Source organism: Taudactylus pleione, unplaced genomic scaffold (genome assembly GCF_031769625.1).
Source record: "Taudactylus pleione unplaced genomic scaffold, aTauple2 ptg000117l, whole genome shotgun sequence".
NCBI classification, from domain to species: Eukaryota; Metazoa; Chordata; class Amphibia; order Anura; family Myobatrachidae; genus Taudactylus; species Taudactylus pleione.
In genome coordinates this window covers 14,825,961-14,962,444 of record NW_028284519.1, presented here as the reverse complement: position 1 = coordinate 14,962,444, position 136,484 = coordinate 14,825,961, and the positions used below count along the sequence as shown (strand labels likewise).

Genomic DNA, 136,484 nt, shown 5'->3' with positions numbered 1-136,484 from the left:
TTCTATGCATTGCAAGAGTAAAATTATGTTGTCAAAATTACTGACTTTTCATTTGCCAAATAATTGGTTCAATATTTCTTTAGGGTTTTAAATTAGCTTGAAAAAATGTAGCATATAATCTCTTTGGCCAATGACATACACATTTCGATTGCTAACCATGACATGTTTTTTGGGTATATTTTTTGATTATATTTTGCCAAAAATTGACCAAGTAAGTCCTCGTTAGTATAGTGTGAAGAATCCCCGCATGACCTGCAGAGGACCGGGGTTTGATTTCTCGACTGGGAGTTTTGAACTTTCAATCGCTTTTTTTGCATGCTGTTTCACTTTGTTTCATTGAGATAACAAAAATGCCTTATCTAAATTGAATCCAGGGTTTATGTCAATTTGAAAAAATCTTGCATGTAAGCTTCATGGCCAGTGCTACAAGTAGAATTTACGAGGTCCCCATTACCTGGTTTTGGGTATATTTATCAAAGTAATTAATAGTGATTCAATACACTGCTTGGTTAGAGCAGGAGAAAAGACTTTAGAGTGCTATGCATTGCAAGAGTAAAATTATGTTGTCAATATTACTGACATTTCATTTTCCAAATAATAGGTTAAATATTTCTTTAGGGTTTTAAATTAGCTTGAAAAAATATAGCATATAATCTCTTTAGCGACTGGCATACACATTTCGATAGCTAACCATGACATGTTTTTTGGGTATATTTTTTGATCATATTTTGCCAAAAATTGACCAAGTAAGTCCTCGTTAGTATAGTGTGAAGTATCCCCGCCTGACATGCAGAGGACCGGGGTTTGATTTCTCGACTGGGAGTTTTGAACTTTCAATCGCTTTTTTTGCATGCTGTTTCACTTTGTTTCATTGAGATAACAAAAATGCCTTATCTAAATTGAATCCAGGGTTTATGTCAATTTGAAAAAATCTTGCATGTAAGCTTCATGGCCAGTGCTACAAGTAGAATTTACGAGGTCCCCATTACCTGGTTTTGGGTATATTTATCAAAGTAATTAATAGTGATTCAATACACTGCTTGGTTAGAGCAGGAGAAAAGACTTTAGAGTGCTATGCATTGCAAGAGTAAAATTATGTTGTCAATATTACTGACATTTCATTTTCCAAATAATAGGTTAAATATTTCTTTAGGGTTTTAAATTAGCTTGAAAAAATGTAGCATATAATCTCTTTGGCCAATGACATACAAATTTCGATAGCTAACCATGACATGTTTTTTGGGTATATTTTTTGAACATTTTTTGCCAAAAATTGACCAAGTAAGTCCTCGTTAGTATAGTGTGAAGTGTCTCCGCCTTTCATGCGGGAGCTGGGGTTCAATTCCCCGATGGGGTGTTTTGAACTTTTAATCTCTTTTTTTGCATGCTGTTTCACTTTGTTTCATTGAGATAACAAAAATGCCTTATCTAAATTGAATCCAGGGATTATGTCAACTTGAAAAAAATCTTGCATGTAAGCTTCATGGCCAGTGCTACAAGTAGAATTTAGGAGGTCCCCATGACCTGGTTTTGGGTATATTTATCAAAGTAATAAATAGTGATTCAATACACTGCTTGGTTAGAGCAGGAGAAAAGACTTTAGAGTGCTATGCATTGCAAGAGTAAAATTATGTTGTCAATATTACTGACTTTTCATTTTCCAAATAATACGTTAAATATTTCTTTAGGGTTTTAAATTAGCTTGAAAAAATTTAGCATATAATCTCTTTAGCGAATGGCATACACATTTCGATAGCTAACCATGACATGTTTTTGGGTATATTTTTTGATCAAATTTTGCCAAATATTGACCAAGTAAGTCCTCGTTAGTATAGTGGTGAGTATCCCCGCCTGTCACGCGGGAGACCGCGGTTCAATTCCCCGACGGGGAGTTTTGAACTTTTATTCTCTTTTATGTGTGCTGTTTCACGTTGTTTCATTGAGATAATAAAAATGCCTTATCCAAATTGAATCCAGGGTTTATGTCAACTTGAAAAAAATCTTGCATGTAAGTTTCATGGCCAGTACTACAAGTACAGTTTGAGAGGTCCCTATGACCTGGCTTTAGGTATATTTATCAAAGTAATAAATAGTTATTCAATACACTGCTTGGTTAGAGCAGGAGACTAGACTTTAGAGTGCTATGTATTGCAAGAGTAAAATTATGTTGTCAAAATTACTGACTTTTCATTTGCCAAATAATAGTTTAAATATTTCTTTAGGGTTTTAAATTAGCTTGAAAAAATGTAGCATATTATCTCTTTGGCCAATGACATACACATTTCGATAGCTAACCATGACATGTTTTTTGGGTATATTTTTTGATCATATTTTGCCAAAAATTGACCAAGTAAGTCCTCGTTAGTATAGTGTGAAGTATCCCCGCCTGACCTGCAGAGGACCGGGGTTTGATTTCTCGACTGGGAGTTTTGAACTTTCAATCGCTTTTTTTTCTTGCTGTTTCACTTTGTTTCATTGAGATAACAAAAATGCCTTATCTAAATTGAATCCAGGGTTTATGTCAACTTGAAAAAATCTTGCATGTAAGCTTCATGGCCAGTGCTACAAGTAGAATTTACGAGGTCCCCATGACCTGGTTTTGGGTATATTTATCAAAGTAATAAATAGTGATTCAATACACTGCTTGGTTAGAGCAGGAGAAAAGACTTTAGAGTGCTATGCATTGCAAGAGTAAAATTATGTTGTCAATATTACTGACATTTCATTTTCCAAATAATAGGTTAAATATTTCTTTAGGGTTTTAAATTAGCTTGAAAAAATGTAGCATATAATCTCTTTGGCCAATGACATACAAATTTCGATAGCTAACCATGACATGTTTTTTGGGTATATTTTTTGAACATATTTTGCCAAAAATTGACCAAGTAAGTCCTCGTTAGTATAGTGTGAAGTGTCTCCGCCTTTCATGCGGGAGCTGGGGTTCAATTCCCCGATGGGGTGTTTTGAATTTTTAATCTCTTTTTTTGCATGCTGTTTCACTTTGTTTCATTGAGATAACAAAAATGCCTTATCTAAATTGAATCCAGGGATTATGTCAACTTGAAAAAAATCTTGCATGTAAGCTTCATGGCCAGTGCTACAAGTAGAATTTAGGAGGTCCCCATGACCTGGTTTTGGGTATATTTATCAAAGTAATAAATAGTGATTCAATACACTGCTTGGTTAGAGCAGGAGAAAAGACTTTAGAGTGCTATGCATTGCAAGAGTAAAATTATGTTGTCAATATTACTGACTTTTCATTTTCCAAATAATAGGTTCAATATTTCTTTAGGGTTTTAAATTAGCTTGAAAAAATGTAGCATATAATCTCTTTAGCGAATGGCATACACATTTCGATAGCTAACCATGACATGTTTTTTGGGTATATTTTTTGATCAAATTTTGCAAAATATTTACCAAGTAAGTCCTCGTTAGTATAGTGGTGAGTATCCCCGCCTGTCACGCGGGAGACTGCGGTTCAATTCCCCGATGGGGAGTTTTGAACTTTTATTCTCTTTTATGTGTGCTGTTTCACGTTGTTTCATTGAGATAACAAAAATGCCTTATCCAAATTGAATCCAGGGTTTATGTCAACTTGAAAAAAAGCTTGCATGTAAGCTTCATGGCCAGTGCTACAAGTACAGTTTGCGAGGTCCCCATGACCTGGCTTTAGGTATATTTATCAAAGTAATAAATAGTTATTCAATACACTGCTTGGTTAGAGGATGAGAATAGACTTTAGAGTTCTATGCATTGCAAGAGTAAAATTATGTTGTCAAAATTACTGACTTTTCATTTGCCAAATAATAGGTTAAATATTTCTTTAGGGTTTTAAATTAGCTTGAAAAAATGTAGCATATAATCTCTTTGGCCAATGACATACACATTTCGATAGCTAACCATGACATGTTTTTTGGGTATATTTTTTGATTATATTTTGCCAAAAATTGACCAAGTAAGTCCTCGTTAGTATAGTGTGAAGAATCCCCGCATGACCTGCAGAGGACCGGGGTTTGATTTCTCGACTGGGAGTTTTGAACTTTCAATCGCTTTTTTTGCATGCTGTTTCACTTTGTTTCATTGAGATAACAAAAATGCCTTATCTAAATTGAATCCAGGGTTTATGTCAATTTGAAAAAATCTTGCATGTAAGCTTCATGGCCAGTGCTACAAGTAGAATTTACGAGGTCCCCATTACCTGGTTTTGGGTATATTTATCAAAGTAATTAATAGTGATTCAATACACTGCTTGGTTAGAGCAGGAGAAAAGACTTTAGAGTGCTATGCATTGCAAGAGTAAAATTATGTTGTCAATATTACTGACTTTTCATTTTCCAAATAATAGGTTAATTATTTCTTTAGGGTTTTAAATTAGCTTGAAAAAATGTAGCATATAATCTCTTTGGCCAATGACATACAAATTTCGATAGCTAACCATGACATGTTTTTTGGGTATATTTTTTGATCATATTTTGCCAAAAATTGACCAAGTAAGTCCTCGTTAGTATAGTGTGAAGTGTCTCTGCCTGTCATGCGGGAGCTGGGGTTCAATTCCCCGATGGGGAGTTTTGAACTTTTAATCTCTTTTTTTGCATGCTGTTTCACTTTGTTTCATTGAGATAACAAAAATGCCTTATCTAAATTGAATCCAGGGATTATGTCAACTTGAAAAAAATCTTGCATGTAAGCTTCATGGCCAGTGCTACAAGTAGAATTTAGGAGGTCCCCATGACCTGGTTTTGGGTATATTTATCAAAGTAATAAATAGTGATTCAATACACTGCTTGGTTAGAGCAGGAGAAAAGACCTTAGAGTGCTATGCATTGCAAGAGTAAAATTATGTTGTCAATATCACTGACTTTTCATTTTCCAAATAATAGGTTAAATATTTCTTTAGGGTTTTAAATTAGCTTGAAAAAATTTAGCATATAATCTCTTTAGCGAATGGCATACACATTTCGATAGCTAACCATGACATGTTTTTTGGGTATATTTTTTGATCATATTTTGCCAAAAATTGACCAAGTAAGTCCTGGTTAGTATAGTGTGAAGTATCCCCGCCTGACCTGCAGAGGACCGGGGTTTGATTTCTCGACTGGGAGTTTTGAACTTTCAATCGCTTTTTTTTCTTGCTGTTTCACTTTGTTTCATTGAGATAACAAAAATGCCTTATCTAAATTGAATCCAGGGTTTATGTCAACTTGAAAAAATCTTGCATGTAAGCTTCATAGCCAGTGCTACAAGTAGAATTTACGAGGTCCCCATGACCTGGTTTTGGGTATATTTATCAAAGTAATAAATAGTGATTCAATACACTGCTTGGTTAGAGCAGGAGAAAAGACTTTAGAGTGCTATGCATTGCAAGAGTAAAATTATGTTGTCAATATTACTGACATTTCATTTTCCAAATAATAGGTTAAATATTTCTTTAGGGTTTTAAATTAGCTTGAAAAAATGTAGCATATAATCTCTTTGGCCAATGACATACAAATTTCGATAGCTAACCATGACATGTTTTTTGGGTATATTTTTTGAACATATTTTGCCAAAAATTGACCAAGTAAGTCCTCGTTAGTATAGTGTGAAGTGTCTCCGCCTTTCATGCGGGAGCTGGGGTTCAATTCCCCGATGGGGTGTTTTGAACTTTTAATCTCTTTTTTTGCATGCTGTTTCACTTTGTTTCATTGAGATAACAAAAATGCCTTATCTAAATTGAATCCAGGGATTATGTCAACTTGAAAAAAATCTTGCATGTAAGCTTCATGGCCAGTGCTACAAGTAGAATTTAGGAGGTCCCCATGACCTGGTTTTGAGTATATTTATCAAAGTAATAAATAGTAATTCAATACACTGCTTGGTTAGAGCAGGAGAAAAGACTTTAGAGTGCTATGCATTGCAAGAGTAAAATTATGTTGTCAATATTACTGACTTTTCATTTTCCAAATAATAGGTTAAATATTTCTTTAGGGTTTTAAATTAGCTTGAAAAAATTTAGCATATAATCTCTTTAGCGAATGGCATACACATTTCGATAGCTAACCATGACATGTTTTTTGGGTATATTTTTTGATCATATTTTGCCAAAAATTGACCAAGTAAGTCCTTGTTAGTATAGTGTGAAGTATCCCCGCCTGACCTGCAGAGGACCGGGGATTGATTTCTCGACTGGGAGTTTTGAACTTTCAATCGCTTTTTTTTCTTGCTGTTTCACTTTGTTTCATTGAGATAACAAAAATGCCTTATCTAAATTGAATCCAGGGTTTATGTCAACTTGAAAAAATCTTGCATGTAAGCTTCATGGCCAGTGCTACAAGTAGAATTTACGAGGTCCCCATGACCTGGTTTTGGGTATATTTATCAAAGTAATAAATAGTGATTCAATACACTGCTTGGTTAGAGCAGGAGAAAAGACTTTAGAGTGCTATGCATTGCAAGAGTAAAATTATGTTGTCAATATTACTGACATTTCATTTTCCAAATAATAGGTTAAATATTTCTTTAGGGTTTTAAATTAGCTTGAAAAAATGTAGCATATAATCTCTTTGGCCAATGACATACAAATTTCGATAGCTAACCATGACATGTTTTTTGGGTATATTTTTTGATATTATTTTGCCAAAAATTGACCAAGGAAGTCCTCGTTAGTATAGTGTGAAGTGTCTCCGCCTTTCATGCGGGAGCTGGGGTTCAATTCCCCGATGGGGTGTTTTGAACTTTTAATCTCTTTTTTTGCATGCTGTTTCACTTTGTTTCATTGAGATAACAAAAATGCCTTATCTAAATTGAATCCAGGGATTATGTCAACTTGAAAAAAATCTTGCATGTAAGCTTCATGGCCAGTGCTACAAGTAGAATTTAGGAGGTCCCCATGACCTGGTTTTGGGTATATTTATCAAAGTAATAAATAGTGATTCAATACACTGCTTGGTTAGTGCAGGAGAAAAGACCTTAGAGTGCTATGCATTGCAAGAGTAAAATTATGTTGTCAATATTACTGACTTTTCATTTTCCAAATAATAGGTTAAATATTTCTTTAGGGTTTTAAATTAGCTTGAAAAAATTTAGCATATAATCTCTTTAGCGAATGGCATACACATTTCGATAGCTAACCATGACATGTTTTTTGGGTATATTTTTTGATCATATTTTGCCAAAAATTGACCAAGTAAGTCCTCGTTAGTATAGTGTGAAGTATCCCCGCCTGACCTGCAGAGGACCGGGGTTTGATTTCTCGACTGGGAGTTTTGAACTTTCAATCGCTTTTTTTTCTTGCTGTTTCACTTTGTTTCATTGAGATAACAAAAATGCCTTATCTAAATTGAATCCAGGGTTTATGTCAACTTGAAAAAATCTTGCATGTAAGCTTCATAGCCAGTGCTACAAGTAGAATTTACGAGGTCCCCATGACCTGGTTTTGGGTATATTTATCAAAGTAATAAATAGTGATTCAATACACTGCTTGGTTAGAGCAGGAGAAAAGACCTTAGAGTGCTATGCATTGCAAGAGTAAAATTATGTTGTCAATATCACTGACTTTTCATTTTCCAAATAATAGGTTAAATATTTCTTTAGGGTTTTAAATTAGCTTGAAAAAATTTAGCATATAATCTCTTTAGCGAATGGCATACACATTTCGATAGCTAACCATGACATGTTTTTTGGGTATATTTTTTGATCATATTTTGCCAAAAATTGACCAAGTAAGTCCTCGTTAGTATAGTGTGAAGTATCCCCGCCTGACCTGCAGAGGACCGGGGTTTGATTTCTCGACTGGGAGTTTTGAACTTTCAATCGCTTTTTTTTCTTGCTGTTTCACTTTGTTTCATTGAGATAACAAAAATGCCTTATCTAAATTGAATCCAGGGTTTATGTCAACTTGAAAAAATCTTGCATGTAAGCTTCATAGCCAGTGCTACAAGTAGAATTTACGAGGTCCCCATGACCTGGTTTTGGGTATATTTATCAAAGTAATAAATAGTGACTCAATACACTGCTTGGTTAGAGCAGGAGAAAAGACTTTAGAGTGCTATGCATTGCAAGAGTAAAATTATGTTGTCAATATTACTGACATTTCATTTTCCAAATAATAGGTTAAATATTTCTTTAGGGTTTTAAATTAGCTTGAAAAAATGTAGCATATAATCTCTTTGGCCAATGACATACAAATTTCGATAGCTAACCATGACATGTTTTTTGGGTATATTTTTTGAACATATTTTGCCAAAAATTGACCAAGTAAGTCCTCGTTAGTATAGTGTGAAGTGTCTCCGCCTTTCATGCGGGAGCTGGGGTTCAATTCCCCGATGGGGTGTTTTGAACTTTTAATCTCTTTTTTTGCATGCTGTTTCACTTTGTTTCATTGAGATAACAAAAATGCCTTATCTAAATTGAATCCAGGGATTATGTCAACTTGAAAAAAATCTTGCATGTAAGCTTCATGGCCAGTGCTACAAGTAGAATTTAGGAGGTCCCCATGACCTGGTTTTGAGTATATTTATCAAAGTAATAAATAGTAATTCAATACACTGCTTGGTTAGAGCAGGAGAAAAGACTTTAGAGTGCTATGCATTGCAAGAGTAAAATTATGTTGTCAATATTACTGACTTTTCATTTTCCAAATAATAGGTTAAATATTTCTTTAGGGTTTTAAATTAGCTTGAAAAAATTTAGCATATAATCTCTTTAGCGAATGGCATACACATTTCGATAGCTAACCATGACATGTTTTTTGGGTATATTTTTTGATCATATTTTGCCAAAAATTGACCAAGTAAGTCCTTGTTAGTATAGTGTGAAGTATCCCCGCCTGACCTGCAGAGGACCGGGGATTGATTTCTCGACTGGGAGTTTTGAACTTTCAATCGCTTTTTTTTCTTGCTGTTTCACTTTGTTTCATTGAGATAACAAAAATGCCTTATCTAAATTGAATCCAGGGTTTATGTCAACTTGAAAAAATCTTGCATGTAAGCTTCATGGCCAGTGCTACAAGTAGAATTTACGAGGTCCCCATGACCTGGTTTTGGGTATATTTATCAAAGTAATAAATAGTGATTCAATACACTGCTTGGTTAGAGCAGGAGAAAAGACTTTAGAGTGCTATGCATTGCAAGAGTAAAATTATGTTGTCAATATTACTGACATTTCATTTTCCAAATAATAGGTTAAATATTTCTTTAGGGTTTTAAATTAGCTTGAAAAAATGTAGCATATAATCTCTTTGGCCAATGACATACAAATTTCGATAGCTAACCATGACATGTTTTTTGGGTATATTTTTTGATATTATTTTGCCAAAAATTGACCAAGGAAGTCCTCGTTAGTATAGTGTGAAGTGTCTCCGCCTTTCATGCGGGAGCTGGGGTTCAATTCCCCGATGGGGTGTTTTGAACTTTTAATCTCTTTTTTTGCATGCTGTTTCACTTTGTTTCATTGAGATAACAAAAATGCCTTATCTAAATTGAATCCAGGGATTATGTCAACTTGAAAAAAATCTTGCATGTAAGCTTCATGGCCAGTGCTACAAGTAGAATTTAGGAGGTCCCCATGACCTGGTTTTGGGTATATTTATCAAAGTAATAAATAGTGATTCAATACACTGCTTGGTTAGTGCAGGAGAAAAGACCTTAGAGTGCTATGCATTGCAAGAGTAAAATTATGTTGTCAATATTACTGACTTTTCATTTTCCAAATAATAGGTTAAATATTTCTTTAGGGTTTTAAATTAGCTTGAAAAAATTTAGCATATAATCTCTTTAGCGAATGGCATACACATTTCGATAGCTAACCATGACATGTTTTTTGGGTATATTTTTTGATCATATTTTGCCAAAAATTGACCAAGTAAGTCCTCGTTAGTATAGTGTGAAGTATCCCCGCCTGACCTGCAGAGGACCGGGGTTTGATTTCTCGACTGGGAGTTTTGAACTTTCAATCGCTTTTTTTTCTTGCTGTTTCACTTTGTTTCATTGAGATAACAAAAATGCCTTATCTAAATTGAATCCAGGGTTTATGTCAACTTGAAAAAATCTTGCATGTAAGCTTCATAGCCAGTGCTACAAGTAGAATTTACGAGGTCCCCATGACCTGGTTTTGGGTATATTTATCAAAGTAATAAATAGTGATTCAATACACTGCTTGGTTAGAGCAGGAGAAAAGACTTTAGAGTGCTATGCATTGCAAGAGTAAAATTATGTTGTCAATATTACTGACATTTCATTTTCCAAATAATAGGTTAAATATTTCTTTAGGGTTTTAAATTAGCTTGAAAAAATGTAGCATATAATCTCTTTGGCCAATGACATACAAATTTCGATAGCTAACCATGACATGATTTTTGGGTATATTTTTTGAACATATTTTGCCAAAAATTGACCAAGTAAGTCCTCGTTAGTATAGTGTGAAGTGTCTCCGCCTTTCATGCGGGAGCTGGGGTTCAATTCCCCGATGGGGTGTTTTGAACTTTTAATCTCTTTTTTTGCATGCTGTTTCACTTTGTTTCATTGAGATAACAAAAATGCCTTATCTAAATTGAATCCAGGGATTATGTCAACTTGAAAAAAATCTTGCATGTAAGCTTCATGGCCAGTGCTACAAGTAGAATTTAGGAGGTCCCCATGACCTGGTTTTGAGTATATTTATCAAAGTAATAAATAGTAATTCAATACACTGCTTGGTTAGAGCAGGAGAAAAGACTTTAGAGTGCTATGCATTGCAAGAGTAAAATTATGTTGTCAATATTACTGACTTTTCATTTTCCAAATAATAGGTTAAATATTTCTTTAGGGTTTTAAATTAGCTTGAAAAAATTTAGCATATAATCTCTTTAGCGAATGGCATACACATTTCGATAGCTAACCATGACATGTTTTTTGGGTATATTTTTTGATCATATTTTGCCAAACATTGACCAAGTAAGTCCTCGTTAGTATAGTGTGAAGTATCCCCGCCTGACCTGCAGAGGACCGGGGATTGATTTCTCGACTGGGAGTTTTGAACTTTCAATCGCTTTTTTTTCTTGCTGTTTCACTTTGTTTCATTGAGATAACAAAAATGCCTTTTCTAAATTGAATCCAGGGTTTATGTCAACTTGAAAAAATCTTGCATGTAAGCTTCATGGCCAGTGCTACAAGTAGAATTTACGAGGTCCCCATGACCTGGTTTTGGGTATATTTATCAAAGTAATAAATAGTGATTCAATACACTGCTTGGTTAGAGCAGGAGAAAAGACTTTAGAGTGCTATGCATTGCAAGAGTAAAATTATGTTGTCAATATTACTGACATTTCATTTTCCAAATAATAGGTTAAATATTTCTTTAGGGTTTTAAATTAGCTTGAAAAAATGTAGCATATAATCTCTTTGGCCAATGACATACAAATTTCGATAGCTAACCATGACATGTTTTTTGGGTATATTTTTTGAACATATTTTGCCAAAAATTGACCAAGTAAGTCCTCGTTAGTATAGTGTGAAGTGTCTCCGCCTTTCATGCGGGAGCTGGGGTTCAATTCCCCGATGGGGTGTTTTGAACTTTTAATCTCTTTTTTTGCATGCTGTTTCACTTTGTTTCATTGAGATAACAAAAATGCCTTATCTAAATTGAATCCAGGGATTATGTCAACTTGAAAAAAATCTTGCATGTAAGCTTCATGGCCAGTGCTACAAGTAGAATTTAGGAGGTCCCCATGACCTGGTTTTGGGTATATTTATCAAAGTAATAAATAGTGATTCAATACACTGCTTGGTTAGAGCAGGAGAAAAGACTTTAGAGTGCTATGCATTGCAAGAGTAAAATCATGTTGTCAAAATTACTGACTTTTCATTTTCCAAATAATAGGTTAAATATTTCTTTAGGGTTTTAAATTAGCTTGAAAAAATTTAGCATATAATCTCTTTAGCGAATGGCATACACATTTCGATAGCTAACCATGACATGTTTTTTGGGTATATTTTATGATCATATTTTGCCAAAAATTGACCAAGTAAGTCCTCGTTAGTATAGTGTGAAGTATCCCCGCCTGACCTGCAGAGGACCGGGGTTTGATTTCTCGACTGGGAGTTTTGAACTTTCAATCGCTTTTTTTTCTTGCTGTTTCACTTTGTTTCATTGAGATAACAAAAATGCCTTATCTAAATTGAATCTAGGGTTTATGTCAACTTGAAAAAATCTTCCATGTAAGCTTCATGGCCAGTGCTACAAGTAGAATTTACGAGGTCCCCATGACCTGGTTTTGGGTATATTTATCAAAGTAATAAATAGTGATTCAATACACTGCTTGGTTAGAGCAGGAGAAAAGACTTTAGAGTGCTATGCATTGCAAGAGTAAAATTATGTTGTCAATATTACTGACATTTCATTTTCCAAATAATAGGTTAAATATTTCTTTTGGGTTTTAAATTAGCTTGAAAAAATGTAGCATATAATCTCTTTGGCCAATGACATACAAATTTCGATAGCTAACCATGACATGTTTTTTGGGTATAATTTTTTAAACATATTTTGCCAAAAATTGACCAAGTAAGTCCTCGTTAGTATAGTGTGAAGTGTCTCCGCCTTTCATGCGGGAGCTGGGGTTCAATTCCCCGATGGGGTGTTTTGAACTTTTAATCTCTTTTTTTGCATGCTGTTTCACTTTGTTTCATTGAGATAACAAAAATGCCTTATCTAAATTGAATCCAGGGATTATGTCAACTTGAAAAAAATCTTGCATGTAAGCTTCATGGCCAGTGCTACAAGTAGAATTTAGGAGGTCCCCATGACCTGGTTTTGGGTATATTTATCAAAGTAATAAATAGTGATTCAATACACTGCTTGGTTAGAGCAGGAGAAAAGACTTTAGAGTGCTATGCATTGCAAGAGTAAAATTATGTTGTCAATATTACTGACTTTTCATTTTCCAAATAATAGGTTAAATATTTCTTTAGGGTTTTAAATTAGCTTGAAAAAATTTAGCATATAATCTCTTTAGCGAATGGCATACACATTTCGATAGCTAACCATGACATGTTTTTTGGGTATATTTTTTGATCATATTTTGCCAAAAATTGACCAAGTAAGTCCTCGTTAGTATAGTGTGAAGTATCCCCGCCTGACCTGCAGAGGACCGGGGTTTGATTTCTCGACTGGGAGTTTTGAACTTTCAATCGCTTTTTTTTCTTGCTGTTTCACTTTGTTTCATTGAGATAACAAAAATGCCTTATCTAAATTGAATCCAGGGTTTATGTCAACTTGAAAAAATCTTGCATGTAAGCTTCATGGCCAGTGCTACAAGTAGAATTTACGAGGTCCCCATGACCTGGTTTTGGGTATATTTATCAAAGTAAGAAATAGTGATTCAATACACTGCTTGGTTAGAGCAGGAGAAAAGACTTTAGAGTGCTATGCATTGCAAGAGTAAAATTATGTTGTCAATATTACTGACATTTCATTTTCCAAATAATAGGTTAAATATTTCTTTAGGGTTTTAAATTAGCTTGAAAAAATGTAGCATATAATCTCTTTGGCCAATGACATACAAATTTCGATAGCTAACCATGACATGTTTTTTGGGTATATTTTTTGAACATATTTTGCCAAAAATTGACCAAGTAAGTCCTCGTTAGTATAGTGTGAAGTGTCTCCGCCTTTCATGCGGGAGCTGGGGTTCAATTCCCCGATGGGGTGTTTTGAACTTTTAATCTCTTTTTTTGCATGCTGTTTCACTTTGTTTCATTGAGATAACAAAAATGCCTTATCTAAATTGAATCCAGGGATTATGTCAACTTGAAAAAAATCTTGCATGTAAGCTTCATGGCCAGTGCTACAAGTAGAATTTAGGAGGTCCCCATGACCTGGTTTTGGGTATATTTATCAAAGTAATAAATAGTGATTGAATACACTGCTTGGTTAGAGCAGGAGAAAAGACTTTAGAGTGCTATGCATTGCAAGAGTAAAATTATGTTGTCAATATTACTGACTTTTCATTTTCCAAATAATAGGTTAAATATTTCTTTAGGGTTTTAAATTAGCTTGAAAAAATTTAGCATATAATCTCTTTAGCGAATGGCATACACATTTCGATAGCTAACCATGACATGTTTTTTGGGTATATTTTTTGATCATATTTTGCCAAAAATTGACCAAGTAAGTCCTCGTTAGTATAGTGTGAAGTATCCCCGCCTGACCTGCAGAGGACCGGGGTTTGATTTCTCGACTGGGAGTTTTGAACTTTCAATCGCTTTTTTTTCTTGCTGTTTCACTTTGTTTCATTGAGATAACAAAAATGCCTTATCTAAATTGAATCCAGGGTTTATGTCAACTTGAAAAAATCTTGCATTTAAGCTTCATGGCCAGTGCTACAAGTAGAATTTACGAGGTCCCCATGACCTGGTTTTGGGTATATTTATCAAAGTAATAAATAGTGATTCAATACACTGCTTGGTTAGAGCAGGAGAAAAGACTTTAGAGTGCTATGCATTGCAAGAGTAAAATTATGTTGTCAATATTACTGACATTTCATTTTCCAAATAATAGGTTAAATATTTCTTTAGGGTTTTAAATTAGCTTGAAAAAATGTAGCATATAATCTCTTTGGCCAATGACATACAAATTTCGATAGCTAACCATGACATGTTTTTTGGGTATATTTTTTGATCAAATTTTGCCAAAAATTGACCAAGTAAGTCCTCGTTAGTATAGTGTGAAGTGTCTCCGCCTTTCATGCGGGAGCTGGGGTTCAATTCCCCGATGGGGTGTTTTGAACTTTTAATCTCTTTTTTTGCATGCTGTTTCACTTTGTTTCATTGAGATAACAAAAATGCCTTATCTAAATTGAATCCAGGGATTATGTCAACTTGAAAAAAATCTTGCATGTAAGCTTCATGGCCAGTGCTACAAGTAGAATTTAGGAGGTCCCCATGACCTGGTTTTGGGTATATTTATCAAAGTAATAAATAGTGATTCAATACACTGCTTGGTTAGAGCAGGAGAAAAGACTTTAGAGTGCTATGCATTGCAAGAGTAAAATTATGTTGTCAAAATTACTGACTTTTCATTTTCCAAATAATAGGTTAAATATTTCTTTAGGGTTTTAAATTAGCTTGAAAAAATTTAGCATATAATCTCTTTAGCGAATGGCATACACATTTCGATAGCTAACCATGACATGTTTTTTGGGTATATTTTTTGATCATATTTTGCCAAAAATTGACCAAGTAAGTCCTCGTTAGTATAGTGTGAAGTATCCCCGCCTGACCTGCAGAGGACCGGGGTTTGATTTCTCGACTGGGAGTTTTGAACTTTCAATCGCTTTTTTTTCTTGCTGTTTCACTTTGTTTCATTGAGATAACAAAAATGCCTTATCTAAATTGAATCCAGGGTTTATGTCAACTTGAAAAAATCTTCCATGTAAGCTTCATGGCCAGTGCTACAAGTAGAATTTACGAGGTCCCCATGACCTGGTTTTGGGTATATTTATCAAAGTAATAAATAGTGATTCAATACACTGCTTGGTTAGAGCAGGAGAAAAAACTTTAGAGTGCTATGCATTGCAAGAGTAAAATTATGTTGTCAATATTACTGACATTTCATTTTCCAAATAATAGGTTAAATATTTCTTTAGGGTTTTAAATTAGCTTGAAAAAATGTAGCATATAATCTCTTTGGCCAATGACATACAAATTTCGATAGCTAACCATGACATGTTTTTTGGGTATATTTTTTGAACATATTTTGCCAAAAATTGACCAAGTAAGTCCTCGTTAGTATAGTGTGAAGTGTCTCCGCCTTTCATGCGGGAGCTGGGGTTCAATTCCCCGATGGGGTGTTTTGAACTTTTAATCTCTTTTTTTGCATGCTGTTTCACTTTGTTTCATTGAGATAACAAAAATGCCTTATCTAAATTGAATCCAGGGATTATGTCAACTTGAAAAAAATCTTGCATGTAAGCTTCATGGCCATTGCTACAAGTAGAATTTACGAGGTCCCCATGACCTGGTTTTGAGTATATTTATCAAAGTAATAAATAGTGATTCAATACACTGCTTGGTTAGAGCAGGAGAAAAGACTTTAGAGTGCTATGCATTGCAAGAGTAAAATTATGTTGTCAATATTACTGACTTTTCATTTTCCAAATAATAGGTTAAATATTTCTTTAGGGTTTTAAATTAGCTTGAAAAAATTTAGCATATAATCTCTTTAGCGAATGGCATACACATTTCGATAGCTAACCATGACATGTTTTTTGGGTATATTTTTTGATCATATTTTGCCAAAAATTGACCAAGTAAGTCCTCGTTAGTATAGTGTGAAGTATCCCCGCCTGACCTGCAGAGGACCGGGGTTTGATTTCTCGACTGGGAGTTTTGAACTTTCAATCGCTTTTTTTTCTTGCTGTTTCACTTTGTTTCATTGAGATAACAAAAATGCCTTATCTAAATTGAATCCAGGGTTTATGTCAACTTGAAAAAATCTTGCATGTAAGCTTCATGGCCAGTGCTACAAGTAGAATTTACGAGGTCCCCATGACCTGGTTTTGGGTATATTTATCAAAGTAATAAATAGTGATTCAATACACTGCTTGGTTAGAGCAGGAGAAAAGACTTTAGAGTGCTATGCATTGCAAGAGTAAAATTATGTTGTCAATATTACTGACATTTCATTTTCCAAATAATAGGTTAAATATTTCTTTAGGGTTTTAAATTAGCTTGAAAAAATGTAGCATATAATCTCTTTGGCCAATGACATACAAATTTCGATAGCTAACCATGACATGTTTTTTGGGTATATTTTTTGAACATATTTTGCCAAAAATTGACCAAGTAAGTCCTCATTAGTATAGTGTGAAGTGTCTCCGCCTTTCATGCGGGAGCTGGGGTTCAATTCCCCGACGGGGAGTTTTGAACTTTTAATCTCTTTTATGTGTGCTGTTTCACGTTGTTTCATTGAGATAACAAAAATGCCTTATCCAAATTGAATCCAGGGTTTATGTCAACTTGAAAAAAAGCTTGCATGTAAGCTTCATGGCCAGTGCTACAACTACAGTTTGCGAGGTTCCCAAGACCTGGCTTTAGGTATATTTATCAAAGTAATAAATAGTTATTCAATACACTGCTTGGTTAGAGCAGAAGAATAGACTTTAGAGTTCTATGCATTGCAAGAGTAAAATTATGTTGTCAAAATTACTGACTTTTCATTTGCCAAATAATAGGTTCAATATTTCTTTAGGGTTTTAAATTAGCTTGAAAAAATGTAGCATATAATCTCTTTGGCCAATGACATACACATTTCGATAGCTAACCATGACATGTTTTTTGGGTATATTTTTTGATCATATTTAGCCAAAAATTGATCAAGTAAGTCCTCGTTAGATTAGTGTGAAGTATCCCCGCCTGACCTGAAGAGGACCGGGGTTTGATTTCTCGACTGGGAGTTTTGAACTTTCAATCACTTTTTTTGCATGCTGTTTCACTTTGTTTCATTGAGATAACAAAAATGCCTTATCTAAATTGAATCCAGGGTTTATGTCAACTTGAAAAAATCTTGCATGTAAGCTTCATGGCCAGTGCTACAAGTAGAATTTACGAGGTCCCCATGACCTGGTTTTGGGTATATTTATCAAAGTAATAAATAGTGATTCAATACACTGCTTGGTTAGAGCAGGAGAAAAGACTTTAGAGTGCAATGCATTGCAAGAGTAAAATTATGTTGTCAATATTACTGACTTTTCATTTTCCAAATAATAGGTTAAATATTTCTTTAGGGTTTTAAATTAGCTTGAAAAAATGTAGCATATAATCTCTTTGGCCAATGACATACACATTTCGATAGCTAACCATGACATGTTTTTTGGGTATATTTTTTGATCAAATTTTGCCAAAAATTGACAAAGTAAGTCCTCGTTAGTATAGTGGTGAGTATCCCTGCCTGTCACGTGGGAGACCGGGGTTCAATTCCCTGACGTGGAGTTTTGAACTTTTGATCTCTTTTCTGTGTGCTGTTTCACGTTGTTTCATTGAGATAACAAAAATGCCTTATCCAAATTGAATCCAGGGTTTATGTCAACTTGAAAAAAATCTTGCATGTAAGTTTCATGGCCAGTGCTACAAGTACAGTTTGCGAGGTCCCCATGACCTGGCTTTAGGTATATTTATCAAAGTAATAAATAGTTATTCAATACACTGCTTGGTTAGAGCAGGAGAATAGACTTTAGAGTGCTATGCATTGCAAGCGTAAAATTATGTTGTCAAAATTACTGACTTTTCATTTGCCAAATAATAGGTTAAATATTTCTTTAGGGTTTTAAATTAGCTTGAAAAAATGTAGCATATAATCTCTTTGGCCAATGACATACACATTTCAATAGCTAACCATGACATGTTTTTTTGTATATTTTTTGATCATATTTTGCCAAAAATTGACCAACTAAGTCCTCGTTAGTATAGTGTGAAGTATCCCCACCTGACCTGCGGGAGACCGGGGTTTGATATCTCGACTGGGAGTTTTGAACTTTCAATCTCTTTTTTTGCATGCTGTTTCACGTTGTTTCATTGAGATAACAAAAATGCCTTATCTAAATTGAATCCAGGGTTTATGTCAACTTGAAAAAATCTTGCATGTAAGCTTCATAGCCAGTGCTACAAGTAGAATTTACGAGGTCCCCATGACCTGGTTTTGGGTATATTTATCAAAGTAATAAATAGTGATTCAATACACTGCTTGGTTAGAGCAGGAGAAAAGACTTTAGAGTGCTATGCATTGCAAGAGTAAAATTATGTTGTCAATATTACTGACATTTCATTTTCCAAATAATAGGTTAAATATTTCTTTAGGGTTTTAAATTAGCTTGAAAAAATGTAGCATATAATCTCTTTGGCCAATGACATACAAATTTCGATAGCTAACCATGACATGATTTTTGGGTATATTTTTTGAACATATTTTGCCAAAAATTGACCAAGTAAGTCCTCGTTAGTATAGTGTGAAGTGTCTCCGCCTTTCATGCGGGAGCTGGGGTTCAATTCCCCGATGGGGTGTTTTGAACTTTTAATCTCTTTTTTTGCATGCTGTTTCACTTTGTTTCATTGAGATAACAAAAATGCCTTATCTAAATTGAATCCAGGGATTATGTCAACTTGAAAAAAATCTTGCATGTAAGCTTCATGGCCAGTGCTACAAGTAGAATTTAGGAGGTCCCCATGACCTGGTTTTGAGTATATTTATCAAAGTAATAAATAGTAATTCAATACACTGCTTGGTTAGAGCAGGAGAAAAGACTTTAGAGTGCTATGCATTGCAAGAGTAAAATTATGTTGTCAATATTACTGACTTTTCATTTTCCAAATAATAGGTTAAATATTTCTTTAGGGTTTTAAATTAGCTTGAAAAAATTTAGCATATAATCTCTTTAGCGAATGGCATACACATTTCGATAGCTAACCATGACATGTTTTTTGGGTATATTTTTTGATCATATTTTGCCAAACATTGACCAAGTAAGTCCTCGTTAGTATAGTGTGAAGTATCCCCGCCTGACCTGCAGAGGACCGGGGATTGATTTCTCGACTGGGAGTTTTGAACTTTCAATCGCTTTTTTTTCTTGCTGTTTCACTTTGTTTCATTGAGATAACAAAAATGCCTTTTCTAAATTGAATCCAGGGTTTATGTCAACTTGAAAAAATCTTGCATGTAAGCTTCATGGCCAGTGCTACAAGTAGAATTTACGAGGTCCCCATGACCTGGTTTTGGGTATATTTATCAAAGTAATAAATAGTGATTCAATACACTGCTTGGTTAGAGCAGGAGAAAAGACTTTAGAGTGCTATGCATTGCAAGAGTAAAATTATGTTGTCAATATTACTGACATTTCATTTTCCAAATAATAGGTTAAATATTTCTTTAGGGTTTTAAATTAGCTTGAAAAAATGTAGCATATAATCTCTTTGGCCAATGACATACAAATTTCGATAGCTAACCATGACATGTTTTTTGGGTATATTTTTTGAACATATTTTGCCAAAAATTGACCAAGTAAGTCCTCGTTAGTATAGTGTGAAGTGTCTCCGCCTTTCATGCGGGAGCTGGGGTTCAATTCCCCGATGGGGTGTTTTGAACTTTTAATCTCTTTTTTTGCATGCTGTTTCACTTTGTTTCATTGAGATAACAAAAATGCCTTATCTAAATTGAATCCAGGGATTATGTCAACTTGAAAAAAATCTTGCATGTAAGCTTCATGGCCAGTGCTACAAGTAGAATTTAGGAGGTCCCCATGACCTGGTTTTGGGTATATTTATCAAAGTAATAAATAGTGATTCAATACACTGCTTGGTTAGAGCAGGAGAAAAGACTTTAGAGTGCTATGCATTGCAAGAGTAAAATCATGTTGTCAAAATTACTGACTTTTCATTTTCCAAATAATAGGTTAAATATTTCTTTAGGGTTTTAAATTAGCTTGAAAAAATTTAGCATATAATCTCTTTAGCGAATGGCATACACATTTCGATAGCTAACCATGACATGTTTTTTGGGTATATTTTATGATCATATTTTGCCAAAAATTGACCAAGTAAGTCCTCGTTAGTATAGTGTGAAGTATCCCCGCCTGACCTGCAGAGGACCGGGGTTTGATTTCTCGACTGGGAGTTTTGAACTTTCAATCGCTTTTTTTTCTTGCTGTTTCACTTTGTTTCATTGAGATAACAAAAATGCCTTATCTAAATTGAATCTAGGGTTTATGTCAACTTGAAAAAATCTTCCATGTAAGCTTCATGGCCAGTGCTACAAGTAGAATTTACGAGGTCCCCATGACCTGGTTTTGGGTATATTTATCAAAGTAATAAATAGTGATTCAATACACTGCTTGGTTAGAGCAGGAGAAAAGACTTTAGAGTGCTATGCATTGCAAGAGTAAAATTATGTTGTCAATATTACTGACATTTCATTTTCCAAATAATAGGTTAAATATTTCTTTTGGGTTTTAAATTAGCTTGAAAAAATGTAGCATATAATCTCTTTGGCCAATGACATACAAATTTCGATAGCTAACCATGACATGTTTTTTGGGTATAATTTTTTAAACATATTTTGCCAAAAATTGACCAAGTAAGTCCTCGTTAGTATAGTGTGAAGTGTCTCCGCCTTTCATGCGGGAGCTGGGGTTCAATTCCCCGATGGGGTGTTTTGAACTTTTAATCTCTTTTTTTGCATGCTGTTTCACTTTGTTTCATTGAGATAACAAAAATGCCTTATCTAAATTGAATCCAGGGATTATGTCAACTTGAAAAAAATCTTGCATGTAAGCTTCATGGCCAGTGCTACAAGTAGAATTTAGGAGGTCCCCATGACCTGGTTTTGGGTATATTTATCAAAGTAATAAATAGTGATTCAATACACTGCTTGGTTAGAGCAGGAGAAAAGACTTTAGAGTGCTATGCATTGCAAGAGTAAAATTATGTTGTCAATATTACTGACTTTTCATTTTCCAAATAATAGGTTAAATATTTCTTTAGGGTTTTAAATTAGCTTGAAAAAATTTAGCATATAATCTCTTTAGCGAATGGCATACACATTTCGATAGCTAACCATGACATGTTTTTTGGGTATATTTTTTGATCATATTTTGCCAAAAATTGACCAAGTAAGTCCTCGTTAGTATAGTGTGAAGTATCCCCGCCTGACCTGCAGAGGACCGGGGTTTGATTTCTCGACTGGGAGTTTTGAACTTTCAATCGCTTTTTTTTCTTGCTGTTTCACTTTGTTTCATTGAGATAACAAAAATGCCTTATCTAAATTGAATCCAGGGTTTATGTCAACTTGAAAAAATCTTGCATGTAAGCTTCATGGCCAGTGCTACAAGTAGAATTTACGAGGTCCCCATGACCTGGTTTTGGGTATATTTATCAAAGTAAGAAATAGTGATTCAATACACTGCTTGGTTAGAGCAGGAGAAAAGACTTTAGAGTGCTATGCATTGCAAGAGTAAAATTATGTTGTCAATATTACTGACATTTCATTTTCCAAATAATAGGTTAAATATTTCTTTAGGGTTTTAAATTAGCTTGAAAAAATGTAGCATATAATCTCTTTGGCCAATGACATACAAATTTCGATAGCTAACCATGACATGTTTTTTGGGTATATTTTTTGAACATATTTTGCCAAAAATTGACCAAGTAAGTCCTCGTTAGTATAGTGTGAAGTGTCTCCGCCTTTCATGCGGGAGCTGGGGTTCAATTCCCCGATGGGGTGTTTTGAACTTTTAATCTCTTTTTTTGCATGCTGTTTCACTTTGTTTCATTGAGATAACAAAAATGCCTTATCTAAATTGAATCCAGGGATTATGTCAACTTGAAAAAAATCTTGCATGTAAGCTTCATGGCCAGTGCTACAAGTAGAATTTAGGAGGTCCCCATGACCTGGTTTTGGGTATATTTATCAAAGTAATAAATAGTGATTGAATACACTGCTTGGTTAGAGCAGGAGAAAAGACTTTAGAGTGCTATGCATTGCAAGAGTAAAATTATGTTGTCAATATTACTGACTTTTCATTTTCCAAATAATAGGTTAAATATTTCTTTAGGGTTTTAAATTAGCTTGAAAAAATTTAGCATATAATCTCTTTAGCGAATGGCATACACATTTCGATAGCTAACCATGACATGTTTTTTGGGTATATTTTTTGATCATATTTTGCCAAAAATTGACCAAGTAAGTCCTCGTTAGTATAGTGTGAAGTATCCCCGCCTGACCTGCAGAGGACCGGGGTTTGATTTCTCGACTGGGAGTTTTGAACTTTCAATCGCTTTTTTTTCTTGCTGTTTCACTTTGTTTCATTGAGATAACAAAAATGCCTTATCTAAATTGAATCCAGGGTTTATGTCAACTTGAAAAAATCTTGCATTTAAGCTTCATGGCCAGTGCTACAAGTAGAATTTACGAGGTCCCCATGACCTGGTTTTGGGTATATTTATCAAAGTAATAAATAGTGATTCAATACACTGCTTGGTTAGAGCAGGAGAAAAGACTTTAGAGTGCTATGCATTGCAAGAGTAAAATTATGTTGTCAATATTACTGACATTTCATTTTCCAAATAATAGGTTAAATATTTCTTTAGGGTTTTAAATTAGCTTGAAAAAATGTAGCATATAATCTCTTTGGCCAATGACATACAAATTTCGATAGCTAACCATGACATGTTTTTTGGGTATATTTTTTGATCAAATTTTGCCAAAAATTGACCAAGTAAGTCCTCGTTAGTATAGTGTGAAGTGTCTCCGCCTTTCATGCGGGAGCTGGGGTTCAATTCCCCGATGGGGTGTTTTGAACTTTTAATCTCTTTTTTTGCATGCTGTTTCACTTTGTTTCATTGAGATAACAAAAATGCCTTATCTAAATTGAATCCAGGGATTATGTCAACTTGAAAAAAATCTTGCATGTAAGCTTCATGGCCAGTGCTACAAGTAGAATTTAGGAGGTCCCCATGACCTGGTTTTGGGTATATTTATCAAAGTAATAAATAGTGATTCAATACACTGCTTGGTTAGAGCAGGAGAAAAGACTTTAGAGTGCTATGCATTGCAAGAGTAAAATTATGTTGTCAAAATTACTGACTTTTCATTTTCCAAATAATAGGTTAAATATTTCTTTAGGGTTTTAAATTAGCTTGAAAAAATTTAGCATATAATCTCTTTAGCGAATGGCATACACATTTCGATAGCTAACCATGACATGTTTTTTGGGTATATTTTTTGATCATATTTTGCCAAAAATTGACCAAGTAAGTCCTCGTTAGTATAGTGTGAAGTATCCCCGCCTGACCTGCAGAGGACCGGGGTTTGATTTCTCGACTGGGAGTTTTGAACTTTCAATCGCTTTTTTTTCTTGCTGTTTCACTTTGTTTCATTGAGATAACAAAAATGCCTTATCTAAATTGAATCCAGGGTTTATGTCAACTTGAAAAAATCTTCCATGTAAGCTTCATGGCCAGTGCTACAAGTAGAATTTACGAGGTCCCCATGACCTGGTTTTGGGTATATTTATCAAAGTAATAAATAGTGATTCAATACACTGCTTGGTTAGAGCAGGAGAAAAAACTTTAGAGTGCTATGCATTGCAAGAGTAAAATTATGTTGTCAATATTACTGACATTTCATTTTCCAAATAATAGGTTAAATATTTCTTTAGGGTTTTAAATTAGCTTGAAAAAATGTAGCATATAATCTCTTTGGCCAATGACATACAAATTTCGATAGCTAACCATGACATGTTTTTTGGGTATATTTTTTGAACATATTTTGCCAAAAATTGACCAAGTAAGTCCTCGTTAGTATAGTGTGAAGTGTCTCCGCCTTTCATGCGGGAGCTGGGGTTCAATTCCCCGATGGGGTGTTTTGAACTTTTAATCTCTTTTTTTGCATGCTGTTTCACTTTGTTTCATTGAGATAACAAAAATGCCTTATCTAAATTGAATCCAGGGATTATGTCAACTTGAAAAAAATCTTGCATGTAAGCTTCATGGCCATTGCTACAAGTAGAATTTACGAGGTCCCCATGACCTGGTTTTGAGTATATTTATCAAAGTAATAAATAGTGATTCAATACACTGCTTGGTTAGAGCAGGAGAAAAGACTTTAGAGTGCTATGCATTGCAAGAGTAAAATTATGTTGTCAATATTACTGACTTTTCATTTTCCAAATAATAGGTTAAATATTTCTTTAGGGTTTTAAATTAGCTTGAAAAAATTTAGCATATAATCTCTTTAGCGAATGGCATACACATTTCGATAGCTAACCATGACATGTTTTTTGGGTATATTTTTTGATCATATTTTGCCAAAAATTGACCAAGTAAGTCCTCGTTAGTATAGTGTGAAGTATCCCCGCCTGACCTGCAGAGGACCGGGGTTTGATTTCTCGACTGGGAGTTTTGAACTTTCAATCGCTTTTTTTTCTTGCTGTTTCACTTTGTTTCATTGAGATAACAAAAATGCCTTATCTAAATTGAATCCAGGGTTTATGTCAACTTGAAAAAATCTTGCATGTAAGCTTCATGGCCAGTGCTACAAGTAGAATTTACGAGGTCCCCATGACCTGGTTTTGGGTATATTTATCAAAGTAATAAATAGTGATTCAATACACTGCTTGGTTAGAGCAGGAGAAAAGACTTTAGAGTGCTATGCATTGCAAGAGTAAAATTATGTTGTCAATATTACTGACATTTCATTTTCCAAATAATAGGTTAAATATTTCTTTAGGGTTTTAAATTAGCTTGAAAAAATGTAGCATATAATCTCTTTGGCCAATGACATACAAATTTCGATAGCTAACCATGACATGTTTTTTGGGTATATTTTTTGAACATATTTTGCCAAAAATTGACCAAGTAAGTCCTCATTAGTATAGTGTGAAGTGTCTCCGCCTTTCATGCGGGAGCTGGGGTTCAATTCCCCGACGGGGAGTTTTGAACTTTTAATCTCTTTTATGTGTGCTGTTTCACGTTGTTTCATTGAGATAACAAAAATGCCTTATCCAAATTGAATCCAGGGTTTATGTCAACTTGAAAAAAAGCTTGCATGTAAGCTTCATGGCCAGTGCTACAACTACAGTTTGCGAGGTTCCCAAGACCTGGCTTTAGGTATATTTATCAAAGTAATAAATAGTTATTCAATACACTGCTTGGTTAGAGCAGAAGAATAGACTTTAGAGTTCTATGCATTGCAAGAGTAAAATTATGTTGTCAAAATTACTGACTTTTCATTTGCCAAATAATAGGTTCAATATTTCTTTAGGGTTTTAAATTAGCTTGAAAAAATGTAGCATATAATCTCTTTGGCCAATGACATACACATTTCGATAGCTAACCATGACATGTTTTTTGGGTATATTTTTTGATCATATTTAGCCAAAAATTGATCAAGTAAGTCCTCGTTAGATTAGTGTGAAGTATCCCCGCCTGACCTGAAGAGGACCGGGGTTTGATTTCTCGACTGGGAGTTTTGAACTTTCAATCACTTTTTTTGCATGCTGTTTCACTTTGTTTCATTGAGATAACAAAAATGCCTTATCTAAATTGAATCCAGGGTTTATGTCAACTTGAAAAAATCTTGCATGTAAGCTTCATGGCCAGTGCTACAAGTAGAATTTACGAGGTCCCCATGACCTGGTTTTGGGTATATTTATCAAAGTAATAAATAGTGATTCAATACACTGCTTGGTTAGAGCAGGAGAAAAGACTTTAGAGTGCAATGCATTGCAAGAGTAAAATTATGTTGTCAATATTACTGACTTTTCATTTTCCAAATAATAGGTTAAATATTTCTTTAGGGTTTTAAATTAGCTTGAAAAAATGTAGCATATAATCTCTTTGGCCAATGACATACACATTTCGATAGCTAACCATGACATGTTTTTTGGGTATATTTTTTGATCAAATTTTGCCAAAAATTGACAAAGTAAGTCCTCGTTAGTATAGTGGTGAGTATCCCTGCCTGTCACGTGGGAGACCGGGGTTCAATTCCCTGACGTGGAGTTTTGAACTTTTGATCTCTTTTCTGTGTGCTGTTTCACGTTGTTTCATTGAGATAACAAAAATGCCTTATCCAAATTGAATCCAGGGTTTATGTCAACTTGAAAAAAATCTTGCATGTAAGTTTCATGGCCAGTGCTACAAGTACAGTTTGCGAGGTCCCCATGACCTGGCTTTAGGTATATTTATCAAAGTAATAAATAGTTATTCAATACACTGCTTGGTTAGAGCAGGAGAATAGACTTTAGAGTGCTATGCATTGCAAGCGTAAAATTATGTTGTCAAAATTACTGACTTTTCATTTGCCAAATAATAGGTTAAATATTTCTTTAGGGTTTTAAATTAGCTTGAAAAAATGTAGCATATAATCTCTTTGGCCAATGACATACACATTTCAATAGCTAACCATGACATGTTTTTTTGTATATTTTTTGATCATATTTTGCCAAAAATTGACCAACTAAGTCCTCGTTAGTATAGTGTGAAGTATCCCCACCTGACCTGCGGGAGACCGGGGTTTGATATCTCGACTGGGAGTTTTGAACTTTCAATCTCTTTTTTTGCATGCTGTTTCACGTTGTTTCATTGAGATAACAAAAATGCCTTATCTAAATTGAATCCAGGGTTTATGTCAACTTGAAAAAAATCTTGCATGTAAGTTTCATGGCCAGTGCTACAAGTACAGTTTGAGAGGTCCCCATGACCTGGTTTTGGATATATTTATCAAAGTAATAAACAGTGATTCAATACACTGCTTGGTTAGAGCAGGAGAAAAGACTTTAGAGTGCTATGCATTGCAAGAGTAAAATTATGTTGTCAATATTACTGACTTTTCATTTGCCAAATAATAGGTTAAATATTTCTTTAGGGTTTTAAATTAGCTTGAAAAAATGTAGCATATAATCTCTTTAGCCAATGACATACAAATTTCGATAGCTAACCATGAAATGTTTTTTGGGTATATTTTTTGATCATATTTTGCCAAGAATTGACCAAGTAAACCCTCGTTAGTATAGTGTGAAGTGTCTCCGCCTGTGATGCGGGAGCTGGGGTTCAATTCCCCGATGGGGAGTTTTGAACTTTTAATCTCTTTTTTTGCATGCTGTTTCACTTTGTTTCATTGAGATAACAAAAATGCCTTATCTAAATTGAATCCAGGGATTATGTCAATTTGAAAAAAATCTTGCATGTAAGCTTCATGGCCTGGGCTACAAGTAGAATTTAGGAGGTCCCCATGACCTGGTTTTGGGTATATTTATCAAAGTAATAAATAGTGATTCAATACACTGCTTGGTTAGCGCAGGAGAAAAGACTTTAGAGTGCTATGCATTGCAAGAGTAAAATTATGTTGTCAATATTACTGACTTTTCATTTTCCAAATAATAGGTTAAATATTTCTTTAGGGTTTTAAATTAGCTTGAAAAAATGTAGCATATAATCTCTTTGGCCAATGTCATACACATTTCGATAGCTAACCATGACATGTTTTTTGGGTATATTTTTTGATCAAATTTTGCCAAAAATTGACCAAGTAAGTCCTCGTTAGTATAGTGCTGAGTATCCCCGCCTGTCATGTGGGAGACCGGGGTTCAATTCCCCGACGGGGAGTTTTGAACTTTTGATCTCTTTTCTGTGTGCTGTTTCACGTTGTTTCATTGAGATAACAAAAATGCCTTATCCAAATTGAATCCAGGGTTTATGTCAACTTGAAAAAAATCTTGCATGTAAGTTTCATGGCCAGTGCTACAAGTACAGTTTGCGAGGTCCCCATGACCTGGCTTTAGGTATATTTATCAAAGTAATAAATAGTTATTCAATACACTGCTTGGTTAGAGCAGGAGAATAGACTTTAGAGTGCTATGCATTGCAAGCGTAAAATTATGTTGTCAAAATTACTGACTTTTCATTTGCCAAATAATAGGTTAAATATTTCTTTAGGGATTTAAATTAGCTTGAAAAAATGTAGCATATAATCTCTTTGGCCAATGACATACACATTTCAATAGCTAACCATGACATGTTTTTTGTGTATATTTTTTGATCATATTTTGCCAAAAATTGACCAAATAAGTCCTCGTTAGTATAGTGTGAAGTATCCCCACCTGACCTGCGGGAGACCGGGGTTTGATTTCTCGACTGGGAGTTTTGAACTTTCAATCTCTTTTTTTGCATGCTGTTTCACGTTGTTTCATTGAGATAACAAAAATGCCTTATCTAAATTGAATCCAGGGTTTATGTCAACTTGAAAAAAATCTTGCATGTAAGTTTCAATGCCAGTGCTACAAGTACAGTTTGAGAGGTCCCCATGACCTGGTTTTGGATATATTTATCAAAGTAATAAACAGTGATTCAATACACTGCTTGGTTAGAGCAGGAGAAAAGACTTTAGAGTGCTATGCATTGCAAGAGTAAAATTATGTTGTCAATATTACTGACTTTTCATTTTCCAAATAATAGGTTAAATATTTCTTTAGGGTTTTAAATTAGCTTGAAAAAATGTAGCATATAATCTCTTTGGCCAATGACATACAAATTTCGATAGCTAACCATGACATGTTTTTTGGGTATATTTTTTGATCATATTTTGCCAAGAATTGACCAAGTAAGCCCTCGTTAGTATAGTGTGAAGTGTCTCCGCCTGTGATGCGGGAGCTGGGGTTCAATTCCCCGACGGGGAGTTTTGAACTTTTAATCTCTTTTTTTGCATGCTGTTTCACTTTGTTTCATTGAGATAACAAAAATGCCTTATCTAAATTGAATCCAGGGATTATGTCAACTTGAAAAAAATCTTGCATGTAAGCTTCATGGCCTGGGCTACAAGTAGAATTTAGGAGGTCCCCATGACCTGGTTTTGGGTATATTTATCAAAGTAATAAATAGTGATTCAATACACTGCTTGGTTAGCGCAGGAGAAAAGACTTTAGAGTGCTATGCATTGCAAGAGTAAAATTATGTTGTCAATATTACTGACTTTTCATTTTCCAAATAATAGGTTAAATATTTCTTTAGGGTTTTAAATTAGCTTGAAAAAATGTAGCATATAATCTCTTTGGCCAATGGCATACACATTTCGATAGCTAACCATGACATGTTTTTTGGGTATATTTTTTGATCAAATTTTGCCAAAAATTGACCAATTAAGTCCTCGTTAGTATAGTGCTGAGTATCCCCGCCTGTCATGCGGGAGACCGGGGTTCAATTCCCCGACGGAGAGTTTTGAACTTTTAATCTCTTTTATGTGTGCTGTTTCACGTTGTTTCATTGAGATAACAAAAATGCCTTATCCAAATTGAATCCAGGGTTTATGTCAACTTGAAAAAAATCTTGCATGTAAGTTTCATGGCCAGTGCTACAAGTACAGTTTGCGAGGTCCCCATGACCTGGCTTTAGGTATATTTATCAAAGTAATAAATAGTTATTCAATACACTGCTTGGTTAGAGCAGGAGAATAGACTTTAGAGTGCTATGCATTGCAAGCGTAAAATTATGTTGTCAAAATTACTGACTTTTCATTTGCCAAATAATAGGTTAAATATTTCTTTAGGGTTTTAAATTAGCTTGAAAAAATGTAGCATATAATCTCTTTGGCCAATGACATACACATTTCAATAGCTAACCATGACATGTTTTTTGTGTATATTTTTTGATCATATTTTGCCAAAAATTGACCAACTAAGTCCTCGTTAGTATAGTGTGAAGTATCCCCACCTGACCTGCGGGAGACCGGGGTTTGATATCTCGACTGGGAGTTTTGAACTTTCAATCTCTTTTTTTGCATGCTGTTTCACGTTGTTTCATTGAGATAACAAAAATGCCTTATCTAAATTGAATCCAGGGTTTATGTCAACTTGAAAAAAATCTTGCATGTAAGTTTCATGGCCAGTGCTACAAGTACAGTTTGAGAGGTCCCCATGACCTGGTTTTGGATATATTTATCAAAGTAATAAACAGTGATTCAATACACTGCTTGGTTAGAGCAGGAGAAAAGACTTTAGAGTGCTATGCATTGCAAGAGTAAAATTATGTTGTCAATATTACTGACTTTTCATTTGCCAAATAATAGGTTAAATATTTCTTTAGGGTTTTAAATTAGCTTGAAAAAATGTAGCATATAATCTCTTTAGCCAATGACATACAAATTTCGATAGCTAACCATGAAATGTTTTTTGGGTATATTTTTTGATCATATTTTGCCAAGAATTGACCAAGTAAGCCCTCGTTAGTATAGTGTGAAGTGTCTCCGCCTGTGATGCGGGAGCTGGGGTTCAATTCCCCGATGGGGAGTTTTGAACTTTTAATCTCTTTTTTTGCATGCTGTTTCACTTTGTTTCATTGAGATAACAAAAATGCCTTATCTAAATTTAATCCAGGGATTATGTCAATTTGAAAAAATCTTGCATGTAAGCTTCATGGCCTGGGCTACAAGTAGAATTTAGGAGGTCCCCATGACCTGGTTTTGGGTATATTTATCAAAGTAATAAATAGTGATTCAATACACTGCTTGGTTAGCGCAGGAGAAAAGACTTTAGAGTGCTATGCATTGCAAGAGTAAAATTATGTTGTCAATATTACTGACTTTTCATTTTCCAAATAATAGGTTAAATATTTCTTTAGGGTTTTAAATTAGCTTGAAAAAATGTAGCATATAATCTCTTTGGCCAATGTCATACACATTTCGATAGCTAACCATGACATGTTTTTTGGGTATATTTTTTGATCAAATTTTGCCAAAAATTGACCAAGTAAGTCCTCGTTAGTATAGTGCTGAGTATCCCCGCCTGTCATGCGGGAGACCGGGGTTCAATTCCCCGACGGGGAGTTTTGAACTTTTGATCTCTTTTCTGTGTGCTGTTTCACGTTGTTTCATTGAGATAACAAAAATGCCTTATCCAAATTGAATCAAGGGTTTATGTCAACTTGAAAAAAATCTTGCATGTAAGTTTCATGGCCAGTGCTACAAGTACAGTTTGCGAGGTCCCCATGACCTGGCTTTAGGTATATTTATCAAAGTAATAAATAGTTATTCAATACACTGCTTGGTTAGAGCAGGAGAATAGACTTTAGAGTGCTATGCATTGCAAGCGTAAAATTATGTTGTCAAAATTACTGACTTTTCATTTGCCAAATAATAGGTTAAATATTTCTTTAGGGTTTTAAATTAGCTTGAAAAAATGTAGCATATAATCTCTTTGGCCAATGACATACACATTTCAATAGCTAACCATGACATGTTTTTTGTGTATATTTTTTGATCATATTTTGCCAAAAATTGACCAAATAAGTCCTCGTTAGTATAGTGTGAAGTATCCCCACCTGACCTGCGGGAGACCGGGGTTTGATTTCTCGACTGGGAGTTTTGAACTTTCAATCTCTTTTTTTGCATGCTGTTTCACGTTGTTTCATTGAGATAACAAAAATGCCTTATCTAAATTGAATCCAGGGTTTATGTCAACTTGAAAAAAATCTTGCATGTAAGTTTCAATGCCAGTGCTACAAGTACAGTTTGAGAGGTCCCCATGACCTGGTTTTGGATATATTTATCAAAGTAATAAACAGTGATTCAATACACTGCTTGGTTAGAGCAGGAGAAAAGACTTTAGAGTGCTATGCATTGCAAGAGTAAAATTATGTTGTCAATATTACTGACTTTTCATTTGCCAAATAATAGGTTAAATATTTCTTTAGGGTTTTAAATTAGCTTGAAAAAATGTAGCATATAATCTCTTTAGCCAATGACATACAAATTTCGATAGCTAACCATGAAATGTTTTTTGGGTATATTTTTTGATCATATTTTGCCAAGAATTGACCAAGTAAGCCCTCGTTAGTATAGTGTGAAGTGTCTCCGCCTGTGATGCGGGAGCTGGGGTTCAATTCCCCGATGGGGAGTTTTGAACTTTTAATCTCTTTTTTTGCATGCTGTTTCACTTTGTTTCATTGAGATAACAAAAATGCCTTATCTAAATTTAATCCAGGGATTATGTCAATTTGAAAAAATCTTGCATGTAAGCTTCATGGCCTGGGCTACAAGTAGAATTTAGGAGGTCCCCATGACCTGGTTTTGGGTATATTTATCAAAGTAATAAATAGTGATTCAATACACTGCTTGGTTAGCGCAGGAGAAAAGACTTTAGAGTGCTATGCATTGCAAGAGTAAAATTATGTTGTCAATATTACTGACTTTTCATTTTCCAAATAATAGGTTAAATATTTCTTTAGGGTTTTAAATTAGCTTGAAAAAATGTAGCATATAATCTCTTTGGCCAATGTCATACACATTTCGATAGCTAACCATGACATGTTTTTTGGGTATATTTTTTGATCAAATTTTGCCAAAAATTGACCAAGTAAGTCCTCGTTAGTATAGTGCTGAGTATCCCCGCCTGTCATGCGGGAGACCGGGGTTAAATTCCCCGACGGGGAGTTTTGAACTTTTGATCTCTTTTCTGTGTGCTGTTTCACGTTGTTTCATTGAGATAACAAAAATGCCTTATCCAAATTGAATCCAGGGTTTATGTCAACTTGAAAAAAATCTTGCATGTAAGTTTCATGGCCAGTGCTACAAGTACAGTTTGCGAGGTCCCCATGACCTGGCTTTAGGTATATTTATCAAAGTAATAAATAGTTATTCAATACACTGCTTGGTTAGAGCAGGAGAATAGACTTTAGAGTGCTATGCATTGCAAGCGTAAAATTATGTTGTCAAAATTACTGACTTTTCATTTGCCAAATAATAGGTTAAATATTTCTTTAGGGTTTTAAATTAGCTTGAAAAAATGTAGCATATAATCTCTTTGGCCAATGACATACACATTTCAATAGCTAACCATGACATGTTTTTTGTGTATATTTTTTGATCATATTTTGCCAAAAATTGACCAAATAAGTCCTCGTTAGTATAGTGTGAAGTATCCCCACCTGACCTGCGGGAGACCGGGGTTTGATTTCTCGACTGGGAGTTTTGAACTTTCAATCTCTTTTTTTGCATGCTGTTTCACGTTGTTTCATTGAGATAACAAAAATGCCTTATCTAAATTGAATCCAGGGTTTATGTCAACTTGAAAAAAATCTTGCATGTAAGTTTCAATGCCAGTGCTACAAGTACAGTTTGAGAGGTCCCCATGACCTGGTTTTGGATATATTTATCAAAGTAATAAACAGTGATTCAATACACTGCTTGGTTAGAGCAGGAGAAAAGACTTTAGAGTGCTATGCATTGCAAGAGTAAAATTATGTTGTCAATATTACTGACTTTTCATTTTCCAAATAATAGGTTAAATATTTCTTTAGGGTTTTAAATTAGCTTGAAAAAATGTAGCATATAATCTCTTTGGCCAATGACATACAAATTTCGATAGCTAACCATGACATGTTTTTTGGGTATATTTTTTGATCATATTTTGCCAAGAATTGACCAAGTAAGCCCTCGTTAGTATAGTGTGAAGTGTCTCCGCCTGTGATGCGGGAGCTGGGGTTCAATTCCCCGACGGGGAGTTTTGAACTTTTAATCTCTTTTTTTGCATGCTGTTTCACTTTGTTTCATTGAGATAACAAAAATGCCTTATCTAAATTGAATCCAGGGATTATGTCAACTTGAAAAAAATCTTGCATGTAAGCTTCATGGCCTGGGCTACAAGTAGAATTTAGGAGGTCCCCATGACCTGGTTTTGGGTATATTTATCAAAGTAATAAATAGTGATTCAATACACTGCTTGGTTAGCGCAGGAGAAAAGACTTTAGAGTGCTATGCATTGCAAGAGTAAAATTATGTTGTCAATATTACTGACTTTTCATTTTCCAAATAATAGGTTAAATATTTCTTTAGGGTTTTAAATTAGCTTGAAAAAATTTAGCATATAATCTCTTTGGCCAATGGCATACACATTTCGATAGCTAACCATGACATGTTTTTTGGGTATATTTTTTGATCAAATTTTGCCAAAAATTGACCAATTAAGTCCTCGTTAGTATAGTGCTGAGTATCCCCGCCTGTCATGCGGGAGACCGGGGTTCAATTCCCCGACGGAGAGTTTTGAACTTTTAATCTCTTTTATGTGTGCTGTTTCACGTTGTTTCATTGAGATAACAAAAATGCTTATCCAAATTGAATCCAGGGTTTATGTCAACTTGAAAAAAAGCTTGCATGTAAGCTTCATGGCCAGTGCTACAACTACAGTTTGCGAGGTCCCCATGACCTGGCTTTAGGTATATTTATCAAAGTAATAAATAGTTATTCAATACACTGCTTGGTTAGAGCAGAAGAATAGACTTTAGAGTTCTATGCATTGCAAGAGTAAAATTATGTTGTCAAAATTACTGACTTTTCATTTGCCAAATAATAGGTTCAATATTTCTTTAGGGTTTTAAATTAGCTTGAAAAAATGTAGCATATAATCTCTTTGGCCAATGACATACACATTTCGATAGCTAACCATGACATGTTTTTTGGGTATATTTTTTGATCATATTTAGCCAAAAATTGATCAAGTAAGTCCTCGTTAGATTAGTGTGAAGTATCCCCGCCTGACCTGAAGAGGACCGGGGTTTGATTTCTCGACTGGGAGTTTTGAACTTTCAATCACTTTTTTTGCATGCTGTTTCACTTTGTTTCATTGAGATAACAAAAATGCCTTATCTAAATTGAATCCAGGGTTTATGTCAACTTGAAAAAATCTTGCATGTAAGCTTCATGGCCAGTGCTACAAGTAGAATTTACGAGGTCCCCATGACCTGGTTTTGGGTATATTTATCAAAGTAATAAATAGTGATTCAATACACTGCTTGGTTAGAGCAGGAGAAAAGACTTTAGAGTGCTATGCATTGCAAGAGTAAAATTATGTTGTCAATATTACTGACATTTCATTTGCCAAATAATAGGTTAAATATTTCTTTTATGGTTTTAAATTAGCTTGAAAAAATGTAGCATATAATCTCTTTGGCCAATGACATACACATTTCGATAGCTAACCATGACATGTTTTTTGGGTATATTTTTTGATCAAATTTTGCCAAAATTGACCAAGTAAGTCCTCGTTAGTATAGTGGTGAGTATCCCCGCCTGTCATGTGGGAGACCGGGGTTCAATTCCCCGACGGGCGGTTTTGAACTTTTAATCTCTTTTCTGTGTGCTGTTTCACGTTGTTTCATTGAGATAACAAAAATGCCTTATCTAAATTGAATCCAGGGCTTATGTCAACTTGAAAAAATCTTGCATGTAAGCTTCATGGCCAGTGCTACAAGTAGAATTTACGAGGTCCCCATGACCTGGTTTTGGGTATATTTATCAAAGTAATAAATAGTGATTCAATACACTGCTTGGTTAGAGCAGGAGAAAAGACTTTAGAGTGCTATGCATTGCAAGAGTAAAATTATGTTGTCAATATTACTGACATTTCATTTGCCAAATAATAGGTTAAATATTTCTTTAGGGTTTGAAATTAGCTTGAAGAAATATAGCATATAATCTTTTTGGCCAATGACATACACATTTCAATAGCTAACCATGACATGTTTTTTGTGTATATTTTTTGATCATATTTTGCCAAAAATTGACCAAATAAGTCCTCGTTAGTATAGTGTGAAGTATCCCCGCCTGACCTGCGGGAGACCAGGGTTTGATTTCTCGACTGGGAGTTTTGAACTTTCAATATCTTTTTTTGCATGCTGTTTCACGTTGTTTCATTGAGATAACAAAAATGCCTTATCTAAATTGAATCCAGGGTTTATGTCAACTTGAAAAAAATCTTGCATGTAAGTTTCATGGCCAGTGCTACAAGTACAGTTTTCGAGGTCCCCATGACCTGGCTTTAGGTATATTTATCAAAGTAATAAATAGTTATTCAATACACTGCTTGGTTAAAGCAGGAGAATAGACTTTAGAGTGCTATGCATTGCAAGAGTAAAATTATGTTGTCAAAATTACTGACTTTTCATTTGCCAAATAATAGGTTAAATATTTCTTTAGGGTTTTAAATTAGCTTGAAAAAATGTAGCATATAATCTCTTTGGCCAATGACATACACATTTCAATAGCTAACCATGACATGTTTTTTGTGTATATTTTTTGATCATATTTTGCCAAAAATTGACCAAGTAAGTCCTCGTTAGTATAGTGTGAAGTATCCCCGCCTGACCTGCGGGAGACCGGGGTTTGATTTCTCGACTGGGAGTTTTGAACTTTCAATCTCTTTTTTTGCATGCTGTTTCACTTTGTTTCATTGAGATAACAAAAATGCCTTATCTAAATTGAATCCAGGGTTTATGTCAACTTGAAAAAATCTTGCATGTAAGCTTCATGGCCAGTGCTACAAGTACAATTTGTGAGGTCACCATGACCTGGTTTTGGATATATTTATCAAAGTAATAAATAGTGATTCAATACACTGCTTGGTTAGAGCAGGAGAAAAGACTTTAGAGTGCTATGCATTGCAAGAGTAAAATTATGTTGTCAATATTACTGACTTTTCATTTGCCAAATAATAGGTTAAATATTTCTTTAGGGTTTTAAATTAGCTTGAAAAAATGTAGCATATAATCTCTTTGGCCAATGACATACAAATTTCGATAGCTAACCATGGCATGTTTTTAGCGTATATTTTTTGATAAAATTTTGCCAAAAATAGACCAGGTAAGTCCTCGTTAGTATAGTGGTGAGTATCCCCGCCTGTCACGCAGGAGACCGGGGTTCAATCCCCCGACAGGGAGTTTTGAACTTTTAATCTCTTTTCTGTGTGCTGTTTCACGTTGTTTCATTGAGATAACAAAAATGCCTTATCTAAATTGAATCCAGGGTTTATGTCAACTTGAAAAAATCTTGCATGTAAGCTTCATGGCCAGTGCTACAAGTAGAATTTACGAGGTCCCCATGACCTGGTTTTGGGTATATTTATCAAAGTAATAAATAGTGATTCAATACACTGCTTGGTTAGAGCAGGAGAAAAGACTTTAGAGTGCTATGCATTGCAAGAGTAAAATTATGTTGTCAATATTACTGACATTTCATTTGCCAAATAATAGGTTAAATATTTCTTTAGGGTTTGAAATTAGCTTGAAGAAATATAGCATATAATCTCTTTGGCCAATGACATACACATTTCAATAGCTAACCATGACATGTTTTTTGTGTATATTTTTTGATCATATTTTGCCAAAAATTGACCAAATAAGTCCTCGTTAGTATAGTGTGAAGTATCCCCGCCTGACCTGCGGGAGACCAGGGTTTGATTTCTCGACTGGGAGTTTTGAACTTTCAATATCTTTTTTGCATGCTGTTTCACGTTGTTTCATTGAGATAACAAAAATGCCTTATCTAAATTGAATCCAGGGTTTATGTCAACTTGAAAAAAATCTTGCATGTAAGTTTCATGGCCAGTGCTACAAGTACAGTTTTCGAGGTCCCCATGACCTGGCTTTAGGTATATTTATCAAAGTAATAAATAGTTATTCAATACACTGCTTGGTTAGAGCAGGAGAATAGACTTTAGAGTGCTATGCATTGCAAGAGTAAAATTATGTTGTCAAAATTACTGACTTTTCATTTGCCAAATAATAGGTTAAATATTTCTTTAGGGTTTTAAATTAGCTTGAAAAAATGTAGCATATAATCTCTTTGGCCAATGACATACACATTTCAATAGCTAACCATGACATGTTTTTTGTGTATATTTTTTGATCATATTTTGCCAAAAATTGACCAAGTAAGTCCTCGTTAGTATAGTGTGAAGTATCCCCGCCTGACCTGCGGGAGACCGGGGTTTGATTTCTCGACTGGGAGTTTTGAACTTTCAATCTCTTTTTTTGCATGCTGTTTCACTTTGTTTCATTGAGATAACAAAAATGCCTTATCTAAATTGAATCCAGGGTTTATGTCAACTTGAAAAAATCTTGCATGTAAGCTTCATGGCCAGTGCTACAAGTACAATTTGTGAGGTCACCATGACCTGGTTTTGGGTATATTTATCAAAGTAATAAATAGTGATTCAATACACTGCTTGGTTAGAGCAGGAGAAAAGACTTTAGAGTGCTATGCATTGCAAGAGTAAAATTATGTTGTCAATATTACTGACTTTTCATTTGCCAAATAATAGGTTAAATATTTCTTTAGGATTTTAAATTAGCTTGAAAAAATGTAGCATATAATCTCTTTGGCCAATGACATACAAATTTCGATAGCTAACCATGACATGTTTTTAGCGTATATTTTTTGATAAAATTTTGCCAAAAATAGACCAGGTAAGTCCTCGTTAGTATAGTGGTGAGTATCCCCGCCTGTCATGCAGGAGACCGGGGTTCAATCCCCCGACGGGGAGTTTTGAACTTTTAATCTCTTTTCTGTGTGCTGTTTCACGTTGTTTCATTGAGATAACAAAAATGCCTTATCCAAATTGAATCCAGGGTTTATGTCAACTTGAAAAAAATCTTGCATGTAAGTTTCATGGCCATTGCTACAAGTACAGTTTGCGAGGTCCCCATGACCTGGCTTTAGGTATATTTAACAAAGTAATAAATAGTTATTCAATACACTGCTTGGTTAGAGCAAGAGAATAGACTTTAGAGTGCTATGCATTGCAAGAGTAAAATTATGTTGTCAAAATTACTGACTTTTCATTTGCCAAATAATAGGTTAAATATTTCTTTACGGTTTTAAATTAGCTTGAAAAAATGTAGCATATAATCTCTTTGGCCAATGACATACACATTTCGATAGCTAACCATGACATGTTTTTTGGGTATATTTTTTGATCATATTTTGCCAAAAATTGACCAAGTAAGTCCTCGTTAGTATAGTGTGAAGTATCCCCGCCTGACCTGCGGGAGACCGGGGTTTGATTTCTCGACTGGGAGTTTTGAACTTTTAATCTCTTTTTTTGCATGCTGTTTCACTTTGTTTCATTGAGATAACAAAAATGCCTTATCTAAATTGAATCCAGGGATTATGTCAACTTGAAAAAAATCTTGCATGTAAGCTTCATGGCCAGGGCTACAAGTAGAATTTAGGAGGTCCCCATGACCTGGTTTTGGGTATATTTATCAAAGTAATAAATAGTGATTCAATACACTGCTTGGTTAGCGCAGGAGAAAAGATTTTAGAGTGCTATGCATTGCAAGAGTAAAATTATGTTGTCAATATTACTGACTTTTGATTTTCCAAATAATAGGTTAAATATTTCTTTAGGGTTTTAAATTAGCTTGAAAAAATGTAGCATATAATCTCTTTGGCCAATGGCATACACATTTCGATAGCTAACCATGACATGTTTTTGGGTATATTTTTTGATCAAATTTTGCCAGAAATTGACCAAGTAAGTCCTCGTTAGTATAGTGCTGAGTATCCCCGCATGTCATGCGGGAGACCGGGGTTCAATTCCCCGACGGGGAGTTTTGAACTTTTAATCTCTTTTATGTGTGCTGTTTCACGTTGTTTCATTGAGATAACAAAAATGCCTTATCCAAATTGAATCCAGGGTTTATGTCAACTTGAAGAAAAGCTTGCATGTAAGCTTCATGGCCAGTGCTACAACTACAGTTTGCGAGGTCCCCATGACCTGGCTTTAGGTATATTTATCAAAGTAATAAATAGTTATTCAATACACTGCTTGGTTAGAGCAGAAGAATAGACTTTAGAGTTCTATCGATTGCAAGAGTAAAATTATGTTGTCAAAATTACTGACTTTTCATTTGCCAAATAATAGGTTCAATATTTCTTTAGGGTTTTAAATTAGCTTGAAAAAATGTAGCATATAATCTCTTTGGCCAATGACATACACATTTCGATAGCTCACCATGACATGTTTTTTGGGTATATTTTTTGATCATATTTTGCCAAAAATTGACCAAGTAAGTCCTCGTTAGTATAGTGTGAAGGATCCCCGCCTGACCTGCAGAGGACCGGGGTTTGATTTCTCGACTGGGAGTTTTGAACTTTCAATCACTTTTTTTGCATGCTGTTTCACTTTGTTTCATTGAGATAACAAAAATGCCTTATCTAAATTGAATCCGGTGTTTATGTCAACTTGAAAAAATCTTGCATGTAAGCTTCATGGCCAGTGCTACAAGTAGAATTTACGAGGTCCCCATGACCTGGTTTTGGGTATATTTATCAAATTAATAAATATTGATTCAATACACTGCTTGGTTAGAGCAGGAGAAAAGACTTTAGAGTGCAATGCATTGCAAGAGTAAAATTATGTTGTCAATATTACTGACTTTTCATTTTCCAAATAATAGGTTAAATATTTCTTTAGGGTTTTAAATTAGCTTGAAAAAATGTAGCATATAATCTCTTTGGCCAATGACATACACATTTCGATAGCTAACCATGACATGTTTTTTGGGTCTATTTTTTGATCAAATTTTGCCAAAAATTGACAAAGTAAGTCCTCGTTAGTATAGTGGTGAGTATCCCCACCTGTCACGTGGGAGACCGGGGTTCAATTCCCCGATGGGGAGTTTTGAACTTTTAATCTCTTTTCTGTGTGCTGTTTCACGTTGTTTTATTGAGATAACAAAAATGCCTTATCCAAATTGAATCCAGGGTTTATGTCAACTTGAAAAAAATCTTGCTTGTAAGTTTCATGGCCAGTGCTACAAGTACAGTTTGCGAGGTCCCCATGACCTGGCTTTAGGTATATTTATCAAAGTAATAAATAGTTATTCAATACACTGCTTGGTTAGAGCAGGAGAATTGACTTTAGAGTGGTATGTATTGCAAGAGTAAAATTATGTTGTCAAAATTACTGACTTTTCATTTGCCAAATAATAGTTTAAATATTTCTTTAGGGTTTTAAATTAGCTTGAAAAAATGTAGCATATAATCTCTTTGGCCAATGACATACACATTTCGATAGCTAACCATGACATGTTTTTTGGGTATATTTTTTGATCATATTTTGCCAAAAATTGACCAAGTAAGTCCTCGTTAGTATAGTGTGAAGTATCCCCGCCTGACCTGCGGGAGAACGGGGTTTGATTTCTCGACTGGGAGTTTTGAACTTTCAATCGCTTTTTTTGCATGCTGTTTCACTTTGTTTCATTGAGATAACAAAAATGCCTTATCTAAATTGAATCCAGGGTTTATGTCAACTTGAAAAAATCTTGCATGTAAGCTTCATGGCCAGTGCTACAAGTACAATTTGTGAGGTCACCATGACCTGGTTTTGGGTATATTTATCAAAGTAGTAAATAGTGATTTAATACACTGCTTGGTTAGAGCAGGAGAAAAGACTTTAGAGTGCTATGCATTGCAAGAGTAAAATTATGTTGTCAATATTACTGTCTTTTCATTTGCCAAATAATAGGTTAAATATTTCTTTAGGGTTTTAAATTAGCTTGAAAAAATGTAGCATATAATCTCTTTGGCCAATGGCATACACATTTCGATAGCTAACCATGACATGTTTTTTGGGTATATTTTTTGATCAAATTTTGCCAAAAATTGACCAAGGAAGTCCTCGTTAGTATAGTGCTGAGTATCCCCGCCTGTCATGCGGGAGACCGGGGTTCAATTCCCCGACAGGGAGTTTTGAACTTTTAATCTCTTTTATGTGTGCTGTTTCACGTTGTTTCATTGAGATAACAAAAATGCCTTATCCAAATTGAATCCAGGGTTTATGTCAACTTGAAAAAAAGCTTGCATGTAAGCTTCATGGCCAGTGCTACAACTACAGTTTGCGAGGTCCCCATGACCTGGCTTTAGGTATATTTATCAAAGTAATAAATAGTTATTCAATACACTGCTTGGTTAGAGCAGAAGAATAGACTTTAGAGTTCTATGCATTGCAAGAGTAAAATTATGTTGTCAAAATTACTGACTTTTCATTTGCCAAATAATAGGTTCAATATTTCTTTAGGGTTTTAAATTAGCTTGAAAAAATGTAGCATATAATCTCTTTGGCCAATGACATACACATTTCGATAGCTAACCATGACATGTTTTTTGGGTATATTTTTTGATCATATTTAGCCAAAAATTGATCAAGTAAGTCCTCGTTAGATTAGTGTGAAGTATCCCCGCCTGACCTGAAGAGGACCGGGGTTTGATTTCTCGACTGGGAGTTTTGAACTTTCAATCACTTTTTTTGCATGCTGTTTCACTTTGTTTCATTGAGATAACAAAAATGCCTTATCCAAATTGAATCCAGGGTTTATGTCAACTTGAAAAAATCTTGCATGTAAGCTTCATGGCCAGTGCTACAAGTAGAATTTACGAGGTCCCCATGACCTGGTTTTGGGTATATTTATCAAAGTAATAAATAGTGATTCAATACACTGCTTGGTTAGAGCAGGAGAAAAGACTTTAGAGTGCAATGCATTGCAAGAGTAAAATTATGTTGTCAAAATTACTGACTTTTCATTTGCCAAATAATAGTTTAAATATTTCTTTAGGGTTTTAAATTAGCTTGAAAAAATGTAGCATATAATCTCTTTGGCCAATGACATACACATTTCGATAGCTAACCATGACATGTTTTTTGGGTATATTTTTTGATCATATTTTGCCAAAAATTGACCAAGTAAGTCCTCGTTAGTATAGTGTGAAGTATCCCCGCCTGACCTGCGGGAGACCGGGGTTTGATTTCTCGACTGGGAGTTTTGAACTTTCAATCTCTTTTTTTGCATGCTGTTTCACTTTGTTTCATTGAGATAACAAAAATGCCTTATCTAAATTAAATCCAGGGTTTATGTCAACTTGAAAAAATCTTGCATGAAAGCTTCATGGCCAGTGCTACAAGTACAATTTGTGAGGTCACCATGACCTGGTTTTGGGTATATTTATCAAAGTAATAAATAGTGATTCAATACACTGCTTGGTTAGAGCAGGAGAAAAGACTTTAGAGTGCTATGCATTGCAAGAGTAAAATTATGTTGTCAATATTACTGACTTTTCATTTTCCAAATAATAGGTTAAATATTTCTTTAGGGTTTTAAATTAGCTTGAAAAAATGTAGCATATAATCTCTTTGGCCAATGACATACACATTTCGATAGCTAACCATGACATGTTTTTTGGGTATATTTTTTGATCAAATTTTGCCTAAAATTGACAAAGTAAGTCCTTGTTAGTATAGTGGTGAGTATCCCCGCCTGTCACGTGGGAAACCGGGGTTCAAGTCCCCGACGGGGAGTTTTGAACTTTTAATCTCTTTTCTGTGTGCTGTTTCACGTTGTTTCATTGAGATAACAAAAATGCCTTATCCAAATTGAATCCAGGGTTTATGTCAACTTGAAAAAAATCTTGCATGTAAGTTTCATGGCCAGTGCTACAAGTACAGTTTGCGAGGTCCACATGACCTGGCTTTAGGTATATTTATCAAAGTAATAAATAGTTATTCAATACACTGCTTGGTTAGAGCAGGAGAATTGACTTTAGAGTGCTATGTATTGCAAGAGTAAAATTATGTTGTCAAAATTACTGACTTTTCATTTGCCAAATAATAGTTTAAATATTTCTTTAGGGTTTTAAATTAGCTTGAAAAAATGTAGCATATAATCTCTTTGGCCAATGACATACACATTTCGATAGCTAACCATGACATGTTTTTTGGGTATATTTTTTGATAATATTTTGCCAAAAATTCACCAAGTAAGTCCTCGTTAGTATAGTGTGAAGTATCCCCGCCTGACCTGCGGGAGACCGGGGTTTGATTTCTCGACTTGGAGTTTTGAACTTTCAATCGCTTTTTTTGCATGCTGTTTCACTTTGTTTCATTGAGATAACAAAAATGCCTTATCTAAATTGAATCCAGGGTTTATGTCAACTTGAAAAAATCTTGCATGTAAGCTTCATGGCCAGTGCTACAAGTACAATTTGTGAGGTCACCATGACCTGGTTTTGGGTATATTTATCAAAGTAGTAAATAGTGATTTAATACACTGCTTGGTTAGAGCAGGAGAAAAGACTTTAGAGTGCTATGCATTGCAAGAGTAAAATTATGTTGTCAATATTACTGTCTTTTCATTTGCCAAATAATAGGTTAAATATTTCTTTAGGGTTTTAAATTAGCTTGAAAAAATGTAGCATATAATCTCTTTGGCCAATGACATACAAATTTCGATAGCTAACCATGACATGTTTTTTGGGTATATTTTTTGATCATATTTTGCCAAGAATTGACCAAGTAAGCCCTCGTTAGTATAGTGTGAAGTGTCTCCGCCTGTGATGCGGGAGCTGGGATTCAATTCCCAGACGGGGAGTTTTGAACTTTTAATCTCTTTTTTTGCATGCTGTTTCACTTTGTTTCATTGAGATAACAAAAATGCCTTATCTAAATTGAATCCAGGGATTATGTCAACTTGAAAAAAATCTTGCATGTAAGCTTCATGGCCTGGGCTACAAGTAGAATTTAGGAGGTCCCCATGACCTGGTTTTGGGTATATTTATCAAAGTAATAAATAGTGATTCAATACACTGCTTGGTTAGCGCAGGAGAAAAGACTTTAGAGTGCTATGCATTGCAAGAGTAAAATTATGTTGTCAATATTACTGACTTTTCATTTTCCAAATAATAGGTTAAATATTTCTTTAGGGTTTTAAATTAGCTTGAAAAAATGTAGCATATAATCTCTTTGGCCAATGGCATACACATTTCGATAGCTAACCATGACATGTTTTTTGGGTATATTTTTTGATCAAATTTTGCCAAAAATTGACCAAGTAAGTCCTCGTTAGTATAGTGCTGAGTATCCCCGCCTGTCATGCGGGAGACCGGGGTTCAATTCCCCGACGGGGAGTTTTGAACTTTTAATCTCTTTTATGTGTGCTGTTTCACGTTGTTTCATTGAGATAACAAAAATGCCTTATCCAAATTGAATCCAGGGTTTATGTCAACTTGAAAAAAAGCTTGCATGTAAGCTTCATGGCCAGTGCTACAACTACAGTTTGCGAGGTCCCCATGACCTGGCTTTAGGTATATTTATCAAAGTAATAAATAGTTATTCAATACACTGCTTGGTTAGAGCAGAAGAATAGACTTTAGAGTTCTATGCATTGCAAGAGTAAAATTATGTTGTCAAAATTACTGACTTTTCATTTGCCAAATAATAGGTTCAATATTTCTTTAGTGTTTTAAATTAGCTTGAAAAAATGTAGCATATAATCTCTTTGGCCAATGACATACACATTTCGATAGCTAACCATGACATGTTTTTTGGGTATATTTTTTGATCATATTTAGCCAAAAATTGATCAAGTAAGTCCTCGTTAGATTAGTGTGAAGTATCCCCGCCTGACCTGAAGAGGACCGGGGTTTGATTTGTCGACTGGGAGTTTTGAACTTTCAATCACTTTTTTTGCATGCTGTTTCACTTTGTTTCATTGAGATAACAAAAATGCCTTATCTAAATTGAATCCGGTGTTTATGTCAACTTGAAAAAATCTTGCATGTAAGCTTCATGGCCAGTGCTACAAGTAGAATTTACGAGGTCCCCATGACCTGGTTTTGGGTATATTTATCAAATTAATAAATATTGATTCAATACACTGCTTGGTTAGAGCAGGAGAAAAGACTTTAGAGTGCAATGCATTGCAAGAGTAAAATTATGTTGTCAATATTACTGACTTTTCATTTTCCAAATAATAGGTTAAATATTTCTTTAGGGTTTTAAATTAGCTTGAAAAAATGTAGCATATAATCTCTTTGGCCAATGACATACACATTTCGATAGCTAACCATGACATGTTTTTTGGGTCTATTTTTTGATCAAATTTTGCCAAAAATTGACAAAGTAAGTCCTCGTTAGTATAGTGGTGAGTATCCCCACCTGTCACGTGGGAGACCGGGGTTCAATTCCCCGATGGGGAGTTTTGAACTTTTAATCTCTTTTCTGTGTGCTGTTTCACGTTGTTTTATTGAGATAACAAAAATGCCTTATCCAAATTGAATCCAGGGTTTATGTCAACTTGAAAAAAATCTTGCTTGTAAGTTTCATGGCCAGTGCTACAAGTACAGTTTGCGAGGTCCCCATGACCTGGCTTTAGGTATATTTATCAAAGTAATAAATAGTTATTCAATACACTGCTTGGTTAGAGCAGGAGAATTGACTTTAGAGTGGTATGTATTGCAAGAGTAAAATTATGTTGTCAAAATTACTGACTTTTCATTTGCCAAATAATAGTTTAAATATTTCTTTAGGGTTTTAAATTAGCTTGAAAAAATGTAGCATATAATCTCTTTGGCCAATGACATACACATTTCGATAGCTAACCATGACATGTTTTTTGGGTATATTTTTTGATCATATTTTGCCAAAAATTGACCAAGTAAGTCCTCGTTAGTATAGTGTGAAGTATCCCCGCCTGACCTGCGGGAGAACGGGGTTTGATTTCTCGACTGGGAGTTTTGAACTTTCAATCGCTTTTTTTGCATGCTGTTTCACTTTGTTTCATTGAGATAACAAAAATGCCTTATCTAAATTGAATCCAGGGTTTATGTCAACTTGAAAAAATCTTGCATGTAAGCTTCATGGCCAGTGCTACAAGTACAATTTGTGAGGTCACCATGACCTGGTTTTGGGTATATTTATCAAAGTAGTAAATAGTGATTTAATACACTGCTTGGTTAGAGCAGGAGAAAAGACTTTAGAGTGCTATGCATTGCAAGAGTAAAATTATGTTGTCAATATTACTGTCTTTTCATTTGCCAAATAATAGGTTAAATATTTCTTTAGGGTTTTAAATTAGCTTGAAAAAATGTAGCATATAATCTCTTTGGCCAATGGCATACACATTTCGATAGCTAACCATGACATGTTTTTTGGGTATATTTTTTGATCAAATTTTGCCAAAAATTGACCAAGGAAGTCCTCGTTAGTATAGTGCTGAGTATCCCCGCCTGTCATGCGGGAGACCGGGGTTCAATTCCCCGACAGGGAGTTTTGAACTTTTAATCTCTTTTATGTGTGCTGTTTCACGTTGTTTCATTGAGATAACAAAAATGCCTTATCCAAATTGAATCCAGGGTTTATGTCAACTTGAAAAAAAGCTTGCATGTAAGCTTCATGGCCAGTGCTACAACTACAGTTTGCGAGGTCCCCATGACCTGGCTTTAGGTATATTTATCAAAGTAATAAATAGTTATTCAATACACTGCTTGGTTAGAGCAGAAGAATAGACTTTAGAGTTCTATGCATTGCAAGAGTAAAATTATGTTGTCAAAATTACTGACTTTTCATTTGCCAAATAATAGGTTCAATATTTCTTTAGGGTTTTAAATTAGCTTGAAAAAATGTAGCATATAATCTCTTTGGCCAATGACATACACATTTCGATAGCTAACCATGACATGTTTTTTGGGTATATTTTTTGATCATATTTAGCCAAAAATTGATCAAGTAAGTCCTCGTTAGATTAGTGTGAAGTATCCCCGCCTGACCTGAAGAGGACCGGGGTTTGATTTCTCGACTGGGAGTTTTGAACTTTCAATCACTTTTTTTGCATGCTGTTTCACTTTGTTTCATTGAGATAACAAAAATGCCTTATCCAAATTGAATCCAGGGTTTATGTCAACTTGAAAAAATCTTGCATGTAAGCTTCATGGCCAGTGCTACAAGTAGAATTTACGAGGTCCCCATGACCTGGTTTTGGGTATATTTATCAAAGTAATAAATAGTGATTCAATACACTGCTTGGTTAGAGCAGGAGAAAAGACTTTAGAGTGCAATGCATTGCAAGAGTAAAATTATGTTGTCAAAATTACTGACTTTTCATTTGCCAAATAATAGTTTAAATATTTCTTTAGGGTTTTAAATTAGCTTGAAAAAATGTAGCATATAATCTCTTTGGCCAATGACATACACATTTCGATAGCTAACCATGACATGTTTTTTGGGTATATTTTTTGATCATATTTTGCCAAAAATTGACCAAGTAAGTCCTCGTTAGTATAGTGTGAAGTATCCCCGCCTGACCTGCGGGAGACCGGGGTTTGATTTCTCGACTGGGAGTTTTGAACTTTCAATCTCTTTTTTTGCATGCTGTTTCACTTTGTTTCATTGAGATAACAAAAATGCCTTATCTAAATTAAATCCAGGGTTTATGTCAACTTGAAAAAATCTTGCATGAAAGCTTCATGGCCAGTGCTACAAGTACAATTTGTGAGGTCACCATGACCTGGTTTTGGGTATATTTATCAAAGTAATAAATAGTGATTCAATACACTGCTTGGTTAGAGCAGGAGAAAAGACTTTAGAGTGCTATGCATTGCAAGAGTAAAATTATGTTGTCAATATTACTGACTTTTCATTTTCCAAATAATAGGTTAAATATTTCTTTAGGGTTTTAAATTAGCTTGAAAAAATGTAGCATATAATCTCTTTGGCCAATGACATACACATTTCGATAGCTAACCATGACATGTTTTTTGGGTATTTTTTTTGATCAAATTTTGCCTAAAATTGACAAAGTAAGTCCTTGTTAGTATAGTGGTGAGTATCCCCGCCTGTCACGTGGGAAACCGGGGTTCAAGTCCCCGACGGGGAGTTTTGAACTTTTAATCTCTTTTCTGTGTGCTGTTTCACGTTGTTTCATTGAGATAACAAAAATGCCTTATCCAAATTGAATCCAGGGTTTATGTCAACTTGAAAAAAATCTTGCATGTAAGTTTCATGGCCAGTGCTACAAGTACAGTTTGCGAGGTCCACATGACCTGGCTTTAGGTATATTTATCAAAGTAATAAATAGTTATTCAATACACTGCTTGGTTAGAGCAGGAGAATTGACTTTAGAGTGCTATGTATTGCAAGAGTAAAATTATGTTGTCAAAATTACTGACTTTTCATTTGCCAAATAATAGTTTAAATATTTCTTTAGGGTTTTAAATTAGCTTGAAAAAATGTAGCATATAATCTCTTTGGCCAATGACATACACATTTCGATAGCTAACCATGACATGTTTTTTGGGTATATTTTTTGATAATATTTTGCCAAAAATTGACCAAGTAAGTCCTCGTTAGTATAGTGTGAAGTATCCCCGCCTGACCTGCGGGAGACCGGGGTTTGATTTCTCGACTTGGAGTTTTGAACTTTCAATCGCTTTTTTTGCATGCTGTTTCACTTTGTTTCATTGAGATAACAAAAATGCCTTATCTAAATTGAATCCAGGGTTTATGTCAACTTGAAAAAATCTTGCATGTAAGCTTCATGGCCAGTGCTACAAGTACAATTTGTGAGGTCACCATGACCTGGTTTTGGGTATATTTATCAAAGTAGTAAATAGTGATTTAATACACTGCTTGGTTAGAGCAGGAGAAAAGACTTTAGAGTGCTATGCATTGCAAGAGTAAAATTATGTTGTCAATATTACTGTCTTTTCATTTGCCAAATAATAGGTTAAATATTTCTTTAGGGTTTTAAATTAGCTTGAAAAAATGTAGCATATAATCTCTTTGGCCAATGACATACAAATTTCGATAGCTAACCATGACATGTTTTTTGGGTATATTTTTTGATCATATTTTGCCAAGAATTGACCAAGTAAGCCCTCGTTAGTATAGTGTGAAGTGTCTCCGCCTGTGATGCGGGAGCTGGGATTCAATTCCCAGACGGGGAGTTTTGAACTTTTAATCTCTTTTTTTGCATGCTGTTTCACTTTGTTTCATTGAGATAACAAAAATGCCTTATCTAAATTGAATCCAGGGATTATGTCAACTTGAAAAAAATCTTGCATGTAAGCTTCATGGCCTGGGCTACAAGTAGAATTTAGGAGGTCCCCATGACCTGGTTTTGGGTATATTTATCAAAGTAATAAATAGTGATTCAATACACTGCTTGGTTAGCGCAGGAGAAAAGACTTTAGAGTGCTATGCATTGCAAGAGTAAAATTATGTTGTCAATATTACTGACTTTTCATTTTCCAAATAATAGGTTAAATATTTCTTTAGGGTTTTAAATTAGCTTGAAAAAATGTAGCATATAATCTCTTTGGCCAATGGCATACACATTTCGATAGCTAACCATGACATGTTTTTTGGGTATATTTTTTGATCAAATTTTGCCAAAAATTGACCAAGTAAGTCCTCGTTAGTATAGTGCTGAGTATCCCCGCCTGTCATGCGGGAGACCGGGGTTCAATTCCCCGACGGGGAGTTTTGAACTTTTAATCTCTTTTATGTGTGCTGTTTCACGTTGTTTCATTGAGATAACAAAAATGCCTTATCCAAATTGAATCCAGGGTTTATGTCAACTTGAAAAAAAGCTTGCATGTAAGCTTCATGGCCAGTGCTACAACTACAGTTTGCGAGGTCCCCATGACCTGGCTTTAGGTATATTTATCAAAGTAATAAATAGTTATTCAATACACTGCTTGGTTAGAGCAGAAGAATAGACTTTAGAGTTCTATGCATTGCAAGAGTAAAATTATGTTGTCAAAATTACTGACTTTTCATTTGCCAAATAATAGGTTCAATATTTCTTTAGGGTTTTAAATTAGCTTGAAAAAATGTAGCATATAATCTCTTTGGCCAATGACATACACATTTCGATAGCTAACCATGACATGTTTTTTGGGTATATTTTTTGATCATATTTAGCCAAAAATTGATCAAGTAAGTCCTCGTTAGATTAGTGTGAAGTATCCCCGCCTGACCTGAAGAGGACCGGGGTTTGATTTCTCGACTGGGAGTTTTGAACTTTCAATCACTTTTTTTGCATGCTGTTTCACTTTGTTTCATTGAGATAACAAAAATGCCTTATCTAAATTGAATCCAGGGTTTATGTCAACTTGAAAAAAATCTTGCATGTAAGTTTCATGGCCATTGCTACAAGTACAGTTTGCGAGGTCCCCATGACCTGGCTTTAGGTATATTTAACAAAGTAATAAATAGTTATTCAATACACTGCTTGGTTAGAGCAGGAGAATAGACTTTAGAGTGCTATGCATTGCAAGAGTAAAATTATGTTGTCAAAATTACTGACTTTTCATTTGCCAAATAATAGGTTAAATATTTCTTTACGGTTTTAAATTAGCTTGAAAAAATTTAGCATATAATCTCTTTGGCCAATGACATACACATTTCCATAGCTAACCATGACATGTTTTTTGGGTATATTTTTTGATGATATTTTGCCAAAAATTGACCAAGTAAGTCCTCGTTAGTATAGTGTGAAGTATCCCCGCCTGACCTGCGGGAGACCGGGGTTTGATTTCTCGACTGGGAGTTTTGAACTTTTAATCTCTTTTTTTGCATGCTGTTTCACTTTGTTTCATTGAGATAACAAAAATGCCTTATCTAAATTGAATCCAGGGATTATGTCAACTTGAAAAAAATCTTGCATGTAAGCTTCATGGCCAGGGCTACAAGTAGAATTTAGGAGGTCCCCATGACCTGGTTTTGGGTATATTTATCAAAGTAATAAATAGTGATTCAATACACTGCTTGGTTAGCGCAGGAGAAAAGATTTTAGAGTGCTATGCATTGCAAGAGTAAAATTATGTTGTCAATATTACTGACTTTTGATTTTCCAAATAATAGGTTAAATATTTCTTTAGGGTTTTAAATTAGCTTGAAAAAATGTAGCATATAATCTCTTTGGCCAATGGCATACACATTTCGATAGCTAACCATGACATGTTTTTGGGTATATTTTTTGATCAAATTTTGCCAGAAATTGACCAAGTAAGTCCTCGTTAGTATAGTGCTGAGTATCCCCGCATGTCATGCGGGAGACCGGGGTTCAATTCCCCGACGGGGAGTTTTGAACTTTTAATCTCTTTTATGTGTGCTGTTTCACGTTGTTTCATTGAGATAACAAAAATGCCTTATCCAAATTGAATCCAGGGTTTATGTCAACTTGAAAAAAAGCTTGCATGTAAGTTTCATGGCCAGTGCTACAAGTACAGTTTGCGAGGTCCACATGACCTGGCTTTAGGTATATTTATCAAAGTAATAAATAGTTATTCAATACACTGCTTGGTTAGAGCAGGAGAATTGACTTTAGAGTGCTATGTATTGCAAGAGTAAAATTATGTTGTCAAAATTACTGACTTTTCATTTGCCAAATAATAGTTTAAATATTTCTTTAGGGTTTTAAATTAGCTTGAAAAAATGTAGCATATAATCTCTTTGGCCAATGACATACACATTTCGATAGCTAACCATGACATGTTTTTTGGGTATATTTTTTGATAATATTTTGCCAAAAATTGACCAAGTAAGTCCTCGTTAGTATAGTGTGAAGTATCCCCGCCTGACCTGCGGGAGACCGGGGTTTGATTTCTCGACTTGGAGTTTTGAACTTTCAATCGCTTTTTTTGCATGCTGTTTCACTTTGTTTCATTGAGATAACAAAAATGCCTTATCTAAATTGAATCCAGTGTTTATGTCAACTTGAAAAAATCTTGCATGTAAGCTTCATGGCCAGTGCTACAAGTAGGATTTACGAGGTCCCCATGACCTGGTTTTGGGTATATTTATCAAATTAATAAATATTGATTCAATACACTGCTTGGTTAGAGCAGGAGAAAAGACTTTAGAGTGCAATGCATTGCAAGAGTAAAATTATGTTGTCAATATTACTGACTTTTCATTTTCCAAATAATAGGTTAAATATTTCTTTAGGGTTTTAAATTAGCTTGAAAAAATGTAGCATATAATCTCTTTGGCCAATGACATACACATTTCGATAGCTAACCATGACATGTTTTTTGGGTCTATTTTTTGATCATATTTTGCCAAAAATTGACAAAGTAAGTCCTCGTTAGTATAGTGGTGAGTATCCCCACCTGTCACGTGGGAGACCGGGGTTCAATTCCCCGATGGGGAGTTTTGAACTTTTAATCTCTTTTCTGTGTGCTGTTTCACGTTGTTTTATTGAGATAACAAAAATGCCTTATCCAAATTGAATCCAGGGTTTATGTCAACTTGAAAAAAATCTTGCTTGTAAGTTTCATGGCCAGTGCTACAAGTACAGTTTGCGAGGTCCCCATGACCTGGCTTTAGGTATATTTATCAAAGTAATAAATAGTTATTCAATACACTGCTTGGTTAGAGCAGGAGAATTGACTTTAGAGTGCTATGTATTGCAAGAGTAAAATTATGTTGTCAAAATTACTGACTTTTCATTTGCCAAATAATAGTTTAAATATTTCTTTAGGGTTTTAAATTAGCTTGAAAAAATGTAGCATATAATCTCTTTGGCCAATGACATACACATTTCGATAGCTAACCATGACATGTTTTTTGGGTATATTTTTTGATCATATTTTGCCAAAAATTGACCAAGTAAGTCCTCGTTAGTATAGTGTGAAGTATCCCCGCCTGACCTGCGGGAGACCGGGGTTTGATTTCTCGACTGGGAGTTTTGAACTTTCAATCTCTTTTTTTGCATGCTGTTTCACTTTGTTTCATTGAGATAACAAAAATGCCTTATCTAAATTAAATCCAGGGTTTATGTCAACTTGAAAAAATCTTGCATGAAAGCTTCATGGCCAGTGCTACAAGTACAATTTGTGAGGTCACCATGACCTGGTTTTGGGTATATTTATCAAAGTAATAAATAGTGATTCAATACACTGCTTGGTTAGAGCAGGAGAAAAGACTTTAGAGTGCTATGCATTGCAAGAGTAAAATTATGTTGTCAATATTACTGACTTTTCATTTTCCAAATAATAGGTTAAATATTTCTTTAGGGTTTTAAATTAGCTTGAAAAAATGTAGCATATAATCTCTTTGGCCAATGACATACACATTTCGATAGCTAACCATGACATGTTTTTTGGGTATATTTTTTGATCAAATTTTGCCTAAAACTGACAAAGTAAGTCCTTGTTAGTATAGTGGTGAGTATCCCCGCCTGTCCCGTGGGAAACCGGGGTTCAAGTCCCCGACGGGGAGTTTTGAACTTTTAAACTCTTTTCTGTGTGCTGTTTCACGTTGTTTCATTGAGATAACAAAAATGCCTTATCCAAATTGAATCCAGGGTTTATGTCAACTTGAAAAAAATCTTGCATGTAAGTTTCATGGCCAGTGCTACAAGTACAGATTGCGAGGTCCCCATGACCTGGCTTTAGGTATATTTATCAAAGTAATAAATAGTTATTCAATACACTGCTTGGTTAGAGCAGGAGAATTGACTTTAGAGTGCTATGTATTGCAAGAGTAAAATTATGTTGTCAAAATTACTGACTTTTCATTTGCCAAATAATAGTTTAAATATTTCTTTAGGGTTTTAAATTAGCTTGAAAAAATGTAGCATATAATCTCTTTGGCCAATGACATACACATTTCGATAGCTAACCATGACATGTTTTTTGGGTATATTTTTTGATAATATTTTGCCAAAAATTGACCAAGTAAGTCCTCGTTAGTATAGTGTGAAGTATCCCCGTCTGACCTGCGGGAGACCGGGGTTTGATTTCTCGACTTGGAGTTTTGAACTTTCAATCGCTTTTTTTGCATGCTGTTTCACTTTGTTTCATTGAGATAACAAAAATGCCTTATCTAAATTGAATCCAGGGTTTATGTCAACTTGAAAAAATCTTGCATGTAAGCTTCATGGCCAGGGCTACAAGTAGAATTTAGGAGGTCCCCATGACCTGGTTTTGGGTATATTTATCAAAGTAATAAATAGTGATTCAATACACTGCTTGGTTAGCGCAGGAGAAAAGATTTTAGAGTGCTATGCATTGCAAGAGTAAAATTATGTTGTCAATATTACTGACTTTTGATTTTCCAAATAATAGGTTAAATATTTCTTTAGGGTTTTAAATTAGCTTGAAAAAATGTAGCATATAATCTCTTTGGCCAATGGCATACACATTTCGATAGCTAACCATGACATGTTTTTGGGTATATTTTTTGATCAAATTTTGCCAGAAATTGACCAAGTAAGTCCTCGTTAGTATAGTGCTGAGTATCCCCGCATGTCATGCGGGAGACCGGGGTTCAATTCCCCGACGGGGAGTTTTGAACTTTTAATCTCTTTTATGTGTGCTGTTTCACGTTGTTTCATTGAGATAACAAAAATGCCTTATCCAAATTGAATCCAGGGTTTATGTCAACTTGAAAAAAAGCTTGCATGTAAGCTTCATGGCCAGTGCTACAACTACAGTTTGCGAGGTCCCCATGACCTGGCTTTAGGTATATTTATCAAAGTAATAAATAGTTATTCAATACACTGCTTGGTTAGAGCAGAAGAATAGACTTTAGAGTTCTATGCATTGCAAGAGTAAAATTATGTTGTCAAAATTACTGACTTTTCATTTGCCAAATAATAGGTTCAATATTTCTTTAGGGTTTTAAATTAGCTTGAAAAAATGTAGCATATAATCTCTTTGGCCAATGACATACACATTTCGATAGCTAACCATGACATGTTTTTTGGGTATATTTTTTGATCATATTTTGCCAAAAATTGACCAAGTAAGTCCTCGTTAGTATAGTGTGAAGGATCCCCGCCTGACCTGCAGAGGACCGGGGTTTGATTTCTCGACTGGGAGTTTTGAACTTTCAATCACTTTTTTTGCATGCTGTTTCACTTTGTTTCATTGAGATAACAAAAATGCCTTATCTAAATTGAATCCAGTGTTTATGTCAACTTGAAAAAATCTTGCATGTAAGCTTCATGGCCAGTGCTACAAGTAGGATTTATGAGGTCCCCATGACCTGGTTTTGGGTATATTTATCAAATTAATAAATATTGATTCAATACACTGCTTGGTTAGAGCAGGAGAAAAGACTTTAGAGTGCAATGCATTGCAAGAGTAAAATTATGTTGTCAATATTACTGACTTTTCATTTTCCAAATAATAGGTTAAATATTTCTTTAGGGTTTTAAATTAGCTTGAAAAAATGTAGCATATAATCTCTTTGGCCAATGACATACACATTTCGATAGCTAACCATGACATGTTTTTTGGGTCTATTTTTTGATCATATTTTGCCAAAAATTTACAAAGTAAGTCCTCGTTAGTATAGTGGTGAGTATCCCCACCTGTCACGTGGGAGACCGGGGTTCAATTCCCCGATGGGGAGTTTTGAACTTTTAATCTCTTTTCTGTGTGCTGTTTCACGTTGTTTTATTGAGATAACAAAAATGCCTTATCCAAATTGAATCCAGGGTTTATGTCAACTTGAAAAAAATCTTGCTTGTAAGTTTCATGGCCAGTGCTACAAGTACAGTTTGCGAGGTCCCCATGACCTGGCTTTAGGTATATTTATCAAAGTAATAAATAGTTATTCAATACACTGCTTGGTTAGAGCAGGAGAATTGACTTTAGAGTGCTATGTATTGCAAGAGTAAAATTATGTTGTCAAAATTACTGACTTTTCATTTGCCAAATAATAGTTTAAATATTTCTTTAGGGTTTTAAATTAGCTTGAAAAAATGTAGCATATAATCTCTTTGGCCAATGACATACACATTTCGATAGCTAACCATGACATGTTTTTTGGGTATATTTTTTGATCATATTTTGCCAAAAATTGACCAAGTAAGTCCTCGTTAGTATAGTGTGAAGTATCCCCGCCTGACCTGCGGGAGACCGGGGTTTGATTTCTCGACTGGGAGTTTTGAACTTTCAATCTCTTTTTTTGCATGCTGTTTCACTTTGTTTCATTGAGATAACAAAAATGCCTTATCTAAATTAAATCCAGGGTTTATGTCAACTTGAAAAAATCTTGCATGAAAGCTTCATGGCCAGTGCTACAAGTACAATTTGTGAGGTCACCATGACCTGGTTTTGGGTATATTTATCAAAGTAATAAATAGTGATTCAATACACTGCTTGGTTAGAGCAGGAGAAAAGACTTTAGAGTGCTATGCATTGCAAGAGTAAAATTATGTTGTCAATATTACTGACTTTTCATTTTCCAAATAATAGGTTAAATATTTCTTTAGGGTTTTAAATTAGCTTGAAAAAATGTAGCATATAATCTCTTTGGCCAATGACATACACATTTCGATAGCTAACCATGACATGTTTTTTGGGTATATTTTTTGATCAAATTTTGCCTAAAATTGAAAAAGTAAGTCCTTGTTAGTATAGTGGTGAGTATCCCCGCCTGTCACGTGGGAAACCGGGGTTCAAGTCCCCGACGGGGAGTTTTGAACTTTTAATCTCTTTTCTGTGTGCTGTTTCACGTTGTTTCATTGAGATAACAAAAATGCCTTATCCAAATTGAATCCAGGGTTTATGTCAACTTGAAAAAAATCTTGCATGTAAGTTTCATGGCCAGTGCTACAAGTACAGATTGCGAGGTCCCCATGACCTGGCTTTAGGTATATTTATCAAAGTAATAAATAGTTATTCAATACACTGCTTGGTTAGAGCAGGAGAATTGACTTTAGAGTGCTATGTATTGCAAGAGTAAAATTATGTTGTCAAAATTACTGACTTTTCATTTGCCAAATAATAGTTTAAATATTTCTTTAGGGTTTTAAATTAGCTTGAAAAAATGTAGCATATAATCTCTTTGGCCAATGACATACACATTTCGATAGCTAACCATGACATGTTTTTTGGGTATATTTTTTGATAATATTTTGCCAAAAATTGACCAAGTAAGTCCTCGTTAGTATAGTGTGAAGTATCCCCGTCTGACCTGCGGGAGACCGGGGTTTGATTTCTCGACTTGGAGTTTTGAACTTTCAATCGCTTTTTTTGCATGCTGTTTCACTTTGTTTCATTGAGATAACAAAAATGCCTTATCTAAATTGAATCCAGGGTTTATGTCAACTTGAAAAAATCTTGCATGTAAGCTTCATGGCCAGTGCTACAAGTACAATTTGTGAGGTCACCATGACCTGGTTTTGGGTATATTTATCAAAGTAGTAAATAGTGATTTAATACACTGCTTGGTTAGAGCAGGAGAAAAGACTTTAGAGTGCTATGCATTGCAAGAGTAAAATTATGTTGTCAATATTACTGTCTTTTCATTTGCCAAATAATAGGTTAAATATTTCTTTAGGGTTTTAAATTAGCTTGAAAAAATGTAGCATATAATCTCTTTGGCCAATGACATACAAATTTCGATAGCTAACCATGACATGTTTTTTGGGTATATTTTTTGATCATATTTTGCCAAGAATTGACCAAGTAAGCCCTCGTTAGTATAGTGTGAAGTGTCTCCGCCTGTGATGCGGGAGCTGGGATTCAATTCCCAGACGGGGAGTTTTGAACTTTTAATCTCTTTTTTTGCATGCTGTTTCACTTTGTTTCATTGAGATAACAAAAATGCCTTATCTAAATTGAATCCAGGGATTATGTCAACTTGAAAAAAATCTTGCATGTAAGCTTCATGGCCTGGGCTACAAGTAGAATTTAGGAGGTCCCCATGACCTGGTTTTGGGTATATTTATCAAAGTAATAAATAGTGATTCAATACACTGCTTGGTTAGCGCAGGAGAAAAGACTTTAGAGTGCTATGCATTGCAAGAGTAAAATTATGTTGTCAATATTACTGACTTTTCATTTTCCAAATAATAGGTTAAATATTTCTTTAGGGTTTTAAATTAGCTTGAAAAAATGTAGCATATAATCTCTTTGGCCAATGACATACACATTTCGATAGCTAACCATGACATGTTTTTTGGGTCTATTTTTTGATCATATTTTGCCAAAAATTGACAAAGTAAGTCCTCGTTAGTATAGTGGTGAGTATCCCCACCTGTCACGTGGGAGACCGGGGTTCAATTCCCCGATGGGGAGTTTTGAACTTTTAATCTCTTTTCTGTGTGCTGTTTCACGTTGTTTTATTGAGATAACAAAAATGCCTTATCCAAATTGAATCCAGGGTTTATGTCAACTTGAAAAAAATCTTGCTTGTAAGTTTCATGGCCAGTGCTACAAGTACAGTTTGCGAGGTCCCCATGACCTGGCTTTAGGTATATTTATCAAAGTAATAAATAGTTATTCAATACACTGCTTGGTTAGAGCAGGAGAATTGACTTTAGAGTGCTATGTATTGCAAGAGTAAAATTATGTTGTCAAAATTACTGACTTTTCATTTGCCAAATAATAGTTTAAATATTTCTTTAGGGTTTTAAATTAGCTTGAAAAAATGTAGCATATAATCTCTTTGGCCAATGACATACACATTTCGATAGCTAACCATGACATGTTTTTTGGGTATATTTTTTGATCATATTTTGCCAAAAATTGACCAAGTAAGTCCTCGTTAGTATAGTGTGAAGTATCCCCGCCTGACCTGCGGGAGACCGGGGTTTGATTTCTCGACTGGGAGTTTTGAACTTTCAATCTCTTTTTTTGCATGCTGTTTCACTTTGTTTCATTGAGATAACAAAAATGCCTTATCCAAATTGAATCCAGGGTTTATGTCAACTTGAAAAAAAGCTTGCATGTAAGCTTCATGGCCAGTGCTACAACTACAGTTTGCGAGGTCCCCATGACCTGGCTTTAGGTATATTTATCAAAGTAATAAATAGTTATTCAATACACTGCTTGGTTAGAGCAGAAGAATAGACTTTAGAGTTCTATGCATTGCAAGAGTAAAATTATGTTGTCAAAATTACTGACTTTTCATTTGCCAAATAATAGGTTCAATATTTCTTTAGGGTTTTAAATTAGCTTGAAAAAATGTAGCATATAATCTCTTTGGCCAATGACATACACATTTCGATAGCTAACCATGACATGTTTTTTGGGTATATTTTTTGATCATATTTAGCCAAAAATTGATCAAGTAAGTCCTCGTTAGATTAGTGTGAAGTATCCCCGCCTGACCTGAAGAGGACCGGGGTTTGATTTCTCGACTGGGAGTTTTGAACTTTCAATCACTTTTTTTGCATGCTGTTTCACTTTGTTTCATTGAGATAACAAAAATGCCTTATCTAAATTGAATCCAGTGTTTATGTCAACTTGAAAAAATCTTGCATGTAAGCTTCATGGCCAGTGCTACAAGTAGAATTTACGAGGTCCCCATGACCTGGTTTTGGGTATATTTATCAAATTAATAAATATTGATTCAATACACTGCTTGGTTAGAGCAGGAGAATAGACTTTAGAGTGCTATGCATTGCAAGAGTAAAATTATGTTGTCAAAATTACTGACTTTTCATTTGCCAAATAATAGGTTAAATATTTCTTTACAGTTTTAAATTAGCTTGAAAAAATGTAGCATATAATCTCTTTGGCCAATGACATACACATTTCGATAGCTAACCATGACATGTTTTTTGGGTATATTTTTTGATCATATTTTGCCAAAAATTGACCAAGTAAGTCCTCGTTAGTATAGTGTGAAGTATCCCCGCCTGACCTGCGGGAGACCGGGGTTTGATTTCTCGACTGGGAGTTTTGAACTTTTAATCTCTTTTTTTGCATGCTGTTTCACTTTGTTTCATTGAGATAACAAAAATGCCTTATCTAAATTGAATCCAGGGATTATGTCAACTTGAAAAAAATCTTGCATGTAAGCTTCATGGCCAGGGCTACAAGTAGAATTTAGGAGGTCCCCATGACCTGGTTTTGGGTATATTTATCAAAGTAATAAATAGTGATTCAATACACTGCTTGGTTAGCGCAGGAGAAAAGATTTTAGAGTGCTATGCATTGCAAGAGTAAAATTATGTTGTCAATATTACTGACTTTTGATTTTCCAAATAATAGGTTAAATATTTCTTTAGGGTTTTAAATTAGCTTGAAAAAATGTAGCATATAATCTCTTTGGCCAATGGCATACACATTTCGATAGCTAACCATGACATGTTTTTGGGTATATTTTTTGATCAAATTTTGCCAGAAATTGACCAAGTAAGTCCTCGTTCGTATAGTGCTGAGTATCCCCGCATGTCATGCGGGAGACCGGGGTTCAATTCCCCGACGGGGAGTTTTGAACTTTTATTCTCTTTTATGTGTGCTGTTTCACGTTGTTTCATTGAGATAACAAAAATGCCTTATCCAAATTGAATCCAGGGTTTATGTCAACTTGAAAAAAAGCTTGCATGTAAGCTTCATGGCCAGTGCTACAACTACAGTTTGTGAGGTCCCCATGACCTGGCTTTAGGTATATTTATCAAAGTAATAAATAGTTATTCAATACACTGCTTGGTTAGAGCAGAAGAATAGACTTTAGAGTTCTATGCATTGCAAGAGTAAAATTATGTTGTCAAAATTACTGACTTTTCATTTGCCAAATAATAGGTTCAATATTTCTTTAGGGTTTTAAATTAGCTTGAAAAAATGTAGCATATAATCTCTTTGGCCAATGACATACACATTTCGATAGCTAACCATGACATGTTTTTTGGGTATATTTTTTGATCATATTTTGCCAAAAATTGACCAAGTAAGTCCTCGTTAGTATAGTGTGAAGGATCCCCGCCTGACCTGCAGAGGACCGGGGTTTGATTTCTCGACTGGGAGTTTTTAACTTTCAATCACTTTTTTTGCATGCTGTTTCACTTTGTTTCATTGAGATAACAAAAATGCCTTATCTAAATTGAATCCAGTGTTTATGTCAACTTGAAAAAATCTTGCATGTAAGCTTCATGGCCAGTGCTACAAGTAGAATTTACGAGGTCCCCATGACCTGGTTTTGGGTATATTTATCAAATTAATAAATATTGATTCAATACACTGCTCGGTTAGAGCAGGAGAAAAGACTTTAGAGTGCAATGCATTGCAAGAGTAAAATTATGTTGTCAATATTACTGACTTTTCATTTTCCAAATAATAGGTTAAATATTTCTTTAGGGTTTTAAATTAGCTTGAAAAAATGTAGCATATAATCTCTTTGGCCAATGACATACACATTTCGATAGCTAACCATGACATGTTTTTTGGGTCTATTTTTTGATCAAATTTTGCCAAAAATTGACAAAGTAAGTCCTCGTTAGTATAGTGGTGAGTATCCCCACCTGTCACGTGGGAGACTGGGGTTCAATTCCCCAATGGGGAGTTTTGAACTTTTAATCTCTTTTCTGTGTGCTGTTTCACGTTGTTTTATTGAGATAACAAAAATGCCTTATCCAAATTGAATCCAGGGTTTATGTCAACTTGAAAAAAATCTTGCTTGTAAGTTTCATGGCCAGTGCTACAAGTACAGTTTGCGAGGTCCCCATGACCTGGCTTTAGGTATATTTATCAAAGTAATAAATAGTTATTCAATACACTGCTTGGTTAGAGCAGGAGAATTGACTTTAGAGTGCTATGTATTGCAAGAGTAAAATTATGTTGTCAAAATTACTGACTTTTCATTTGCCAAATAATAGTTTAAATATTTCTTTAGGGTTTTAAATTGGCTTGAAAAAATGTAGCATATAATCTCTTTGGCCAATGACATACACATTTCGATAGCTAACCATGACATGTTTTTTGGGTATATTTTTTGATCATATTTTGCCAAAAATTGACCAAGTAAGTCCTCGTTAGTATAGTGTGAAGTATCCCCGCCTGACCTGCGGGAGAACGGGGTTTGATTTCTCGACTGGGAGTTTTGAACTTTCAATCGCTTTTTTTGCATGCTGTTTCACTTTGTTTCATTGAGATAACAAAAATGCCTTATCTAAATTGAATCCAGGGTTTATGTCAACTTGAAAAAATCTTGCATGTAAGCTTCATGGCCAGTGCTACAAGTACAATTTGTGAGGTCACCATGACCTGGTTTTGGGTATATTTATCAAAGTAGTAAATAGTGATTTAATACACTGCTTGGTTAGAGCAGGAGAAAAGACTTTAGAGTGCTATGCATTGCAAGAGTAAAATTATGTTGTCAATATTACTGTCTTTTCATTTGCCAAATAATAGGTTAAATATTTCTTTAGGGTTTTAAATTAGCTTGAAAAAATGTAGCATATAATCTCTTTGGCCAATGACATACAAATTTCGATAGCTAACCATGACATGTTTTTTGGGTATATTTTTTGATCATATTTTGCCAAGAATTGACCAAGTAAGCCCTCGTTAGTATAGTGTGAAGTGTCTCCGCCTGTGATGCGGGAGCTGGGGTTCAATTCCCCGACGGGGAGTTTTGAACTTTTAATCTCTTTTTTTGCATGCTGTTTCACTTTGTTTCATTGAGATAACAAAAATGCCTTATCTAAATTGAATCCAGGGATTATGTCAACTTGAAAAAAATCTTGCATGTAAGCTTCATGGCCTGGGCTACAAGTAGAATTTAGGAGGTCCCCATGACCTGGTTTTGGGTATATTTATCAAAGTAATAAATAGTGATTCAATACACTGCTTGGTTAGCGCAGGAGAAAAGACTTTAGAGTGCTATGCATTGCAAGTGTAAAATTATGTTGTCAATATTACTGACTTTTCATTTTCCAAATAATAGGTTAAATATTTCTTTAGGGTTTTAAATTAGCTTGAAAAAATGTAGCATATAATCTCTTTGGCCAATGGCATACACATTTCGATAGCTAACCATGACATGTTTTTTGGGTATATTTTTTGATCAAATTTTGGCAAAAATTGACCAAGGAAGTCCTCGTTAGTATAGTGCTGAGTATCCCCGCCTGTCATGCGGGAGACCGGGGTTCAATTCCCCGACAGGGAGTTTTGAACTTTTAATCTCTTTTATGTGTGCTGTTTCACGTTGTTTCATTGAGATAACAAAAATGCCTTATCCAAATTGAATCCAGGGTTTATGTCAACTTGAAAAAAAGCTTGCATGTAAGCTTCATGGCCAGTGCTACAACTACAGTTTGCGAGGTCCCCATGACCTGGCTTTAGGTATATTTATCAAAGTAATAAATAGTTATTCAATACACTGCTTGGTTAGAGCAGAAGAATAGACTTTAGAGTTCTATGCATTGCAAGAGTAAAATTATGTTGTCAAAATTACTGACTTTTCATTTGCCAAATAATAGGTTCAATATTTCTTTAGGGTTTTAAATTAGCTTGAAAAAATGTAGCATATAATCTCTTTGGCCAATGACATACACATTTCGATAGCTAACCATGACATGTTTTTTGGGTATATTTTTTGATCATATTTAGCCAAAAATTGATCAAGTAAGTCCTCGTTAGATTAGTGTGAAGTATCCCCGCCTGACCTGAAGAGGACCGGGGTTTGATTTCTCGACTGGGAGTTTTGAACTTTCAATCACTTTTTTTGCATGCTGTTTCACTTTGTTTCATTGAGATAACAAAAATGCCTTATCTAAATTGAATCCAGGGTTTATGTCAACTTGAAAAAATCTTGCATGTAAGCTTCATGGCCAGTGCTACAAGTAGAATTTACGAGGTCCCCATGACCTGGCTTTAGGTATATTTAACAAAGTAATAAATAGTTATTCAATACACTGCTTGGTTAGAGCAGGAGAAAAGACTTTAGAGTGCTATGCATTGCAAGAGTAAAATTATGTTGTCAAAATTACTGACTTTTCATTTGCCAAATAATAGGTTAAATATTTCTTTACGGTTTTAAATTAGCTTGAAAAAATGTAGCATATAATCTCTTTGGCCAATGACATACACATTTCGATAGCTAACCATGACATGTTTTTTGGGTATATTTTTTGATCATATTTTGCCAAAAATTGACCAAGTAAGTCCTCGTTAGTATAGTGTGAAGTATCCCCGCCTGACCTGCGGGAGACCGGGGTTTGATTTCTCGACTGGGAGTTTTGAACTTTTAATCTCTTTTTTTGCATGCTGTTTCACTTTGTTTCATTGAGATAACAAAAATGCCTTATCTAAATTGAATCCAGGGATTATGTCAACTTGAAAAAAATCTTGCATGTAAGCTTCATGGCCAGGGCTACAAGTAGAATTTAGGAGGTCCCCATGACCTGGTTTTGGGTATATTTATCAAAGTAATAAATAGTGATTCAATACACTGCTTGGTTAGCGCAGGAGAAAAGATTTTAGAGTGCTATGCATTGCAAGAGTAAAATTATGTTGTCAATATTACTGACTTTTGATTTTCCAAATAATAGGTTAAATATTTCTTTAGGGTTTTAAATTAGCTTGAAAAAATGTAGCATATAATCTCTTTGGCCAATGGCATACACATTTCGATAGCTAACCATGACATGTTTTTGGGTATATTTTTTGATCAAATTTTGCCAGAAATTGACCAAGTAAGTCCTCGTTAGTATAGTGCTGAGTATCCCCGCATGTCATGCGGGAGACCGGGGTTCAATTCCCCGATGGGGAGTTTTGAACTTTTATTCTCTTTTATGTGTGCTGTTTCACGTTGTTTCATTGAGATAACAAAAATGCCTTATCCAAATTGAATCCAGGGTTTATGTCAACTTGAAAAAAAGCTTGCATGTAAGCTTCATGGCCAGTGCTACAACTACAGTTTGCGAGGTCCCCATGACCTGGCTTTAGGTATATTTATCAAAGTAATAAATAGTTATTCAATACACTGCTTGGTTAGAGCAGAAGAATAGACTTTAGAGTTCTATGCATTGCAAGAGTAAAATTATGTTGTCAAAATTACTGACTTTTCATTTGCCAAATAATAGGTTCAATATTTCTTTAGGGTTTTAAATTAGCTTGAAAAAATGTAGCATATAATCTCTTTGGCCAATGACATACACATTTCGATAGCTAACCATGACATGTTTTTTGGGTATATTTTTTGATCATATTTTGCCAAAAATTGACCAAGTAAGTCCTCGTTAGTATAGTGTGAAGGATCCCCGCCTGACCTGCAGAGGACCGGGGTTTGATTTCTCGACTGGGAGTTTTGAACTTTCAATCACTTTTTTTGCATGCTGTTTCACTTTGTTTCATTGAGATAACAAAAATGCCTTATCTAAATTGAATCCAGTGTTTATGTCAACTTGAAAAAATCTTGCATGTAAGCTTCATGGCCAGTGCTACAAGTAGAATTTACGAGGTCCCCATGACCTGGTTTTGGGTATATTTATCAAATTAATAAATATTGATTCAATACACTGCTTGGTTAGAGCAGGAGAAAAGACTTTAGAGTGCAATGCATTGCAAGAGTAAAATTATGTTGTCAATATTACTGACTTTTCATTTTCCAAATAATAGGTTAAATATTTCGTTAGGGTTTTAAATTAGCTTGAAAAAATGTAGCATATAATCTCTTTGGCCAATGACATACACATTTCGATAGCTAACCATGACATGTTTTTTGGGTCTATTTTTTGATCATATTTTGCCAAAAATTGACCAAGTAAGTCCTCGTTAGTATAGTGTGAAGTATCCCCGCCTGACCTGCGGGAGAACGGGGTTTGATTTCTCGACTGGGAGTTTTGAACTTTCAATCGCTTTTTTTGCATGCTGTTTCACTTTGTTTCATTGAGATAACAAAAATGCCTTATCTAAATTGAATCCAGGGTTTATGTCAACTTGAAAAAATCTTGCATGTAAGCTTCATGGCCAGTGCTACAAGTACAATTTGTGAGGTCACCATGACCTGGTTTTGGGTATATTTATCAAAGTAGTAAATAGTGATTTAATACACTGCTTGGTTAGAGCAGGAGAAAAGACTTTAGAGTGCTATGCATTGCAAGAGTAAAATTATGTTGTCAATATTACTGTATTTTCATTTGCCAAATAATAGGTTAAATATTTCTTTAGGGTTTTAAATTAGCTTGAAAAAATGTAGCATATAATCTCTTTGGCCAATGACATACAAATTTCGATAGCTAACCATGACATGTTTTTTGGGTATATTTTTTGATCATATTTTGCCAAGAATTGACCAAGTAAGCCCTCGTTAGTATAGTGTGAAGTGTCTCCGCCTGTGATGCGGGAGCTGGGGTTCAATTCCCCGACGGGGAGTTTTGAACTTTTAATCTCTTTTTTTGCATGCTGTTTCACTTTGTTTCATTGAGATAACAAAAATGCCTTATCTAAATTGAATCCAGGGATTATGTCAACTTGAAAAAAATCTTGCATGTAAGCTTCATGGCCTGGGCTACAAGTAGAATTTAGGAGGTCCCCATGACCTGGTTTTGGGTATATTTATCAAAGTAATAAATAGTGATTCAATACACTGCTTGGTTAGCGCAGGAGAAAAGACTTTAGAGTGCTATGCATTGCAAGAGTAAAATTATGTTGTCAATATTACTGACTTTTCATTTTCCAAATAATAGGTTAAATATTTCTTTAGGGTTTTTAAATTAGCTTGAAAAAATGTAGCATATAATCTCTTTGGCCAATGGCATACACATTTCGATAGCTAACCATGACATGTTTTTTGGGTATATTTTTTGATCAAATTTTGCCAAAAATTGACCAAGGAAGTCCTCGTTAGTATAGTGCTGAGTATCCCCGCCTGTCATGCGGGAGACCGGGGTTCAATTCCCCGACAGGGAGTTTTGAACTTTTAATCTCTTTTATGTGTGCTGTTTCACGTTGTTTCATTGAGATAACAAAAATGCCTTATCCAAATTGAATCCAGGGTTTATGTCAACTTGAAAAAAAGCTTGCATGTAAGCTTCATGGCCAGTGCTACAACTACAGTTTGCGAGGTCCCCATGACCTGGCTTTAGGTATATTTATCAAAGTAATAAATAGTTATTCAATACACTGCTTGGTTAGAGCAGAAGAATAGACTTTAGAGTTCTATGCATTGCAAGAGTAAAATTATGTTGTCAAAATTACTGACTTTTCATTTGCCAAATAATAGGTTCAATATTTCTTTAGGGTTTTAAATTAGCTTGAAAAAATGTAGCATATAATCTCTTTGGCCAATGACATACACATTTCGATAGCTAACCATGACATGTTTTTTGGGTATATTTTTTGATCATATTTAGCCAAAAATTGATCAAGTAAGTCCTCGTTAGATTAGTGTGAAGTATCCCCGCCTGACCTGAAGAGGACCGGGGTTTGATTTCTCGACTGGGAGTTTTGAACTTTCAATCACTTTTTTTGCATGCTGTTTCACTTTGTTTCATTGAGATAACAAAAATGCCTTATCTAAATTGAATCCAGGGTTTATGTCAACTTGAAAAAATCTTGCATGTAAGCTTCATGGCCAGTGCTACAAGTAGAATTTACGAGGTCCCCATGACCTGGTTTTGGGTATATTTATCAAAGTAATAAATAGTGATTCAATACACTGCTTGGTTAGAGCAGGAGAAAAGACTTTAGAGTGCTATGCATTGCAAGAGTAAAATTATGTTGTCAATATTACTGACTTTTCATTTTCCAAATAATAGGTTAAATATTTCTTTAGGGTTTTAAATTAGCTTGAAAAAATGTAGCATATAATCTCTTTGGCCAATGACATACACATTTCGATAGCTAACCATGACATGTTTTTTGGGTATATTTTTTGATCAAATTTTGCCTAAAATTGACAAAGTAAGTCCTTGTTAGTATAGTGGTGAGTATCCCCGCCTGTCACGTGGGAAACCGGGGTTCAAGTCCCCGACGGGGAGTTTTGAACTTTTAATCTCTTTTCTGTGTGCTGTTTCACGTTGTTTCATTGAGATAACAAAAATGCCTTATCCAAATTGAATCCAGGGTTTATGTCAACTTGAAAAAAATCTTGCATGTAAGTTTCATGGCCAGTGCTACAAGTACAGTTTGCGAGGTCCCCATGACCTGGCTTTAGGTATATTTATCAAAGTAATAAATAGTTATTCAATACACTGCTTGGTTAGAGCAGGAGAATTGACTTTAGAGTGCTATGTATTGCAAGAGTAAAATTATGTTGTCAAAATTACTGACTTTTCATTTGCCAAATAATAGTTTAAATATTTCTTTAGGGTTTTAAATTAGCTTGAAAAAATGTAGCATATAATCTCTTTGGCCAATGACATACACATTTCGATAGCTAACCATGACATGTTTTTTGGGTATATTTTTTGATAATATTTTGCCAAAAATTGACCAAGTAAGTCCTCATTAGTATAGTGTGAAGTATCCCCGCCTGACCTGCGGGAGACCGGGGTTTGATTTCTCGACTTGGAGTTTTGAACTTTCAATCGCTTTTTTTGCATGCTGTTTCACTTTGTTTCATTGAGATAACAAAAATGCCTTATCTAAATTGAATCCAGGGTTTATGTCAACTTGAAAAAATCTTGCATGTAAGCTTCATGGCCAGTGCTACAAGTACAATTTGTGAGGTCACCATGACCTGGTTTTGGGTATATTTATCAAAGTAGTAAATAGTGATTTAATACACTGCTTGGTTAGAGCAGGAGAAAAGACTTTAGAGTGCTATGCATTGCAAGAGTAAAATTATGTTGTCAATATTACTGTCTTTTCATTTGCCAAATAATAGGTTAAATATTTCTTTAGGGTTTTAAATTAGCTTGAAAAAATGTAGCATATAATCTCTTTGGCCAATGACATACAAATTTCGATAGCTAACCATGACATGTTTTTTGGGTATATTTTTTGATCATAATTTGCCAAGAATTGACCAAGTAAGCCCTCGTTAGTATAGTGTGACGTGTCTCCGCCTGTGATGCGGGAGCTGGGATTCAATTCCCAGACGGGGAGTTTTGAACTTTTAATCTCTTTTTTTGCATGCTGTTTCACTTTGTTTCATTGAGATAACAAAAATGCCTTATCTAAATTGAATCCAGGGATTATGTCAACTTGAAAAAAATCTTGCATGTAAGCTTCATGGCCTGGGCTACAAGTAGAATTTAGGAGGTCCCCATGACCTGGTTTTGGGTATATTTATCAAAGTAATAAATAGTGATTCAATACACTGCTTGGTTAGCGCAGGAGAAAAGACTTTAGAGTGCAATGCATTGCAAGAGTAAAATTATGTTGTCAATATTACTGACTTTTCATTTTCCAAATAATAGGTTAAATATTTCTTTAGGGTTTTAAATTAGCTTGAAAAAATGTAGCATATAATCTCTTTGGCCAATGGCATACACATTTCGATAGCTAACCATGACATGTTTTTTGGGTATATTTTTTGATCAAATTTTGCCAAAAATTGACCAAGTAAGTCCTCGTTAGTATAGTGCTGAGTATCCCCGCCTGTCATGCGGGAGACCGGGGTTCAATTCCCCGACGGGGAGTTTTGAACTTTTAATCTCTTTTATGTGTGCTGTTTCACGTTGTTTCATTGAGATAACAAAAATGCCTTATCCAAATTGAATCCAGGGTTTATGTCAACTTGAAAAAAAGCTTGCATGTAAGCTTCATGGCCAGTGCTACAACTACAGTTTGCGAGGTCCCCATGACCTGGCTTTAGGTATATTTATCAAAGTAATAAATAGTTATTCAATACACTGCTTGGTTAGAGCAGAAGAATAGACTTTAGAGTTCTATGCATTGCAAGAGTAAAATTATGTTGTCAAAATTACTGACTTTTCATTTGCCAAATAATAGGTTCAATATTTCTTTAGGGTTTTAAATTAGCTTGAAAAAATGTAGCATATAATCTCTTTGGCCAATGACATACACATTTCGATAGCTAACCATGACATGTTTTTTGGGTATATTTTTTGATCATATTTAGCCAAAAATTGATCAAGTAAGTCCTCGTTAGATTAGTGTGAAGTATCCCCGCCTGACCTGAAGAGGACCGGGGTTTGATTTCTCGACTGGGAGTTTTGAACTTTCAATCACTTTTTTTGCATGCTGTTTCACTTTGTTTCATTGAGATAACAAAAATGCCTTATCTAAATTGAATCCAGGGTTTATGTCAACTTGAAAAAATCTTGCATGTAAGCTTCATGGCCAGTGCTACAAGGAGAATTTACGAGGTCCCCATGACCTGGTTTTGGGTATATTTATCAAAGTAATAAATAGTGATTCAATACACTGCTTGGTTAGAGCAGGAGAAAAGACTTTAGAGTGCAATGCATTGCAAGAGTAAAATTATGTTGTCAATATTACTGACTTTTCATTTTCCAAATAATAGGTTAAATATTTCTTTAGGGTTTTAAATTAGCTTGAAAAAATGTAGCATATAATCTCTTTGGCCAATGACATACACATTTCGATAGCTAACCATGACATGTTTTTTGGGTATATTTTTTGATCAAATTTTGCCAAAAATTGACAAAGTAAGTCCTCGTTAGTATAGTGGTGAGTATCCCCGCCTGTCACGTGGGAGACTGGGGTTCAATTCCACGACGGGGAGTTTTGAACTTTTGATCTCTTTTCTGTGTGCTGTTTCACGTTGTTTCATTGAGATAACAAAAATGCCTTATCCAAATTGAATCCAGGGTTTATGTCAACTTGAAAAAAATCTTGCATGTAAGTTTCATGGCTAGTGCTACAAGTACAGTTTGCGAGGTCCCCATGACCTGGCTTTAGGTATATTTATCAAAGTAATAAATAGTTATTCAATACACTGCTTGGTTAGAGCAGGAGAATAGACTTTAGAGTGCTATGCATTGCAAGCGTAAAATTATGTTGTCAAAATTACTGACTTTTCATTTGCCAAATAATAGGTTAAATATTTCTTTAGGGTTTTAAATTAGCTTGAAAAAATGTAGCATATAATCTCTTTGGCCAATGACATACACATTTCAATAGCTAACCATGACATGTTTTTTGTGTATATTTTTTGATCATATTTTGCCAAAAATTGACCAACTAAGTCCTCGTTAGTATAGTGTGAAGTATCCCCACCTGACCTGCGGGAGACCGGGGTTTGATTTCTCGACTGGGAGTTTTGAACTTTCAATCTCTTTTTTTGCATGCTGTTTCACGTTGTTTCATTGAGATAACAAAAATGCCTTATCTAAATTGAATCCAGGGTTTATGTCAACTTGAAAAAAATCTTGCATGTAAGTTTCATGGCCAGTGCTACAAGTACAGTTTGAGAGGTCCCCATGACCTGGTTTTGGATATATTTATCAAAGTAATAAACAGTGATTCAATACACTGCTTGGTTAGAGCAGGAGAAAAGACTTTAGAGTGCTATGCATTGCAAGAGTAAAATTATGTTGTCAATATTACTGACTTTTCATTTGCCAAATAATAGGTTAAATATTTCTTTAGGGTATTAAATTAGCTTGAAAAAATGTAGCATATAATCTCTTTGGCCAATGACATACACATTTCGATAGCTTACCATGACATGTTTTTTTGGTATATTTTTTGATAAAATTTTGCCAAAAATAGACCAAGTAAGTCCTCGCTAGTATAGTGGTGAGTATCCCTCCCTGTCACGCAGGAGACCGGGGTTCAATTCCCCAACGGGGAGTTTTGAACTTTTAATCACTTTTCTGTGTGCTGTTTCACGTTGTTTCATTGAGATAACAAAAATGCCATATCCAAATTGAATCCAGGGTTTATGTCAACTTGAAAAAAATCTTGCATGTAAGTTTCATGGCCAGTGCTACAAGTACAGTTTGCGAGGTCCCCATGACCTGGCTTTAGGTATATTTATCAAAGTAATAAATAGTTATTCAATACACTGCTTGGTTAGAGCAGGAGAATAGACTTTAGAGTGCTATGCATTGCAAGAGTAAAATTATGTTGTCAAAATTACTGACTTTTCATTTGCCAAATAATAGGTTCAATATTTCTTTAGGGTTTTAAATTAGCTTGAAAAAATGTAGCATATAATCTCTTGGCCAATGACATACACATTTCGATAGCAAACCATGACATGTTTTTTGGGTATATTTTTTGATCATATTTTGCCAAAAATTGACCAAGAAAGTCCTCATTAGTATAGTGTGAAGTTTCCCCGCCTGACCTGCGGGAGACCGGGGTTTGATATCTCGACTGGGAGTTTTGAACATTCAATCTCTTTTTTTGCATGCTGTTTCACTTTGTTTCTTTGAGATGACAAAAATGCCTTATCTAAATTGAATCCAGGGTTTATGTCAACTTGAAAAAATCTTGCATGTAAGCTTCATGGCCAGTGCTACAAGTACAATTTGTGAGGTCACCATGACCTGGTTTTGGGTATATTTATCAAAGTAATAAATAGTGATTCAATACACTGCTTGGTTAGAGCAGGAGAAAAGACTTTAGAGTGCTATGCATTGCAAGAGTTAAATTATGTTGTCAATATTACTGACTTTTCATTTGCCAAATAATAGGTTAAATATTTCTTTAGGGTTTTAAATTAGCTTGAAAAAATGTAGCATATAATCTCTTTGGCCAATGACATACAAATTTCGATAGCTAACCATGATATGTTTTATGGGTATATTTTTTGATCATATTTTGCCAAAAATTGACCAAGTAAGTCCTCGTTAGTATAGTGTGAAGTGTCTTCGCCTGTCATGCGGGAGGCTGGGGTTCAATTCCCCGACGGGGAGTTTTGAACTTTTAATCTCTTTTTTTGCATGCTGTTTCACTTTGTTTCATTGAGATAACAAAAATGCCTTATCCAAATTGAATCCAGGGTTTATGTCAACTTGAAAAAATTTTGCATGTAAGTTTCATGGCCAGTGCTACAAGTACAGTTTGCGAGGTCCCCATGACCTGGCTTTAGGTATATTTATCAAAGTAATATATAGTTATTCAATACACTGCTTGGTTAGAGCAGGAGAATAGACTTTAGAGTGCTATGCATTGCAAGAGTAAAATTATGTTGTCAATATTACTGACTTTTCATTTTCCAAATAATAGGTTAAATATTTCTTTAGGGTTTTAAATTAGCTTGAAAAAATGTAGCATATAATCTCTTTGGCCAATGACATACACATTTCGATAGCTAACCATGACATGTTTTTTGGGTCTATTTTTTGATCAAATTTTGCCAAAAATTGACAAAGTAAGTCCTCGTTAGTATAGTGGTGAGTATCCCCACCTGTCACGTGGGAGACTGGGGTTCAATTCCCCGATGGGGAGTTTTGAACTTTTAATCTCTTTTCTGTGTGCTGTTTCACGTTGTTTTATTGAGATAACAAAAATGCCTTATCCAAATTGAATCCAGGGTTTATGTCAACTTGAAAAAAATCTTGCTTGTAAGTTTCATGGCCAGTGCTACAAGTACAGTTTGCGAGGTCCCCATGACCTGGCTTTAGGTATATTTATCAAAGTAATAAATAGTTATTCAATACACTGCTTGGTTAGAGCAGGAGAATTGACTTTAGAGTGCTATGTATTGCAAGAGTAAAATTATGTTGTCAAAATTACTGACTTTTCATTTGCCAAATAATAGTTTAAATATTTCTTTAGGGTTTTAAATTAGCTTGAAAAAATGTAGCATATAATCTCTTTGGCCAATGACATACACATTTCGATAGCTAACCATGACATGTTTTTTGGGTATATTTTTTGATCATATTTTGCCAAAAATTGACCAAGTAAGTCCTCGTTAGTATAGTGTGAAGTATCCCCGCCTGACCTGCGGGAGACCGGGGTTTGATTTCTCGACTGGGAGTTTTGAACTTTCAATCTCTTTTTTTGCATGCTGTTTCACTTTGTTTCATTGAGATAACAAAAATGCCTTATCTAAATTAAATCCAGGGTTTATGTCAACTTGAAAAAATCTTGCATGAAAGCTTCATGGCCAGTGCTACAAGTACAATTTGTGAGGTCACCATGACCTGGTTTTGGGTATATTTATCAAAGTAATAAATAGTGATTCAATACACTGCTTGGTTAGAGCAGGAGAAAAGACTTTAGAGTGCTATGCATTGCAAGAGTAAAATTATGTTGTCAATATTACTGACTTTTCATTTTCCAAATAATAGGTTAAATATTTCTTTAGGGTTTTAAATTAGCTTGAAAAAATGTAGCATATAATCTCTTTGGCCAATGACATACACATTTCGATAGCTAACCATGACATGTTTTTTGGGTATATTTTTTGATCAAATTTTGCCTAAAATTGACAAAGTAAGTCCTTGTTAGTATAGTGGTGAGTATCCCCGCCTGTCACGTGGGAAACCAGGGTTCAAGTCCCCGACGGGGAGTTTTGAACTTTTAATCTCTTTTCTGTGTGCTGTTTCACGTTGTTTCATTGAGATAACAAAAATGCCTTATCCAAATTGAATCCAGGGTTTATGTCAACTTGAAAAAAATCTTGCATGTAAGTTTCATGGCCAGTGCTACAAGTACAGTTTGCGAGGTCCCCATGACCTGGCTTTAGGTATATTTATCAAAGTAATAAATAGTTATTCAATACACTGCTTGGTTAGAGCAGGAGAATTGACTTTAGAGTGCTATGTATTGCAAGAGTAAAATTATGTTGTCAAAATTACTGACTTTTCATTTGCCAAATAATAGTTTAAATATTTCTTTAGGGTTTTAAATTAGCTTGAAAAAATGTAGCATATAATCTCTTTGGCCAATGACATACACATTTCGATAGCTAACCATGACATGTTTTTTGGGTATATTTTTTGATCATATTTTGCCAAAAATTGACCAAGTAAGTCCTCGTTAGTATAGTGTGAAGTATCCCCGCCTGACCTGCGGGAGACCGGGGTTTGATTTCTCGACTGGGAGTTTTGAACTTTCAATCGCTTTTTTTGCATGCTGTTTCACTTTGTTTCATTGAGATAACAAAAATGACTTATCTAAATTGAATCCAGGGTTTATGTCAACTTGAAAAAATCTTGCATGTAAGCTTCATGGCCAGTGCTACAAGTACAATTTGTGAGGTCACCATGACCTGGTTTTGGGTATATTTATCAAAGTAGTAAATAGTGATTTAATACACTGCTTGGTTAGAGCAGGAGAAAAGACTTTAGAGTGCTATGCATTGCAAGAGTAAAAGTATGTTGTCAATATTAATGTCTTTTTATTTGCCAAATAATAGGTTAAATATTTCTTTAGGGTTTTAAATTAGCTTGAAAAAATGTAGCATATAATCTCTTTGGCCAATGACATACAAATTTCGATAGCTAACCATGACATGTTTTTTGGGTATATTTTTTGATCATATTTTGCCAAGAATTGACCAAGTAAGCCCTCGTTAGTATAGTGTGAAGTGTCTCCGCCTGTGATGCGGGAGCTGGGGTTCAATTCCCAGACGGGGAGTTTTGAACTTTTAATCTCTTTTTTTGCATGCTGTTTCACTTTGTTTCATTGAGATAACAAAAATGCCTTATCTAAATTGAATCCAGGGATTATGTCAACTTGAAAAAAATCTTGCATGTAAGCTTCATGGCCTGGGCTACAAGTAGAATTTAGGAGGTCCCCATGACCTGGTTTTGGGTATATTTATCAAAGTAATAAATAGTGATTCAATACACTGCTTGGTTAGCGCAGGAGAAAAGACTTTAGAGTGCTATGCATTGCAAGAGTAAAATTATGTTGTCAATATTACTGACTTTTCATTTTCCAAATAATAGGTTAAATATTTCTTTAGGGTTTTAAATTAGCTTGAAAAAATGTAGCATATAATCTCTTTGGCCAATGGCATACACATTTCGATAGCTAACCATGACATGTTTTTTGGGTATATTTTTTGATCAAATTTTGCCAAAAATTGACCAAGTAAGTCCTCGTTAGTATAGTGCTGAGTATCCCCGCCTGTCATGCGGGAGACCGGGGTTCAATTCCCCGACGGGGAGTTTTGAACTTTTAATCTCTTTTATGTGTGCTGTTTCACGTTGTTTCATTGAGATAACAAAAATGCCTTATCCAAATTGAATCCAGGGTTTATGTCAACTTGAAAAAAAGCTTGCATGTAAGCTTCATGGCCAGTGCTACAACTACAGTTTGCGAGGTCCCCATGACCTGGCTTTAGGTATATTTATCAAAGTAATAAATAGTTATTCAATACACTGCTTGGTTAGAGCAGAAGAATAGACTTTAGAGTTCTATGCATTGCAAGAGTAAAATTATGTTGTCAAAATTACTGACTTTTCATTTGCCAAATAATAGGTTCAATATTTCTTTAGGGTTTTAAATTAGCTTGAAAAAATGTAGCATATAATCTCTTTGGCCAATGACATACACATTTCGATAGCTAACCATGACATGTTTTTTGGGTATATTTTTTGATCATATTTAGCCAAAAATTGATCAAGTAAGTCCTCGTTAGATTAGTGTGAAGTATCCATGCCTGACCTGAAGAGGACCGGGGTTTGATTTCTCGACTGGGAGTTTTGAACTTTCAATCACTTTTTTTGCATGCTGTTTCACTTTGTTTCATTGAGATAACAAAAATGCCTTATCTAAATTGAATCCAGGGTTTATGTCAACTTGAAAAAATCTTGCATGTAAGCTTCATGGCCAGTGCTACAAGTAGAATTTACGAGGTCCCCATGACCTGGTTTTGGGTATATTTATCAAAGTAATAAATAGTGATTCAATACACTGCTTGGTTAGAGCAGGAGAAAAGACTTTAGAGTGCAATGCATTGCAAGAGTAAAATTATGTTGTCAATATTACTGACTTTTCATTTTCCAAATAATAGGTTAAATATTTCTTTAGGGTTTTAAATTAGCTTGAAAAAATGTAGCATATAATCTCTTTGGCCAATGACATACACATTTCGATAGCTAACCATGACATGTTTTTTGGGTATATTTTTTGATCAAATTTTGCCAAAAATTGACAAAGTAAGTCCTCGTTAGTATAGTGGTGAGTATCCCCGCCTGTCACGTGGGAGACCGGGGTTCAATTCCCCGACGGGGAGTTTTGAACTTTTGATCTCTTTTCTGTGTGATGTTTCACGTTGTTTCATTGAGATAACAAAAATGCCTTATCCAAATTGAATCCAGGGTTTATGTCAACTTGAAAAAAATCTTGCATGTAAGTTTCATGGCCAGTGCTACAAGTACAGTTTGCGAGGTCCCCATGACCTGGCTTTAGGTATATTTATCAAAGTAATAAATAGTTATTCAATACACTGCTTGGTTAGAGCAGGAGAATAGACTTTAGAGTGCTATGCATTGCAAGCGTAAAATTATGTTGTCAAAATTACTGACTTTTCATTTGCCAAATAATAGGTTAAATATTTCTTTAGGGTTTTAAATTAGCTTGAAAAAATGTAGCATATAATCTCTTTGGCCAATGACATACACATTTCAATAGCTAACCATGACATGTTTTTTGTGTATATTTTTTGATCATATTTTGCCAAAAATTGACCAACTAAGTCCTCGTTAGTATAGTGTGAAGTATCCCCACCTGACCTGCGGGAGACCGGGGTTTGATTTCTCGACTGGGAGTTTTGAACTTTCAATCTCTTTTTTTCCATGCTGTTTCACGTTGTTTCATTGAGATAACAAAAATGCCTTATCTAAATTGAATCCAGGGTTTATGTCAACTTGAAAAAAATCTTGCATGTAAGTTTCATGGCCAGTGCTACAAGTACAGTTTGAGAGGTCCCCATGACCTGGTTTTGGATATATTTATCAAAGTAATAAACAGTGATTCAATACACTGCTTGGTTAGAGCAGGAGAAAAGACTTTAGAGTGCTATGCATTGCAAGAGTAAAATTATGTTGTCAATATTACTGACTTTTCATTTGCCAAATAATAGGTTAAATATTTCTTTAGGGTTTTAAATTAGCTTGAAAAAATGTAGCATATAATCTCTTTGGCCAATGACATACACATTTCGATAGCTAACCATGACATGTTTTTTGGGTCTATTTTTTGATCAAATTTTGCCAAAAATTGACAAAGTAAGTCCTCGTTAGTATAGTGGTGAGTATCCCCACCTGTCACGTGGGAGACCGGGGTTCAATTCCCCGATGGGGAGTTTTGAACTTTTAATCTCTTTTCTGTGTGCTGTTTCACGTTGTTTTATTGAGATAACAAAAATGCCTTATCCAAATTGAATCCAGGGTTTATGTCAACTTGAAAAAAATCTTGCTTGTAAGTTTCATGGCCAGTGCTACAAGTACAGTTTGCGAGGTCCCCATGACCTGGCTTTAGGTATATTTATCAAAGTAATAAATAGTTATTCAATACACTGCTTGGTTAGAGCAGGAGAATTGACTTTAGAGTGCTATGTATTGCAAGAGTAAAATTATGTTGTCAAAATTACTGACTTTTCATTTGCCAAATAATAGTTTAAATATTTCTTTAGGGTTTTAAATTAGCTTGAAAAAATGTAGCATATAATCTCTTTGGCCAATGACATACACATTTCGATAGCTAACCATGACATGTTTTTTGGGTATATTTTTTGATCATATTTTGCCAAAAATTGACCAAGTAAGTCCTCGTTAGTATAGTGTGAAGTATCCCCGCCTGACCTGCGGGAGACCGGGGTTTGATTTCTCGACTGGGAGTTTTGAACTTTCAATCTCTTTTTTTGCATGCTGTTTCACTTTGTTTCATTGAGATAACAAAAATGCCTTATCTAAATTAAATCCAGGGTTTATGTCAACTTGAAAAAATCTTGCATGAAAGCTTCATGGCCAGTGCTACAAGTACAATTTGTGAGGTCACCATGACCTGGTTTTGGGTATATTTATCAAAGTAATAAATAGTGATTCAATACACTGCTTGGTTAGAGCAGGAGAAAAGACTTTAGAGTGCTATGCATTGCAAGAGTAAAATTATGTTGTCAATATTACTGACTTTTCATTTTCCAAATAATAGGTTAAATATTTCTTTAGGGTTTTAAATTAGCTTGAAAAAATGTAGCATATAATCTCTTTGGCCAATGACATACACATTTCGATAGCTAACCATGACATGTTTTTTGGGTATATTTTTTGATCAAATTTTGCCTAAAATTGACAAAGTAAGTCCTTGTTAGTATAGTGGTGAGTATCCCCGCCTGTCACGTGGGAAACCGGGGTTCAAGTCCCTGACGGGGAGTTTTGAACTTTTAATCTCTTTTCTGTGTGCTGTTTCACGTTGTTTCATTGAGATAACAAAAATGCCTTATCCAAATTGAATCCAGGGTTTATGTCAACTTGAAAAAAATCTTGCATGTAAGTTTCATGGCCAGTGCTACAAGTACAGTTTGCGAGGTCCCCATGACCTGGCTTTAGGTATATTTATCAAAGTAATAAATAGTTATTCAATACACTGCTTGGTTAGAGCAGGAGAATTGACTTTAGAGTGCTATGTATTGCAAGAGTAAAATTATGTTGTCAAAATTACTGACTTTTCATTTGCCAAATAATAGTTTAAATATTTCTTTAGGGTTTTAAATTAGCTTGAAAAAATGTAGCATATAATCTCTTTGGCCAATGACATACACATTTCGATAGCTAACCATGACATGTTTTTTGGGTATATTTTTTGATAATATTTTGCCAAAAATTGACCAAGTAAGTCCTCGTTAGTATAGTGTGAAGTATCCCCGCCTGACCTGCGGGAGACCGGGGTTTGATTTCTCGACTGGGAGTTTTGAACTTTCAATCGCTTTTTTTGCATGCTGTTTCACTTTGTTTCATTGAGATAACAAAAATGCCTTATCTAAATTGAATCCAGGGTTTATGTCAACTTGAAAAAATCTTGCATGTAAGCTTCATGGCCAGTGCTACAAGTACAATTTGTGAGGTCACCATGACCTGGTTTTGGGTATATTTATCAAAGTAGTAAATAGTGATTTAATACACTGCTTGGTTAGAGCAGGAGAAAAGACTTTAGAGTGCTATGCATTGCAAGAGTAAAATTATGTTGTCAATATTACTGTCTTTTCATTTGCCAAATAATAGGTTAAATATTTCTTTAGGGTTTTAAATTAGCTTGAAAAAATGTAGCATATAATCTCTTTGGCCAATGACATACAAATTTCGATAGCTAACCATGACATGTTTTTTGGGTATATTTTTTGATCATATTTTGCCAAGAATTGACCAAGTAAGCCCTCGTTAGTATAGTGTGAAGTGTCTCCGCCTGTGATGCGGGAGCTGGGGTTCAATTCCCAGACGGGGAGTTTTGAACTTTTCATCTCTTTTTTTGCATGCTGTTTCACTTTGTTTCATTGAGATAACAAAAATGCCTTATCTAAATTGAATCCAGGGATTATGTCAACTTGAAAAAAATCTTGCATGTAAGCTTCATGGCCTGGGCTACAAGTAGAATTTGTGAGGTCCCCATGACCTGGTTTTGGGTATATTTATCAAAGTAATAAATAGTGATTCAATACACTGCTTGGTTAGCGCAGGAGAAAAGACTTTAGAGTGCTATGCATTGCAAGAGTAAAATTATGTTGTCAATATTACTGACTTTTCATTTTCCAAATAATAGGTTAAATATTTCTTTAGGGTTTTAAATTAGCTTGAAAAAATGTAGCATATAATCTCTTTGGCCAATGGCATACACATTTCGATAGCTAACCATGACATGTTTTTTGGGTATATTTTTTGATCAAATTTTGCCAAAAATTGAACAAGTAAGTCCTCGTTAGTATAGTGCTGAGTATCCCCGCCTGTCATGTGGGAGACCGGGGTTCAATTCCCCGACGGGGAGTTTTGAACTTTTAATCTCTTTTATGTGTGCTGTTTCACGTTGTTTCATTGAGATAACAAAAATGCCTTATCCAAATTGAATCCAGGGTTTATGTCAACTTGAAAAAAAGCTTGCATGTAAGCTTCATGGCCAGTGCTACAACTACAGTTTGCGAGGTCCCCATGACCTGGCTTTAGGTATATTTATCAAAGTAATAAATAGTTATTCAATACACTGCTTGGTTAGAGCAGAAGAATAGACTTTAGAGTTCTATGCATTGCAAGAGTAAAATTATGTTGTCAAAATTACTGACTTTTCATTTGCCAAATAATAGGTTCAATATTTCTTTAGGGTTTTAAATTAGCTTGAAAAAATGTAGCATATAATCTCTTTGGCCAATGACATACACATTTCGATAGCTAACCATGACATGTTTTTTGGGTATATTTTTTGATCATATTTAGCCAAAAATTGATCAAGTAAGTCCTCGTTAGATTAGTGTGAAGTATCCCCGCCTGACCTGAAGAGGACCGGGGTTTGATTTCTCGACTGGGAGTTTTGAACTTTCAATCACTTTTTTTGCATGCTGTTTCACTTTGTTTCATTGAGATAACAAAAATGCCTTATCTAAATTGAATCCAGGGTTTATGTCAACTTGAAAAAATCTTGCATGTAAGCTTCATGGCCAGTGCTACAAGTAGAATTTACGAGGTCCCCATGACCTGGTTTTGGGTATATTTATCAAAGTAATAAATAGTTATTCAATACACTGCTTGGTTAGAGCAGAAGAATAGACTTTAGAGTTCTATGCATTGCAAGAGTAAAATTATGTTGTCAAAATTACTGACTTTTCATTTGCCAAATAATAGGTTAAATATTTCTTTAGGGTTTTAAATTAGCTTGAAAAAATGTAGCATATAATCTCTTTGGCCAATGACATACACATTTCAATAGCTAACCATGACATGTTTTTTGTGTATATTTTTTGATCATATTTTGCCAAAAATTGACCAACTAAGTCCTCGTTAGTATAGTGTGAAGTATCCCCACCTGACCTGCGGGAGACCGGGGTTTGATTTCTCGACTGGGAGTTTTGAACTTGCAATCTCTTTTTTTGCATGCTGTTTCACGTTGTTTCATTGAGATAACAAAAATGCCTTATCTAAATTGAATCCAGGGTTTATGTCAACTTGAAAAAAATCTTGCATGTAAGTTTCATGGCCAGTGCTACAAGTACAGTTTGAGAGGTCCCCATGACCTGGTTTTGGATATATTTATCAAAGTAATAAACAGTGATTCAATACACTGCTTGGTTAGAGCAGGAGAAAAGACTTTAGAGTGCTATGCATTGCAAGAGTAAAATTATGTTGTCAATATTACTGACTTTTCATTTGCCAAATAATAGGTTAAATATTTCTTTAGGGTTTTAAATTAGCTTGAAAAAATGTAGCATATAATCTCTTTGGCCAATGACATACACATTTCGATAGCTTACCATGACATGTTTTTTTGGTATATTTTTTGATAAAATTTTGCCAAAAATAGACCAAGTAAGTCCTCGCTAGTATAGTGGTGAGTATCCCTCCCTGTCACGCAGGAGACCGGGGTTCAATTCCCCGACGGGGAGTTTTGAACTTTTAATCACTTTTCTGTGTGCTGTTTCACGTTGTTTCATTGAGATAACAAAAATGCCATATCCAAATTGAATCCAGGGTTTATGTCAACTTGAAAAAAATCTTGCATGTAAGTTTCATGGCCAGTGCTACAAGTACAGTTTGCGAGGTCCCCATGACCTGGCTTTAGGTATATTTATCAAAGTAATAAATAGTTATTCAATACACTGCTTGGTTAGAGCAGGAGAATAGACTTTAGAGTGCTATGCATTGCAAGAGTAAAATTATGTTGTCAAAATTACTGACTTTTCATTTGCCAAATAATAGGTTCAATATTTCTTTAGGGTTTTAAATTAGCTTGAAAAAATGTAGCATATAATCTCTTGGCCAATGACATACACATTTCGATAGCAAACCATGACATGTTTTTTGGGTATATTTTTTGATCATATTTTGCCAAAAATTGACCAAGAAAGTCCTCATTAGTATAGTGTGAAGTATCCCCGCCTGACCTGCGGGAGACCGGGGTTTGATATCTCGACTGGGAGTTTTGAACATTCAATCTCTTTTTTTGCATGCTGTTTCACTTTGTTTCTTTGAGATGACAAAAATGCCTTATCTAAATTGAATCCAGGGTTTATGTCAACTTGAAAAAATCTTGCATGTAAGCTTCATGGCCAGTGCTACAAGTACAATTTGTGAGGTCACCATGACCTGGTTTTGGGTATATTTATCAAAGTAATAAATAGTGATTCAATACACTGCTTGGTTAGAGCAGGAGAAAAGACTTTAGAGTGCTATGCATTGCAAGAGTTAAATTATGTTGTCAATATTACTGACTTTTCATTTGCCAAATAATAGGTTAAATATTTCTTTAGGGTTTTAAATTAGCTTGAAAAAATGTAGCATATAATCTCTTTGGCCAATGACATACAAATTTCGATAGCTAACCATGATATGTTTTATGGGTATATTTTTTGATCATATTTTGCCAAAAATTGACCAAGTAAGTCCTCGTTAGTATAGTGTGAAGTGTCTTCGCCTGTCATGCGGGAGGCTAGGGTTCAATTCCCCAACGGGGAGTTTTGAACTTTTAATCTCTTTTTTTGCATGCTGTTTCACTTTGTTTCATTGAGATAACAAAAATGCCTTATCCAAATTGAATCCAGGGTTTATGTCAACTTGAAAAAATTTTGCATGTAAGTTTCATGGCCAGTGCTACAAGTACAGTTTGCGAGGTCCCCATGACCTGGCTTTAGGTATATTTATCAAAGTAATATATAGTTATTCAATACACTGCTTGGTTAGAGCAGGAGAATAGACTTTAGAGTGCTATGCATTGCAAGAGTAAAATTATGTTGTCAATATTACTGACTTTTCATTTTCCAAATAATAGGTTAAATATTTCTTTAGGGTTTTAAATTAGCTTGAAAAAATGTAGCATATAATCTCTTTGGCCAATGACATACACATTTCGATAGCTAACCATGACATGTTTTTTGGGTATATTTTTTGATCAAATTTTGCCAAAAATTGACAAAGTAAGTCCTCGTTAGTATAGTGGTGAGTATCCCCGCCTGTCACGTGGGAGACCGGGGTTAAAGTCCCCGATGGGGAGTTTTGAACTTTTAATCTCTTTTCTGTGTGCTGTTTCACGTTGTTTCATTGAGATAACAAAAATGCCTTATCCAAATTGAATCCAGGGTTTATGTCAACTTGAAAAAAATCTTGCTTGTAAGTTTCATGGCCAGTGCTACAAGTACAGTTTGCGAGGTCCCCATGACCTGGCTTTAGGTATATTTATCAAAGTAATAAATAGTTATTCAATACACTGCTTGGTTAGAGCAGGAGAATTGACTTTAGAGTGCTATGTATTGCAAGAGTAAAATTATGTTGTCAAAATTACTGACTTTTCATTTGCCAAATAATAGTTTAAACATTTCTTTAGGGTTTTAAATTAGCTTGAAAAAATGTAGCATATAATCTCTTTGGCCAATGACATACACATTTCGATAGCTAACCATGACATGTTTTTTGGGTATATTTTTTGATCATATTTTGCCAAAAATTGACCAAGTAAGTCCTCGTTAGTATAGTGTGAAGTATGCCCGCCTGACCTGCATGGAGACCGGGGTTTGATTTCTCGACTGGGAGTTTTGAACTTTCAATCTCTTTTTTTGCATGCTGTTTCACTTTGTTTCATTGAGATAACAAAAATGCCTTATCCAAATTGAATCCAGGGTTTATGTCAACTTGAAAAAAATCTTGCATGTAAGTTTCATGGCCAGTGCTACAAGTACAGTTTGCGAGGTCCCCATGACCTGGCTTTAGGTATATTTATCAAAGTAATAAATAGTTATTCAATACACTGCTTGGTTAGAGCAGGAGAATAGACTTTAGAGTGCTATGCATTGCAAGCGTAAAATTATGTTGTCAAAATTACTGACTTTTCATTTGCCAAATAATAGGTTAAATATTTCTTTAGGGTTTTAAATTAGCTTGAAAAAATGTAGCATATAATCTCTTTGGCCAATGACATACACATTTCGATAGCTAACCATGACATGTTTTTTGGGTATATTTTTTGATCAAATTTTGCCTAAAATTGACAAAGTAAGTCCTTGTTAGTATAGTGGTGAGTATCCCCGCCTGTCACGTGGGAAACCGGGGTTCAAGTCCCTGACGGGGAGTTTTGAACTTTTAATCTCTTTTCTGTGTGCTGTTTCACGTTGTTTCATTGAGATAACAAAAATGCCTTATCCAAATTGAATCCAGGGTTTATGTCAACTTGAAAAAAATCTTGCATGTAAGTTTCATGGCCAGTGCTACAAGTACAGTTTGCGAGGTCCCCATGACCTGGCTTTAGGTATATTTATCAAAGTAATAAATAGTTATTCAATACACTGCTTGGTTAGAGCAGGAGAATTGACTTTAGAGTGCTATGTATTGCAAGAGTAAAATTATGTTGTCAAAATTACTGACTTTTCATTTGCCAAATAATAGTTTAAATATTTCTTTAGGGTTTTAAATTAGCTTGAAAAAATGTAGCATATAATCTCTTTGGCCAATGACATACACATTTCGATAGCTAACCATGACATGTTTTTTGGGTATATTTTTTGATAATATTTTGCCAAAAATTGACCAAGTAAGTCCTCGTTAGTATAGTGTGAAGTATCCCCGCCTGACCTGCGGGAGACCGGGGTTTGATTTCTCGACTGGGAGTTTTGAACTTTCAATCGCTTTTTTTGCATGCTGTTTCACTTTGTTTCATTGAGATAACAAAAATGCCTTATCTAAATTGAATCCAGGGTTTATGTCAACTTGAAAAAATCTTGCATGTAAGCTTCATGGCCAGTGCTACAAGTACAATTTGTGAGGTCACCATGACCTGGTTTTGGGTATATTTATCAAAGTAGTAAATAGTGATTTAATACACTGCTTGGTTAGAGCAGGAGAAAAGACTTTAGAGTGCTATGCATTGCAAGAGTAAAATTATGTTGTCAATATTACTGTCTTTTCATTTGCCAAATAATAGGTTAAATATTTCTTTAGGGTTTTAAATTAGCTTGAAAAAATGTAGCATATAATCTCTTTGGCCAATGACATACAAATTTCGATAGCTAACCATGACATGTTTTTTGGGTATATTTTTTGATCATATTTTGCCAAGAATTGACCAAGTAAGCCCTCGTTAGTATAGTGTGAAGTGTCTCCGCGCGGGAGCTGGGGTTCAATTCCCAGACGGGGAGTTTTGAACTTTTCATCTCTTTTTTTGCATGCTGTTTCACTTTGTTTCATTGAGATAACAAAAATGCCTTATCTAAATTGAATCCAGGGATTATGTCAACTTGAAAAAAATCTTGCATGTAAGCTTCATGGCCTGGGCTACAAGTAGAATTTGTGAGGTCCCCATGACCTGGTTTTGGGTATATTTATCAAAGTAATAAATAGTGATTCAATACACTGCTTGGTTAGCGCAGGAGAAAAGACTTTAGAGTGCTATGCATTGCAAGAGTAAAATTATGTTGTCAATATTACTGACTTTTCATTTTCCAAATAATAGGTTAAATATTTCTTTAGGGTTTTAAATTAGCTTGAAAAAATGTAGCATATAATCTCTTTGGCCAATGGCATACACATTTCGATAGCTAACCATGACATGTTTTTTGGGTATATTTTTTGATCAAATTTTGCCAAAAATTGAACAAGTAAGTCCTCGTTAGTATAGTGCTGAGTATCCCCGCCTGTCATGTGGGAGACCGGGGTTCAATTCCCCGACGGGGAGTTTTGAACTTTTAATCTCTTTTATGTGTGCTGTTTCACGTTGTTTCATTGAGATAACAAAAATGCCTTATCCAAATTGAATCCAGGGTTTATGTCAACTTGAAAAAAAGCTTGCATGTAAGCTTCATGGCCAGTGCTACAACTACAGTTTGCGAGGTCCCCATGACCTGGCTTTAGGTATATTTATCAAAGTAATAAATAGTTATTCAATACACTGCTTGGTTAGAGCAGAAGAATAGACTTTAGAGTTCTATGCATTGCAAGAGTAAAATTATGTTGTCAAAATTACTGACTTTTCATTTGCCAAATAATAGGTTCAATATTTCTTTAGGGTTTTAAATTAGCTTGAAAAAATGTAGCATATAATCTCTTTGGCCAATGACATACACATTTCGATAGCTAACCATGACATGTTTTTTGGGTATATTTTTTGATCATATTTAGCCAAAAATTGATCAAGTAAGTCCTCGTTAGATTAGTGTGAAGTATCCCCGCCTGACCTGAAGAGGACCGGGGTTTGATTTCTCGACTGGGAGTTTTGAACTTTCAATCACTTTTTTTGCATGCTGTTTCACTTTGTTTCATTGAGATAACAAAAATGCCTTATCTAAATTGAATCCAGGGTTTATGTCAACTTGAAAAAATCTTGCATGTAAGCTTCATGGCCAGTGCTACAAGTAGAATTTACGAGGTCCCCATGACCTGGTTTTGGGTATATTTATCAAAGTAATAAATAGTTATTCAATACACTGCTTGGTTAGAGCAGAAGAATAGACTTTAGAGTTCTATGCATTGCAAGAGTAAAATTATGTTGTCAAAATTACTGACTTTTCATTTGCCAAATAATAGGTTAAATATTTCTTTAGGGTTTTAAATTAGCTTGAAAAAATGTAGCATATAATCTCTTTGGCCAATGACATACACATTTCAATAGCTAACCATGACATGTTTTTTGTGTATATTTTTTGATCATATTTTGCCAAAAATTGACCAACTAAGTCCTCGTTAGTATAGTGTGAAGTATCCCCACCTGACCTGCGGGAGACCGGGGTTTGATTTCTCGACTGGGAGTTTTGAACTTGCAATCTCTTTTTTTGCATGCTGTTTCACGTTGTTTCATTGAGATAACAAAAATGCCTTATCTAAATTGAATCCAGGGTTTATGTCAACTTGAAAAAAATCTTGCATGTAAGTTTCATGGCCAGTGCTACAAGTACAGTTTGAGAGGTCCCCATGACCTGGTTTTGGATATATTTATCAAAGTAATAAACAGTGATTCAATACACTGCTTGGTTAGAGCAGGAGAAAAGACTTTAGAGTGCTATGCATTGCAAGAGTAAAATTATGTTGTCAATATTACTGACTTTTCATTTGCCAAATAATAGGTTAAATATTTCTTTAGGGTTTTAAATTAGCTTGAAAAAATGTAGCATATAATCTCTTTGGCCAATGACATACACATTTCGATAGCTTACCATGACATGTTTTTTTGGTATATTTTTTGATAAAATTTTGCCAAAAATAGACCAAGTAAGTCCTCGCTAGTATAGTGGTGAGTATCCCTCCCTGTCACGCAGGAGACCGGGGTTCAATTCCCCGACGGGGAGTTTTGAACTTTTAATCACTTTTCTGTGTGCTGTTTCACGTTGTTTCATTGAGATAACAAAAATGCCATATCCAAATTGAATCCAGGGTTTATGTCAACTTGAAAAAAATCTTGCATGTAAGTTTCATGGCCAGTGCTACAAGTACAGTTTGCGAGGTCCCCATGACCTGGCTTTAGGTATATTTATCAAAGTAATAAATAGTTATTCAATACACTGCTTGGTTAGAGCAGGAGAATAGACTTTAGAGTGCTATGCATTGCAAGAGTAAAATTATGTTGTCAAAATTACTGACTTTTCATTTGCCAAATAATAGGTTCAATATTTCTTTAGGGTTTTAAATTAGCTTGAAAAAATGTAGCATATAATCTCTTGGCCAATGACATACACATTTCGATAGCAAACCATGACATGTTTTTTGGGTATATTTTTTGATCATATTTTGCCAAAAATTGACCAAGAAAGTCCTCATTAGTATAGTGTGAAGTATCCCCGCCTGACCTGCGGGAGACCGGGGTTTGATATCTCGACTGGGAGTTTTGAACATTCAATCTCTTTTTTTGCATGCTGTTTCACTTTGTTTCTTTGAGATGACAAAAATGCCTTATCTAAATTGAATCCAGGGTTTATGTCAACTTGAAAAAATCTTGCATGTAAGCTTCATGGCCAGTGCTACAAGTACAATTTGTGAGGTCACCATGACCTGGTTTTGGGTATATTTATCAAAGTAATAAATAGTGATTCAATACACTGCTTGGTTAGAGCAGGAGAAAAGACTTTAGAGTGCTATGCATTGCAAGAGTTAAATTATGTTGTCAATATTACTGACTTTTCATTTGCCAAATAATAGGTTAAATATTTCTTTAGGGTTTTAAATTAGCTTGAAAAAATGTAGCATATAATCTCTTTGGCCAATGACATACAAATTTCGATAGCTAACCATGATATGTTTTATGGGTATATTTTTTGATCATATTTTGCCAAAAATTGACCAAGTAAGTCCTCGTTAGTATAGTGTGAAGTGTCTTCGCCTGTCATGCGGGAGGCTAGGGTTCAATTCCCCGACGGGGAGTTTTGAACTTTTAATCTCTTTTTTTGCATGCTGTTTCACTTTGTTTCATTGAGATAACAAAAATGCCTTATCCAAATTGAATCCAGGGTTTATGTCAACTTGAAAAAATTTTGCATGTAAGTTTCATGGCCAGTGCTACAAGTACAGTTTGCGAGGTCCCCATGACCTGGCTTTAGGTATATTTATCAAAGTAATATATAGTTATTCAATACACTGCTTGGTTAGAGCAGGAGAATAGACTTTAGAGTGCTATGCATTGCAAGAGTAAAATTATGTTGTCAATATTACTGACTTTTCATTTTCCAAATAATAGGTTAAATATTTCTTTAGGGTTTTAAATTAGCTTGAAAAAATGTAGCATATAATCTCTTTGGCCAATGACATACACATTTCGATAGCTAACCATGACATGTTTTTTGGGTATATTTTTTGATCAAATTTTGCCAAAAATTGACAAAGTAAGTCCTCGTTAGTATAGTGGTGAGTATCCCCGCCTGTCACGTGGGAGACCGGGGTTGAAGTCCCCGATGGGGAGTTTTGAACTTTTAATCTCTTTTCTGTGTGCTGTTTCACGTTGTTTCATTGAGATAACAAAAATGCCTTATCCAAATTGAATCCAGGGTTTATGTCAACTTGAAAAAAATCTTGCTTGTAAGTTTCATGGCCAGTGCTACAAGTACAGTTTGCGAGGTCCCCATGACCTGGCTTTAGGTATATTTATCAAAGTAATAAATAGTTATTCAATACACTGCTTGGTTAGAGCAGGAGAATTGACTTTAGAGTGCTATGTATTGCAAGAGTAAAATTATGTTGTCAAAATTACTGACTTTTCATTTGCCAAATAATAGTTTAAACATTTCTTTAGGGTTTTAAATTAGCTTGAAAAAATGTAGCATATAATCTCTTTGGCCAATGACATACACATTTCGATAGCTAACCATGACATGTTTTTTGGGTATATTTTTTGATCATATTTTGCCAAAAATTGACCAAGTAAGTCCTCGTTAGTATAGTGTGAAGTATGCCCGCCTGACCTGCATGGAGACCGGGGTTTGATTTCTCGACTGGGAGTTTTGAACTTTCAATCTCTTTTTTTGCATGCTGTTTCACTTTGTTTCATTGAGATAACAAAAATGCCTTATCCAAATTGAATCCAGGGTTTATGTCAACTTGAAAAAAATCTTGCATGTAAGTTTCATGGCCAGTGCTACAAGTACAGTTTGCGAGGTCCCCATGACCTGGCTTTAGGTATATTTATCAAAGTAATAAATAGTTATTCAATACACTGCTTGGTTAGAGCAGGAGAATAGACTTTAGAGTGCTATGCATTGCAAGCGTAAAATTATGTTGTCAAAATTACTGACTTTTCATTTGCCAAATAATAGGTTAAATATTTCTTTAGGGTTTTAAATTAGCTTGAAAAAATGTAGCATATTATCTCTTTGGCCAATGACATACACATTTCAATAGCTAACCATGACATGTTTTTTGTGTATATTTTTTGATCATATTTTGCCAAAAATTGACCAACTAAGTCCTCGTTAGTATAGTGTGAAGTATCCCCACCTGACCTGCGGGAGACCGGGGTTTGATTTCTCGACTGGGAGTTTTGAACTTTCAATCTCTTTTTTTGCATGCTGTTTCACGTTGTTTCATTGAGATAACAAAAATGCCTTATCTAAATTGAATCCAGGGTTTATGTGAACTTGAAAAAAATCTTGCATGTAAGTTTCATGGCCAGTGCTACAAGTACAGTTTGAGAGGTCCCCATGACCTGGTTTTGGATATATTTATCAAAGTAATAAACAGTGATTCAATACACTGCTTGGTTAGAGCAGGAGAAAAGACTTTAGAGTGCTATGCATTGCAAGAGTAAAATTATGTTGTCAATATTACTGACTTTTCATTTGCCAAATAATAGGTTAAATATTTCTTTAGGGTTTTAAATTAGCTTGAAAAAATGTAGCATATAATCTCTTTGGCCAATGACATACACATTTCGATAGCTTACCATGACATGTTTTTTTGGTATATTTTTTGATAAAATTTTGCCAAAAATAGACCAAGTAAGTCCTCGCTAGTATAGTGGTGAGTATTCCTCCCTGTCACGCAGGAGACCGGGGTTCAATTCCCCGACGGGGAGTTTTGAACTTTTAATCACTTTTCTGTGTGCTGTTTCACGTTGTTTCATTGAGATAACAAAAATGCCATATCCAAATTGAATCCAGGGTTTATGTCAACTTGAAAAAAATCTTGCATGTAAGTTTCATGGCCAGTGCTACAAGTACAGTTTGCGAGGTCCCCATGACCTGGCTTTAGGTATATTTATCAAAGTAATAAATAGTTATTCAATACACTGCTTGGTTAGAGCAGGAGAATAGACTTTAGAGTGCTATGCATTGCAAGAGTAAAATTATGTTGTCAAAATTACTGACTTTTCATTTGCCAAATAATAGGTTCAATATTTCTTTAGGGTTTTAAATTAGCTTGAAAAAATGTAGCATATAATCTCTTGGCCAATGACATACACATTTCGATAGCAAACCATGACATGTTTTTTGGGTATATTTTTTGATCATATTTTGCCAAAAATTGACCAAGAAAGTCCTCATTAGTATAGTGTGAAGTATCCCCGCCTGACCTGCGGGAGACCGGGGTTTGATATCTCGACTGGGAGTTTTGAACATTCAATCTCTTTTTTTGCATGCTGTTTCACTTTGTTTCTTTGAGATGACAAAAATGCCTTATCTAAATTGAATCCAGGGTTTATGTCAACTTGAAAAAATCTTGCATGTAAGCTTCATGGCCAGTGCTACAAGTACAATTTGTGAGGTCACCATGACCTGGTTTTGGGTATATTTATCAAAGTAATAAATAGTGATTCAATACACTGCTTGGTTAGAGCAGGAGAAAAGACTTTAGAGTGCTATGCATTGCAAGAGTTAAATTATGTTGTCAATATTACTGACTTTTCATTTGCCAAATAATAGGTTAAATATTTCTTTAGGGTTTTAAATTAGCTTGAAAAAATGTAGCATATAATCTCTTTGGCCAATGACATACAAATTTCGATAGCTAACCATGATATGTTTTATGGGTATATTTTTTGATCATATTTTGCCAAAAATTGACCAAGTAAGTCCTCGTTAGTATAGTGTGAAGTGTCTTCGCCTGTCATGCGGGAGGCTGGGGTTCAATTCCCCGACGGGGAGTTTTGAACTTTTAATCTCTTTTTTTGCATGCTGTTTCACTTTGTTTCATTGAGATAACAAAAATGCCTTATCCAAATTGAATCCAGGGTTTATGTCAACTTGAAAAAATTTTGCATGTAAGTTTCATGGCCAGTGCTACAAGTACAGTTTGCGAGGTCCCCATGACCTGGCTTTAGGTATATTTATCAAAGTAATATATAGTTATTCAATACACTGCTTGGTTAGAGCAGGAGAATAGACTTTAGAGTGCTATGCATTGCAAGAGTAAAATTATGTTGTCAATATTACTGACTTTTCATTTTCCAAATAATAGGTTAAATATTTCTTTAGGGTTTTAAATTAGCTTGAAAAAATGTAGCATATAATCTCTTTGGCCAATGACATACACATTTCGATAGCTAACCATGAAATGTTTTTTGGGTATATTTTTTGATCAAATTTTGCCAAAAATTGACAAAGTAAGTCCTCGTTAGTATAGTGGTGAGTATCCCCGCCTGTCACGTGGGAGACCGGGGTTCAAGTCACCGACGGGGAGTTTTGAACTTTTAATCTCTTTTCTGTGTGCTGTTTCACGTTGTTTCATTGAGATAACAAAAATGCCTTATCCAAATTGAATCCAGGGTTTATGTCAACTTGAAAAAAATCTTGCATGTAAGTTTCATGGCCAGTGCTACAAGTACAGTTTGCGAGGTCCCCATGACCTGGCTTTAGGTATATTTATCAAAGTAATAAATAGTTATTCAATACACTGCTTGGTTAGAGCAGGAGAATTGACTTTAGAGTGCTATGTATTGCAAGAGTAAAATTATGTTGTCAAAATTACTGACTTTTCATTTGCCAAATAATAGTTTAAACATTTCTTTAGGGTTTTAAATTAGCTTGAAAAAATGTAGCATATAATCTCTTTGGCCAATGACATACACATTTCGATAGCTAACCATGACATGTTTTTTGGGTATATTTTTTGATCATATTTTGCCAAAAATTGACCAAGTAAGTCCTCGTTAGTATAGTGTGAAGTATGCCCGCCTGACCTGCATGGAGACCGGGGTTTGATTTCTCGACTGGGAGTTTTGAACTTTCAATCTCTTTTTTTGCATGCTGTTTCACTTTGTTTCATTGAGATAACAAAAATGCCTTATCCAAATTGAATCCAGGGTTTATGTCAACTTGAAAAAAATCTTGCATGTAAGTTTCATGGCCAGTGCTACAAGTACAGTTTGCGAGGTCCCCATGACCTGGCTTTAGGTATATTTATCAAAGTAATAAATAGTTATTCAATACACTGCTTGGTTAGAGCAGGAGAATAGACTTTAGAGTGCTATGCATTGCAAGCGTAAAATTATGTTGTCAAAATTACTGACTTTTCATTTGCCAAATAATAGGTTAAATATTTCTTTAGGGTTTTAAATTAGCTTGAAAAAATGTAGCATATAATCTCTTTGGCCAATGACATACACATTTCAATAGCTAACCATGACATGTTTTTTGTGTATATTTTTTGATCATATTTTGCCAAAAATTGACCAACTAAGTCCTCGTTAGTATAGTGTGAAGTATCCCCACCTGACCTGCGGGAGACCGGGGTTTGATTTCTCGACTGGGAGTTTTGAACTTTCAATCTCTTTTTTTGCATGCTGTTTCACGTTGTTTCATTGAGATAACAAAAATGCCTTATCTAAATTGAATCCAGGGTTTATGTCAACTTGAAAAAAATCTTGCATGTAAGTTTCATGGCCAGTGCTACAAGTACAGTTTGAGAGGTCCCCATGACCTGGTTTTGGATATATTTATCAAAGTAATAAACAGTGATTCAATACACTGCTTGGTTAGAGCAGGAGAAAATACTTTAGAGTGCTATGCATTGCAAGAGTAAAATTATGTTGTCAATATTACTGACTTTTCATTTGCCAAATAATAGGTTAAATATTTCTTTAGGGTTTTAAATTAGCTTGAAAAAATGTAGCATATAATCTCTTTGGCCAATGACATAAACATTTCGATAGCTAACCATGACATGTTTTTTTGGTATATTTTTTGATAAAATTTTGCCAATAATAGACAAAGTAAGTCCTCGTTAGTATAGTGGTGAGTATCCCTCCCTGTCACGCTGGAGACCGGGGTTCAATTCCCCGACGGGGAGTTTTGAACTTTTAATCACTTTTCTGTGTGCTGTTTCACGTTGTTTCATTGAGATAACAAAAATGCCATATCCAAATTGAATCCAGGGTTTATGTCAACTTGAAAAAAATCTTGCATGTAAGTTTCATGGCCAGTGCTACAAGTACAGTTTGCGAGGTCCCCATGACCTGGCTTTAGGTATATTTATCAAAGTAATAAATAGTTATTCAATACACTGCTTGGTTAGAGCAGGAGAATAGACTTTAGAGTGCTATGCATTGCAAGAGTAAAATTATGTTGTCAAAATTACTGACTTTTCATTTGCCAAATAATAGGTTCAATATTTCTTTAGGGTTTTAAATTAGCTTGAAAAAATGTAGCATATAATCTCTTGGCCAATGACATACACATTTCGATAGCTAACCATGACATGTTTTTTGGGTATATTTTTTGATCATATTTTGCATTAAATTGACCAAGAAAGTCCTCGTTAGTATAGTGTGAAGTATCCCCGCCTGACCTGCGGGAGACCGGGGTTTGATTTCTCGACTGGGAGTTTTGAACATTCAATCTCTTTTTTTGCATGCTGTTTCACTTTGTTTCTTTGAGATGACAAAAATGCCTTATCTAAATTGAATCCAGGGTTTATGTCAACTTGAAAAAATTTTGCATGTAAGCTTCATGGCCAGTGCTACAAGTACAATTTGTGAGGTCACCATGACCTGGTTTTGGGTATATTTATCAAAGTAATAAATAGTGATTCAATACACTGCTTGGTTAGAGCAGGAGAAAAGACTTTAGAGTGCTATGCATTGCAAGAGTAAAATTATGTTGTCAATATTACTGACTTTTCATTTGCCAAATAATAGGTTAAATATTTCTTTAGGGTTTTAAATTATCTTGAAAAAATGTAGCATTTAATCTCTTTGGCCAATGACATACAAATTTCGATAGCTAACCATGATATGTTTTATGGGTATATTTTTTGATCATATTTTGCCAAAAAATTACCAAGTAAGTCCTCGTTAGTATAGTGTGAAGTGTCTCCGCCTGTCATGCGGGTGGCTGGGGTTCAATTCCCCGACGGGGAGTTTTGAACTTTTAATCTCTTTTTTTGCATGCTGTTTCACTTTGTTTCATTGAGATAACAAAAATGCCTTATCTAAATTGAATCCAGGGATTATGTCAACTTGAAAAAAATCTTGCATGTAAGCTTCATGGCCAGTGCTACAAGTAGAATTTACGAGGTCCCCATGACCTGGTTTTGGGTATATTTATCAAAGTAATAAATAGTGATTCAATACACTGCTTGGTTAGAGCAGGAGAAAAGACTTTAGAGTGCTATGCATTGCAAGAGTAAAATTATGTTGTCAATATTTTTGACTTTTCATTTTCCAAATAATAGGTTAAATATTTCTTTAGGGTTTTAAAGTAGCTTGAAAAAATGTAGCATATAATCTCTTTGGCCAATGACATACACATTTCGATCGCTAACCATGACATGTTTTTTGGGTATATTTTTTGATAAAATTTTGCCAAATATTGACCAAGAATGTCCTCGTTAGTATAGTGATGAGTATCCCCGCCTGTCACGCGGGAGACCGGGGTTCAATTCCCCGACGGGGAGTTTTGAACTTTTAATCTCTTTTCTGTGTGCTGTTTCACTTTGTTTCATTGAGATAACAAAAATGCCTTATCCAAATTGAATCCAGGGTTTATGTCAACTTGAAAAAAATCTTGCATGTAAGTTTCTTGGCCAGTGCTACAAGTACAGTTTGTGAGGTCCCCATGACCTGGCTTTAGGTATATTTATCAAAGTAATAAATAGATATTCAATACACTGCTTGGTTAGAGCAGGAGAATAGACTTTAGAGTGCTATGCATTGCAAGAGTAAAATTATGTTGTCAAAATTACTGACTTTTCTTTTGCCAAATAAGAGTTTAAATATTTCTTTAGGGTTTTAAATTAGCTTGAAAAAATGTAGCATATAATCTCTTTGGCCAATGACATACAAATTTCGATAGCTAACTATGATATGTTTTATGGGTATATTTTTTGATCATATTTTGCTAAAAATTGACCAATTAAGTCCTCGTTAGTATAGTGTGAAGTGTCTCCGCCTGTCATGCGGGAGGCTGGGGTTCAATTCCCCGATGGGGAGTTTTGAACTTTTTATCTCTTTTTTTGCATGCTGTTTCACTTTGTTTCATTGAGATAACAAAAATGCCTTATCCAATTTGAATCCAGGGTTTATGTCAACTTGAACAAATCTTGCATGTAAGCTTCATGGCCAGTGCTACTAGTACAATTTGTGAGGTCACCATGACCTGGTTTTGGGTATATTTATCAAAGTAATAAATAGTGATTCAATACACTGCTTGGTTAGAGCAGGAGAAAAGACTTTAGAGTGCTATGCATTGCAAGAGTAAAATTATGTTGGCAATATTACTGACTTTTCATTTTCCAAGTTTCAAATTCCCCGACGGGGAGTTTTGAACTTTTAATCTATTTTTTTTGCATGCTGTTTCATTGTGTTTCATTGAGATAACAAAAATGCCTTATCTAAATTGAATCCAGGGATTATGTCAAATTGAAAAAATCTTGCATGTAAGCTTCATGGCCAGTGCTACAAGTAGAATTTACGAGGTCCCCATGACCTGGTTTTGGGTATATTTATCAAAGTAATAAATAGTGATTCAATACACTGCTTGGTTAGAGCAGGAGAATAGACTTTAGAGTGCTATGCATTGCAAGAGTAAAATTATGATGTCAAAATTACTGACTTTTCATTTGCCAAATAATAGTTTAAATATTTCTTTAGGGTTTTAAATTAGCTTGAAAAAATGTAGCATATAATCTCTTTGGCCAATGACATACAAATTTCGATAGCTAACCATGATATGTTTTATGGGTATATTTTTTGATCATATTTTGGCAAAAATTGACCAATTAAGTCCACGTTAGTATAGTGTGAAGTGTCTCCGCCTGTCATGCGGGAGACTGGGGTTCAATTCCCCGACGGGGAGTTTTGAACTTTTAATCTCTTTTTTTGCATGCTGTTTCACTTTGTTTCATTGAGATAACAAAAATGCCTTATCCAAATTGAATCCAGGGTTTATGTCAACTTAAAAAAATCTTGCATGTAAGTTTCATGGCCAGTGCTACAAGTACAGTTTGCGAGGTCCCCATGACCTGGCTTTAGGTATATTTATCAAAGTAATATATAGTTATTCAATACACTGCTTGGTTAGAGCAGGAGAATAGACTTTAGAGTGCTATGCATTGCAAGAGTAAAATTATGTTGTCAAAATTACTGACTTTTCATTTGCCAAATAATAGTTTAAATATTTCTTTAAGGTTTTAAATTAGCTTGAAAAAATGTAGCATATAATCTCTTTGGCCAATGACATACACATTTCGATAGCTAACCATGACATGTTTTTTGGGTACATTTTTTGATCATATTTTGGCAAAAATTGACCAAGTAAGTCCTCGTTAGTATAGTGTGAAGTATCCCCGCCTGACCTGCGGGAGACCGGGGTTTGATTTCTCGACTGGGAGTTTTGAACTTTCAATCTCTTTTTTTGCATGCTGTTTCACTTTGTTTCATTGAGATAACAAAAATGCCTTATCTAAATTGAATCCAGGGTTTCTGTCAACTTGAAAAAATCTTGCATGTAAGCTTCATGGCCAGTGCTACAAGTACAATTTGTGAGGTCACCATGACCTGCTTTTGGGTATATTTATCAAAGTAATAAATAGTGATTCAATACACTGCTTGGTTAGAGCAGGAGAAAAGACTTTAGAGTGCTATGCATTGCAAGAGTAAAATTATGTTGTCAATATTACTGACTTTTCATTTTCCACATAATAGGTTAAATATTTCTTTAGGGTTTTAAATTAGCTTGAAAAAATGTAGCATATAATCTCTTTGGCCAATGACATACAAATTTCTATAGCTAACCATGACATGTTTTTTGGGTATATTTTTTGATATTATTTTGCCAAAAATAGACCAAGTAAGTCCTCGTTAGTATAGTGTGAAGTGTTTCCGCCTGTCATGAAGGAGGCTGGGGTTCAATTCCCCGACGGGGAGTTTTGAAGTTTTAATCTCTTTTTTTGCATGCTGTTTCACTTTGTTTCATTGAGATAACAAAAATGCCTTATCTAAATTGAATCCTGGGATTATGTCAACTTGAAAAAAATCTTGCATGTAAGCTTCATGGCCAGTGCTACAAGTAGAATTTACGAGGTCCCCATGACCTGGTTTTGGGTATATTTAACAAAGTAATAAATAGTGATTCAATACACTGCTTGGTTAGAGCAGGAGAAAAGACTTTAGAGTGCTATGCATTGCAAGAGTAAAATTATGTTGTCAATATTACTGACTTTTCATTTTCCAAATAATAGGTTAAATATTTCTTTAGGGTTTTAAAGTAGCTTGAAAAAATGTAGCATATAATCTCTTTGGCCAATGACTTACCCATTTCGATCGCTAACCATGACATGTTTTTTGGGTATATTTTTTGATCATATTTTGCCAAAAATTGACCAAGTAAGTCCTCGTTAGTATAGTGTAAAGTATCCCCGCCTGACCTGCGGGAGACCGGGGTTTGATTTCTCGACTGGGAGTTTTGAACTTTCAATCTCTTTTTTTGCATGCTGTTTCACTTTGTTTCATTGAGATAACAAAAATGCCTTATCTAAATTGAATCCAGTGTTTATGTCAACTTGAACAAATCTTGCATGTAAGCTTCATGGCCAGTGCTACTAGTACAATTTGTGAGGTCACCATGACCTGGTTTTGGGTATATTTATCAAAGTAATAAATAGTGATTCAATACACTGCTTGGTTAGAGCAGGAGAAAAGACTTTAGAGTGCTATGCATTGCAAGAGTAAAATTATATTGGCAATATTACTGACTTTTCATTTTCCAAATAATAGGTTAAATATTTCTTTAGGGTTTTAAATTAGCTTGAAAAAATGTAGCATATAATCTCTTTTGCCAATGACATACAAATTTCGATAGCTAACCATGACATGTTTTTTGGGTATATTTTTTGATATTATTTTGCCAAAAATAGACCAGGTAAGTCCTCGTTAGTTTAGTGTGTAGTGTTTCCGCCAGTCATGCGGGAGGCTGGGGTTCAATTCCCCGACTGGGAGCTTTGAAGTTTTAATCTCTTTTTTTGCATGCTGTTTCACTTTGTTTCATTGAGATAACAAAAATGCCTTATCCAAATTGAATCCAGGGTTTATGTCAACTTGAAAAAAATCTTGCTTATAAGTTTCATGGCCAGTGCTACAAGTACAGTTTGCGAGGTCCCCATGACCTGGCTTTAGGTTTATTTATCAAAGTAATAAATAGTTATTCAATACACTGCTTGGTTAGAGCAGGAGAATTGAATTTAGAGTGCTATGTATTGCAAGAGTAAAATTATGTTGTCAAAATTACTGACTTTTCATTTGCCAAATAATAGTTTAAATATTTCTTTGGGGTTTTAAATTAGCTTGAAAAAATGTAGCATATAATCTCTTTGGCCAATGACATACACATTTCGATAGCTAACCATGACATGTTTTTTGGGTATATTTTTTGATCATATTTTGCCAAAAATTGACCAAGTAAGTCCTCGTTAGTATAGTGTGAAGTATCCCCGCCTGACCTGCGGGAGACCGGGGTTTGATTTCTCGACTGGGAGTTTTGAACTTTCAATCTCTTCTTTTGCATGCTGTTTCACTTTGTTTCATTGAGATAACAAAAATGCCTTATCTAAATTAAATCCAGGGTTTATGTCAACTTGAAAAAATCTTGCATGAAAGCTTCATGGCCAGTGCTACAACTAGAGTTTGCGAGGTCCCCATGACCTGGCTTTAGGTATATTTATCAAAGTAATAAATAGTTATTCAATACACTGCTTGGTTAGAGCAGAAGAATAGACTTTAGAGTTCTATGCATTGCAAGAGTAAAATTATGTTGTCAAAATTACTGACTTTTAATTTGCCAAATAATAGGTTCAATATTTCTTTACGGTTTTAAATTAGCTTGAAAAAATGTAGCATATAATCTCTTTGGCCAATGACATACACATTTCGATAGATAACCATGACAAGTTTTTTGGGTATATTTTTTGATCATATTTAGCCAAAAATTGACCAAGTAAGTCCTCGTTAGTATAGTGTGAAGTATCCCCGCCTGACCTGAAGAGGACCGGGGTTTGATTTCTCGACTGGGAGTTTTGAACTTTCAATCACTTTTTTTGCATGCTGTTTCACTTTGTTTCATTGAGATAACAAAAATGCCTTATCTAAATTGAATCCAGGGTTTATGTCAACTTGAAAAAATCTTGCATGTAAGCTTCATGGCCAGTGCTACAAGTAGAATTTATGAGGTCCCCATGACCTGGTTTTGGGTATATTTATCAAAGTAATAAATAGTGATTCAATACACTGCTTGGTTAGAGCAGGAGAAAAGACTTTAGAGTGCAATGCATTGCAAGAGTAAAATTATGTTGTCAATATTACTGACTTTTCATTTTCCAAATAATAGGTTAAATATTTCTTTAGGGTTTTAAATTAGCTTGAAAAAATGTAGCATATAATCTCTTTGGCCAATGACATACATATTTCGATAGCTAACCATGACATGTTTTTTGGGTATATTTTTTGATCAAATTTTGCCAAAAATTGACAAAGTAAGTCCTCGTTAGTATAGTGGTGAGTATCCCCGCCTGTCACGTGGGAGACCGGGGTTCAATTCCCCGACGGGGAGTTTTGAACTTTTGATCTCTTTTCTGTGTGCTGTTTCACGTTGTTTCATTGAGATAACAAAAATGCCTTATCCAAATTGAATCCAGGGTTTATGTCAACTTGAAAAAATCTTGCATGTAAGTTTCATGGCCAGTGCTACAAGTACAGTTTGCGAGGTCCCCATGACCTGGCTTTAGGTATATTTATCAAAGTAATATATAGTTATTCAATACACTGCTTGGTTAGAGCAGGAGAATAGACTTTAGAGTGCTATGCATTGCAAGAGTAAAATTATGTTGTCAAAATTACTGACTTTTCATTTGCCAAATAATAGTTTAAATATTTCTTTAAGGTTTTAAATTAGCTTGAAAAAATGTAGCATATAATCTCTTTGGCCAATGACATACACATTTCGATAGCTAACCATGACATGTTTTTTGGGTACATTTTTTGATCATATTTTGCCAAAAATTGACCAAGTAAGTCCTCGTTAGTATAGTGTGAAGTATCCCCGCCTGACCTGCGGGAGACCGGGGTTTGATTTCTCGACTGGGAGTTTTGAACTTTCAATCTCTTTTTTTGCATGCTGTTTCACTTTGTTTCATTGAGATAACAAAAATGCCTTATCTAAATTGAATCCAGGGTTTCTGTCAACTTGAAAAAATCTTGCATGTAAGCTTCATGGCCAGTGCTACAAGTACAATTTGTGAGGTCACCATGACCTGCTTTTGGGTATATTTATCAAAGTAATAAATAGTGATTCAATACACTGCTTGGTTAGAGCAGGAGAAAAGACTTTAGAGTGCTATGCATTGCAAGAGTAAAATTATGTTGTCAATATTACTGACTTTTCATTTTCCACATAATAGGTTAAATATTTCTTTAGGGTTTTAAATTAGCTTGAAAAAAGGTAGCATATAATCTCTTTGGCCAATGACATACAAATTTCTATAGCTAACCATGACATGTTTTTTGGGTATATTTTTTGATATTATTTTGCCAAAAATAGACCAAGTAAGTCCTCGTTAGTATAGTGTGAAGTTTTTCCGCCTGTCATGAGGGAGGCTGGGGTTCAATTCCCCGACGGGGAGTTTTGAAGTTTTAATCTCTTTTTTTGCATGCTGTTTCACTTTGTTTCATTGAGATAACAAAAATGCCTTATCTAAATTGAATCCTGGGATTATGTCAACTTGAAAAAAATCTTGCATGTAAGCTTCATGGCCAGTGCTACAAGTAGAATTTACGAGGTCCCCATGACCTGTTTTTGGGTATATTTAACAAAGTAATAAATAGTGATTCAATACACTGCTTGGTTAGAGCAGGAGAAAAGACTTTAGAGTGCTATGCATTGCAAGAGTAAAATTATGTTGTCAATATTACTGACTTTTCATTTTCCAAATAATAGGTTAAATATTTCTTTAGGGTTTTAAAGTAGCTTGAAAAAATGTAGCATATAATCTCTTTGGCCAATGACTTACCCATTTCGATCGCTAACTATGACATGTTTTTTGGGTATATTTTTTGATCAAATTTTGCCAAAAATTGAACAAGAATGTCCTCGTTAGTATAGTTATGAGTATCCCCGCCTTTCACGCGGGAGACCGGGGTTCAATTCCCCGACGGGGAGTTTTGAACTTTTAATCTCTTTTCTGTGTGCTATTACACTTTGTTTCATTGAGATAACAAAAATGCCTTATCCAAATTGAATCCAGGGTTTATGTCAACTTGAAAAAAATCTTGCATGTAAGTTTCATGGCCAGTGCTACAAGTACAGTTTGCGAGGTCCCCATGACCTGGCTTTAGGTATATTTATCAAAGTAATAAATAGTTATTCAATACACTGCTTGGTTAGAGCAGGAGAATAGACTTTAGAGTGCTATGCATTGCAAGAGTAAAATTATGTTGTCAAAATTACTGACTTTTCATTTGCCAAATAATAGTTTAAATATTTCTTTGGGGTTTTAAATTAGCTTGAAAAAATGTAGCATATAATCTCTTTGGCCAATGACATACACATTTCGATAGCTAACCATGACATGTTTTTTGGGTATATTTTTTGATCATATTTTGCCAAAAATTGACCAAGTAAGTCCTCGTTAGTATAGTGTAAAGTATCCCCGCCTGACCTGCGGGAGACCGGGGTTTGATTTCTCGACTGGGAGTTTTGAACTTTCAATCTCTTTTTTTGCATGCTGTTTCACTTTGTTTCATTGAGATAACAAAAATGCCTTATCTAAATTGAATCCAGTGTTTATGTCAACTTGAACAAATCTTGCATGTAAGCTTCATGGCCAGTGCTACTAGTACAATTTGTGAGGTCACCATGACCTGGTTTTGGGTATATTTATCAAAGTAATAAATAGTGATTCAATACACTGCTTGGTTAGAGCAGGAGAAAAGACTTTAGAGTGCTATGCATTGCAAGAGTAAAATTATATTGGCAATATTACTGACTTTTCATTTTCCAAATAATAGGTTAAATATTTCTTTAGGGTTTTAAATTAGCTTGAAAAAATGTAGCATATAATCTCTTTGGCCAATGACATACAAATTTCGATAGCTAACCATGACATGTTTTTTGGGTATATTTTTTGATATTATTTTGCCAAAAATAGACCAAGTAAGTCCTCGTTAGTTTAGTGTGTAGTGTTTCCGCCAGTCATGCGGGAGGCTGGGGTTCAATTCCCCGACTGTGAGCTTTGAAGTTTTAATCTCTTTTTTTGCATGCTGTTTCACTTTGTTTCATTGAGATAACAAAAATGCCTTATCTAAATTGAATCCAGGGTTTATGTCAACTTGAAAAAATCTTGCATGTAAGCTTCATGGCCAGTGCTACAAGTAGAATTTACGAGGTCCCCATGACCTGGTTTTGGGTATATTTATCAAATTAATAAATATTGATTCAATACACTGCTTGGTTAGAGCAGGAGAAAAGACTTTAGAGTGCAATGCATTGCAAGAGTAAAATTATGTTGTCAATATTACTGACTTTTCATTTTCCAAATAATAGGTTAAATATTTCTTTAGGGTTTTAAATTAGCTTGAAAAAATGTAGCATATAATCTCTTTGGCCAATGACATACACATTTCGATAGCTAACCATGACATGTTTTTTGGGTATATTTTTTGATCAAATTTTGCCAAAAATTGACAAAGTAAGTCCTCGTTAGTATAGTGGTGAGTATCCCCACCTGTCACGTGGGAGACCGGGGTTCAATTCCCCGACGGGGAGTTTTGAACTTTTAATCTCTTTTCTGTGTGCTGTTTCACGTTGTTTTATTGAGATAACAAAAATGCCTTATCCAAATTGAATCCAGGGTTTATGTCAACTTGAAAAAAATCTTGCTTATAAGTTTCATGGCCAGTGCTACAAGTACAGTTTGCGAGGTCCCCATGACCTGGCTTTAGGTTTATTTATCAAAGTAATAAATAGTTATTCAATACACTGCTTGGTTAGAGCAGGAGAATTGAATTTAGAGTGCTATGTATTGCAAGAGTAAAATTATGTTGTCAAAATTACTGACTTTTCATTTGCCAAATAATAGTTTAAATATTTCTTTGGGGTTTTAAATTAGCTTGAAAAAATGTAGCATATAATCTCTTTGGCCAATGACATACACATTTCGATAGCTAACCATGACATGTTTTTTGGGTATATTTTTTGATCATATTTTGCCAAAAATTGACCAAGTAAGTCCTCGTTAGTATAGTGTGAAGTATCCCCGCCTGACCTGCGGGAGACCGGGGTTTGATTTCTCGACTGGGAGTTTTGAACTTTCAATCTCTTCTTTTGCATGCTGTTTCACTTTGTTTCATTGAGATAACAAAAATGCCTTATCTAAATTAAATCCAGGGTTTATGTCAACTTGAAAAAATCTTGCATGAAAGCTTCATGGCCAGTGCTACAACTACAGTTTGCGAGGTCCCCATGACCTGGCTTTAGGTATATTTATCAAAGTAATAAATAGTTATTCAATACACTGCTTGGTTAGAGCAGAAGAATAGACTTTAGAGTTCTATGCATTGCAAGAGTAAAATTATGTTGTCAAAATTACTGACTTTTAATTTGCCAAATAATAGGTTCAATATTTCTTTACGGTTTTAAATTAGCTTGAAAAAATGTAGCATATAATCTCTTTGGCCAATGACATACACATTTCGATAGATAACCATGACAAGTTTTTTGGGTATATTTTTTGATCATATTTAGCCAAAAATTGATCAAGTAAGTCCTCGTTAGTATAGTGTGAAGTATCCCCGCCTGACCTGAAGAGGACCGGGGTTTGATTTCTCGACTGGGAGTTTTGAACTTTCAATCACTTTTTTTGCATGCTGTTTCACTTTGTTTCATTGAGATAACAAAAATGCCTTATCTAAATTGAATCCAGGGTTTATGTCAACTTGAAAAAATCTTGCATGTAAGCTTCATGGCCAGTGCTACAAGTAGAATTTATGAGGTCCCCATGACCTGGTTTTGGGTATATTTATCAAAGTAATAAATAGTGATTCAATACACTGCTTGGTTAGAGCAGGAGAAAAGACTTTAGAGTGCAATGCATTGCAAGAGTAAAATTATGTTGTCAATATTACTGACTTTTCATTTTCCAAATAATAGGTTAAATATTTCTTTAGGGTTTTAAATTAGCTTGAAAAAATGTAGCATATAATCTCTTTGGCCAATGACATACACATTTCGATAGCTAACCATGACATGTTTTTTGGGTATATTTTTTGATCAAATTTTGCCAAAAATTGACTAAGTAAGTCCTCGTTAGTATAGTGGTGAGTATCCCCGCCTGTCACGTGGGAGACCGGGGTTCAATTCCCCGACGGGGAGTTTTGAACTTTTGATCTCTTTTCTGTGTGCTGTTTCACGTTGTTTCATTGAGATAACAAAAATGCCTTATCCAAATTGAATCCAGGGTTTATGTCAACTTGAAAAAATCTTGCATGTAAGTTTCATGGCCAGTGCTACAAGTACAGTTTGCGAGGTCCCCATGACCTGGCTTTAGGTATATTTATCAAAGTAATATATAGTTATTCAATACACTGCTTGGTTAGAGCAGGAGAATAGACTTTAGAGTGCTATGCATTGCAAGAGTAAAATTATGTTGTCAAAATTACTGACTTTTCATTTGCCAAATAATAGTTTAAATATTTCTTTAAGGTTTTAAATTAGCTTGAAAAAATGTAGCATATAATCTCTTTGGCCAATGACATACACATTTCGATAGCTAACCATGACATGTTTTTTGGGTACATTTTTTGATCATATTTTGCCAAAAATTGACCAAGTAAGTCCTCGTTAGTATAGTGTGAAGTATCCCCGCCTGACCTGCGGGAGACCGGGGTTTGATTTCTCGACTGGGAGTTTTGAACTTTCAATCTCTTTTTTTGCATGCTGTTTCACTTTGTTTCATTGAGATAACAAAAATGCCTTATCTAAATTGAATCCAGGGTTTCTGTCAACTTGAAAAAATCTTGCATGTAAGCTTCATGGCCAGTGCTACAAGTACAATTTGTGAGGTCACCATGACCTGCTTTTGGGTATATTTATCAAAGTAATAAATAGTGATTCAATACACTGCTTGGTTAGAGCAGGAGAAAAGACTTTAGAGTGCTATGCATTGCAAGAGTAAAATTATGTTGTCAATATTACTGACTTTTCATTTTCCACATAATAGGTTAAATATTTCTTTAGGGTTTTAAATTAGCTTGAAAAAATGTAGCATATAATCTCTTTGGCCAATGACATACAAATTTCTATAGCTAACCATGACATGTTTTTTGGGTATATTTTTTGATATTATTTTGCCAAAAATAGACCAAGTAAGTCCTCGTTAGTATAGTGTGAAGTTTTTCCGCCTGTCATGAGGGAGGCTGGGGTTCAATTCCCCGACGGGGAGTTTTGAAGTTTTAATCTCTTTTTTTGCATGCTGTTTCACTTTGTTTCATTGAGATAACAAAAATGCCTTATCTAAATTGAATCCTGGGATTATGTCAACTTGAAAAAAATCTTGCATGTAAGCTTCATGGCCAGTGCTACAAGTAGAATTTACGAGGTCCCCATGACCTGTTTTTGGGTATATTTAACAAAGTAATAAATAGTGATTCAATACACTGCTTGGTTAGAGCAGGAGAAAAGACTTTAGAGTGCTATGCATTGCAAGAGTAAAATTATGTTGTCAATATTACTGACTTTTCATTTTCCAAATAATAGGTTAAATATTTCTTTAGGGTTTTAAAGTAGCTTGAAAAAATGTAGCATATAATCTCTTTGGCCAATGACTTACCCATTTCGATCGCTAACTATGACATGTTTTTTGGGTATATTTTTTGATCAAATTTTGCCAAAAATTGAACAAGAATGTCCTCGTTAGTATAGTTATGAGTATCCCCGCCTTTCACGCGGGGGAGACCGGGGTTCAATTCCCCGACGGGGAGTTTTGAACTTTTAATCTCTTTTCTGTGTGCTATTACACTTTGTTTCATTGAGATAACAAAAATGCCTTATCCAAATTGAATCCAGGGTTTATGTCAACTTGAAAAAAATCTTGCATGTAAGTTTCATGGCCAGTGCTACAAGTACAGTTTGCGAGGTCCCCATGACCTGGCTTTAGGTATATTTATCAAAGTAATAAATAGTTATTCAATACACTGCTTGGTTAGAGCAGGAGAATAGACTTTAGAGTGCTATGCATTGCAAGAGTAAAATTATGTTGTCAAAATTACTGACTTTTCATTTGCCAAATAATAGTTTAAATATTTCTTTGGGGTTTTAAATTAGCTTGAAAAAATGTAGCATATAATCTCTTTGGCCAATGACATACACATTTCGATAGCTAACCATGACATGTTTTTTGGGTATATTTTTTGATCATATTTTGCCAAAAATTGACCAAGTAAGTCCTCGTTAGTATAGTGTAAAGTATCCCCGCCTGACCTGCGGGAGACCGGGGTTTGATTTCTCGACTGGGAGTTTTGAACTTTCAATCTCTTTTTTAGCATGCTGTTTCACTTTGTTTCATTGAGATAACAAAAATGCCTTATCTAAATTGAATCCAGTGTTTATGTCAACTTGAACAAATCTTGCATGTAAGCTTCATGGCCAGTGCTACTAGTACAATTTGTGAGGTCACCATGACCTGGTTTTGGGTATATTTATCAAAGTAATAAATAGTGATTCAATACACTGCTTGGTTAGAGCAGGAGAAAAGACTTTAGAGTGCTATGCATTGCAAGAGTAAAATTATATTGGCAATATTACTGACTTTTCATTTTCCAAATAATAGGTTAAATATTTCTTTAGGGTTTTAAATTAGCTTGAAAAAATGTAGCATATAATCTCTTTGGCCAATGACATACAAATTTCGATAGCTAACCATGACATGTTTTTTGGGTATATTTTTTGATATTATTTTGCCAAAAATAAACCAAGTAAGTCCTCGTTAGTTTAGTGTGTAGTGTTTCCGCCAGTCATGCGGGAGGCTGGGGTTCAATTCCCCGACTGTGAACTTTGAAGTTTTAATCTCTTTTTTTGCATGCTGTTTCACTTTGTTTCATTGAGATAACAAAAATGCCTTATCTAAATTGAATCCAGGGTTTATGTCAACTTGAAAAAATCTTGCATGTAAGCTTCATGGCCAGTGCTACAAGTAGAATTTACGAGGTCCCCATGACCTGGTTTTGGGTATATTTATCAAATTAATAAATATTGATTCAATACACTGCTTGGTTAGAGCAGGAGAAAAGACTTTAGAGTGCAATGCATTGCAAGAGTAAAATTATGTTGTCAATATTACTGACTTTTCATTTTCCAAATAATAGGTTAAATATTTCTTTAGGGTTTTAAATTAGCTTGAAAAAATGTAGCATATAATCTCTTTGGCCAATGACATACACATTTCGATAGCTAACCATGACATGTTTTTTGGGTATATTTTTTGATCAAATTTTGCCAAAAATTGACAAAGTAAGTCCTCGTTAGTATAGTGGTGAGTATCCCCACCTGTCACGTGGGAGACCGGGGTTCAATTCCCCGACGGGGAGTTTTGAACTTTTAATCTCTTTTCTGTGTGCTGTTTCACGTTGTTTTATTGAGATAACAAAAATGCCTTATCCAAATTGAATCCAGGGTTTATGTCAACTTGAAAAAAATCTTGCTTGTAAGTTTCATGGCCAGTGCTACAAGTACAGTTTGCGAGGTCCCCATGACCTGGCTTTAGGTTTATTTATCAAAGTAATAAATAGTTATTCAATACACTGCTTGGTTAGAGCAGGAGAATTGACTTTAGAGTGCTATGTATTGCAAGAGTAAAATTATGTTGTCAAAATTACTGACTTTTCATTTGCCAAATAATAGTTTAAATATTTCTTTGGGGTTTTAAATTAGCTTGAAAAAATGTAGCATATAATCTCTTTGGCCAATGACATACACATTTCGATAGCTAACCATGACATGTTTTTTGGGTATATTTTTTGATCATATTTTGCCAAAAATTGACCAAGTAAGTCCTCGTTAGTATAGTGTGAAGTATCCCCGCCTGACCTGCGGGAGACCGGGGTTTGATTTCTCGACTGGGAGTTTTGAACATTCAATCTCTTTTTTTGCATGCTGTTTCACTTTGTTTCATTGAGATAACAAAAATGCCTTATCTAAATTAAATCCAGGGTTTATGTCAACTTGAAAAAATCTTGCATGAAAGCTTCATGGCCAGTGCTACAAGTACAATTTGTGAGGTCACCATGACCTGGTTTTGGGTATATTTATCAAAGTAATAAATAGTGATTCAATACACTGCTTGGTTAGAGCAGGAGAAAAGACTTTAGAGTGCTATGCATTGCTAGAGTAAAATTATGTTGTCAATATTACTGTCTTTTCATTTGCCAAATAATAGGTTAAATATTTCTTTAGGGTTTTAAATTAGCTTGAAAAAATGTAGCATATAATCTCTTTGGCCAATGACATACAAATTTCGATAGCTAACCATGACATGTTTTTTGGGTATATTTTTTGATCATATTTTGCCAAGAATTGACCAAGTAAGTCCTCGTTAGTATAGTGTGAAGTGTCTCCGCCTGTGATGCGGGAGCTGGGGTTCAATTCCCCGATGGGGAGTTTTGAACTTTTAATCTCTTTTTTTGCATGCTGTTTCACTTTGTTTCATTGAGATAACAAAAATGCCTTATCTAAATTGAATCCAGGGATTATGTCAACTTGAAAAAAATCTTGCATGTAAGCTTCATGGCCTGGGCTACAAGTAGAATTTAGGAGGTCCCCATGACCTGGTTTTGGGTATATTTATCAAAGTAATAAATAGTGATTCAATACACTGCTTGGTTAGCGCAGGAGAAAAGACTTTAGAGTGCTATGCATTGCAAGAGTAAAATTATGTTGTCAATATTACTGACTTTTCATTTTCCAAGTAATAGGTTAAATATTTCTTTAGGGTTTTAAATTAGCTTGAAAAAATGTAGCATATAATCTCTTTGGCCAATGGCATACACATTTCGATAGCTAACCATGACATGTTTTTTGGGTATATTTTTTGATCAAATTTTGCCAAAAATTGACCAAGTAAGTCCTCGTTAGTATAGTGCTGAGTATCCCCGCCTGTCATACGGGAGACCGGGGTTCAATTCCCCGACGGGGAGTTTTGAACTTTTAATCTCTTTTATGTGTGCTGTTTCACGTTGTTTCATTGAGATAACAAAATGCCTTATCCAAATTGAATCCAGGGTTTATGTCAACTTGAAAAAAAGCTTGCATGTAAGCTTCATGGCCAGTGCTACAACTACAGTTTGCGAGGTCCCCATGACCTGGCTTTAGGTATATTTATCAAAGTAATAAATAGTTATTCAATACACTGCTTGGTTAGAGCAGAAGAATAGACTTTAGAGTTCTATGCATTGCAAGAGTAAAATTATGTTGTCAAAATTACTGACTTTTAATTTGCCAAATAATAGGTTCAATATTTCTTTACGGTTTTAAATTAGCTTGAAAAAATGTAGCATATAATCTCTTTGGCCAATGACATACACATTTCGATAGCTAACCATGACATGTTTTTTGGGTATATTTTTTGATCATATTTAGCCAAAAATTGATCAAGTAAGTCCTCGTTAGTATAGTGTGAAGTATCCCCGCCTGACCTGAAGAGGACCGGGGTTTGATTTCTCGACTGGGAGTTTTGAACTTTCAAACACTTTTTTTGCATGCTGTTTCACTTTGTTTCATTGAGATAAAAAAAATGCCTTATCTAAATTGAATCCAGGGTTTATGTCAACTTGAAAAAATCTTGCATGTAAGCTTCATGGCCAGTGCTACAAGTAGAATTTACGAGGTCCCCATGACCTGGTTTTGGGTATATTTATCAAAGTAATAAATAGTGATTCAATACACTGCTTGGTTAGAGCAGGAGAAAAGACTTTAGAGTGCAATGCATTGCAAGAGTAAAATTATGTTGTCAATATTACTGACTTTTCATTTTCCAAATAATAGGTTAAATATTTCTTTAGGGTTTTAAATTAGCTTGAAAAAATGTAGCATATAATCTCTTTGGCCAATGACATACACATTTCGATAGCTAACCATGACATGTTTTTTGGGTATATTTTTTGATCAAATTTTGCCAAAAATTGACAAAGTAAGTCCTCGTTTGTATAGTGGTGAGTATCCCCACCTGTCACGTGGGAGACCGGGGTTCAATTCCCCGACGGGAAGTTTTGAACTTTTGATCTCTTTTCTGTGTGCTGTTTCACATTGTTTCATTGAGATAACAAAAATGCCTTATCCAAATTGAATCCAGTGTTTATGTCAACTTGAAAAAATCTTGCATGTAAGTTTCATGGCCAGTGCTACAAGTACAGTTTGCGAGGTCCCCATGACCTGGCTTTAGGTATATTTATCAAAGTAATATATAGTTATTCAATACACTGCTTGGTTAGAGCAGGAGAATAGACTTTAGAGTGCTATGCATTGCAAGAGTAAAATTATGTTGTCAAAATTACTGACTTTTCATTTGCCAAATAATAGTTTAAATATTTCTTTAAGGTTTTAAATTAGCTTGAAAAAATGTAGCATATAATCTCTTTGGCCAATGACATACACATTTCGATAGCTAACCATGACATGTTTTTTGGGTACATTTTTTGATCAATCTTGCCAAAAATTGACCAAGTAAGTCCTCGTTAGTATAGTGTGAAGTATCCCCGCCTGACCTGCGGGAGACCGGGGTTTGATTTCTCGACTGGGAGTTTTGAACTTTCAATCTCTTTTTTTGCATGCTGTTTCACTTTGTTTCATTGAGATAACAAAAATGCCTTATCTAAATTGAATCCAGGGTTTCTGTCAACTTGAAAAAATCTTGCATGTAAACTTCATGGCCAGTGCTACAAGTACAATTTGTGAGGTCACCATGACCTGGTTTTGGGTATATTTATCAAAGTAATAAATAGTGATTCAATACACTGCTTGGTTAGAGCAGGAGAAAAGACTTTAGAGTGCTATGCATTGCAAGAGTAAAATTATGTTGTCAATATTACTGACTTTTCATTTTCCACATAATAGGTTAAATATTTCTTTAGGGTTTTAAATTAGCTTGAAAAAATGTAGCATATAATCTCTTTGGCCAATGACATACAAATTTCTATAGCTAACCATGACATGTTTTTTGGGTATATTTTTTGATATTATTTTGCCAAAAATAGACCAAGTAAGTCCTCGTTAGTATAGTGTGAAGTGTTTCCGCCTGTCATGAGGGAGGCTGGGGTTCAATTCCCCGACGGGGAGTTTTGAAGTTTTAATCTCTTTTTTTGCATGCTGTTTCACTTTGTTTCATTGAGATAACAAAAATGCCTTATCTAAATTGAATCCTGGGATTATGTCAACTTGAAAAAAATCTTGCATGTAAGCTTCGTGGCCAGTGCTACAAGTAGAATTTACGAGGTCCCCATGACCTGGTTTTGGGTATATTTAACAAAGTAATAAATAGTGATTCAATACACTGCTTGGTTAGAGCAGGAGAAAAGACTTTAGAGTGCTATGCATTGCAAGAGTAAAATTATGTTGTCAATATTACTGACTTTTCATTTTCCAAATAATAGGTTAAATATTTCTTTAGGGTTTTAAAGTAGATTGAAAAAATGTAGCATATAATCTCTTTGGCCAATGACTTACCCATTTCGATCGCTAACCATGACATGTTTTTTGGGTATATTTTTTGATCAAATTTTGCCAAAAATTGAGCAAGAATGTCCTCGTTAGTATAGTTATGAGTATCCCCGCCTTTCACGCGGGAGACCGGGGTTCAATTCCCCGACGGGGAGTTTTGAACTTTTAATCTCTTTTCTGTGTGCTATTACACTTTGTTTCATTGAGATAACAAAAATGCCTTATCAAAATTGAATCCAGGGTTTATGTCAACTTGAAAAAAATCTTGCATGTAAGTTTCATGGCCAGTGCTACAAGTACAGTTTGCGAGGTCCCCATGACCTGGCTTTAGGTATATTTATCAAAGTAATAAATAGTTATTCAATACACTGCTTGGTTAGAGCAGGAGAATAGACTTTAGAGTGCTATGCATTGCAAGAATAAAATTATGTTGTCAAAATTACTGACTTTTCAATTGCCAAATAATAGTTTAAATATTTCTTTAGGGTTTTAAATTAGCTTGAAAAAATGTAGCATATAATCTCTTTGGCCAATGACATACACATTTCGATAGCTAACCATGACATGTTTTTTGGGTATATTTTTTGATCATATTTTGCCAAAAATTGACCAAGTAAGTCCTCGTTAGTATAGTGTAAAGTATCCCAGCCTGACCTGCGGGAGACCGGGGTTTGATTTCTCGACTGGGAGTTTTGAACTTTCAATCTCTTTTTTTGCATGCTGTTTCACTTTGTTTCATTGAGATAACAAAAATGCCTTATCTAAATTGAATCCAGTGTTTATGTCACCTTGAACAAATCTTGCATGTAAGCTTCATGGCCAGTGCTACTAGTACAATTTGTGAGGTCACCATGACCTGGTTTTGGGTATATTTATCAAAGTAATAAATAGTGATTCAATACACTGCTTGGTTAGAGCAGGAGAAAAGACTTTAGAGTGCTATGCATTGCAAGAGTAAAATTATATTGGCAATATTACTGACTTTTCATTTTCCAAATAATAGGTTAAATATTTCTTTAGGGTTTTAAATTAGCTTGAAAAAATGTAGCATATAATCTCTTTGGCCAATGACATAAACATTTCGATAGCTAACCATGACATGTTTTTTGGGTATATTTTTTGATCAAATTTTGCCAAAAATTGACAAAGTAAGTCCTCGTTAGTATAGTGGTGAGTATCCCCGCCTGTCACGTGGGAGACCGGGGTTCAATTCCCTGACGGGGAGTTTTGAACTTTTAATCTCTTTTCTGTGTGCTGTTTCACGTTGTTTTATTGAGATAACAAAAATGCCTTATCCAAATTGAATCCAGGGTTTATGTCAACTTGAAAAAAATCTTGCTTGTAAGTTTCATGGCCAGTGCTACAAGTACAGTTTGCGAGGTCCCCATGACCTGGCTTTAGGTTTATTTATCAAAGTAATAAATAGTTATTCAATACACTGCTTGGTTAGAGCAGGAGAATTGACTTTAGAGTGCTATGTATTGCAAGAGTAAAATTATGTTGTCAAAATTACTGACTTTTCATTTGCCAAATAATAGTTTAAATATTTCTTTGGGGTTTTAAATTAGCTTGAAAAAATGTAGCATATAATCTCTTTGGCCAATGACATACACATTTCGATAGCTAACCATGACATGTTTTTTGGGTATATTTTTTGATCATATTTTGCCAAAAATTGACCAAGAAAGTCTTCGTTAGTATAGTGTGAAGTATCCCCGCCTGACCTGCGGGAGACCGGGGTTTGATTTCTCGACTGGGAGTTTTGAACTTTCAATCTCTTTTTTTGCATGCTGTTTCACTTTGTTTCATTGAGATAACAAAAATGCCTTATCTAAATTAAATCCAGGGTTTATGTCAACTTGAAAAAATCTTGCATGAAAGCTTCATGGCCAGTGCTACAAGTACAATTTGTGAGGTCACCATGACCTGGTTTTGGGTATATTTATCAAAGTAATAAATAGTGATTCAATACACTGCTTGGTTAGAGCAGGAGAAAAGACTTTAGAGTGCTATGCATTGCAAGAGTAAAATTATGTTGTCAATATTACTGACTTTTCATTTTCCAAATAATAGGTTAAATATTTCTTTAGGGTTTTAAATTAGCTTGAAAAAATGTAGCATATAATCTCTTTGGCCAATGACATACACATTTCGATAGCTAACCATGACATGTTTTTTGGGTATATTTTTTGATCAAATTTTGCCCAAAATTGACAAAGTAAGTCCTCGTTAGTATAGTGGTGAGTATCCCCGCCTGTCACGTGGGAGACCGTGGTTCAAGTCCCCGACGGGGAGTTTTGAACTTTTAATCTCTTTTCTGTGTGCTGTTTCACGTTGTTTCATTGAGATAACAAAAATGCCTTATCCAAATTGAATCCAGGGTTTATGTCAACTTGAAAAAAATCTTGCATGTAAGTTTCATGGCCAGTGCTACAAGTACAGTTTGCGAGGTCCCCATGACCTGGCTTTAGGTATATTTATCAAAGTAATAAATAGTTATTCAATACACTGCTTGGTTAGAGCAGGAGAATTGACTTTAGAGTGCTATGTATTGCAAGAGTAAAATTATGTTGTCAAAATTACTGACTTTTCATTTGCCAAATAATAGTTTAAATATTTCTTTAGGGTTTTAAATTAGCTTGAAAAAATGTAGCATATAATCTCTTTGGCCAATGACATACACATTTCGATAGCTAACCATGACATGTTTTTTGGGTATATTTTTTGATCATATTTTGCCAAAAATTGACCAAGTAAGTCCTCGTTAGTATAGTGTGAAGTATCCCCGCCTGACCTGCGGGAGACCGGGGTTTGATTTCTCGACTGGGAGTTTTGAACTTTCAATCGCTTTTTTTGCATGCTGTTTCACTTTGTTTCATTGAGATAACAAAAATGCCTTATGTAAATTGAATCCAGGGTTTATGTCAACTTGAAAAAATCTTGCATGTAAGCTTCATGGCCAGTGCTACAAGTACAATTTGTGAGGTCACCATGACCTGGTTTTGGGTATATTTATCAAAGTAGAAAATAGTGATTTAATACACTGCTTGGTTAGAGCAGGAGAAAAGACTTTAGAGTGCTATGCATTGCAAGAGTAAAATTATGTTGTCAATATTACTGTCTTTTCATTTGCCAAATAATAGGTTAAATATTTCTTTAGGGTTTTAAATTAGCTTGAAAAAATGTAGCATATAATCTCTTTGGCCAATGACATACAAATTTCGATAGCTAACCATGACATGTTTTTTGGGTATATTTTTTGATCATATTTTGCCAAGAATTGACCAAGTAAGTCCTCGTTAGTATAGTGCTGAGTATCCACGCCTGTCATGCGGGAGACCGGGGTTCAATTCCCCGACGGGGAGTTTTGAACTTTTAATCTCTTTTATGTGTGCTGTTTCACGTTGTTTCATTGAGATAACAAAAATGCCTTATCCAAATTGAATCCAGGGTTTATGTCAACTTGAAAAAAAGCTTGCATGTAAGCTTCATGGCCAGTGCTACAACTACAGTTTGCGAGGTCCCCATGACCTGGCTTTAGGTATATTTATCAAAGTAATAAATAGTTATTCAATACACTGCTTGGTTAGAGCAGAAGAATAGACTTTAGAGTTCTATGCATTGCAAGAGTAAAATTATGTTGTCAAAATTACTGACTTTTCATTTGCCAAATAATAGGTTCAATATTTCTTTAGGGTTTTAAATTAGCTTGAAAAAATGTAGCATATAATCTCTTTGGCCAATGACATACACATTTCGATAGCTAACCATGACATGTTTTTTGGGTATATTTTTTGATCATATTTAGCCAAAAATTGATCAAGTAAGTCCTCGTTAGTATAGTGTGAAGTATCCCCGCCTGACCTGAAGAGGACCGGGGTTTGATTTCTCGACTGGGAGTTTTGAACTTTCAATCACTTTTTTTGCATGCTATTTCACTTTGTTTCATTGAGATAACAAAAATGCCTTATCTAAATTGAATCCAGGGTTTATGTCAACTTGAAAAAATCTTGCATGTAAGCTTCATGGCCAGTGCTACAAGTAGAATTTACGAGGTCCCCATGACCTGGTTTTGGGTATATTTATCAAAGTAATAAATAGTGATTCAATACACTGCTTGGTTAGAGCAGGAGAAAAGACTTTAGAGTGCAATGCATTGCAAGAGTAAAATTATGTTGTCAATATTACTGACTTTTCATTTTCCAAATAATAGGTTAAATATTTCTTTAGGGTTTTAAATTAGCTTGAAAAAATGTAGCATATAATCTCTTTGGCCAATGACATACACATTTCGATAGCTTACCATGACATGTTTTTTTGGTATATTTTTTGATAAAATTTTGCCAAAAATAGACCAAGTAAGTCCTCGCTAGTATAGTGGTGAGTATCCCTCCCTGTCACGCAGGAGACCGGGGTTCAATTCCCCGACGGGGAGTTTTGAACTTTTAATCACTTTTCTGTGTGCTGTTTCACGTTGTTTCATTGAGATAACAAAAATGCCATATGCAAATTGAATCCAGGGTTTATGTCAACTTGAAAAAAATCTTGCATGTAAGTTTCATGGCCAGTGCTACAAGTACAGTTTGCGAGGTCCCCATGACCTGGCTTTAGGTATATTTATCAAAGTAATAAATAGTTATTCAATACACTGCTTGGTTAGAGCAGGAGAATAGACTTTAGAGTGCTATGCATTGCAAGAGTAAAATTATGTTGTCAAAATTACTGACTTTTCATTTGCCAAATAATAGGTTCAATATTTCTTTAGGGTTTTAAATTAGCTTGAAAAAATGTAGCATATAATCTCTTGGCCAATGACATACACATTTCGATAGCAAACCATGACATGTTTTTTGGGTATATTTTTTGATCATATTTTGCCAAAAATTGACCAAGAAAGTCCTCATTAGTATAGTGTGAAGTATCCCCGCCTGACCTGCGGGAGACCGGGGTTTGATTTCTCGACTGGGAGTTTTGAACATTCAATCTCTTTTTTTGCATGCTGTTTCACTTTGTTTCTTTGAGATGACAAAAATGCCTTATCTAAATTGAATCCAGGGTTTATGTCAACTTGAAAAAATTTTGCATGTAAGCTTCATGGCCAGTGCTAAAAGTACAATTTGTGAGGTCACCATGACCTGGTTTTGGGTATATTTATCAAAGTAATAAATAGTGATTCAATACACTGCTTGGTTAGAGCAGGAGAAAAGACTTTAGAGTGCTATGCATTGCAAGAGTAAAATTATGTTGTCAAAATTACTGACTTTTCATTTGCCAAATAATAGGTTAAATATTTCTTTAGGGTTTTAAATTAGCTTGAAAAAATGTAGCATTTAATCTCTTTGGCCAATGACATACACATTTCAATAGCTAACCATGACATGTTTTTTGTGTATATTTTTTGATCATATTTTGCCAAAAATTGACCAACTAAGTCCTCGTTAGTATAGTGTGAAGTATCCCCACCTGACCTGCGGGAGACCGGGGTTTGATTTCTCGACTGGGAGTTTTGAACTTTCAATCTCTTTTTTTGCATGCTGTTTCACGTTGTTTCATTGAGATAACAAAAATGCCTTATCTAAATTGAATCCAGGGTTTATGTCAACTTGAAAAAAATCTTGCATGTAAGTTTCATGGCCAGTGCTACAAGTACAGTTTGAGATGTCCCCATGACCTGGTTTTGGATATATTTATCAAAGTAATAAACAGTGATTCAATACACTGCTTGGTTAGAGCAGGAGAATAGACTTTAGAGTGCTCTGCATTGCAAGAGTAAAATTATGTTGTCAATATTACTGACTTTTCATTTGCCAAATAATAGGTTAAATATTTCTTTAGGGTTTTAAATTAGCTTGAAAAAATGTAGCATATAATCTCTTTGGCCAATGACATACACATTTCGATAGCTTACCATGACATGTTTTTTTGGTATATTTTTTGATAAAATTTTGCCAAAAATAGACCAAGTAAGTCCTCGCTAGTATAGTGGTGAGTATCCCTCCCTGTCACGCAGGAGACCAGGGTTCAATTCCCCGACGGGGAGTTTTGAACTTTTAATCACTTTTCTGTGTGCTGTTTCACGTTGTTTCATTGAGATAACAAAAATGCCATATGCAAATTGAATCCAGGGTTTATGTCAACTTGAAAAAAATCTTGCATGTAAGTTTCATGGCCAGTGCTACAAGTACAGTTTGCGAGGACCCCATGACCTGGCTTTAGGTATATTTATCAAAGTAATAAATAGTTATTCAATACACTGCTTGGTTAGAGCAGGAGAATAGACTTTAGAGTGCTATGCATTGCAAGAGTAAAATTATGTTGTCAAAATTACTGACTTTTCATTTGCCAAATAATAGGTTCAATATTTCTTTAGGGTTTTAAATTAGCTTGAAAAAATGTAGCATATAATCTCTTGGCCAATGACATACACATTTCGATAGCAAACCATGACATGTTTTTTGGGTATATTTTTTGATCATATTTAGCCAAAAATTGACCAAGAAAGTCCTCGTTAGTATAGTGTGAAGTATCCCCGCCTGACCTGCGGGAGACCGGGGTTTGATTTCTCGACTGGGAGTTTTGAACATTCAATCTCTTTTTTTGCATGCTGTTTCACTTTGTTTCTTTGAGATGACAAAAATGCCTTATCTAAATTGAATCCAGGGTTTATGTCAACTTGAAAAAATTTTGCATGTAAGCTTCATGGCCAGTGCTACAAGTACAATTTGTGAGGTCACCATGACCTGGTTTTGGGTATATTTATCAAAGTAATAAATAGTGATTCAATACACTGCTTGGTTAGAGCAGGAGAAAAGACTTTAGAGTGCTATGCATTGCAAGAGTAAAATTATGTTGTCAAAATTACTGACTTTTCATTTGCCAAATAATAGGTTCAATATTTCTTTAGGGTTTTAAATTAGCTTGAAAAAATGTAGCATATAATCTCTTTGGCCAATGACATACACATTTCGATAGCTAACCATGACATGTTTTTTGGGTATATTTTTTGATCATATTTAGCCAAAAATTGATCAAGTAAGTCCTCGTTAGTATAGTGTGAAGTATCCCCGCCTGACCTGAAGAGGACCGGGGTTTGATTTCTCGACTGGAAGTTTTGAACTTTCAATCACTTTTTTTGCATGCTGTTTCACTTTGTTTCATTGAGATAACAAAAATGCCTTATCTAAATTGAATCCAGGGTTTATGTCAACTTGAAAAAAATCTTGCATGTAAGTTTCATGACCAGTGCTACAAGTACAGTTTACGAGGTCCCCATGACCTGGCTTTAGGTATATTTATCAAAGTAATAAATAGTTATTCAATACACTGCTTGGTTAGAGCAGGAGAATAGACTTTAGAGTGCTATGCATTGCAAGAGTAAAATTATGTTGTCAAAATTACTGACTTTTCATTTGCCAAATAATAGGTTAAATATTTCTTTAGGGTTTTAAATTAGCTTGAAAAAATGTAGCATATAATCTCTTTGGCCAATGACATACACATTTCAATAGCTAACCATGACATGTTTTTTGTGTATATTTTTGATCATATTTTGACAAAAATTGACCAACTAAGTCCTCGTTAGTATAGTGTGAAGTATCCCCGCCTGACCTGCGGGAGACCGGGGTTTGATTTCTCGACTGGGAGTTTTGAACTTTCAATCTCTTTTTTTGCATGCTGTTTCACGTTGTTTCATTGAGATAACAAAAATGCCTTATCTAAATTGAATCCAGGGTTTATGTCAACTTGAAAAAAATCTTGCATGTAAGTTTCATGGCCAGTGCTACAAGTACAGTTTGAGAGGTCCCCATGACCTGGTTTTGGATATATTTATCAAAGTAATAAACAGTGATTCAATACACTGCTTGGTTAGAGCAGGAGAAAAGACTTTAGAGTGCTATGCATTGCAAGAGTAAAATTATGTTGTCAATATTACTGACTTTTCATTTGCCAAATAATAGGTTAAATATTTCTTTAGGGTTTTAAATTAGCTTGAAAAAATGTAGCATATAATCTCTCTGGCCAATGACATACACATTTCGATAGCTAACCATGACATGTTTTTTGGGTATATTTTTTGATCAAATTTTGCCAAAAATTGACAAAGTAAGTCCTCGTTAGTATAGTGGTGAATATCCCCGCCTGTCACGTGGGAGACCGGGGTTCAATTCCCCGACGGGGAGTTTTGAACTTTTGATCTCTTTTCTGTGTGCTGTTTCACTTTGTTTCATTGAGATAACAAAAATGCCTTATCCAAATTGAATCCAGGGTTTATGTTAACTTGAAAAAAATCTTGCATGTAAGTTTCATGGCCAGTGCTACAAGTACAGTTTGCGAGGTCCCCATGACCTGGCTTTAGGTATATTTATCAAAGTAATAAATAGTTATTCAATACACTGCTTGGTTAGAGCAGGAGAATAGACTTTAGAGTGCTATGCATTGCAAGCGTAAAATTATGTTGTCAAAATTACTGACTTTTCATTTGCCAAATAATAGGTTAAATATTTCTTTAGGGTTTTAAATTAGCTTGAAAAAATGTAGCATATAATCTCTTTGGCCAATGACATACACATTTCAATAGCTAACCATGACATGTTTTTTGTGTATATTTTTTGATCATATTTTGACAAAAATTGACCAACTAAGTCCTCGTTAGTATAGTGTGAAGTATCCCCGCCTGACCTGCGGGAGACCGGGGTTTGATTTCTCGACTGGGAGTTTTGAACTTTCAATCTCTTTTTTTGCATGCTGTTTCACGTTGTTTCATTGAGATAACAAAAATGCCTTATCTAAATTGAATCCAGGGTTTATGTCAACTTGAAAAAAATCTTGCATGTAAGTTTCATGGCCAGTGCTACAAGTACAGTTTGAGAGGTCCCCATGACCTGGTTTTGGATATATTTATCAAAGTAATAAACAGTGATTCAATACACTGCTTGGTTAGAGCAGGAGAAAAGACTTTAGAGTGCTATGCATTGCAAGAGTAAAATTATGTTGTCAATATTACTGACTTTTCATTTGCCAAATAATAGGTTAAATATTTCTTTAGGGTTTTAAATTAGCTTGAAAAAATGTAGCATATAATCTCTCTGGCCAATGACATACACATTTCGATAGCTAACCATGACATGTTTTTTTGGTATATTTTTTGATAAAATTTTGCCAATAATAGACAAAGTAAGTCCTCGTTAGTATAGTGGTGAGTATCCCTCCCTGTCACGCTGGAGACCGGGGTTCAATTCCCCGACGGGGAGTTTTGAACTTTTAATCACTTTTCTGTGTGCTGTTTCACGTTGTTTCATTGAGATAACAAAAATGCCATATCCAAATTGAATCCAGGGTTTATGTCAACTTGAAAAAAATCTTGCATGTAAGTTTCATGGCCAGTGCTACAAGTACAGTTTGCGAGGTCCCCATGACCTGGCTTTAGGTATATTTATCAAAGTAATAAATAGTTATTCAATACACTGCTTGGTTAGAGCAGGAGAATAGACTTTAGAGTGCTATGCATTGCAAGAGTAAAATTATGTTGTCAAAATTACTGACTTTTCATTTGCCAAATAATAGGTTCAATATTTCTTTAGGGTTTTAAATTAGCTTGAAAAAATGTAGCATATAATCTCTTGGCCAATGACATACACATTTCGATAGCTAACCATGACATGTTTTTTGGGTATATTTTTTGATCATATTTTGCCAAAAATTGACCAAGAAAGTCCTCGTTAGTATAGTGTGAAGTATCCCCGCCTGACCTGCGGGAGACCGGGGTTTGATTTCTCGACTGGGAGTTTTGAACATTCAATCTCTTTTTTTGCATGCTGTTTCACTTTGTTTCTTTGAGATGACAAAAATGCCTTATCTAAATTGAATCCAGGGTTTATGTCAACTTGAAAAAATCTTGCATGTAAGCTTCATGGCCAGTGCTACAAGTACAATTTGTGAGGTCACCATGACCTGGTTTTGGGTATATTTATCAAAGTAATAAATAGTGATTCAATACACTGCTTGGTTAGAGCAGGAGAAAAGACTTTAGAGTGCTATGCATTGCAAGAGTAAAATTATGTTGGCAATATTACTGACTTTTTATTTTCCACATAACAGGTTAAATATTTCTTTAGGGTTTTAAATTAGCTTGAAAAAATGTAGCATATAATCTCTTTGGCCAATGACATACAAATTTTGATAGCTAACCATGACATGTTTTTTGGGTATATTTTTTGATATTATTTTGCCAAAAATAAACCAAGTAAGTCCTCGTTAGTATAGTGTGAAGTGTTTCCGCCTGTCATGCGGGAGGCTGGGGTTCAATTCCCCGACGAGGAGTTTTGAAGTTTTAATCTCTTTTTTTGCATGCTGTTTCACTTTGTTTCATTGAGATAACAAAAATGCCTTATCTAAATTGAATCCTGGGATTATGTCAACTTGAAAAAAATCTTGCATGTAAGCTTCATGGCCAGTGCTACAAGTAGAATTTACGAGGTCCCCATGACCTGGTTTTGGGTATATTTATCAAAGTAATAAATAGTGATTCAATACACTGCTTGGTTAGAGCAGGAGAAAAGACTTTAGAGTGCTATGCATTGCAAGAGTAAAATTATGTTGTCAATATTTTTGACTTTTCATTTTCCAAATAATAGGTTAAATATTTCTTTAGGGTTTTAAAGTAGCTTGAAAAAATGTAGCATATAATCTCTTTGGCCAATGACATACACATTTCGATCGCTAACCATGACATGTTTTTTGGGTATATTTTTTGATCAAATTTTGCCAAAAATTGACCAAGAATGTCCTCGTTAGTATAGTGATGAGTATCCCCACCTGTCATGCGGGAGACCGGGGTTCAATTCCCCGACGGGTAGTTTTGAACTTTTAATCTCTTTTCTGTGTGCTGTTTCACTTTGTTTCATTGAGATAACAAAAATGCCTTATCCAAATTGAATCCAGGGTTTATGTCAACTTGAAAAAAATCTTGCATGTAAGTTTCTTGGCCAGTGCTACAAGTACAGTTTGCGAGGTCCCCATGACCTGGCTTTAGGTATATTTATCAAAGTAATAAATAGATATTCAATACACTGCTTGGTTAGAGCAGGAGAATAGACTTTAGAGTGCTATGCATTGCAAGAGTAAAATTATGTTGTCAAAATTACTGACTTTTCATTTGCCAAATAAGAGTTTAAATATTTCTTTAGGGTTTTAAATTAGCTTGAAAAAATGTAGCATATAATCTCTTTGGCCAATGACATACAAATTTCGATAGCTAACCATGATATGTTTTATGGGTATATTTTTTGATCATATTTTGCTAAAAATTGACCAATTAAGTCCTCGTTAGTATAGTGTGAAGTGTCTCCGCCTTTCATGCGGGAGGCTGGGGTTCAATTCCCCGACGGGGAGTTTTGAACTTTTTATCTCTTTTTTTTGCATGCTGTTTCACTTTGTTTCATTGAGATAACAAAAATGCCTTATCCAATTTGAATCCAGGGTTTATGTCAACTTGAAAAAATCTTGCATGTAAGCTTCATGGCCAGTGCTACTAGTACAATTTGTGAGGTCACCATGACCTGGCTTTAGGTATATTTATCAAAGTAATAAATAGTTATTCAATACACTGCTTGGTTAGAGCAGGAGAATAGACTTTAGAGTGCTATGCATTGCAAGAGTAAAATTATGTTGTCAAAATTACTGACTTTTCATTTGCCAAATAATAGGTTCAATATTTCTTTAGGGTTTTAAATTAGCTTGAAAAAATGTAGCATATAATCTCTTGGCCAATGACATACACATTTCGATAGCTAACCATGACATGTTTTTTGGGTATATTTTTTGATCATATTTTGCCAAAAATTGACCAAGAAAGTCCTTGTTAGTATAGTGTGAAGTATCCCCGCCTGACCTGCGGGAGACCGGGGTTTGATTTCTCAACTGGGAGTTTTGAACATTCAATCTCTTTTTTTGCATGCTGTTTCACTTTGTTTCTTTGAGATGACAAAAATGCCTTATCTAAATTGAATCCAGGGTTTATGTCAACTTGAAAAAATCTTGCATGTAAGCTTCATGGCCAGTGCTACAAGTACAATTTGTGAGGTCACCATGACCTGGTTTTGGGTATATTTATCAAAGTAATAAATAGTGATTCAATACACTGCTTGGTTAGAGCAGGAGAAAAGACTTTAGAGTGCTATGCATTGCAAGAGTAAAATTATGTTGTCAATATTACTGACTTTTCATTTGCCAAATAGTAGGTTCAATATTTCTTTAGGGTTTTAAATTAGCTTGAAAAAATGTAGCATATAATCTCTTTGGCCAATGACATACAAATTTCGATAGCTAACCATGATATGTTTTATGGGTATATTTTTTGATCATATTTTGCCAAAAATTGACCAAGTAAGTCCTCGTTAGTATAGTGTAAAGTGTCTCCGCCTGTCATGCGGGAGGCTGGGGTTCAATTCCCCGACGAGGAGTTTTGAACTTTTAATCTCTTTTTTTGCATGCTGTTTCACTTTGTTTCATTGAGATAACAAAAATGCCTAATCCAAATTGAATCCAGGGTTTATGTCAACTTGAAAAAAATTTGCATGTAAGTTTCATGGCCAGTGCTACAAGTACAGTTTGCGAGGTCCCCATGACCTGGCTTTAGGTATATTTATCAAAGTAATAAATAGTTATTCAATACACTGCTTGGTTAGAGCAGGAGAATTGACTTTAGAGTGCTATGTATTGCAAGAGTAAAATTATGTTGTCAAAATTACTGACTTTTCATTTGCCAAATAATAGTTTAAATATTTCTTTAGGGTTTTAAATTAGCTTGAAAAAATGTAGCATATAATCTCTTTGGCCAATGACATACACATTTCGATAGCTAACCATGACATGTTTTTTGGGTATATTTTTTGATCATATTTTGCCAAAAATTGACCAAGTAAGTCCTCGTTAGTATAGTGTGAAGTATCCCCGCCTGACCTGCGGGAGACCGGGGTTTGATTTCTCGACTGGGAGTTTTGAACTTTCAATCGCTTTTTTTGCATGCTGTTTCACTTTGTTTCATTGAGATAACAAAAATGCCTTATCTAAATTGAATCCAGGGATTATGTCAACTTGAAAAAAATCTTGCATGTAAGCTTCATGGCCTGGGCTACAAGTAGAATTTAGGAGGTCCCCATGACCTGGTTTTGGGTATATTTATCAAAGTAATAAATAGTGATTCAATACACTGCTTGGTTAGCGCAGGGGAAAAGACTTTAGAGTGCTATGCATTGCAAGAGTAAAATTATGTTGTCAATATTACTGACTTTTCATTTTCCAAATAATAGGTTAAATATTTCTTTAGGGTTTTAAATTAGCTTGAAAAAATGTAGCTTATAATCTCTTTGGCCAATGGCATACACATTTCGATAGCTAACCATGACATGTTTTTTGGGTATATTTTTTGATCAAATTTTGCCAAAAATTGACCAAGTAATCCTCGTTAGTATAGTGCTGAGTATCCCCGCCTGTCATGTGGGAGACCGGGGTTCAATTCCCCGATGGGGAGTTTTGAACTTTTAATCTCTTTTATGTGTGCTGTTTCACGTTGTTTCATTGAGATAACAAAAATGCCTTATCCAAATTGAATCCAGGGTTTATGTCAACTTGAATAAAAGCTTGCATGTAAGCTTCATGGCCAGTGCTACAACTACAGTTTGCGAGGTCCCCATGACCTGGCTTTAGGTATATTTATCAAAGTAATAAATAGTTATTCAATACACTGCTTGGTTAGAGCAGAAGAATAGACTTTAGAGTTCTATGCATTGCAAGAGTAAAATTATGTTGTCAAAATTACTGACTTTTCATTTGCCAAATAATAGGTTCAATATTTCTTTAGGGTTTTAAATTAGCTTGCAAAAAAGTAGCATATAAAATCTTTGGCCAATGACATACACATTTCGATAGCTAACCATGACATGTTTTTTGGGTATATTTTTTGATCATATTTAGCCAAAAATTGACCAAGTAAGTCCTTGTTAGTATAGTGTGAAGTATCCCCGCCTGACCTGAAGAGGACCGGGGTTTGATTTCTCGACTGGGAGTTTTGAACTTTCAATCACTTTTTTTGCATGCTTTTTCACTTTGTTTCATTGAGATAACAAAAATGCCTTATCTAAATTGAATCCAGGGTTTATGTCAACTTGAAAAAATCTTGCATGTAAGCTTCATGGCCAGTGCTACAAGTAGAATTTACGAGGTCCCCATGACCTGGTTTTGGGTATATTTATCAAAGTAATAAATAGTGATACAATACACTGCTTGGTTAGAGCAGGAGAAAAGACTTTAGAGTGCAATGCATTGCAAGAGTAAAATTATGTTGTCAATATTACTGACTTTTCATTTTCCAAATAATAGTTTAAATATTTCTTTAGGGTTTTAAATTAGCTTGAAAAAATGTAGCATATAATCTCTTTGGCCAATGACATACACATTTCGATAGCTAACCATGACATGTTTTTTGGGTATATTTTTTGATCAAATTTTGCCAAAAATTGACAAAGTAAGTCCTCGTTAGTATAGTGGTGAATATCCCCGCCTGTCACGTGGGAGACCGGGGTTCAATTCCCCGACGGGCAGTTTTGAACTTTTGATCTCTTTTCTGTGTGCTGTTTCACGTTGTTTCATTGAGATAACAAAAATGCCTTATCCAAATTGAATCCAGGGTTTATGTCAACTTGAAAAAAATCTTGCATGTAAGTTTCATGGCCAGTGCTACAAGTACAGTTTGCGAGGTCCCCATGACCTGGCTTTAGGTATATTTATCAAAGTAATAAATAGTTATTCAATACACTGCTTGGTTAGAGCAGGAGAATAGATTTTAGAGTGCTATGCATTGCAAGCGTAAAATTATGTTGTCAAAATTACTGACTTTTCATTTGCCAAATAATAGGTTAAATATTTCTTTAGGGTTTTAAATTAGCTTGAAAAAATGTAGCATATAATCTCTTTGGCCAATGACATACACATTTCAATAGCTAACCATGACATGTTTTTTGTGTATATTTTTTGATCATATTTTGACAAAAATTGACCAACTAAGTCCTCGTTAGTATAGTGTGAAGTATCCCCGCCTGACCTGCGGGAGACCGGGGTTTGATTTCTCGACTGGGAGTTTTGAACTTTCAATCTCTTTTTTTGCATGCTGTTTCACGTTGTTTCATTGAGATAACAAAAATGCCTTATCTAAATTGAATCCAGGGTTTATGTCAACTTGAAAAAAATCTTGCATGTAAGTTTCATGGCCAGTGCTACAAGTACAGTTTGAGAGGTCCCCATGACCTGGTTTTGGATATATTTATCAAAGTAATAAACAGTGATTCAATACACTGCTTGGTTAGAGCAGGAGAAAAGACTTTAGAGTGCTATGCATTGCAAGAGTAAAATTATGTTGTCAATATTACTGACTTTTCATTTTCCAAATAATAGGTTAAATATTTCTTTAGGGTTTTAAATTAGCTTGAAAAAATGTAGCATATAATCTCTTTGGCCAATGACATACACATTTCGATAGCTAACCATGACATGTTTTTTGGGTATATTTTTTGATAAAATTTTGCCAATAATAGACAAAGTAAGTCCTCGTTAGTATAGTGGTGAGTATCCCTCCCTGTCACGCTGGAGACTGGGGTTCAATTCCCCGACGGGGAGTTTTGAACTTTTAATCACTTTTCTGTGTGCTATTTCACGTTGTTTCATTGAGATAACAAAAATGCCATATCCAAATTGAATCCAGGGTTTATGTCAACTTGAAAAAAATCTTGCATGTAAGTTTCATGGCCAGTGCTACAAGTACAGTTTGCGAGGTCCCCATGACCTGGCTTTAGGTATATTTATCAAAGTAATAAATAGTTATTCAATACACTGCTTGGTTAGAGCAGGAGAATAGACTTTAGAGTGCTATGCATTGCAAGAGTAAAATTATGTTGTCAAAATTACTGACTTTTCATTTGCCAAATAATAGGTTCAATATTTCTTTAGGGTTTTAAATTAGCTTGAAAAAATGTAGCATATAATCTCTTGGCCAATGACATACACATTTCGATAGCTAACCATGACATGTTTTTTGGGTATATTTTTTGATCATATTTTGCCAAAAATTGACCAAGAAAGTCCTCGTTAGTATAGTGTGAAGTATCCCCGCCTGACCTGCGGGAGACCGGGGTTTGATTTTTCGACTGGGAATTTTGAACATTCAATATCTTTTTTTGCATGCTGTTTCACTTTGTTTCTTTGAGATGACAAAAATGCCTTATCTAAATTGAATCCAGGGTTTATGTCAACTTGAAAAAATCTTGCATGTAAGCTTCATGGCCAGTGCTACAAGTACAATTTGTGAGGTCACCATGACCTGGTTTTGGGTATATTTATCAAAGTAATAAATAGTGATTCAATACACTGCTTGGTTAGAGCAGGAGAAAAGACTTTAGAGTGCTATGCATTGCAAGAGTAAAATTATGTTGTCAATATTACTGACTTTTAATTTGCCAAATAATAGGTTAAATATTTCTTTAGGGTTTTAAATTAGCTTGAAAAAATGTAGCATATAATCTCTTTGGCCAATGACATACAAATTTCGATAGCTAACCATGATATGTTTTATGGGTATATTTTTTGATCATATTTTGCCAAAAATTGACCAAGTAAGTCCTCGTTAGTATAGTGTGAAGTGTCTCCGCCTGTCATGCGGGAGGCTGGGGTTCAATTCCCCGACGGGGAGTTTTGAACTTTTAATCTCTTTTTTTGCATGCTGTTTCACTTTGTTTCATTGAGATAACAAAAATGCCTTATCCAAATTGAATCCAGGGTTTATGTCAACTTGAAAAAATTTTGCATGTAAGTTTCATGGCCAGTGCTACAAGTACAGTTTGCGAGGTCCCCATGACCTGGCTTTAGGTATATTTATCAAAGTAATATATAGTTATTCAATACACTGCTTGGTTAGAGCAGGAGAATAGACTTTAGAGTGCTATGCATTGCAAGAGTAAAATTATGTTGTCAAAATTACTGACTTTTCATTTGCCAAATAATAGTTTAAATATTTCTTTAAGGTTTTAAATTAGCTTGAAAAAATGTAGCATATAATCTCTTTGGCCAATGACATACACATTTCGATAGCTAACCATGACATGTTTTTTGGGTATATTTTTATGATCATATTTTGCCAAAAATTGACCAAGTAAGTCCTCGTTAGTATAGTGTGAAGTATCCCCGCCTGACCTGCGGAAGACCGGGGTTTGATTTCTCCACTGGGAGTTTTGAACTTTCAATCTCTTTTTTTGCATGCTGTTTCACTTTGTTTCATTGAGATAACAAAAATGCCTTATCTAAATTGAATCCAGGGTTTCTGTCAACTTGAAAAAATCTTGCATGTAATCTTCATGGCCAGTGCTACTAGTACAATTTGTGAGGTCACCATGACCTGGTTTTGGGTATATTTATCAAAGTAATAAATAGTGATTCAATACACTGCTTGGTTAGAGCAGGAGAAAAGACTTTAGAGTGCTATGCATTGCAAGAGTAAAATTATGTTGGCAATATTACTGACTTTTCATTTTCCAAATAATAGGTTAAATATTTCTTTAGGGTTTTAAATTAGCTTGAAAAAATGTAGCATATAATCTCTTTGGCCAATGACATACAAATTTTGATAGCTAACCATGACATGTTTTTTGGGTATATTTTTTGATATTATTTTGCCAAAAATAGACCAAGTAAGTCCTCGTTAGTATAGTGTGAAGTGTTTCCGCCTGTCATGCGGGAGGCTGGGGTTCAATTCCCCGACGAGGAGTTTTGAAGTTTTAATCTCTTTTTTTGCATGCTGTTTCACTTTGTTTCATTGAGATAACAAAAATGCCTTATCTAAATTGAATCCTGGGATTATGTCAACTTGAAAAAAATCTTGCATGTAAGCTTCATGGCCAGTGCTACAAGTAGAATTTACGAGGTCCCCATGACCTGGTTTTGGGTATATTTATCAAAGTAATAAATAGTGATTCAATACACTGCTTGGTTAGAGCAGGAGAAAAGACTTTAGAGTGCTATGCATTGCAAGAGTAAAATTATGTTGTCAATATTTTTGACTTTTCATTTTCCAAATAATAGGTTAAATATTTCTTTAGGGTTTTAAATTAGCTTGAAAAAATGTAGCATATAATCTCTTTGGCCAATGACATACACATTTCGATAGCTAACCATGACATGTTTTTTGGGTATATTTTTTGATCATATTTTGCCAAAAATTGACCAAGTAAGTCCTTGTTAGTATAGTGTAAAGTATCCCCGCCTGACCTGCGGTAGACCGGGGTTTGATTTCTCGACTGGGAGTTTTAAACTTTCAATCTCTTTTTTTGCATGCTGTTTCACTTTGTTTCATTGAGATAACAAAAATGCCTTATCTAAATTGAATCCAGTGTTTATGTCAACTTGAACAAATCTTGCATGTAAGCTTCATGGCCAGTGCTACTAGTACAATTTGTGAGGTCACCATGACCTGGTTTTGGGTATATTTATCAAAGTAATAAATAGTGATTCAATACACTGCTTGGTTAGAGCAGGAGAAAAGACTTTAGAGTGCTATGCATTGCAAGAGTAAAATTATATTGGCAATATTACTGACTTTTCATTTTCCAGATAATAGGTTAAATATTTCTTTAGGGTTTTAAATTAGCTTGAAAAAATGTAGCATATAATCTCTTTGGCCAATGACATACAAATTTCGATAGCTAACCATGACATGTTTTTTGGGTATATTTTTTGATCATATTTTGCCAAAAACAGACCAAGTAAGTCTTCGTTAGTTTAGTGTGAAGAGTTTCCGCCTGTTATGCGGGAGGCTGGGGTTCAATTCCCCGACTGGGAGTTTTGAAGTTTTAATCTCTTTTTTTGCATGCTGTTTCACTTTGTTTCATTGAGATAACAAAAATGCCTTATCTAAATTGAATCCTGGGATTATGTCAACTTGAAAAAAATCTTGCATGTAAGCTTCATGGCCAAAGCTACAAGTAGAATTTACGAGGTCCCCATGACCTGGTTTTGGGTATATTTAACAAAGTAATAAATAGTGATTCAATACACTGCTTGGTTAGAGCAGGAGAAAAGACTTTAGAGTGCTATGCATTGCAAGAGTAAAATTATGTTGTCAATATTACTGACTTTTCATTTTCCAAATAATAGGTTAAATATTTCTTTAGGGTTTTAAAGTAGCTTGAACAAATGTAGCATATAATCTCTTTGGCCAATGACTTACCCATTTCGATCGCTAACCATGACATGTTTATTAGGTATATTTTTTGATCAAATTTTGCCAAAAATTGAACAAGAATGTCCTCGTTAGTATAGTTATGAGTATCCCCGCCTTTCACGCGGGAGACCGGGGTTCAATTCCCCGACGGGGAGTTTTGAACTTTTAATCTCTTTTCTGTGTGCTATTTCACTTTGTTTCATTGAGATAACAAAAATGCCTTATCCAATTTGAATCCAGGGTTTATGTCAACTTGAAAAAAATCTTGCTTGTAAGTTTCGTGGCCAGTGCTACAAGTACAGTTTGCGAGGTCCCCATGACCTGGCTTTAGGTATATTTATCAAAGTAATTAATAGTTATTCAATACACTGCTTGGTTAGAGCAGGAGAATAGACTTTAGAGTGCTATGCATTGCAAGAGTAAAATTATGTTGTCAAAATTACTGACTTTTCATTTGCCAAATAATAGTTTAAATATTTCTTTAGGGTTTTAAATTAGCTTGAAATAATGTAGCATATAATCTCTTTGGCCAATGACATACACATTTCGATAGCTAACCATGACATGTTTTTTGGGTATATTTTTTGATCATATTTTGCCAAAAATTGACCAAGTAAGTCCTCGTTAGTATAGTGTAAAGTATCCCCGCCTGACCTGCGGGAGACCGGGGTTTGATTTCTCGACTGGGAGTTTTGAACTTTCAATCTCTTTTTTTGCATGCTGTTTCACTTTGTTTCATTGAGATAACAAAAATGCCTTATCTAAATTGAATCCAGTGTTTATGTCAACTTGAAAAAATCTTGCATGTAAGCTTCATGGCCAGTGCTACTAGTACAATTTGTGAGGTCACCATGACCTGGTTTTGGGTATATTTATCAAAGTAATAAATAGTGATTCAATACACTGCTTGGTTAGAGCAGGAGAAAAGAGTTTAGAGTGCTATGCATTGCAAGAGTAAAATTATGTTGTCAATATTACTGACTTTTCATTTGCCAAATAATAGGTTAAATATTTCTTTAGGGTTTTAAATTAGCTTGAAAAAATGTAGCATATAATCTCTTTGGCCAATGACATACAAATTTCGATAGCTAACCATGACATGTTTTTTGGGTATATTTTTTGATCATATTTTGCCAAAAATTGACCAAGTAAGTCCTCGTTAGTATAGTGTGAAGTGTCTCCGCCAGTGATGCGGGAGCTGGGGTTCAATTCTCCGATGGGGAGTTTTGAACATTTAATCTCTTTTTTTGCATGCTGTTTCACTTTGTTTCATTGAGATAACAAAAATGCCTTATCTAAATTGAATCCAGGGATTATGTCAACTTGAAAAAAATCTTGCATGTAAGCTTCATGGCCAGTGCTACAAGTAGAATTTACGAGGTCCCCATGACCTCGTTTTGGGTATATTTATCAAAGTAATAAATAGTGATTCAATACACTGCTTGGTTAGAGCTGGAGAAAAGACTTTAGAGTGCTATGCATTGCAAGAGTAAAATTATGTTGTCAATATTACTGACTTTTCATTTTCCAAATAATAGGTTAAATATTTCTTTAGGGTTTTAAATTAGCTTGAATAAATGTAGCATAAAATCTCTTTGGCCAATGACATACACATTTCGATAGCTAACCATGACATGTTTTTTGGGTATATTTTTTGATCATATTTTGCCAAAAATTGACCAAGTAAGTCCTCGTTAGTATAGTGCTCAGAATCCCCGCCAGTCATGCGGGAGACCAGGGTTCAATTCCCCGACGGGGAGTTTTGAACTTTTAATCTCTTTTATGTGTGCTGTTTCACGTTGTTTCATTGAGATAACAAAAATGCCTTATCCAAATTGAATCCAGGGTTTATGTCAACTTGAAAAAAAGCTTGCATGTAAGTTTCATGGCCAGTGCTACAAGTACAGTTTGCGAGGTCCCCATGACCTGGCTTTAGGTATATTTATCAAAGTAATAAATAGTTATTCAATACACTGCTTGGTTAGAGCAGGAGAATTGACTTTAGAGTGCTATGTATTGCAAGAGTAAAATTATGTTGTCAAAATTACTGACTTTTCATTTGCCAAATAATAGTTTAAATATTTCTTTAGGGTTTTAAATTAGCTTGAATAAATGTAGCATAAAATCTCTTTGGCCAATGACATAAACATTTCGATAGCTAACCATGACATGTTTTTTGGGTATATTTTTTGATCATATTTTGCCAAAAATTGACCAAGTAAGTCCTTGTTAGTATAGTGTGAAGTATCCCCGCCTGACCTGCGGGAGACCGGGGTTTGATTTCTCGACTGGGAGTTTTGAACTTTCAATCTCTTTTTTTGCATGCTGTTTCACTTTGTTTCTTTGAGATAACAAAAATGCCTTATCTAAATTAAATCCAGGGTTTATGTCAACTTGAAAAAATCTTGCATGTAAGCTTCATGGCCAGTGCTACAAGTACAATTTGTGAGGTCACCATGACCTGGTTTTGGGTATATTTATCAAAGTAATAAATAGTGATTCAATACACTGCTTGGTTAGAGCAGGAGAAAAGACTTTAGAGTGCTATGCATTGCAAGAGTAAAATTATGTTGTCAATATTACTGACTTTTCATTTTCCAAATAATAGGTTAAATATTTCTTTAGGGTTTTAAATTAGCTTGAAAAAATGTAGCATATAATCTCTTTGGCCAATGACATACACATTTCGATAGCTAACCATGACATGTTTTTTGGGTATATTTTTTGATCAAATTTTGCAAAAAATTGACCAAGTAAGTCCTCGTTAGTATAGTGGTGAGTATCCCTGCTTGTCACGTG

The 136,484-nt window shown here is 34.7% G+C and overlaps 15 non-coding genes across 15 annotated transcripts; all 15 read left to right on the top strand.

The window, feature by feature from the left end:
- Nucleotides 1-38,734: 38,734 nt before the first annotated feature.
- Nucleotides 38,735-38,806, top strand: TRNAD-GUC (transfer RNA aspartic acid (anticodon GUC)). The gene has a single exon. It is a non-coding gene; the product is annotated as a tRNA-Asp (tRNA).
- A 2,068-nt stretch (nucleotides 38,807-40,874) lies between these two features.
- Nucleotides 40,875-40,946, top strand: TRNAD-GUC (transfer RNA aspartic acid (anticodon GUC)). Its single transcript has one exon. It is a non-coding gene; the product is annotated as a tRNA-Asp (tRNA).
- Nucleotides 40,947-46,224: 5,278 nt separating this feature from the next.
- On the top strand, nucleotides 46,225-46,296 carry TRNAD-GUC (transfer RNA aspartic acid (anticodon GUC)). The gene has a single exon. It is a non-coding gene; the product is annotated as a tRNA-Asp (tRNA).
- Nucleotides 46,297-53,180: 6,884 nt separating this feature from the next.
- TRNAD-GUC (transfer RNA aspartic acid (anticodon GUC)) lies at nucleotides 53,181-53,252 on the top strand. The gene has a single exon. It is a non-coding gene; the product is annotated as a tRNA-Asp (tRNA).
- Nucleotides 53,253-56,389: 3,137 nt separating this feature from the next.
- TRNAD-GUC (transfer RNA aspartic acid (anticodon GUC)) lies at nucleotides 56,390-56,461 on the top strand. The gene has a single exon. It is a non-coding gene; the product is annotated as a tRNA-Asp (tRNA).
- Nucleotides 56,462-59,064: 2,603 nt separating this feature from the next.
- On the top strand, nucleotides 59,065-59,136 carry TRNAD-GUC (transfer RNA aspartic acid (anticodon GUC)). The gene has a single exon. It is a non-coding gene; the product is annotated as a tRNA-Asp (tRNA).
- An 18,655-nt stretch (nucleotides 59,137-77,791) lies between these two features.
- On the top strand, nucleotides 77,792-77,863 carry TRNAD-GUC (transfer RNA aspartic acid (anticodon GUC)). Its single transcript has one exon. It is a non-coding gene; the product is annotated as a tRNA-Asp (tRNA).
- A 999-nt stretch (nucleotides 77,864-78,862) lies between these two features.
- On the top strand, nucleotides 78,863-78,934 carry TRNAD-GUC (transfer RNA aspartic acid (anticodon GUC)). The gene has a single exon. It is a non-coding gene; the product is annotated as a tRNA-Asp (tRNA).
- An 18,118-nt stretch (nucleotides 78,935-97,052) lies between these two features.
- TRNAD-GUC (transfer RNA aspartic acid (anticodon GUC)) lies at nucleotides 97,053-97,124 on the top strand. The gene has a single exon. It is a non-coding gene; the product is annotated as a tRNA-Asp (tRNA).
- Nucleotides 97,125-102,199: 5,075 nt separating this feature from the next.
- On the top strand, nucleotides 102,200-102,271 carry TRNAD-GUC (transfer RNA aspartic acid (anticodon GUC)). Its single transcript has one exon. It is a non-coding gene; the product is annotated as a tRNA-Asp (tRNA).
- Nucleotides 102,272-105,409: 3,138 nt separating this feature from the next.
- Nucleotides 105,410-105,481, top strand: TRNAD-GUC (transfer RNA aspartic acid (anticodon GUC)). The gene has a single exon. It is a non-coding gene; the product is annotated as a tRNA-Asp (tRNA).
- A 1,533-nt stretch (nucleotides 105,482-107,014) lies between these two features.
- On the top strand, nucleotides 107,015-107,086 carry TRNAD-GUC (transfer RNA aspartic acid (anticodon GUC)). The gene has a single exon. It is a non-coding gene; the product is annotated as a tRNA-Asp (tRNA).
- A 3,140-nt stretch (nucleotides 107,087-110,226) lies between these two features.
- On the top strand, nucleotides 110,227-110,298 carry TRNAD-GUC (transfer RNA aspartic acid (anticodon GUC)). Its single transcript has one exon. It is a non-coding gene; the product is annotated as a tRNA-Asp (tRNA).
- Nucleotides 110,299-115,574: 5,276 nt separating this feature from the next.
- Nucleotides 115,575-115,646, top strand: TRNAD-GUC (transfer RNA aspartic acid (anticodon GUC)). The gene has a single exon. It is a non-coding gene; the product is annotated as a tRNA-Asp (tRNA).
- Nucleotides 115,647-122,529: 6,883 nt separating this feature from the next.
- On the top strand, nucleotides 122,530-122,601 carry TRNAD-GUC (transfer RNA aspartic acid (anticodon GUC)). Its single transcript has one exon. It is a non-coding gene; the product is annotated as a tRNA-Asp (tRNA).
- The last annotated feature ends 13,883 nt before the right edge of the window (nucleotides 122,602-136,484 follow it).